Source organism: Pteronotus mesoamericanus, unplaced genomic scaffold, assembly GCF_021234165.1.
Source record: "Pteronotus mesoamericanus isolate MK-2021 breed Mesoamerican mustached bat unplaced genomic scaffold, CSHL_Meso_final scaffold_137, whole genome shotgun sequence".
Lineage (NCBI taxonomy): Eukaryota > Metazoa > Chordata > Mammalia > Chiroptera > Mormoopidae > Pteronotus > Pteronotus mesoamericanus.
The window spans coordinates 2,665,414-2,792,656 of NW_026555306.1; the positions used below are offsets into that span (position 1 = coordinate 2,665,414).

Here is a 127,243-nt window from a genome sequence, read left to right on the forward strand (position 1 = left end):
CCTGCAGGATGTCTTGGCCACCAGAACTTCCCTCTTCGGGCTCCTCCTCCTCTTCCTCGCTGCCAGCCTGTCCCCAAAGACCGACACCCTCCACAGACTGCCTGACCTGTTTGCAGAAGTCCTCGCCATGTCCCCAGAGCCTGTGCCAGAGAAGTGCCCTACGGCTTGCGCGTCCAAGCCAGGCCCTAAGTAATTCGGCCCCGATCCAGCCTTGCCCCCCAAACAACCCACTGCCAGCCCAGCCCGTTTCAAGTTCATTCACATCTTCACTCCCAGCTCATCCCCATCTCCTGCTCCATCGCCCTTCCAACCCTTGTCCCCTCTCCCATCTCCAAGACCCCCTCTCTTGGGAACAGAGCCATACACTCATCCCTCCCTGGGTTCAGTCTCCCACCTGCGCTCAGAGGACATCAGGCCCAACCGCGTCGCATGGCATCTCCTCCCCCGCGGTGGTTTGGAGCCCTCCCTCCCCTCCTCTCCCTCGCAGCCTCTCTGGACCCCCAGAGTGCCCTGCAACCTCCTCCTGCTCCCATCTCTCCCTGCCCCCTCGCTGGCCCTGCCCAGATCAGGCTCCAGATTCTGTCCTTGCATCAAGTTTCTCCTGGCTTCAGGACAACTGTTTTCTCGAACGCTGCTCCGGCCCAGCTCAGGGCTATTGCGCTTGCCTGGGGGGGCCGTGAATCCCGCCCTCTTCCCCAGCACCCCAGCACTCTCACCTCTGTCCTCCGTGCCGTGTCCCTCTGTCCCTGCTGCTGTCCTGTCCTGAGGCTACTTCGGCCAGGACTGCTGAGAGCTTGGATCTGAGGAGGGGGGGTTAGAGGAGGTCAATTTCCTGTCAGGAAACCCCTCCCTCTCTGGGGCCAGGGTTGGGAAGGACGCGTTATCTGTCTGCCCTTTTAGACCAGGCTGCGGCCCGGCCCCCACCCTCACCCCTGCCTGCCGGAATAGGCCCCCCCCAGCCTGCTCTTCACGCCTCCCAAGGTGACAACACCATCCTGGGCGCCTGGGGAGACAGCCCCCGCTGGGTGTGGGCTCGCTCTTGGTTCCCCGCTGTGGGGGAGACAAGAAGGAAGGTTCTGCTGGGCCCAGATGCCAGGACTGACGGCTTAAGTGTTGGCACTGGGCATGGCCGCAGAAATGACACCGTTCGCCCTGGCCGGGTGGCTCAGTTGGTTGGCGCATCGTCCCCCTGGCGTGTCTGGGAGGCAACCAATCCATTGATCGATCGATGTTTCTCCATCACATGAATGTTTCTCTCTCTCTCCCCCCCCCTTCCTAAATCTCTAAAATCAATAATAAAAAGGAAATTTCCTTGGGTGATGACTTAAAAGAAAAAAAATGGGGCTGTTTCCCTAAACGCCCCTGTCCCCGGGTCTCTGCAGGGCCCGCCTCTTTTTTTATCATCTTGACCTCAGCCCCAGCGTCCCTTCCTCACAGGAGACACCCCCATCGGGCACGCTCTCCCCCCCCCAGATCAGGGACAGGGCTCTGAACCGTGGGTCCCTTCACAGCACCTTCCCCACGGTCCGGACCAACCAGGCTCCTCTGTCTCCCCTGTAGGTGTCCCGACTCTCCAACGCAAATGTAAATTCAAAGCAGATGGTTCAGGTGCTCATCTTCACGTCCGTAGACGCGTGCCTGGCACAGAGGAGGGGCTCGGAAAAGATTTGGTAACCGAATGCACAAGCGAGAACAGGTCAGACAGAAGCTGGGGATGGAGGGGGCGGGTGCAGCTGGGGCTGGGAATGAGTTGGGTGAGGTTAGATGCCCAACGAGGGTTACTTCGAAGACTGGGTTTTAGGCGCAGGTGGCCTTTCAGGCTCGGGCATAGCAGCCCAGGTGCTGGGTGGGGATGAGTGACCATGTGCCTGGGCAAAGTTGGGGTTGGGGTCACCGGTGTGGTCGGGGGCTGGGCTCAGGGGTCACCGCTGTCCTCCAGCCTCAGCCAGGAGACGCAGGCCGGGGGTTCAGATTCCAAGGTCTGAAGGCCTCTGTCCAGCGCCTGGGTTTGCCAGACACTGGGCGTTGGAAGACGGGCTGTTTGGTTGGTCAAGAGGGAAGGAGGGGTAGACTACCTCCCCCCTCAGTCAGCGTGGACCTGTGGTAATCAGAAGGTGGCCTGGGGTGGGACCCAGTGGCCTGTTAGGGGCTGTACCCACTGTCACATCTCCCTCTCATTTTTTGAAACTTAATTTTTATTAAGATACAATTCACATACAAGTCAACTCTCTAAAGTGTCCACTTCATTGGTATTTAATATATTCATACAGCTGCAGCAACCATCACCGCGATCTAATTTCGGAACATTTTCATCATCCCCAAAAGTCACCCTTGTGCTCTGGTCTGGTAGCTCTGTTGGTCAGAGCATTGTCCCTCTACACCAAGGTTGGGGGTTCGATCCTCTGTCAGGGCACATACAAAAATCAACCAATGAACACAGAAATCATTGGAACAACAAATTGATGTCTTATTCCTCTCTCCACTATCTCTTTCCCCTTCTAAAATCAATAAAATAAGAATAAAAACGAACCTTTCTATCACCATTAACTGTCATTGTCCATTCCCCTCTCCTCCTGGCCCCATATATTGACCCATTGTGGCCACCCCATTAAATGGAATCATACAATAAGGGGTATTTATGTGTTGGGCTTCTTTCATTACTCATACTGTTTTCATCCATATTGTAGCCTCCTCTTTTTTAAGCTTCAGTCCCCTCATCTGGGAAATGGAGTGGGGACAGTACTGGGACTCAGAGCCAATGTGGGACCTTCCAGGTGTACGGAGGTGATCTTCTGCCCCCGTGTGGTGCATGAGAGAACTGCAGCTCTCTGTGCCAGATCTGTGAAGGGATTAGAGGTGATTCAGCTTCCCCAACCCATCCCCAAGACCCCAACCCTCACCCAGCAGAGCCCTTGGGATCTCAAAGTTTCTAAACCACCCTGAACCCTTCCCTCTCTGCTGCCCACTATCCTTGAGACCCTGAAAGCCCCATTTGCTGCATAATAATAGTAATGCCACTCACTTCTGAAGTTCTAATCGGTTCCCATGGGAAGCACTTATATAGTCTCATTAATTTATTGCAGACTGAGGTTGCTACAATTAGTATTTGGAGACCAGTAATCATAGCCGTTAAGAGCCCAAGTTCTGGAATTTGGAGGCACTTGGGTCCAAATCCCGGCCCTGCCGCAGACCAGCTATGCGATGAGCATGTGATTTTTCTCCTTTGGGCCTCTGCTCTTCATCTGTGAGTGAGGTTCATAATGATGGTTCAACCTCGTGGGGTGCAGAAAGGACAAAGCCCTCACAGCCTGGCAAAGAGGAAGCCTCTGTGAGTCTATGTAGCTGATTGTATCTACCAGGGATGCCCTGGTAAAGGTTTAACAACCAGCTCTCTAGAGGGTGATGATGGGGGGCCTCAGTTTGTAGCATTTGCCAGGTTCCATGGTGTAAATGTTCCCACCATGGCTAATGTCAAGGTGATGTCACTAAAAGTGTTTATTTTGGGGGGAGCGGGGATGGGGGAAGAGATGCTCAGTAGCCCATTAACAGCAGTTTCACTATGCAGATCTAATAAATGTAAATGACCTCAGGATCACAGATAATAGTAAAATAATTAGGATGTGATGAGTATCTATTACCTTTTTTTTAAAAAAGGATTTTATTTATTTATTTTTAGACAGAGAGGAAGGGAGGGAGAAAGATGGGGAGAGAAACATCAATGTGTGGTTGCCTCTTGCAAGCTCCCCATTGGGGACCTGGCCTGCAACGCAGGCCTGTGCCCTGACTGGGAATCGAAACTGTGACCCTCTGGTTCACAGGTCGGCGTTCAATCCACTGAGCCACACGAGACAGGGCTATTACCTTTGTTTTAATATAATGTATTTAATTGTATGTTTTCATAATTTAATCTTTAAAGGATTTTATTTATTTTTAGAGAGAGGGGAACGGAGGGAGAAAGAGAGGGACAGAAACATTGATGTGAGATGAAAACATGGATCGGTTGCCTCTCATACATGCCCCATCTGAAGGCCAAACCTGCAACCCAGTCATGTGCCCTGACGAGGAATCGAACTGGCAACATTTCACTTTGCCAGACGATGCCCAACCAGCTGAGCCGCACCAGTCAGGGCTGCATAATTTAATTTTTAATAATAGCTGTTTAACAACAGTTCCCAAATTCCTGAGACTAACAGCTCTCTTGAGCCCGCTCCATCATACCACTGTTATCATCACACCCACTTTTAGAAAGGGAAACTGAGGCTCAAGAAGATGGTCAGGAACAGGGCATGGACCCCAACCAAGGGCTATGTGATTCTGGGGCCAGGACCATGCCATGCCCCTTCTTCTTTCATCCCGCTCTGGTCTAGAGGTCATGGGTGGTCCTGACAGGACTATGTGACCTAAGCGAAGCCCTTGCCCCATCTGGCCTCAGTCCATCCTTTACAGCTGCTTCAGCCCTGCCAGGAAGGCAACGTGCTGATCCTCCACCTCACTTTATAGACTGGAAACTGGGGCCTGAAACGGGCAAATGCCTGCCCTGAATGACACCGCTGGACAGAGAGAGTCCTCAGACCCTGGCTGGGGTGCGGAGGCCAAGAGACTGCAGCCCACAACCTTGTGGTCCGGAGCTTTCTAGGAGGTGGAAGGTCACTCCTCTGCAGTGGCTCCGCCTAGAACGCCATCCCTCCCGCACCCTTAGCCCTGTGTCCCCAAGAGCTTCCTGGGCCCCATGACGGGGGCGGGAGAAGGTGAACAGTGCCCTCTGCCTGGCTCTTGCCCCTGGGAGCTTTTCTGCCCTTTCTCTGTATCTCCGTTCCTTCACAGGTCTTTGCGTCTCTGTGTGCATCTTTGTCTCTGTCTCCCCCTCTTTCTCCGTGCGAGTCTCTTGTCTTTGTCTCTCTCTCTGTGTCTCTGTTCTTTTCGCATCTCTGTCTCTTTGTATGAGTCTGTCCCTTTCCCTACGTTTCACCCTCTTTCTTTTTTGTCTCTCCGCGTCTCTGGCGCTCTGCCTTGGCGTCTCCCTCGCTTTCTCTTCCGGTGAGTCTCCACGCTCCTGTGAGAACATGCAAACCACCGACGCGCTGGAACCTGCCTCCGCCCCCGAAGCCCCCGGCCCGCCCCGGGCTGCGCCTTTAAGGGCCGGCGGCAGGGGCGGGGTCTCGGCGGCCCCGCCCTGCCCGCCCCTCCCCCTGACGTCCCTTCCTTCCCGGCCCCTCTGCCGCCTCCCTCCGCCGCCGCCCGGGCCGGCTCCGCGCCCCCTCCCCGGCCCCCGCCCGCCCGCCCGCCTGCCCGCCGCCGGCCGCCGCTATGGCGCCCCGGGCCCCCACTGCGCGGGGCCACTAGCACCCTCAGTGTCCCCTTCCCTCCCCCTCCCTGCCCCCTCTCCCGCGGCGTGAACCCGGGTGTTCACGGCACCCAGCTTTTGAGCTCGCGTCCCCAGGCCGGCGGGGGGGGAGGGGAAGAGGGGACCCCGGCACCCCTGTCCCCCCCCACCCGGCCGCCCAGTCCCCCGGGACCCGGAGAAAATGTCTTCGCGGACGGCGCTGGCCCCGGGCAACGATCGGAACTCGGACACGGTGAGTAGGGCCCGGCCCCTGGGGGAGCCCCGGCCGGGTCTGGCCGCCGAGCCCCTGGACCCGCCGTGCCCCTTGCTGCGTGAGCCCTGCCCTCATTTCCCGGGCCCAGCCCGGCCCGCCACCGCCCGACCCCCGCGCGGACTTCCAGGACTTCCGACCCTCCCCCACTCCTCAGCCAGCCCGACCCCCGGGGGCGCCTCTCTCTCGGGACCCCTCTTTAGTCCCTGTGCAGACCGCTTCCGCTCGGGGCTCTTCCCTCCAGGAAGCCCCCTCCCCTGCCTTCCTGGGCCCCTCCCTTCCCGGTGTGCTCTTTAGCCCCTTCCCCTTCAGGCCGCCCTCCTGCGACCATGGGCCCCCTCCCGGATTTGCAGGGCTCCTGACCCCCAGGCCCAGCCCCGGTCCTCTCGCAGGAAGGCCTGGCCCAGTCCTGTCTCTGGCTCCAGCTTTTCCGGCCGGATCTGGGTGCCAGGCTCCCCAGGAGCCCCCCTCCTCTCATTCCCAGCCCTCCGCCTCTCCGGCTCCGGTGGGCACCCCCTCACAGGAAGCCCGTTTCCACCTTTCCCTGGCCCAGGGCCCTTTCCATCTTGTTCAAGGTCTCTCCACTCCCAGGCCTGGGCCCCGTCTTCCAGGCAGCCCTGTTCCTGGATTCCCAGCACCCCAGGTCCCCCAGACGGTACTGGACCCTCTCTGGTCTCTTCCTCTCCCAGGAAGCCTTGGTCTCCAACTTCCAGGCCCCCAGCCCAGTCTGGGATTTCTAGGCCCTGGACCAGCCTGACTCCAGGTCCAGGCTGCATCCTCCCTGTGTCAGCTCAGCTTCAGGCAAGCCCCCTCCCCAAGCCCTCAACACCTTGATCCCCTCCTTGTCCAGGCCCTTCCTACAAGACACTGTCTCTGCCCCTGGATCTCCAGGACCCTATCCCATCTCCTGCCTTGGGGCCTCCCTCTTCCTGGCGAAGGCCTGGCCTCCCAGGGAAGCCCCCTCCTCATCTTCAGAGGTCTTCCCCAGCTCACACGGCCTGACCCCAGATCCTCCTTCCAGAAGGCTCCTGGACTCCAAGCCTCTGGCCTTGCCTTGGCTCTCAGCCCTTTTCTCCTGTCTTCTGGAAGCCTCCTTCCTGCCCAAGTTTCTAGGCCCCTTGGCCCCCGCAGGCTCAGCCTTTATTCCTCTGGGCTGCCTCTTGCCCAGGAAGCCCCTTGCCCCAGACCTGCAGGCCGCAGACCTCTCTCTGGTTCCAAGGGCTGCTCCTACAAAGCCCCTCCTTTGACTTCTAGGAATTCCCCCAAGCCCTAGGCCCCAGGCCCAGGGATCATTGACCCCTGACTTCCACTGACGCGTGGCCTGGACCGCTCCTATTATCCCCAGGCTCCCTGTCCCTGCACCGCAGGCCAGAACACTCCTGGGGAGACCCTCCCTCCCATTTCCCTGGTTTCTGATTGCTCTCAGTGCTTCTAAAGACCCACCAGCCAGTACCAGACTCCTCCCCAGATGGGGCCTTTGTCCCTTTCCACCGGGCCTTGTGCCAGGTCCCTGCTCCCCCCGAGCCCCCTCTCATCCCAGATCTCCACCGGAGAGATTTATCTCGGCCCCTTCATCTTGCAGGACCCTCCCTCACAGAGACCCCCCACCACCACCGCCACAGGCCCGACCGATCTGGGGTCTCTGATGAGATACTCCTTCTCCCACCCACCCTTCCAGTCACTACGAAAAGTACCAGAGCGCCCACAGGCCTGAGTTCACATGCCGGCCCTGCCAGCCGGTTTGCGCCGCGTCCTCAGACTACTTGCTCTCCCTGTTTGAGACTCAGTTGCCTGCCCTGGAAAGTGGGGATCATCCCTGGAGTCCCGCGGAGGATTACTTGGGATGATACGGGCGACGCCGGGCACACAGGATGCGCTCTGCACATGTTCGCACTGTGGTGGCTGTGGGCATGAGTCAGATGGCCGTGCATTCTCCACCGAGGGCTGTCACAGTTGTTGCATGAACTTACAGATCCACTCCCTGCTCGGAGCCTCGCTTCATCTCTGTGTGGGGTTGGTCATAGTACCTCCCTGTTAGGGATGTTTTCAGGAGCCAAGGAGATTATGGGAGTGAGATGCACGGGGTCAGCCATGTTGTCATTGCTCTTATTAATTATTGTTATTACTTTGATTATTCAGATAAGCAGGGATTAAATCTAGTTTCTATCCTTCCCTAGCGGTGTGACCTCAGGGAAGTGACCTCACCTCTCTGAACCTCAATTTACTCATCTGTGACACTGGACTCACATGAGCCCTTCCTCCTTTTGTTGTCCAGATTAGTGCAGAGTGGGGACCTGGGGCGGTCTGATCCCCTTCCCTCCTCCCCTCCCAACTCCAGTGTGTAAGACCTGCTCATCAGTTCTGGCTGAGGTCACCTCTCTCCCTCTGGAATCTGAAGTTGCACCCCCTCTACTGCTACCTGGTTACCATGGTGATAGCCATGTGGGGTCATGCTACCCCACCCCAAGTTCCAGGCCCCCCACCCCCAGCCTCTCTGGAGGTTCCCTAGCAACAGGCCTGGTGTTGGGGCGCCAGCCGGCGGGAGGGAGCTGGGCCAGCTGGTGGTGCCGGCCAATTTTAGCTCCCGCCCCCGGCCCCTGGGGGCTTTGTCACCCACTGCCCCAGCTGCCCCTTGCACGGGCTCCTCAGCCACGCTGCCTTCAGTGGGTGCCAGCCCACCCCCAGTTGGCTCCCCTGGTGCCACCTGATGGGGATTCTTCTCCAAGCCGCTATCTCCGTGGGGATCAGGGGCCTTATCTGCCAGAATCGCCACTTCCCTTCCCCCCCCCCCGCCCCCCTGCCCCAGGAGGCCCCGGGGTTGTGAGCAGCCCAGTGGAATGTGGGGAAGAGCTCAGCATCCAGGAGTCTGCAGGCCCAGGTTTGAATCCCAGGTGCGCTGCTCCCCCTGCCCTGTGACCTTGGGCAAGGTACCGACTCCACCTCGGCCTTGGGGTCCCTGTGTGGAGGGTTCGGGTCGTAACTGGACGCCCATCGGAGGCCAGGGCTTCAGCAGGGGTGGTTCTTCCGCCCTGTGTTCAGATCATTATATTTCTGCTTCTCGTGTGACCTTGACAAGGTACCTTCTGTCCTCAAGCCTCAGTTTTTCCTCTGGAACATGAGGATGCAGTGCCACCCTCCTGAGCTCCGGGAATTAAATGTAAACGGTGTGTGTATTGGCCCAGGACTTGGCCCCTAGTGAAAGCTGTGCCATAAAAACAGGGTGGCAGTGTGAGACACTGGGGTGCGGTGGTAACGAAGGACTTCAGCTCGGAGGGAAACGCCGGGCTCGGATCCTGGCTCTGGGCCTCAGTTTCCCTCCATGTAAAATGGGGATGGTGATGCGTTATTGGCCGGCACTCATTAAATACTGGTCATCATCCCTGTTAAGTAGCCTGAAGACTCCCTGCAAGGAGCAGTCCCTAGCCCTCATCCCGCCGCCTGCCTCTCAGCTCGTCGCCTACCTGTCCTCTCTTCTGCGGCTTCCTGGGCAGGGCACAGGGTCTGAGCGGAGACGTCCTGGCTGGGGCCTGTGGCTGCCTCTGTCGCCCGCACCCTGGGCCCCAGGCCTGAAAGGGAGGCACAGTCCCTGAGGCTCACAATCAGGACAGGGCAGCCTGGAGCAGGCAGGTGACCTGCAGGGGAGAGAGACAGGATGGCAGGAACAGAACACTGGGGACAAACGGCAGTGATGGCGGTGGAGACGGGGTCAGGGCTCGCGTGGAGACACGGTGTTTTGCAGGGGGGTGGGGGCAAGGGGCAAGCGAGGGAGCAGGAATGTTTTCAAGGAAGGTAACAGTGGGGCTAGAACGATGTCAGGGCAAAACGAAAGACTGTCGGTGACTGGAGTTGAATTTGGAATCAGAAGAAATTGTTAGGGGCCCTAAACCAGAAATAAAATAACAGTATTAACGTTTGGGTTTGGAATAGAATTTGGGGGCTAGAATGGGGACAGTGATAGAGAGACCAGGATGCCGGAGGCAGCGCGGGGTGGGGCGGAGTGCGGAGGCCTGGCCGGGGTCAGCGTGGACTGGGGCTGACGGCTGCAGCGTTTGGAAGAGCGTATTACGGAGCTGATGGAGATCCCAGGAATTAGAAAAGGAAGCTGTGGGTAGACTGGCTACAGGGAAGGCTAAAGAGGAGACCTAGCGTCTGGGGACCTGGATGCTGCAGAGTTGGCCGGGACCCAGAGTTTTTGTTCTTGGAGGCGTCTTTTTGTAAAGAGAGATGGGAGACCCAAAGGCATCTTGCTTCTCCCTGGCTTGGGCTTGAAAAGCCGCCATGGCCGGAGTTAACCACTCCCGCGCTGGGTCGCCCTGAAGGCAGGTCGGCCGGGCACCGCCTGCTGCTCACGCTTTGTCTCCCCCACGCAGCATGGCACCTTGGGCAGTGGCCGCTCCTCGGACAAGGGACCATCCTGGTCCAGCCGCTCCCTGGGTGCCCGCTGCCGGAACTCCATTGCCTCCTGTCCCGAGGAGCAGCCCCACGTGGGCAACTACCGCCTGCTGAGGACCATCGGGAAGGGCAACTTTGCCAAAGTCAAGCTGGCCCGGCACATCCTCACCGGCCGGGAGGTGAGTAGGGGAATGAGTGCGGCTCGGGGCCAAGTCCTGCCACACCGGCGCTTTGTGGGTGGTGGGGCGCAGTGGGCTTGGCCCTCTCTGGGACAGATCAGAACGGCTGAGATGTTTCCAGAACAGCCCAAGGAGGAGACGAGCACCCGTATCAGGCATCCTCGAAATTGTCAGGAACCCTCGAAGCCCAGGCAGAGCTGTGTGCTGTGTTTTTAAGAATGTGTGTAGCTATTATGGCTCAGCCGGGCCGGCCCCCGTGCCAGTGGGGGGCTTTGGTTCCGCCACGTCTTCCGCGGTCTGGAGAACACGGGGTTCGCTGGCGCTCTCAATGACACACTTGCCCTGCCTCCCCCTGCAGAGTGGGCACGTGTCCTGAGCGTGGCAACGTTATCGCAGCAGGGCCTGCGCAAAGAACCGTGGCGTGATGCCCCTCAGTCACACTGAACAGGAAAGGGGATGGTGGGTGGGTTCCTGACTCCTCTGCACCCCCTTCAGTTTTAGAGCAAATGACAGGAGTTTTCCTGCCTGGGATGAACCCCCTCCTATCCGTACACAGTCTGCGCTGCACACACACAAGACACCAGGCCCCAGTGGTTTTATGGGCAAATCCTGCCAAACATTCCCATTTTGTGCTGGTCCTTCCAGAGACTGAAGAAAATGGTTCCACTGCCCAACTGATGTTAGGTGCTAGTTTGACAAAGGCCGCAGAGGCAGATAGGAAGTAAGTTCATGGGCTAGCCTTATGTGTGAGTGTTGATACAAAAATCAGAGCAAGCCATGTGATAACGAAGCTGGGCTTATCCCAGGAATGCACAGTTCTTTGCAGATTCACAATTTATTCTTGTATTTCGCCACAGTCACAGATTCAAGGAGAGAAACCATATGATCGCCTCGATACTGGCATGCAAAGTGCTTGAGAGAATTAAAAACCCATTCGTGAGAATATGAGAAAAGCCAAGGGACCCCCTCCCCCACAAAGAACACGTCATTCCCTTCATGTGCATCTTGAACGGGATTCCAGGGGTTTCTGAGAGGACTGGCTTCTAAGGGAACAGGACCTCCCAGGGGAAGAATTCTAATCCAGTGGGTCTTGGGGTAGTGGTTGGGGGTGGCCCCCAAACCCTTTGTAAAAACTATAGACTTAAAGCAGGATTAAGACTTAAAGGCCCCTCCACTATGGAAAAACTTACAGTGCTCTACCCCCGGTGTAATTCAAAATAAAATCCTAACTACAGGGTAACTATAAGGAGAATTCAATAACATTCTGATCCCCTGCCCCCAATGACTACCTCAAAGCTCTTTTAAAACTATATATATTTTCAAGTTGTAAGTGTTTAAGGGGTAGACTTCATCAGGCTGCATAAGTTCAGATCCCAGGCCACAGACTTACTAGCCACATAACCTTGGCCAAGTAACTGAATGACCCAGTGCCTCAGTTTCCCCAGTGGTAAAATAGGAATAATCCTTAGCACCCATCTCATAGGGGTGTTGTGAGGGTTGAAAGAGTTATTGTTTGTATGGGACTGGTCAGTAAGTGTTAGCTAGTTATTGTTTGTTTTTCCATAGTTTGTGCCTTTAAAACTGACGTGGTGGGTGGATGGTCTGAGATGCCCTCACAAAGGGCCCCCTCAAGGTCGCGGTCACTCTCCCACACTCACACAGGCCCCTGGAGCAGCTCCACCCAGGCCCCACTGCAGAATAGGGACTATTTCCTTATGAAAGTAAGGGTAACCCTGGACATGGTGGGAACAGCATGTGCAAAGGTCCTGAGGCCCAGATCCCCATTCACTGGGAATGGCCCAGGCTGAGGGTTTTCTGTGAGAAGGTGAACGAGGACATTGCAGGTGATCTGAGTTGGGGTACCTTGACCTTTCTCCCCTCCCTTCTTTTGCCTCCAGGTCGCCATCAAGATCATCGACAAAACTCAGCTGAACCCCAGCAGCCTGCAGAAAGTGAGGCCAGGGGGAGGGAGAGTGTTGGAGTAAGGCTGGGAGGGGGTACTCAAAACTAGCCACCCTCATCTTCCTTCCCTTCTTCTAGCTGTTCCGAGAAGTTCGCATCATGAAGGGCCTAAACCACCCCAACATCGGTGAGGAGGGGAAGGGTGTGGGTTCAGAGGCTGCCACCAGGGAACACGGGGAAGGAGAGGGTCAGGGCACAGGAGAACTGGGGGTTATAATCGTTAGAAAGACCTGTTTTTCTTGCAGCGGTATCTCCGCTTACGGGCTCTGTGGCCTTGGCCAAGTCACTTAACCTCTCTGAGCGTCAGTTTCCTCCTCTGGAGGAGGGGTGATAAGAGGGCCTACATCAAGGTCATCGTGGGCCTTGGATAAGATCGTGCATGCAAAACACTTAGTTCAGAGATAAGCCGTGGGAGCCAGGCTGATTATTGTCGTCAGTAGCGACCTTTGTCGCTGTCATTATCATCACGCAGAGGAGAGAGAGAAGGCTCTTTACGGACAGAAGCGGGATTTGGCCCGGCCTGGATGTGGCCGCACCATTTATCCATCCTTGGTTTGCTCAGTAAATATTTATTGAGTGGCCACTATGTGCCAGATGCTGGGGACCCAGCATCCTTGGCCCCAGGGAGCTGAGCTGGCATGCTTCTGACAGAGAAAATAGAAAAGGTTGTGAACTGGGGCTGAGGAGTGGAAAATCTGGCCATCAGCAGGGAGCCATTGAGTGTTCTTGAGTAAGGGGTATCATGGTTCAGCACATCCACATGGTTATTGAGTGTGAGTGGAGGCTGGGAAGGGTCTGTCTCTTCCTCCATAACCGCCCCCCGCACCCATTGCAGTGAAGCTCTTCGAGGTGATCGAGACCGAGAAGACGCTGTACCTAGTGATGGAATATGCAAGTGCTGGTGAGGCCCCGCCCCCACCCACCCTGCTGCTGCACACCCCCCACCCCACCCCACCCCCGTGCCCCACCCTCACCCCCTTCGCCTCTGCCCTGCAGGAGAAGTATTTGACTACCTCGTGTCACACGGCCGCATGAAGGAGAAGGAAGCTCGAGCCAAGTTCCGACAGGTTAGGGTTGTGGCCGTGGGCGGGGATAGGAGGGGTGCCTGATTGCTAGCGGTGCCTTAAATGGTGCCTTAAATGCCAGGCGGGGCGCTGGATCTGCCAGTGACTGGGGGCGTGGCTTAAATCGGGGCGGGGGTGGAGCGGGAGTTGGGTGTCCATGAGTGTGCAGATGCCCAGGTGTGAGATACCCAGATGTCGGTGTATGGGTGCCCAGTTCAGTGGGTGAGAGTCAGGACAGTGCCCGGGTGTGCAGGTGTCAGATATGTGGGTGCAAGGGTGCGCCCGGTGTGTCGGAGTGTGGCTAAGGGGGCCTGGAGGTGCCAAGGTGCTGAGATGTGAGTGTAGGAGTGGGGATTCGAAGATCTGTGGGTGCCCAGGTACACAGGTGTGCCCGTGGGTGGGTAAAAGTGTGTATGGCAGCCTGAGTGTATGGGGGGTGCCCGTGGTGTGGGTGTGAGTTTGTGGGTCAGAGGCCATGCAGTGCCTGGGTGCCCAGGTGTGTGGGTCGGAGGGCGTGGGGTTGCAGATGTGTGGCAGGGAGGATGCACAGGTGTGAGTGTGGGAGGGGCCCAGGGATGGGTGTAGAGGTTGGTGGACAAGTGTGTGTGCTACTAGGATGTCCAGGTGGATAAGACGGTATGTCGCTGTCTGCGTACGTGGCAGTGAGGTGTACGTGAGGGTCATGCAGGCGTGAGGGTGTTCAAGTATTGGGACAAAAGCGCGCAGGTGTGAGGGCGCCCCTGTCGCTAGGCGTTCAGCAGGGAGGAGGGTTTGATGGGTAGGAGGATCTGCGTAAGGGCGCCCGCCCGTGACTGCCCAGCAGCCCCGACGCAGCTGAGCGGGGTGTGGGGGGCTTCCGCCCTAGAGTGTTGGGGCCACGGGGCCGCCTACTAGTACACGACATTTTCATGCGTGTTTCCAGATGTGAAAGTCAGGAGGGGGCTTGTCCTTGTGCCTTGGTGCCAATGTCTCTGCCGGGAGGGCATCCTAAAATCTGGTTGTGAGGGTGTCTGAGTGAGGGTGAGCGACTGTGTAGGTCCCACAGCATTTTCTGCTGTGACCAAATCAGTGCGAGAGGCCCCGGCATCTTGGCCGGTGCCTAGAGGAGGCCTGGGGTCCAGGGCCTTGGCTGTGAGTGCGCTCACGGGGTCTCTGAGGAAGGCTGAGGGGTTTGGGGGCCACAAGTAATTGACCTTCCCTCCTCCTCCCCAGATTGTATCGGCTGTGCACTACTGTCACCAGAAAAACATTGTCCACAGGGACCTGAAGGTGAGCCCCCCGACCCCGCTGTGAGCCCCCAGCTGAGCCCCGCTCCGGCCCCTCGAGGCTCCTCTGTACCCTCTACCACCTCCCTGCTTTTCTCTGCCTGCTCCTCCCTCGGAGTCCGGGGCCCTTTGACTTTTTCCCAGGCCTTTTGTGGCAAAAGCAAGGCCATCAGACGAGTGAGTGGGGGTGGGGATCCATAGCGAACAAAGGGGAAGAAACAAAGTGTCTGCAGCGCCTGGCATTTACACGTGTGCTGGACAAGGACACTGGGATGCGATAGAGTTTGTCACTCAGAGCCTCCGGGGCCTCAGTGTCTCTCAGACTGGAGAACATTCAAGAGTCTTTGAGAATTGACACCTGCAGGGTCTGAGACCCGGCATCTCAGAATGCGAGCAGGACCTTTGTGTGAGAACCCTCGAGGCTAGCGCCCATCAGGGAAGGGACTCGCTGGGCCTGGGCCCCGCTGCCTGGCCCAGCGGAGCAGGGACAGCCCCCTCGAGGAGCTCCATGTCCCAGGTCCCCGGTCCACACCTCCCAGCGGGAGAGAACCTCACATCTCAGGACTTCTGGACCAGAGAGAGAAAACGTCTGTCTGGCCCAAATCAAATTGTCTTGCCTGTGATTTCTTGAGCACCTACTAGGTGCCAGGCCCCGTGCATTAAGGAAGTGCTTCTCAAGGTTCTTCAGTGAGGGACCAGTTTTGTTTTAGTGTTTTCAATTCCCAGTCCGGTGTGGACAGGTACTTTCGTAAAGTGCAATAATAATGACATGAAAAAAGATGTGCAAAATACAAGCCACATTTTTAAAAGTAAATTAGATTCAGAAAACATAAAAATGCCCTGTCAAATGGCTGTAGAAATTTCTAAACACCCTCTCCGTCTGTGCTGCCCTGACATCCCCACACTACCCCCTGAGGAAGCACCTCCGAGGCGCCCTGTAAGGGTCACATCAATTGTGAAGGGCAACCTGGAGGAGGCACGCCCCCTGGTGGAGGGTCCTGGAAGTGTCTTAAGAGGGATTTCAGGATCTGGCTAGTGCACCAGGGAGCAAGCCAGATGAGGGGTCGGGGCTGGACTGTGGATCCTCAAATGCCACAGATGTCATCCCTGAGCCAGATTGAGGTTTGGGGGAGGTCTGTCTGAAGGATGTGTCTTTGTGGATTTTATCCCCGTGTTGAGTCAGAGGTGGGGGAAAGTGGTACCCAAATTCAGCAGGAGCTAGAGAGACCGAGGAAGCCAGGGGTTCCGGTGGCTCGGGCTAGGGAAGGGCCGTGCTTGGGACGGGCCCCACGTGGGCAGTGTTTTGAAGGGTAGATACGTGCGTTGAGTTCTAGTCACAAAGCTGGGAGAGGCAGGGTGCTGAGGCTCCTTCCATGCTCCCGCTTGGGGAGGCCGGACCTCCTTTGGGTTCCAGTTCTGCCATTTTCTTGCTGTGGAGGTGAGGCGGCCTCCCTGAGCCTCGGTCTCCTCACCTGTGAAGTGGCGATTACAGGAACATGTGCCACCAAAGGCAGACCTTAATACAAAAAACGTATTGAGTGCTCACCATGTCGTCCCACACACTGTGGTAGGTGCTTCGCGCTTCACCCCACAACCATCTACAAGGCAGGTGCTGTGATTACCCTCAGCTTACATATAGGGAAACTGAGGCACAAAGAAGTCCGGTAACGCACCCTCAGTGGCAAGAGAATGAGTGGTGGAGCTGGGATTTGACGCGGAGATCTTCCCAGAATCTGTTCTCTTAACCCCGTGTTATGCGCCACTCATAAAATAAATGATAGTCCATGAAGCCCGGCACATAGTAGGTGCGTAATAAGTTTTGGATAAAATGATTGTTTTCCCTTTAATGGGTCTTGAGCAGTCAGTCCTCATTTTTTTTCTGCTGGGTAAACTGAGGCTCAGAGGACAGGAGATGGACTGAGGACAGCAACTGTGCAGACCACGTGGGGTAACAAGAGCTCACCTTGTATAACAAGGTGCATAACAAGGTGCTTAATGGGTGCAGAATATAGGCCTTTTATACAACTTAACTTAACAGTTCTCTAACAGCCCCGTGAAGTAGGGACTGCGATTATCCCCATTCAATGGATGAGGAAAGCAAGGCCCAGAGAGGTAAAGTCACTACCCGGGGTCACAGGGAGTAAGGGACCGGGCCACAGTGAGTCCAGGTTGGCCAGCTCCAGCCTGTGCTCCCGTCCAGCACACGCGTCCACCCTCTGCCCTCTCCCTCCCTGCCAGGCCGAGAACCTCTTGCTGGACGCCGAGGCCAACATCAAGATCGCCGACTTTGGCTTCAGCAATGAGTTCACGCTGGGCTCGAAGCTGGACACGTTCTGCGGGAGCCCCCCGTACGCCGCCCCGGAGCTGTTCCAGGGCAAGAAGTATGATGGGCCGGAGGTGGACATCTGGAGCCTGGGCGTCATCCTGTACACCCTCGTCAGCGGCTCCCTGCCCTTCGACGGGCACAACCTCAAGGTGCTGGGCGGGGCTGGCGTGGGGTCTACTGTCCTTGGGGGCGGGGCCTCTCTGAGCCTCCGCCCTAATTCACCTCCTGTGTAGAGGGGCCGGGCTGGCCTAAGGGCATATGAAGATGGATGTTGAGGCAGGGACTGTGGGCCAGCCCAGGTGGACTAAGCTGTGTCGGGGTTCAGATTGTGGGCTTTGCAGCTGGCGAGCTGGGGTTCAAATCCCAGCGCAGCGTCCGTGGGTCAGGCTGTTTTAGGTTTTGCCTATACTGTGTGAGCAAGAAAGGCAGGAACCCCGGCCTTCACACGCGCCACACCGTGGGCCTCCTCGAAAACATGCTGAGTGGGAAAAGCCAGTCACAAAAGGCCACGTGTTGTATAACTGCACTTCAGTACAATGTCCAGGGTATGCAAATCCATAGAAACGGGGAGCAGATTGGTGTTTGCCTAAGTCTAGGGGAGGATGGGGAAGTTAGAGAAGAGGGTTTCTTTGGGGGGTGATGAAATGATCTAAAATTGACTGTGGTGATGATTGCAGGGCTCAGAATCTACCAAAACCATTGAATTGTTTACTTAAAACAAAACACCCTGCCCTCGTGGACCCACATTTCAGCAGCAGAGCCAGGCTGAAAACCAGATAAATAAGCACAACATGTTATTCCAGACGCTGGCCAGTGCCCCTACGGGGGAAGCCATGGAAGGGGTGGGACGCGTGGGCTGAGTTTTTAGCGTTGTGGCTTTTCTTTTCTCTTTGAACTTTTTATTCTGAAACATCGCTGGTCTACAGGAAGGTTGCAGGACTAGAACAGAGAACAAAGTGACGCCGTTGAGGCGACGCGCCAGTCGCCAGCATTTGGCCACATCTCTTGTATCTGTACATGCTCATGGGGTATCATCATCATCCTCGTTGATGGAACGTTTGGGAGTTAGTTGCGGACACAGTGTCCTTTAACCCTAAAAGGCGACATAGAGCAGGTATCCCCCGAGACCAGGGCAATTTCACATCCACCGTCACACTCAGGAAATCCGGCAACGGTGCAGCCCTGGCCTCCAACCCACGGCCTGTGCTCAGGTTTCACCGGTCATCCCAGGAGTATCCTTGGTGGCTCTCTTTCTCCCGCTCCAGCATCCACTCGGGCTCCCGCGGCACTCGCTTGCCCTGTCTCTTTAGTCTCCTTTCATCTGGATCACTTCCTCCGCCTTTCTTTGTCCTTCCTGACACGGTGCTGTAGTCACGTGCAGGCCAGTTTGCTCGCAGAACCTCGCTCAGCGGCTCGCCCCGTGTGTCCTCGCCATGGGATCCGGCTGCGAATTCCATAGCAGAAATGCCCAGCCCTGCTCCATGTGGCCTGCGAGGGGTGGTCGGAGGTCAGGGAAGGCCTGGCTGAGGACAGCCGATCAGAGCAGAGATCCGAGCGACGAGGAGGTGGGAGGGCCTTCTTCACAGCGGTCTCGGCCGAGCAGCAGGCCCCTCGTGAGTGTCCGTGTCCCCCTGTGCTCAGGGAGGACTGTCAGGTGCCAGCCTGGTAGCAGCAATCCGAGGTCTTGCTGAGATGAGGCAGGAAAGTGCTCCCTATCACAGGATAATCTTGCTGAGCCCCAAGCAGGAAGCCAAGGGACCTTTCCAGAGGACCTGGGCAGCGCCTCACCTGCCCCAGGCTATTGTTACCTCACCGGCTCCAGGCACTTGTCACCGTGCTGGGCAAAGGAGACTCACAGCTAGAGACAAGTCCCAGTTCTGGGCTCTGTTGTTTCCTTGCTGAATGACCTTGGCTATGTCTCTTTTGGAATCTCAGTTCCCCCATCTATAGGTGGGGACAGAAAGTGTATCCACTTACGGCAACAATGGGTTTACAAAGCCTGTCATCGGGACCTGGCATCGGGCTAGGGTGTCACCCTCGGGGGCAGCTCTGGCGGTAGCAGCCATGGCCCTCCCACTTTCTGGCCGTGCAGTCCTAGGGCAAGTGACTTAACTGCTCTAGGCCTGTTTTCTCGCCTGGAAAATGGCACAATAACCCTGCCTCACAACATGGTCGTGAACACAGATGCGATATGCGCAAAGCACTTAGAAGCCCGCAGGCTGGGGGGAGCGCTCTGAAAGTGATACTCGTTATTATGAAATATTCACGACCCTTCGGGCCGTAACGATCTGCAGACCCAGGAGGCTGCCCAGGCACACGCCTCCTCCAGCCCCGTCCCCGCAGGCCTCGCCGCAAGGGCCCCCTGCCCTCACCCACCCCTCCTCCATCTTCTCTCTCCCTCCATTCCTAATTCAGGATGGGAGGGGGCTCTCCCTGGCCCTCCAGGCCACAGAGCGTGGACTTTATTTTCTCTTGCAAGGTCAACGCATAAAGGAGAGCTTATCCGTTGAGACCGCCAGGGTCTCATAGCTCTTCAGAAAGGCAGGCACGTCTGGGGGAGGTACGAGGGAGGGAGGGGTGTGGGCAGGCGCCCCCTCCCACCTCCCCTCTTGTAAACCTAACATTTAAATAGCGCTTGCTCCGGGTCTGGCACGCGCTGGGACTGACTTCTTTAAACTCACTTACACCCTGGCCCATGGGGTAGGTGTTGACAGATAAGGAGACTGAGGCCCGGAGGTGAACACAATTCACTTTCTTACCTCTCACCCAGTTTATACGATTCACTTTCCCTGGGAGGTTTCCTCTGATTGAAAAGCTACTTAGTTTTAAACTGGTGTATGTATTTTGAAGATCGCTGTGTTTAGTGCAGTATTGCCAGTTTACAAATGGGGAACTGCGGTCAGGAGAGAGTGGTGGGATTTTGCCCACCTCGTGCAGGGCTGGGACTCGGGGCTCCTGTCTCTTCTGTCCAGGGATTGGGACACAGATGAACGTGTGCTGGGTGGGGAAGCGGGGCAGACCCCTCCCCCAGTAACCCCGTCCCCTCAGGAGCTGCGGGAGCGAGTCCTCAGAGGGAAGTACCGGGTTCCTTTCTACATGTCAACAGACTGTGAGAGCATCCTGCGGAGATTTTTGGTGCTGAACCCAGCTAAACGCTGTACTCTCGAGGTAAACCTCCAGCCCGTGCCCCTCCCATTGCGGCCTCCTTGTCCCGCACCTCTCTCTCCCCCTCCCCCACCCACCTGCCTAAGACCCACTGCTGGGAGGTGCGGAGGGCAGCCCAGGAAAAGGCTCCCCGTCTGTCCTGACACCGCCCCCCACCCAGCAGCTTCGCCCACTCCCCACCATGCCAGTAATTAGCTAATGAGCTTTGAGGATAATTACAGGGTGCTGGGGACCCAGATGATGCAGGGAGCAGGGCCGAGGCGAGGCATCTGGAGGCTCCAGCAGGGGCTGTGGGTGGGGCAAGGAGGCCCTCGCTCTCCGCAAGCCCTCAGTTCTCGGGCGTTAGACCTTGGGCGTGGGGACCTGCATTTTTCCTGGTTTCATCTGACACCTGTCTCCCCGCTCCCTGTCCTGCTCTGATTCCTGCAGCAAATCATGAAAGACAAATGGATCAATATCGGCTATGAGGGTGAGGAGTTGAAGCCATACACAGAGCCAGAGGAGGACTTCGGGGACACCAAGCGAATCGGTGAGGACAGGGGGCGCGGGTGCCCCAGCCCCAGAGCCACGGGCCGCGGAGCCGGGGGTGGGAGCGTCGCAGCACCCACCCCTCTGGTTAGTGCCTCAGAGGAGCTGGCAAGGCAGTTAGGGAGAGCAGGGAAGTCTAGGTCCCTGTCCCTGTGCTGCTGCTTTCTAGCTGTGTGACCCTAGGCTAGTGGCTTCCCCTTCTCCGTGGGCCTGTTTCCTCATCTGTAAAATGGCGTATTCATAGAACCTGTCTTAGAGGGCTGGTAGGAATGTTGAAGGAGTTCGTCTACATACAGCACTTTACGTTAGGCATGTAGTAAGTACTGATGTGTGCTAGCGTTGACCAGTAGGACACAAAAAGACGTCACACATCTCCTCCAGAGAGTTTGGGCACACGTCACCAGTAATCTGCATGTTTGGGGAAAACCCCCACCTTGGCAGGTGCCTCATCCTCCCCTCCTTTGGTCCTGATCCCTCTAGCCTAGAACCTTCGAACACTTGGCGCCTAGAGCATTAGGGACCGTCCGGTAACCCCCCCAGTTTGCAGCGGAGGAAACTGAGGCCCTATCAAAGGGGCTGCCTCAGTCCGGACTTTCATGGCTGCAAGTAACAGAAGACCCAGGCCATTCTGGCTGAAACCAGAGAAAAGGAGGTTGAACCATATGGAATTGCCATTGTTATAGCTTAAAAATTGTCAATACCAGCAATTTCATATGGTTTAATCTAACAGTGATAAGTTACTTAACTAAAAAGGCCCTCAGACACAGCTGGATCCAGGTGCTCAGAGACAGTTGTTGGGGCTCTCCTAGGTGGTGGCTTTTCTCCCAGGCCGTCCTGCCCCTGACCTGGAGCAGGCTGCCAACAGCAAATCTAGTGGCCTGGACACCTCATCAGGAGAGAGCCACTTCCTAATGTGCCCGGAAAAGCACTAGGCTGGTGCCCATTGGCTGCCTCTGAACCAGTCTGTTTGGCCTGGGAATGGAATGCTCTGATTGGCCAGACCTGGGTAACATGCCCGAGTGGGAAAGGAATGTCCTTCCTTTCCCAAGGAAAATCAGGGTACTCCTGGCAGAAGGGGGAATGGGTAGGTGCTGGAGAGGCCAAAGACCAGGCATTGCTGCTGACGTGGGAGGGAAGGGCCTGGGGAGACTGAGCCTCTTCTCCATCCCCCCTCTCAGAGGTGATGGTGGGTATGGGCTACACACGGGAAGAAATCAAAGAGGCCTTGACCAGCCAGAAGTACAACGAAGTGACCGCCACCTACCTCCTGCTGGGCAGGAAGACTGAGGTCAGAAGGTGCCGGGGCATTTGGGGTGTGCGATGCCGGGGGTGGAGGGGCTTCTGGGGCAGAGGGAGCGTGGGGCTGAGGCTCCTCGTCTGTCGTCCTCCTCCAGGAGGGTGGGGACCGGGGCGCTCCCGCGCTGGCCCTGGCAAGGGTGCGGGCGCCCAGCGACACCACCAATGGAACAAGCTCCAGCAAAGGCACCAGCCACAGCAAAGGGCAACGGAGTTCCTCCTCCACCTACCACCGCCAGCGCAGGCATAGCGACTTCTGTGAGTGTGACCCCACAGCCGCCACCCCAGCCCCAAGGCCTCAGCCCTGCGTTACATCAGGGTTCTCTGGCCAGCAAGCAGCTGCAAGCCGCTGGGGCCAATTGCATCAAAGAGAGGAGTTTCTTATAAAGATGCAGGGACACTGCATGGAACTTGGAGGTAGGAATACGCAGCCAGGCTCAGGGAAGGATGAGAAACGGGAAAAAACCAGCCAGATTCAGAGCAGACTGTGTCTTGCTTCCTCTCTGCTCATCTGGTTTTTCCTTTCTCTCTTACTTATCTCACCTTATTGTTCTCACAGTCTCTCAGTTCCTGACATCTGTTTTGGAAAAGCCAATTCAAGTTGTACCTGGAAATCTCATTAGTCCATTTGTCAGGGACAGAGATCTAATATCAGGGTCCCGATGGGATCATCTACTGTGATTGGGACAACAGGAGGACACATTGTACAAAGTGGCTGCTGAGAGCTTGCCCTCAGGCAGCTCCTCCACATAGAAATGATGGGAGGCCCTTCCTTGTGGAAAGGGATTGTACAGGCCTGGCTGGTGGCTCAGTGGACTGAGTGCCAGCCTGTGAACCAAGGGGTCGCTGGTTCGATTCCCAGGCAGGGCACCCTGGGACAGTGGCCCAGGTCCCCAGTTGGGAGCATGTGAGAGGCAACCACACATTGGTGTTCCTCTCCCTTTTTTTCTCCTTCCCTTCACCTCTCTCTAAAAGGAAATAAAATCTTTAAAAAAAGAAAAAGAAAGGGCCTGTACAGATACCTAATTGTACCCCACATTCTATAACTGAAAGCTCTCTCAGCCCCTGCAGAAAACAAGTAGACGCCACCGCCGCCACCCCACAGGTTAGGCATGGAAATTTCCAACAGGTCTCTTACTTACACTCTCATCAGATGTTAACCCTCTGCACTATTTTTAACTTTATTAAGATAATCATTCACAGATCATGTAATTCACCCATTCAAAGTATGCAATTCATTCGTATTAGTGGTGTGGGGTATCCGTCACCACAGTCAATTTTAGAACATTTCCATTAGCCCGAAAAATCTCCCCTCCACTCTGTCCGGCCAGCTCCTGACAATTAACCTATTCTCTATTCCTGGCCGTTTTGTGTAAATGGAATTATACGATATATGGCCTTTGTGTCTGGCTTCTTTCACCCAGGATTGCGTTTTCAAGGTTCATCCACGTTGTAGCGTGGATGAGCGCGCCATTCCTTTTAATGGCCCGATGTCCCATTGCATGGAGAGAGCACACTTTGTTTATCCATTCATCAGCTGACGGACATTTGGCCTGTTCCCACCTTTTGACTCTTGTGAATAATGCTGCTGTGAATGTGTACAGTTAGGGTTTTTTTTGTGGGCATATGTTTTCATTTCTCTTGGGCATGTACCTCGGGATGGAATTGCTGGGTGATACACCTCTGCCCTTATGTTCAGCAGCTGGAGGAACGGCCCTGCCTGTCGCCAGCGGTGAAGCTCCGTACTCGGGGCGGGGCGCTGGCCCGGCAGAGGAGCGGCAGGAAGCCCAGCCCCGCCTGGGCAGGAAGTGCACAGCTGTGGGCGGCCAGGCCGCTCCTCTCCCCCGGGGTCTCCTCTGCCACCCATAAAAACAGCAGGATGGGCCCAGAAAGTCCCTGCGAAACTTGTAACTCCAACATCCTGTGGTTAGAACCTGGAGCCTTCCAAACCCCCGCGTGGAGACCTGGGCCACAAGGGTATTCGGGGCCCAGGATCGTTGGCAGTGCCTGTGTCTGTCACAGTAGAGCTCATTATGGTTCTGGCACTTGGGACATTAAGGTCCCTGAGGATTTAACAGAAGTCCTGACTACCTGAAATTCTAGAACATGTTTACCCCCCTGGTTCTAAAACTGTAACTTCCCAAGTGTTCTAGGAGGACAGATCTGCTTTGTTTTGTTTCCATCTTTATTGTATTTCTTTCCATTACCATTTGGTCCCCTTCCCCCCGCCCCCAGCAGTCACCGCATTGTTGTCCATGTCCGTGAGTCCTTTTTAGTTTTGTTTTTAAAATTAAAATAGTCATCATGCTTCCAACTTGGAAAGCACAAAAAGTTTTCATTCAACACATTTCTCCGAGCCCCTTAAACCTGTTCTCTTTGGAAATAGCCACTGTTACTGGTTTTATATCAATTCTCTTGAAGAGGTTTCATTTATAAATACATAGAGTTAGATATGAAAAAGAGAAAGAAAAGACACATATAAAGATATAAATGCTGCCTTAACAGCCCAGGCTGGTGTGGCTCATTGGATTGAATGCCAGCCTGCGAACCGAAGGGTCACTGGTTTCATTCCCAGTCAGGGCACATGCCTGGGTTGCAGGCCAGGTCCCCAGTAAGGGGACCATGAGAAGCAACCACACATTGATGTTTCTCTCCCTCTCTTTCTCCTTCCTTTCTCCTCTCTCTAAAAATAAATAAAACATTTTTTAAAGATACTGTGTTAACATACCCTGGCCAAGTGGCTCAGCTGGTTGGAGCATCATCCCATACACCAAAGGGTTGTGGGTTCGATCCCTGGTCAGGACACTAGGTTGTGGGTTTGATCCCCACTTGGGGTGCATGCAGTAGGCAACTGATTGATGTTTCTCACATCACTGTTTCTGTCTCTCCCTCTCTAAAAAAATCAGTAAATATATCCTTGAGTGAGGATAAAAAAAATATGTAAATACTATATCAACATTAATTTACTATAAAGATAATATTTTCCTGTGTGGTACAGATGATAGCCTTTTGGAAATATTCATATATAAACATGGAGATACAGATACACAGATATGTATAAATATGCCCTTTCCTCCTGTTTTTATATAAATGATTGCACACCGTAGACCTCTGCAGCGTGTCTTGAAGGTTACTCTATTACTACACAAGGAGCTTTCTCATTCTTCTTTATGGCTGCTTAGCATTCTATTGTGTGGAAGTACCTTGACTTATTTAGCTGTCCCCCTCTGAAGGGGCATTTAGGTAGTTTCCAATCTTTGGGCCTTAAAAAAGAAAGAGTGACACAGTCCACCCCCTACCTGTATGCATCGTGTCGTTAATGTGGGGCATCCCAGTTGGTACATTGTGCGCATGTCATTTTGGCAGATGTCAGAATGGCCTACGCAGAGACTGTGGCCTATGTGAGGAATTCTAAGGTTCCCAGGATCACCCAGAGTAGGTTCTGGCTTTTCCAGGTGACAGCCCTAACTGTCCCCTCCTTCTGCCAGGCGGCCCATCCCCTGCACCGCTGCACCCCAAGCGCAGCCCAACCAGCACGGGGGAGGCGGAGCTGAAGGAGGAGCGCCTGCCGGGCCGGAAGGCGAGCTGCAGTGCCGCCGGCAGCGGGAGCCGAGGGCTGCCCCCCTCCAGCCCAATGGTCAGCAGCGCCCACAACCCCAACAAGGCAGAGATCCCGGAGCGGCGGAAGGACAGCACGAGCACCCCTGTGAGTCGCCGGGGCTGCGGGGCAGGGTTGGGGTTATGACCCCCTGAGGCAGGCGCCACTGGGTTCACGTATTTTTCTGACCCCGGAATTTCCCATCCTCTTGCTCAGACCACCACACAGGACTCCTTGTTACTTCCATCCATCCATCCATCCATTCATTCGACACACATCTATCGCGCACTCTCTCTCTCTGCCTGACCTTGTGCTTGATGCCGGGGTGTAAATTAGCACCCGGTGTCGGAAAGAAGCCTGCAGCCTGCGTCGGTTGGGAACGAATTAACTCAGGGCATTGGGTGTGTTGCTTACAAAACTGTAGGAAGGGCCGGAGGAGCAGGCAAGGGACTGGACCTCTGGGAATGACACCTTGTCACAGCAGACCTGACCCACCAAGGGAGCTGCCACCTCTAAGGCTACCTCTAGCCCTGTTGAATTGAAGACCACACGGTTGTGGCTGCAGTGTAAGACTCAAACTTCATCCTTGACCCCAAGGGCCTCTTTGACACCTAGAGGTCTGGAGACTGGGCATCGGGGCCCTGATGAAGCAAAGACCCTCGTGACCTGAACTGCGCAAGCAGATGTCAAAAGGTGAAGATGGCTGCCCCCCAGTTGTGCCTTCCAGAGGTTCATGAATGTAAAGATAGGCAGAACCCACTCCTACGCAGAACCTGAGCTGCAGATGAGTCCGAGGAGGGTAGTCTTTGACATTTCCTGCTTCTGCAGCTCCCTAGAATGTATGGTGCAGGCTGAGGGAACCAAAATACCCTCCCCGCTGGAAGCCCAGCGTGGAGGCGGGTTGCAGGAAAGTGGTCAGGAAGCCACATGGACCAAAGTCTGATGAACTCTGTGTCCTTGAGCAAATGACTTCACCTCTCTGAGCTTCAAACACCACCTTGTGAAATGAGCTTATTAAGAAAGTTGGCGTGAGTTCCGGTCAAGGTGGAGGCAAAGGTAGATACGCTTCTGTGCCTCCCACAACCACAGAAAAGAATTACAACTAAATCTCAAAACAGACAATGTGCAGAACTCAGAAAATCGAACTGTATGAAAGTCCAGCAACCAAGGATTTAAAGAAGCCACATTCATCTAGACTGGTAGGAGGGGCGGAGAAACAGATGTGAGGAGACCGGGTGTGGCGCGGAGCTGTAGCGGCTGCGGCTGCGAAATGGGCACAGGCGTTCCCACAGTCACGTGTGGTGGATAAAGATTGGGAGGGATAGCTTGGGAGCCAGCGATCTCAGCCCCAGGCCAGACGGCACGGCCCAGGGTTCCAGCGCTGGGAAGATAAATCCCCATAACTTCTGGCTGTAAAAACCAGTGAGGGTTGGGGTGGTGAAAGAAACTGCTGGATTTTCAGGAGAGTCCATTTAAAGGGCCCGCACAGTCTTAAAACATACGCAAACCCACCCACTCTAGGACTCTTCGCCAGGGCAACGGTTGAAAGGACGCCAGTTGCATACAGGGTATGGGCGAAATGACTAGAAACGGGGTGAGTGCTGGGCAGACCCCCAGAAGCCAGACAGCAGCACAGTCCCCTCCCCGAGCCCTCCCCCCACACAGAGCCACTAAGTGGTGAAGCGGGTAGTCCCGCCCTGGCGATTACCTAGGTCTCCACCCCACACAATTTTCAGGTGCCTTTTCTAAGACGGAGTCAAAGCAGCTCTACCTAATACACAGAAACAATCAAAAGGAGGCTGCCCAACTGAGGAGACACAGAAATAGGGCCCAAATGAGAAAACTGCAGACAAAGAACTAAACAAAACAGAGATAGCCAACCTTTCAGATGAAGAGTTCAAAACACAGGTGATCAGGATGCTCAAAGAACTCACTGAGTACGGCAACAACGTCAAGGAAGAAATTAAGGTTACACTAAGTGAAATAAATATCTACAGGGAACCAACGGTGAAGGGAAGGAAGACAGGATTCAAATCAACAATTTGGAATATAAGGAGGAAATAAACATTCAACCAGAACAGAAAGAGGAAACAAGAATTAAAAAACAAGTCACAAAAACGGAGGATAGTATAAGAAGACTCTGGAACATTTCCTAACGTGCTAAAACATCTGAATCACAGGGATGCCAGAAGGAGAAGAGGAAGAACAAGAAATATAAAACTTACTTGAAAAAATGATGAAAACAAACTTTCCTAATTTGCCAAAGGAAATAGAAATACAAGTCCAGGAAGCACAGAGAGTCCCAAACAAATTGGACCCAAAGACGACCGCACCAAGGCACATCATAATTAAATTGCCAAAGGTCAAAGATAAAGAGAGAGTCTTAAAAGCAGCAAGAGAAAACCAGAGTTACTTACAAAGTAATTCCCATAAGACTATCAGCTAATTTCTCAAAAGAAACTTGCAGGCAAGAAAGGACTGGCAAAAAGTATTCAAAGTGATGAAAAGCAAGGACCTGCAACTTAGATTACTCTGTCCAGCAAAGCTATCATTTAGAATTGAAGGGCAGATAAAGTGCTTCCCAGACAAGGTAAAGCTAAAAGAGTTCATCATCACCAAGCCATTATTAAATGACATGTTAAAGGGACTTATTTAAGAAAAAGAAAATCGAAACTATGAACATTAAAAAGGCAGCGAATTCACAACTATCAGCAACTGAATCTAAAAAAAACACAACTAAGCGAACAACCAGACCAGAAACAGAATCATAGGTATGGAGATCATTCGAAAGTATCAGCTCGAAGGGAGAAGGGATTAAAAAGCATAATTGGTGGGTGCAAAATAGACAGAGGGATGTTAGGAAATGGAGAAGCCAAAGAACTTACTTATATGCACGACCCATGGACCTGAACTAAGGCGGAGGATTGCTGCAGGGAGTGGGGCTGCCGGGCAGAGGCGGGCAAAGGAGGAAAAATTGGGACAGCTGTAATAACATTATCAATAAAATAGACTTTAAACGAAACACTCCACAAAAAGAAAAAGAAATGTGGGTTATTGTGAAATGAGAGTCTTCTACATCAAGTACTTCACACAGTGCCTGTCTCAGTAAGCATTTACCGAGGGCTATTGTTCAAAGTAAACCTACATCTTAAAAAGCTAGAAAAGGAACAGCGAATGAGCACTCGAAAAAAGTAGAAGGAAAAAAATAATAAAGTCAATAAAGGGGAAAACTAATGTATTCTAGAGAAAAACCAACAAAGCCAAAAGCTGGTTCTTGAGAAGATTAATAGCTCTGGCTGACATGGCTCAGTTGGTTGAAGTGTCCCATTCACTAAAAGGTTGCAGGTTCAATGCCCAATCAGGGCACATACCTAGGTTACAGGGTTGAACTAAGGTTGGGTACGTACAGGAAACAACCAATGTTTCTCTCTCTCTCTCCCTGCCTCTCTAAAGTCAATAAACATGTTTTAAAAAGAAGAAAAACATTAATAAAAGCAGTGGATCCCTAGCAAGACTGATTAAGAAAAAAGATAGCAAATAAGAATTACCAATATCAGAGTCAAAAAGAGAACTATGTTTTTACCGAAGACTTGCCCATTAAGAAAAAAATTTCCAGACCCAGATGGCTCTAAACTGGTGGAGTTCTTCCAAACATTGAAATAAAAAATACCGATCTTAGCCAAACTACCTGAGATTAAAAAAGAGGGATCCCTTCCCAGTGCAGTTGATGAGGCGACATAATCCTGATGAGGTATTTCCTGTTCTCAGAGAGCTCACAGTTCTGTGCGAGGCAAGATCGTGCATGTGAACAGATGTTGACAATACGGAGCAAACCCGGCCTCATTGGAGAGGCACCTGATTCAGCCTGGGGCCGGGGGTGGGGGTAGATCATGAAGTGACACCTCAGATGTACATAGGAGTGAGTCAGGGGGAAGGTAGGAGGAATATCCAAGCAGATGAGACAGTCTGCAAAGGCGAAGAGAAGAGACAGTATGGCAGGAGTGTGTTTCAAAAAGTTTGATGGGCTCTGGCTGGTGTGGCTCCGTGGATTGAGCGCCGGCCTGTAAACCTAAGGGTCGCTGGTTCCATTCCCAGTCAGGGCACGTGCCTGTGTTGCAGGCCAGGTCCCCAGTGGGCGGGGGAGGGGCGGGCACCAGAGGCAACCACACATTGGTGTTTTTCTCCCTCCTTTCTCCTCTCTCTAAAAATGAATGAATAAAATCTTTTAAAAAAATAAAAATAAAAATTTTGATGGACTGTCCCACGGGGTGGTGGAGTGGGGAGAGAGGGGGACAAGGCTGTTCCCTGGAGCCTTCCTTGACACTTCCTCGTCTCAGCTCAGTGGCCTCCTGCGACTCAGCCTAGATTGCCGAGCCAGCCCATAAACCTCGTGTCTTCAGGTCCTTTAGCCCAGAGTAAACCGTCAGTTTACACACAGGCCTCAGCCTAAAAGTGAGGAGTTTGGGGGTGTCCCTGCCCCCCCCTCACACCCCTTCGGGCCATGTCTCCCACAGAGCAATCTCCCTCCCAGCATGATGACCCGCAGAAACACCTACGTTTGCACAGAACGCCCGGGGGCTGAGCGCCCGTCCCTGTTGCCAAATGGCAAAGAAAACAGGTATGGCGGGGGCGGCAATGGAGAAGGGGGCCGGGGGGCGGGATGGGGTGAGCAGGGCCCACCTTTATCTAAGATGATAGATGGGGGGGCGGCTCGGGGACTGGGGAAGGTGTATGTTCGCCCTTCCCGGGGCAGGCTCTACCCATGTGCTCCCCCTCCCCAACGCCCCTGAAAGTCCTCCCCCTCAATTAATTAATCAGTCATCAGGATAGGGAAGAGTCTGCCCTGTTCTCTGCCTACGAGCCTTAGAAATGAGAGTTGTTTTTTTGAATGATCCATTTTTAGAACTTAGAAACCCCAGAATGTCACAGCTTCCACATCCTCTGGTTGGCTTGTTTTCAAACTTACTTGCTCCAGTCTGTTCAGTCTCTTGGAGCTGGCACGCGGGGGAGACCGGTGCGGTCGGCCTGCAGCGTAAAGGGGGATGAAGTTGTTCGTGTCGGAGCTGAAGTTCAGGAGTCGGTGGGGGGCACTTTGGGATAATGACACCCCTCCCCACCAGGACTGAAGGGTACAAAAGTAATAATTCATCGAGCAGTGACCATGAGCAAGGCCTCTGGAGCTTAGCTGATTGAAGGCCCCTACCAGCCCCGTGAGGTAGATCCTGGTATGTCCATTTTATAACTGAGGAAATGAGATACAGAAAGGTTAGGTAGACTGTCCTGGGCCACACAGCTGGCAACTCAAGGAGCAAAGATTCTAGACTGACTCTAGACTCTGTATTTGTAACCATTAGAATGCATGACCTTCCAGTTCTAGTCAAGAGACAGTGTATAGTCAGGTTATAGACTCAGCTGCTGAAATGAAGGGACCCCGAGGTGTCAGGGCTTAAAGGAGACGGGAGGTTTAGTCCTCTGTGGCGTGACCATCCAGGGCGGATAGGCGGGGTCCTCCAAGGACCCAAATTGCTTCTGCCGTTTTCAACGTGAGGCGCTACCTCTAGGTCTCAGGCCGCTACAGCAGTTGCCACCATTTCTCGACCAGCCAGAAGGGCAGAAAGAATGAAGAGGACAAGCAGCATTCTTTTTTGATCCAGAAATAGTACCAAGCACTTTTGCTTATATCGTATTGGCCAGACCATGGTCACATGACCACTCCTAGCTGCAAGGGAGGCTGGGAAATATAGTCTCTGGCTGTGTGGCCTGTGTACAGTGCTCGTCCTCTTAGAGATTTGGTTGGTTACTATAGAAAAACGAGAAGGTTGGATTCTGGGGGAGGGGTAGTGGCATCTGCCGCAGTCAGGGTTCTCTCTTTGAGATCCAGGCTGGTGCTGGGGTCCCTAGAAGGGTAGAGATTGGAGGTCTGGCCCCTGCTGTCAGGACGGGGAGGGTTCCAGGGGCCGGAGGAGGGTCCTGGGACAGCTGGACAGCCGCTGCCCACACAGCATCTTGAGAGAGTGAGGAAGAGGGTCCTTTCCTCTTTATTTTCACCTGTTGAAAATTTGTTTTCATGAATATAGGCCACCTTCACATACGCAGCTATCCCTTTCCCAAGTTTGGATGATTAAAAGTTGAGGTAGCAAAGAGTTCACGAAGTTGATTTGGTCCCTGAGGTTTGGATGGCAAAAAGCAAAGGATTCATCCAAAAATGGGTCTGAATCTGTTGAATAGCTGAGTTTGGAAAGGAGAGTTGGGCGCAAAGGGGGCAGTTTGGAGGGGCAGGGTTTGAAGACGGGGCAGTGTGAAGGAGGGAAGACTTTGCAGGGGGCTGCGCAGTCCACAGCTCGCACAAGTTGCCCCGTCTCTGAGCTCTGGGTTGGGCGGTTTCTTATCTCAGGACAGGACAGTGGAGAATTAAAGGGACTGGACACCGGGCCTGCCTTGGGGGTCCCGCCCTGACTTCTTCCTCTGTGCCCACAGCTCGGGTACCGCACGGGTGCCCCCCGCCTCCCCCTCCAGTCACAGCCTGGCTCCCCCATCAGGGGAGCGGAGCCGCCTGGCACGGGGCTCCACCATCCGGAGCACCTTCCACGGCGGCCAGGTCCGGGACCGGCGCGCAGGGGGCGGGGGCGGCGGGGGCGTGCAGAACGGGCCCCCTGCCTCTCCCACACTGGCCCACGAGGCCACGCCCCTGCCCACTGGGCGGCCGCGCCCCACCACCAACCTCTTCACCAAGCTGACCTCCAAACTGACCCGAAGGTGAGTCCCCCCGGACACGGGGTCAGGGTCGGGGAGGGGGGCTGCTGGGGTCTAACCTGTCTCCTACTCAACTCTGCCTCCTTTACCTTGGCATCATCTCCTCCTCCTCCTCTTTCTCCTCCTCCGTCACCCTTCACTCCCTCCTCGCACTGCAGGGTTACCCTCGATCCCTCTAAACGGCAGAACTCTAACCGCTGCGTTTCGGGCGCCTCTTTGCCCCAGGGATCCAAGATCAGTAAGTCCTGTCCGCCCTCCACTCTCACTGGCTCTGCCTCGCCGTCTGCATGTCTGAGCCGTGTGTGCAGGCATGGGGGTGGGGCTCTGTGAGTGGGAGCGGGGTCTGTGCGGGGGTCATTTACTCATCTAATTAACAGTGGCCTGGCATCTGGAGCCAGGCTCCTGAGGTTGAGACCCCAGCTCTGCTGAGTGACCTGGAGCAAGTCACTCAACTTCTCTGGGCCTTACTTTTTTTCTTCTGTAAAGATAGTAATAACATTAGCTCCCTCACAGGGGTGCTGTGTGGACTAAGTGAGGTGATTTTTGGGTCGAGCTGAGAACGTGGCCTTGGAAAACGCTTTATAAATGTTTGCGAGGATTATTCATTGAGCACCTACTGTGTGCCTGGCGCCATCCTGGGCCCTGGAGTAAAACAAACAAAATGTGCTCTGCCAAGCCCTGCCCGGGCCGGCCAGCGTCCTAGTAGGGACGGCAGGCAGTAAGCAGTAAACAAGTAAAACGCAGAGCCCGGCAGGCCAGGACAAGCTCTAAGGAGGAAAGTAGAGCGGGAAGGGGGTGGGGGTGGGGGAGGGACGGAGCAGTCTTAAATGGGGCAGGCCTCCCTGAGGGCGTGTCGCTGGCGCAGAGCCTGAGGAAGGGGTGCGTGTGCCTGTGTCACCCCTTCTGTATGTGGGTGTGTGTCTCTGCCCGCCCCCTCTTTCTTTTGTCTTCCAAATTCTTCAGTATCTTTCCTACAACCTGCACTAACCATGGGCTCCTATTCTGGGCACGGAAAGGGAGATGAAATCCGGGCTCCAGGCCCCTCCCTGCCCAGCTCCAGCCAGCAGGAGGGACTGGGGCCAAGGCAGGGGGCTGCCCAGAGTCTTGGAGGCAGCGGGTTGGGGGAGGGGGCTCCTTGGGTCCAGGTGAAACACTCTGCCCCTTCCTCTCCCCTAGGGTCTCAGACGAACCTGAGAGAATCGGGGGACCTGAGGTCACAAGGTAAGTGTGTGGGCCTGCCCCTGGCTGCCACGCCAGCCCCGCCCCCTTCACCTGCCTCAGACCCCACTTGTCTCAGCACCTCCTCCCCGAACCCCGGGCCCTGAGATGGGACCTGAGCCTCTTCCTCGAAGGCTAACTCCTGAAATGCCCCTCTAACCCTCCCTCCTCTACCAGGTACTCTTCCCCTCCCTCCACCGAGCGCCCCTTGCAGTGCAGCGCTTCTCGAAGGAGCACCTTGGTGCCTGAGGGGTGGCTGTCTCCCTGGTGCCGGCCCTCTTGCCCATGGCAGACCATGTCCCTATCGTCCCCTGGTCTTCCTCATACACAGTGTAGTAAATGCCAGCGGTGCTCCCGTCTCTAGACATTGTGACAATCAAAAGGTCCCCAGAAATGTCCAAGTACCTTTTGTGGGGATGACAGTGCTGCTTCTGGGTGAGAACCCTGGTCTAGAGAGGGGAGGCTTGGTCCTCCAGGGAAAAGCGGCTGTTCTACCAGAAGGACATACTTGTTAAGAAACAAGCCCAGCTACCAGGGAAAGAGGCCCCAAAACCCAGACAGGGATCCGTTTCTGTTTCCCACAAACCTGCGGCGAGGCGAGGCTGCCAGGGCCGCTGGGCTCCACGTGGCCGCGCAGGTGGCCCGGTTCTGGCATCACCGACCCTCAAGTCCAGCTCGTGCTGCAGCCGCGTCCGGCTCACAGGACGGGGAGCATGGGGGCCAGGGCACACGGCGTCCTCTGGAGGAGGTGGCGTGTGTGGCGTTGCATGTGTATCAATTGCACTTGCTTCCTGGAATTTGAAGACTTGGCCATGCCTGGCTGCAGGGGGTGCTGGGAAATGTCTGGGCACCTGTATGCCCGGCTGAAACTTTGTCACTGGGGTTAAAGGGTGGAGACAGGTTCGGAGAGGACCTCCAGGAATCTGTCCTGAAGTGGGAACAGTAGGGTTCCCTTTCTCTCTTCCGCCATCTGTGACCTCTGATACCTTCCTGCCTCAGTTGCCATCTACCTTGGGATCAAACGGAAACCGCCCCCCGGCTGCTCCGATTCCCCTGGAGTGTGAAGCTGACCAGCTCGCGCCCGCCCGAGGCCCTGATGGCAGCTCTGCGCCAGGCCACCGCGGCCGCCCGCTGCCGCTGCCGCCAGCCACAGCCGTTCCTGCTGGCCTGCCTGCACGGGGGTGCGGGCGGGCCCGAGCCCCTGTCCCACTTCGAGGTGGAGGTCTGCCAGCTGCCCCGGCCGGGCCTGCGGGGAGTTCTCTTCCGCCGCGTGGCGGGCACCGCCCTGGCCTTCCGCACCCTCGTCACCCGCATCTCCAACGACCTCGAGCTCTGAGCCGCCACGGCCCTGGGTCACCTCTTCTTCTTTGTCCCCTTCACTTCTCCAGGAGGGAGAGGGGTCAGGAAGCGGATTCTTCCATTGCCATCCCCTCCGTTGCCCTGACTTGGATTTGGGGGCACAGGCTGTCTCTGCCGTCCCCCGGGACGCTTGGCGGGAGAGGAGAGCGAGCGGGCTCAGCAGGGGGAGCTGGCACCTTCCTGGAGCTCCGGCCAGCCCTGTCCCTCCGCACCCTGCCACCGGGCACCTGAGGAGACTTTGGGGGCGGGGCAGGGGCAGGAAGGGAAACTGAGGACACTCTTTCATTCCTCCCAACAGTTGATGAATTAGGCCTTGGGCAGAGGCAGGAAGAGTTGCTGAGCCTAAAGACTGGAGAATTGGCGGGGCTGGGAGTGGGGGATCAGAGAGGCAGATTCCTTCCCCTTCCCTGCCCCCCATGCTCGAACCCCCTCCCTGCCCCAGGCTGGTGCGGGACACTTTGTACAAATCCTTGTAAATACCCCTACGCCCTCCCCTCTGCAGAGATCTCTCAAGGAGCTGGAGCTGGCGCTGTCGCCTCCGGTTTTTAAGTTATTACACCCCCCATCCTCCTGTCTGCCCCCTCACCTGCAGCCTGTTTGTCCAATAAACTTAGGAGAGTCCCCCTCCCCCATGCTGACCCCGGGGTTTTCCTTCCCTGCCCTCACCTGCAAGTGAGATGAAGAGGAGGGGTGTGACTGGGCCAGCGGTCCCTCCTTTCCGAGCCTCGGTTTTCTCATCTGCAGGACGAGGGTGGGGGGATGAGCGGGTCGGGGTGATTGTGGGAGAGGGCCGGACAGAACTCGGCCTTGTCTACAAGGCCCCCAGGTCCTGTGTGGGGCCCCTGTTCATCCACTCACATGCTCACCCACATGATATAGTGGGCTCCAAGCCACTTCTTACTCCAGTAGTACATTTACCCAATAAACAGTCATTGACCGGTGCCGCCTCCGCGCCAGGCCCAGTGCTGGACATGGAAGTGCAAGCAGCCCCGTCCACGGGGGCGCGGTTATGACACAAACACTAGAGAGAGACAATCGCTTGGGCACTGGGGGAGCCCGGAAGAGGGGAGGTGAGGGAAGGCACTGCAGAGGGAGCGATGTCAGAGCTGGGTTTTGAAAGGTGAGTAGGAGAGTTGCCCAGGTATTGTATATGCCCTGGGCAAAAGCCGGGGGTTGGGGGCGTGGTGTGTCCTCGGAGGACTGTGGGTGATTCCAGTGTGGCTGCTACGTTGGGGGTGCGTGGAGAATAAGCAAGAGATGCTGTATTAGGACTAATAATCTATCTACACTTAAGCCAAAAGCTCTTTGTTCGGTTACGTTATTTAACAGTCCAGGGCGCCTGACTGCAGGGGCGGCTGGGTCCAGGCAGCAGCGTTCAGGTGTGGATGGGCCCGCTCATCGCTGCTGCTTTGCAGCATGTTTCATTCTAGTGGTTTTTTTCCAGTAGACGCTCCCCGACGGCAGAGTGACCCCCGCAGTTCCAACTTTCACTCCTCCAGCTTAGCTTCTGCAACAGGAAATTCCTTATTGCCAACTTCAGGAAAAGTTCCAAAAAAGACAAGTCGAGACCATTTCTGAACCAATCACTGAGACTCAGGTGGCCAGCCCCATACATAGAACTGGCCTTGAAGGGTGGTTCCCCAAAAGGAAAGTTAAGGAATCCTAACAGCAGGGAAATGGAAGCTCAGTCGACTTAAGCAGTTGAGGACTGTCTAGTACAAGGAGGCAGGTCTTGCTCGCCCAGGACCTTGTGGGCCAAAGCAAGCAAACAATTTATATCCCAGGGCACTGAGGAGCCACGGAGGGGCGTATGCAGGGAAGGGTTTTAACTGCCTCTGTTGCTCATTTGGGGCATGGTAGGGTCAGCTCTTGTGTTCTTCATGATGCTGTTAGGAAAGCAATGTGAGAAATGAAGGATGGTAGAGATTAAGAGGGATCAGTGTTGAAAAATTAAGGGGCCGGGGCAGAACAGCACTGCTGTCTTCTGACAGAGGCCAGAAGAGCAAACTGCTGGATGGTGTTTATAGATGAGAGGGCAGAAGGAGGCGGGGGGTGGGGGGCGGTGCATGGCTGGGAGGGACCCAGCCCTGGGCTGGGAGCACAGAGGTAACAGGCTGGGTTCACTGTTCAGTGGAGGCAGCTCAGTCCTCGGCACTGATCCAGACTGGGCAGGGCTGGCGTGGGGGCGTCCGGAGGAGGAGCCTGCCCCAGCCAGCGAGGGCTTCCTAGAAGGAGCAGCTCCTGGACATGGGGCCATGGGGGGTGGGGCACTGCGTTCTAGAGGGAACAGCACGTGTAATTGAGGGACTGGGGAGCAAGACAGAGCACATGTCTTTCAGCAAATGGCATGTGATTCGGGGCGGGGGGGGGGGCTGGAGATGTCGGCAGGGACTTGAAGGTTGTGGAGAGGGGCCTGGATCTCCCAAGGGCACTGGGGAGCCCTGGCGAGGTTGTGAGCAAGGGAGAGGCAGGGACAGGTTTGTGCTGTGGAGTGAGGGAAGGAGGCAGAGTAGGGAAGGAGTCGGGGCAGGGCCGAAGGGAGGGAGAGAAGGGGTGGATTTCGGGGTTCCGAGGCAGGGTGGGCAGGGTGGGCCTGGGAGCTGACAGGCAGCTGGACTGCAGGTGGGACTGGCTCCGTCTGTCCCCACTGCAGTGTCTGTGGTCTGTGTGGCTCTGGGGTGGAGCTGGGATTGGTGATGGGATCTCCAGTTGGGGACAATATTCTAATGGACATCCTGGCATCTGACAGGCCTTGCGTGGCTAGACCTTCGGGGTGTCTCCTGACCTCCCCATTTCAGTGATCTCTTGGAATTCTTGGGGAATCCTAGGCCTCAATTTCCCCTTCCTGCTCCTTCGGGGACCAGGCTCTCCAAAAGGCCAGTCCCTAAAGACTTCACGGGGGTGCTCTGACCCGAGCCCCTCTCTGGAGGAGGAAACAGCCAGAGCGAAGGCGTTAAGGTGGGAACTGCAGGGTGTGAGAAGCCAAAAAGGATACAGAATAGTGGGAAAAGAGCCCGAAAGGTGAGCCTCAGCAAATTGTGTGCATTACAGTTTGACCTTGAAGAGGCACAAATAAAAGGAATGCTTTTTAGAAGATGTGGGAGCTATGGCAGTTTTTTGAGCCAAGCACGTGCGGTTGAAAAGGCTGGAAGCAACTACAGAGGAATGAAGTCAGATGTCAACAGAAGGCCGGTGAACAGCACAGCGAGGTACATGTGATGAAACGTGTGTGAGGTTTCAAACTGAAAGCCTGTGGGGCGAATTCAAGCCTTGGCCTGCGTCCCCGGCCTGTGTTTCTGGCCCCCGTGGACCCTGTGTTTGAGATCTGAGCATGTGTGATCAGGAGCCAAGGTTGGGCTGGGCCCAGGCGTGGGTATATGACACTGGGCCACACTTCCCTGGGTTTCAGATTCTCCACAGAGCCTTGGAATTTTGGATTACGCTCTGTACCCTACCTTTGCCTCACTTTAGAGATGGGATAAAACGTGCCTAGTCCTTGCCTAGAGAGGGCAAACCACTTGGAGGTCAGACAGCGGCCAATTACAGAAATACCTCCTCCTCCCTCAGTAACTATCGCACTCAAAGTTAAGGCCACCATTGCTTTTATTTGTTGCTTTAAGTGGAAAAAAAGCACGAGCTCCAGATGCGTAGAGCGCTCTCCGTTAGCCAGAACTCCTGCTGGTGAGCCGAGCGCTGGGAAAAGGAGAGGAGGGTGTAAGGGAGGTTTTTCATTGGCCAGAACCCAGAGGATGGGGCCCAATGGTTGGAACTCTGGTTGGAATCGGACCGCCGAGAAGGGTGGATAGAGTCCCGGGTTGACCGAACCGTTGCAGGCGGCCCTCCGGGGGAAAGGGGCGGAGTGAAGGGTGAAGGGGCGTGTCTCCAGTGGGCCGGGCCTTCCCTTCGGCTGGGGCTCCAGCAGTCGGCGGCGGGCAGTCTGGGAGTCTACTTCTGGGCGGGGATCATGTCGTCGATGGACTGGCCCTTTTCCAGCTTCTTCTCCATCTCCACCATGAGCTTCACGCCGTCCACCACCAGCTGCACCTGTTCTACCTCGGACGATCCCAGACGATCGGCGTTGGACACGTCGAACACTGAGCCCACGGCAGCTGTGTCCACGCCACCTGCGAGAGCAGAAAGCAGGGCCATGAAGAGGGAGCAGAGGTGCGGAAGCGGGGCGCGGGGCGCGGGGCGCCGCACCCGTGCCCACCGCGACAGCTGCGTGTACCAAGCGCCTACTGTGTAACACGTTACGTGCACGCAGAGACTCCTGAATGGCTGGCTGTTCGCCAGCCCACATCCCCGGCTCTAGTTACCGCACCCCTCTCCCATCCAACACGAAAATACAGCATGGTGGGTGGGCAAGAGAGCGACTAGCTCTGGAGCCCCAGGCTGCCTGGGGCCTAATGCTGACCGTCTTCCTCTTTACAGCTGGGAAACCGAGGCCCCTGGGGGGGCGGGTGCATACACAATGTATATTTTATAACCATGATGATATCTTATTGACTCCTATGAGATAAGGCGTTTTGATGTCCATTTGCAGAGGAAGGCACTGAGGCTCAAGAAGGGCACCCTTGCCGACCCCCACAACTCGCAGGGATACCCCGCCTCCTCACCCGCCACCGCAAAGGGCCCACCCCCGACGTCGTGGGGCGGGGAGGCTGGCCGCACCTGTGCCACGCTTCTGCAGGCGCAGACGGTTTAGGATCTCCTCGAACTTGGGGTGCTTGCTCAGGTGTGCCAGCTTTACGTGTACGCCTCCACGCAGCCCGGTGCCCAGGTTGGATGGGCAGGTGAGCACGTAGCCCAGATGCTCGTTCCACATGAAGGGGTGGCCGGCTTTCTTGAAGATCTCCTCAATCTGAGGTAGGGTGAGAGGGCCAGGGGTCAAGTCAGCGCCAGCGGGCGCCCCCAAATACACGCAAAACCCCGACGGAGTTCGAAGGGGCAGAGCTTGAGGATGTGGGTGGGGGCGGGGTTCTGAGAGGGCGCGGCGGGGAAACAGGGAGGGATGAGGTTCTGAAGGGAAGGCACCGACGACACAGAGGACAGCAGGATTCTGAGCAGGATTCTGAGAAGGCGGAGCTTGAGAACGTTTTGGATTCTTAGGAGCGGGGCTTGAACGTAGGGGTGCAACCGGGTTCCCCAGGAGGCGGGGCCTTGGAAAGAGGGTTGGATGTGCCTCAGGGGTGGGGCTTGAGCAGTATTGGGAGGAGCCTGATGGGCAGGGGGCGGGATCTTGGAAAGCTGTTGGGAGTCCGTGGGAGGGGCCGGGATCCGAAGGGCGGGGCCTTGGGAAGTGGGTGGGGCGTTCAGGGTGGAGTCGGAAGTCAGTCGCCAGGGCAGGCACCCACCTTCTGCAGCCCCACGCAGAAGCGACGGAAAACCTCCTTCATGTTGCCTCCCTTCTGCATGGAGATGACGCGGAGATGATCCTCCTCGTTCACCCACACCAGGAAGGTCTTGTTGTCATTATGCCTAGGGTGGGGTGCAGCCAGAGACCAAGGCATCAGCTCCACGGGAACCCCATTTCCCGCCCTTTCACAAATACCCACCGCTAGAGGGCAGTGGGCTGAGGGGGCATGAGGTGGTATTTGCTTCCTCAGAATCGCAGAAGCGTAAGCCTGTAGACTAACGCCACAGGATCTGTGAACTCTTGAGACTTGGGAACAAGGACTTTTAGGGTCTAAGTCTTTAAACAGCATTAAATTATAGACTCTTCGAATCTCAGAGTCGGAAGCTTGGAGTCAAGATTGATAAAAATTGGAAATCCTACATCTGGTCTGCGAACCAAAGAATCTTCCTATCACATTGTTACACCTCAGAAACAGAGTCTTAGTTAGACTCATAAAACTTTCAGATCTGGAAATGTTTGAAACCATGGGATCACAGAATCTGAAATTAGTGAAATCTTAGAACCTAAAAATCTTAAAATCGTGAGATCTTAGAACCCGCCTATCTGTAAATCTTGGAACCTACACTCTCCAAATCATTTGAAACCTAGGTTCTTGAAACCTTTTTAAATCTTTGACTATCAGAATCAGGGATTCAAAGATTTATAGAAAACCTAGCTAGTGATGGTAGTTAGTAATAAAGATCATACTAACAGCTAAGATGTACTGAGAACTTACTATATAGCAGGCACTGTTTTCTATAATTTACATGTATGCACTCATTAATCCTCACGAGAATCCCAACAACTATGAATTATTGTGATTCTATTTTATAGGTGGGGAAACTGGGGCAGTTAAATAGTGTGCCCAAGGACACACAGCCATTAAGTGGCAGCACTGGGATTTGAACCCAGAGGGTCTCATTCAAGTGTAAGTTCCTAACTGCCACTTGCCTGGTCCCCGTTTCCCAAAATGTGACACAGACCACAGGGTTAGCAGGGGTGGAGGGCAAGGTCATATTCCGGCTCTTGAAAACATAATTACTTATGGTCTTGACTTCGGTGGAGGAATGAGGAGGACTGTGGGGTCACTGGAGAAGGCTGGAGGAGGGGAGGCTTGGGATGGGGGTCTCACCAGATGCCACGGGCGTCGGGCCAGTCCCGGGCCATGCCTGAGGCCAGCAGCAGTGGGGACACGGGCTTGTCAAACAGGAAGTGGTCATCGATGAGCTGCTGCTGCTCCTGCTCTGTCATGCTCTTCAGAGGGTAGTATTTCCCCTTGAACTCGCCCGTCAGGCTGTTGAGGGCTGAGAGGCCACGCAAAGGAGTGGTCAGCAGCCTGCCCCACTAAAGCCGTCTGTTGAGGCCCCAGGAACCCCTCACGGCTGCCCCTAAAGGGCTTGGGCTTGGACCCTGTGCATGTTTCAAAGGTGCCCGAATACTGTATCTAAACCCAAATTCATGACGCCGCCCACACAGGCTCCTGCCCTGCTGGCCCAGGCCGAATCATGTGTTCAAGCCAGAAAACTCGGTTCTCTGCCCCGAGATCCAATCCACCTGCGAGCTTCAGTGGGCTGGTGCCCGCTCCTCCCGGCCGGCAAGGTGGAGAGTCAGTCTCAGGGATGTGGGCAGCCAGCAGTAAAAGTTATTGTAACACAGTATGTATAGTATTTGTATATATTCATATGTATAGTAAATATATATTATCTGTAGAATATATTTGTACATCTGTATATATGTATATTATGTAATTTATATTTATTTACATACATGTTATACATTATTTGCATTGTATACTATGTGCTATATATCATGTACTGTATACTATATTATTGAAAATTATTTATGTAACCTTACAAGTTAAATTATATTTAAGACAAAGGTAATAAACTACTCAAAACTATCATTCCTATGATTTTGCTATATTTACTATTATTTATGTTCTTGAAGTTATCTTCATCTACCGTAGCTGTGCGGTGGAAATATTATAGCAGGATGTGCTACTGTACATCTCTTCCCACCTCTGTATGAATGTCATGTCATAGCTTAAAATCGGCCATAGTAGGAGAAGTTACACCACAGAAATTGGCAGTTGCTGCAAATCAGGGCTGTTTTGTTGTTATTGTTGCTGCTGCTGCTGCTGCTGTCGTTGTTGTTAAACATTTATCAGAACTCCATGAGTTCTGATGGTTTTACCTCCAAAGCAGACCCTTTCTTCCCGTCCCGTTGCTATCCCTCGCCCGTCACCTGGACCACCGTGGTTGCCCCCTCACGGTCTCTCTGCTCCTACCTTTGCTCATACTCTGTGCCCCACTCAGGAGCCAGAGGGCTCCATGTAAATCTGAACCTGTTCTTCCTCTCCTCACCAGCCTCCCATGGCTTCTGCCTCCCTCAGAGATCAAAGCCAAAGCCCTTTGACAGCCCACAAGGCTCTGCCCAAGCAGCCCTCACACCCCTCTGAGCCCACCCCCTGGCCCACGTGGCTCCAGCCACGGTGGTTTCCTTGCTATTCCTCCCCACCTCAGGGTCTTTGCACTTGCTCTTCTACCTGATAGGCTCCTTCCTATCAATCAGGCCTCAACTCCTTCTTCTTTAGGTAGCTCCCCCTGCCCCATACACCCAGCCATTCTCTGCCACACCCCTTGTTTCTTGGCTTCGTGGCGTTTTGGAATTATCTTGTACTTCTGCTGGTTTCTCTGTTTCCTCGCATCTCCCCACTAGACTGACAGCTCCGCGACAGCAGCAACAGTGCCTCTTCCATTTACCCTGGAAGCGCCAGCTCCCCGCACAGGACCAGATCAACCATAAATGTTTGCTGGCCGGCCGGCCGGATGGATGGATGGGAGGCCCCTGGCACAATTAGGTGTCTGCCTGGACCTGCTCAGGGTGCCTCGAGGCTTGACCGCTCCCCTCCAAGACGCCACCTGGAGGCGAGGCGCGCTGCCCGCTGCCACTCGCCGGCCCCCCGGGATTCACCAAGCAACGACCATGTTTTAGAAAAACAGGGACCCAAGCAGGAGCAGAGATCTGCCCAGGAAGGAGCAGAGCCAGAGCTGGGTGACCCCAGCCGTGGGCAGCGTGGGGGCTCTCACCTTCCACGGAGAGTTTCTCCACGGCCCGGCGCTCACCGCGGGAGCAGTGAGGGGGCAGCGTGTAGCCCTTGATGCTTCGGCCAGTGCGGACACGGCTGCTGAGCACGTAGTTGGGGTCCAAGTCATCTCCACCCTGGAGGGCAGGTGGGATGTCAGATCCTTCCAGGTCCCTCTGGCTCCCTGCTGCTGCCTTTGGCTCCTCCTCCCCCACCGGCCTGTTCCCCTCCTCCCTCCCTGCCTCTGTCTCTCTCATCTTTCTCCCTTTCTGTCCCTCTCCCATCTCCTCTGCCCCTGCATCTTTCTCCATACCTCTTTCGCCCCCATTTCTGTGTCTCTTCACCCCTCCGACCTCTGACTCCGTCCATACTCTGCTTCTCCCTTCCGATACCTCTGTTTTCTGCCTGCTTCTCCCTCTCTCCCCCACCCTCCTGTCCCTCTGTCTCCTTATCTGCCTTCTCTGTCCCTCTCCCTGTGTTTCTCTCCATCTCTGTGTATCTTTGTATCTCTGCGTCTCTGAGCGCCCTTCCCCCGCCCCTCCCCTCCCACCCCGCTGCCCTCTCTCCGCCACCCCCCCCGCCGCTCCCCTCCTCTGGGGCAGTGAACCTTGAGGTTCTCATGGTTGAGGTCGGTCTTGTGCTTGTCGGTGGGTTTGTAGCCCCCATGCCGGTCCTGGATGATGGGGTCGAAGAGGTCCTTGAAAACCTCGTAGGACTCCTCATCGCCGGCCACACAGCCCACGGTCATGATGAAGGGGTGACCTGGGGGGTCAGGGTGAGGTTAGAGGTGCTTGTCTCCAGCAAGGAAGGCCTGGGCTCCTGGGGGCATGCAGACTGCGTGTGCACGTGTGTGCGCGCGCGGAGGCGTGTGTCTCAGCGGGGGCTCGCTCAGGGCCACTGGGTCAGAGCTGAGAGGGGTGGTGACCCGGAAGGGAAGGTTGGGAGGGTCGGGCTGGCCTGTGGGGGCAGGAAGGGTGCCGGGGGCGGAGCAAAGGAGAAGGAAGAGTCTCTGGGAGCCAATTACAAGTTACTAAAAATATTACCCCGTCAGAGTCCCAAAATCATAGAATCTTCACGTAGAATTTTTCAGGACCTTAGACGGTCAGCTTCCACACAGGATAAGAGACCGCAAGGCCCACTTACTTCGCAGATGGGGAACCGTGGCCCGGAGACAGAGGGCCTCTCCTCTGCATCACAGGACGCAGGTGGCGGCTAAGCCTGGAACCTGCGTCCCAGCTGCCAGGGCCACTTGTGGCACCTGGGGGGCGGGTGTTCTCGGAGCAGGGACCAGAGCTCCAGCCACGCCCACCAGAGCCTGGGCGCTCACCCCATGCTGGGCGCTGCTCTAGCGCTGTGTGTGCTTTGGCTCCTGTGCTGTCACAACGTGGGGGCCCATTTTCAGGGGAGGAAACTGAGGCCCAGAGAGACGAAAGGACTTTCTGGGGAGTCTCACATTACCCTCGTGGACATTTATTGAGTGGCTTGTTATGTGCCACGTCCTGTCCCAAGCCCCTACCACGTAAGGACTCGTTTGCTTCTCACAAGAGCCCCATGAGTGGGCCCCCACTTTACAGATGGGAAAACTGAGGCCTGGGAAGGTGGGACCAGGGCCTGACAGGCAGTCTCCCAAGCCGCCCCGCCCCCGAGTCCCTGTGATGCTCCACCAGGAAGACTTACCGGGGTTGTCCACCCCGGTCTGGATGACATCGTCCAGAGTGAAACCAGATGGAGTCTCCTTGTCCCGCAGCTTCTTGTAGAGGTCAAGGGTCAGCACCTTGGCCATGTGATTGTTGTGCTTCGTGAGGTCCGGGTACTCCTCCTCGGGCTTGTAGTTCAGCTTGAACTTGTTGTGGGTGTTACCGAACGGCATGGCGGCGGTGCGGGGGGCCTGGGGGGCAGAGGAGGAGGGAAGGTCAGCCCACCTCTGGTAGCAGGTCAGCCCACCTCTGGTAGCGGGTCAGCGAGGCTCTTCAGTCAGGCAGCCTGAGGGCCGGTCCTGCCTCCCGCGCCGTGTGGCTCGGAGCAAGAGGGTCCCCTCTCTGAGCCCCTGCGTTTTGACAGGATGCAGCAGCAGTCTTGGGTCAGAATCCCAGCTCTGCCACATCAGGTTGGAGTAGCAATCGTGGCACGGATAAGAACGTAGGTTCTAGAATCTGACAGCCTGGGTTTGAATCCCAGCTCTGCCACTAACAACGAGCTTTGTGGCCTCGGGCAAGTTGCTTGACCTCTCTGTGCCTCCGATGACTCCTCTGTAAAATGGGGGTCATACTAGCACTTACCCCATGGGGACGTTGGGTGGATTAAAGGAGTTAACATATGTAAAGCACTTGGAGTAGTGCCCGCCACACAATAAGCCTTATTTTGCTCAGCTATTAGTGTTGCTGTTGTTGCTGTTTCAAAGGCCTGAGTGAGGGGCTGGTGAGCGGGTGAAGGGTGCTGCTGGGAGTGAGCGTGAGCAAAGAAGGGACAAGCTCTTGGGTGCTCAGTCAAGGTGGGACAGGGTGGGAGGGAGGGCTGGGTGGCTGCCCCCACCTCTGCGCGCTGACTACTCTCCCGCAGGGCTCGGCGGGGAAGAAGAGCTCAGCCTCTGGGGTTCACAGAACTGGGTTCAAATCCCACCCATGCCATTCCCGTGCCGTGTAACCCCAGGCCGGTTGCTCAGACTCTCTGGGTCTGCCACCTGTGAACCGAGCCTTCCCCTCAGAGTGGCCGGGAGGAGACTTTGAGCTCGGGCACGTGGCTGGCTGGGCACAGGCCCTGGCGTGCAGTTGTGCCGGGGGCGGGGGGTTGGCTGCTATTATTGTTATTATCACTTTTGTTCACAAGACCCAGAAAAGAAGGACCCTTCGGCAGTGATGGTGGGCGTGGAGCGCTCACTCCCATCTCCAGGGACGGGAAGCAGGTAGGATGGTGGGAAGGCTGGGACCAGGGCGAGCTGCAGGCCGAGGCACCAGGCCAGGGGGCTGGGAAGCCGCAGAAGAACTTGGAGCTGCTGTCCAGGGTTGGAGATTATTTTTAGAGGCTGGTAGACTCCTCTCCCCCCAACCCCCACACAGCTGCTATGCTCCCTCCACACGCCCCACATTCCAGGGGCTCGGCTTGCACCAAGTCAGCAGGCCGGAGACAGGTGGGCCCGGGAGGCCGGGAGGACACGCATCCAGGCCTCAGGGCTCAAGGGCTTCCTGCCCAGAAACCCCCCTTTGGAGGGCGACCCATTCCCAGCCCTGCAAGGGACATGCCAGGAGAGGGCACTGAGACGGGGCGGGTGAGCCCAAGAGACACAAGCAAAAATAGCCCCAGAGCCACATACACACATCACCGTAAACGGCCACACACACACACCTCCAAGCTCAGGGACACACCCCGGATACAGGCACCCACGCAGGAGCCACAGAAAGGCAGACACAAGGTCGCACTGTTGTGAGACGCAACAGGGACCCACATGGTCAGAAATGCAAAGACCCCGCTAGCGCCGCTCCTACAGACCCTGACAGGTGATGCACAGACACCTCCCACCACTGCTGCCCCCGGTTCTGGTGACAAACCATCATAAATACAATCCGGGCCCACGGCCCCTCGCAGTGGGGGACAGCTGGCAGCTGTCAAGACTCCTTTTGTCTCCGGGATCCCTCCCCAGAACCCTGTGCCACAGAGATCAAAAGTGACAGCAGGGGCTGGGGGCTCACAGGCAGGGGGACTCCCCGGACACAAGGTCAGCCTTCCCACACGCCCACCGGCCTGTGAGAAGGAGGGTGCGGGGGCAGGCATGCAAGACCCGTCCCAGAGCCGCGCCGGCCTCTGGCGCCCATGGGAGCCCCCGCTCCCGGCCCCACACCCGACTCCGCTGCAGGCGGTACCTGTCTGGGCTGTGCTGAAAGGGGTTGTCTGTATCCGGGAGGCAACGCTGACCCAAAGGAAGAGGCTGCAGCCCTGGCCTTATATAGGTGGGGCCTGGGCTGCGCTATTGGCTGGGAGGGGCTGCCTCCAGAGAGGGGGGCCGGAGGGCAGCTGAGCCTCTCACCTCGCTGCCCGGACACTGTGCCCACCCCGGACCCAGGCAGGCCTTGCGCCCAGCCCCATGGCCTTCTATGGGCCGCCCCAGGGCAGCCCCACCAAGCCGATCTCCTGACCAAGTGCTGAGTCGGGCTGGCGGGGACAGCTGGCCCCCAGCCAGGGACACACAACAGTTGCAGGAACCGGCCCAGGCACGTAGGGGACATCCTTCCCTGGCCCTCCACAAGACGGCCGGCCCCCTCCGGGCCAGGCCTCGCCTCTCCTCAGCCCCGAGTGGCCTCGACCTGGGCAAACGGGCAAGTCCCGAACCCTGTCCCTGGGGAACCCTTGCAATGGCCCCAGGAGCCAGGTATCCAGTTTTCCAGAAGTGGAAACAGAGGTCCAGAAAGACTGTGCGATTTGCCCCCTGTTACCCAACCATAGGGAGCATACGACCAAGGCCACGGTTGGAACTTAGCGCGGTCCCCGGAAGCCTGAGCTGAGCTGTACTTTCCTCCTTGCGGGGCGGGGGGCTGGGGGGCGCGGGTGGAAACTGAGGCTCGGCGGAGTTAAGATTCAAACTCAAGGCCGGGGTTGGAGGCCGTGGTCACCCTCCCACTCTGGCCCGGCTGGTGACAGTGACGCAGGGAGATTTCCTCCGTGGAGGGGACAGGGAAGGACTCGCCCAGGACGGCAGTTTATTTTTAGAATGTGTTTCGCTGCCTCTGCTAAGGCTCAGACCCAGGGCGCTGGGTAGGGGGGCGGAGGGCGGGGGGAAGGCAGGTGTTAGGGGGTGGGGTCGCCACGTGCCCAGGTTAATTATAACCAGACGTCTCGGGTGTCCCCGGGCCTCACCTCCTTACAAGGGCAGCGGCGGCTGGGAGGCCCTCCCCACCCCAGAGGAAGGGCGGTGGCGACTTGGGTTAGAGCGCCCCCCACGAGCCCCCCTCTCCGAAGACCTGGGCGGAGCAGGGGCTCTCGGCACCTCGGCTGCGATTGGACCTCGAGGACTGAGGAGGGGAGCCTATGGAAGGGGGTGGGCACAGAGGAAGGTGCTTCCCCTGCCTGGAAGGAGCCAAGACTGCGGGAGGGGGAGGACGGAGCAGAGTTCAGGGAGCGCGGGGGGGGGGGGGGCGGAGGAGGAGGAAGAAGAGAACGTTCTCTTCCCTCTGAGGCTTCTCCCTCTTCCCGGATCGCCCCCATTTCTTCTCAGGCAGGTGGGGACTGAATTAGGGAAAGGGAGTCCTCTCTGCCGCTCCCCAGATTCTTGGTAGGGAGGGGGTGCTTAGAAAACGTTTCCTTGGGTCCCAAATCCTGATCTCTCCACCCACCTATCCCTTTCCAGCAAGGTCAGGACGGCAAAGGCCTCCCTCCCGGTTAGGGAAACTGAGGCCCAGAGGACTAAAAGGAACTGGTTTGGAATCGTCACACATTTATCATTTTAACATTTATTGAGCACTCACTGAGGACACAGCAGAAAATAGCCCAAAGCCCTGCTCTTGTGGAGGTGACATTCTAGTGACGGTGATCAAGTGACAACGATATATGTCGTCATGTCCGGGGCAACGGGCCTTGAAGGAAAATGAAGGAGAGTAAGGGATGCATGAAGGCACAGCAGAGGTGGTGAGGTGAGGCCTCTCTGGGCCGGTGACACGTGGACAGAGATCAGAGAGAGAGGAAGTAGCCAGCGCGTGGGAAATCCGGAAGGGAGACAGCAGGTGCAAAGGCCCTGAGGTGGGAGTGGCCTGGCCCAGTGGAGAGCCGGGGAGGGGCTGCAGGGCCAGAGCAGGTGGGGCAGAGGGAAGAGTGCGAGGGAGAACAGGAGGCCGCGGAGGCGCAGGGGCAGGCCTGTGGGGCCCCGGGGGCTGTGGAGGCCTTTCCACCGCACTGTGAGAGGTGAGAGGCATGGGAGCCACCGAGGGTGGTGAGCAGGGCAGGGAGAGACGGGACCTAGTCGCGTCACACAACTGGCGGGCGGCACAGCCCAGCCCCCTGGGCCCCTGACGATCCCTTATGGGGACATTTGACATTCTTTTTGGCCACACAGCATCAGAAGCCCTTTCTATGTTTGGAGAGTACCCCACGCTATGATGGCCTCCTTTGGAGAAGCCAGAAATGTTAAGAAACTCAGTGTCCCAGAATCCTCTGCAGTAATAGTCCACTCATAAGGTTCAGAGAGGTTGAGTGACTTGCCCAAGGTCACACAGCTGGGAGTCGGACTGGCACAGTGCTGCGGAGAGTGGGCTCAGGCTTTGGCGAAAATGATTTCTAGGCCTCTCGGGCAGGTTGGACTCTACTGTCTACTGTCGACCTTTTCAGGTCGTCAGGCCCTGATCATTTGTGCCCCGCTTCCCTGAAGCAGGCTGGCTTCAGGGTCCAAGCCCTCTGTGTGTAATAATGAATCCCGTCCCCTAACAGTCCTATGGAGCGGGTACCACAGATGTCACAAGTCGGGTAAGTGAAGCCCGGAGAGGTCAAGTCCTTTACGCAGAGTCGCACAGCTGAGAAGTAGCAGAACCAGGCTACCAGACAGTCCCGAGGCTGTATTTGGCATCTCTTCCTGATCCTACCTCTTCGTGCTGAAGCCCTGTTTTACAGAGGATGGACCTTGAGGCTGAAGGAGGCGAAGTCACAGTCCGTGTTCTGGAACTGCAGAGCCTGCGCACTTCCCGTCACCCCCAAGGCCCCGGTGTTGCCTGCAAACCTGCTCCCAAACCCTCTCTGGTTGCTACCACATCCCCTGTTCCTATCTCTCCCCTGATGATGCGGCTGCCACACTCAGGGGAGACTCGAGGAGGCAGCACTCCGCCCCCTTGGCCCATGGGAATGTTCTACCCACCTCCAAGATTCCTTTTCCAATCCTGGTCGTCTGTAAATCAAAGCCAGCCCCCGAGCTGGAGGGTTAAGGACCTGCCCACGCCTTCTCGTTCTTGGAGAGGAAGGCCAGGCCTGCCGCAGCCCTGTAATTAACTGGCTGCCAGGCCCGTACGGTGGTGGGGCGGGTGGTGGGGCGAGGGAAGACAGGCAGAGAAGATTGTCTTTCACGACTCCCCGCCTACCCCGCCCAATTCCTCCAAGTCAATCTTTATCCATTTAGCTATACATTGTCCTCTAGGTGCTGCTTTTGTTGCATCTCAGGTTTTTGGTTGGTTTGTTGTTTTTCCATTCTGCTATTTCAAATTTATTATTTACATTGAAAATGTTATATTTTGGGTGAATGGGTGGTCACATTTATTGATATTTGAGTTTCTTAAAGTTACTTCTTTATTGAGGTATAACAAGTCACCCAAGTGCCCTAATCTTAAGATCAACCAACTTTTATATATATGTGCACCTGAGTAACCACCACCAAGACCAAGGGAGAGAACATTTTGAGCACCCCAAAAAGCTCTCTTATTCTCCCCGTGAGTCAATGTCGCCTCTCTTTTTTCACAGGAACCACTATCCTGCCTTTTAACACCATATATTTGCTTTGCCTGTTACTGAACTTCACATAAATAGAATTATACAGGATGCCCTCTCTTTGGTCTGATTTCTTTTGATCACTATTCTGCCTGTTGATATTCATTCATATTGTCACACGCAGCAATAGACTGTTCTTTTATAGGCTTTATTATATAGTTGGATTTTTCAAAGATTTTATTATTTATTTTTAGAGAGAGGGGAAGGGAGGATATAGAGAGGGAGAGAAACATTGGTGTGAGAGAGAACCGTTGATTGTACTCCCCCAACTGGGGACCGAACTCACAACCCAAGCATGTGCCCTGGCCAGGAATCTACCTGACGACCCTTTGCTTTGTGAGATGACATCCAACCAACTGATCCACACCAATCAAGGCATGTATTTTGATTATTGGTCACTTGTAAATACTTTCAAATTTCTGTTAGGATTTCTTCTTTGTCTTATGAATGGCTTTTTACAAATCTTTTTATTAATGGATAAAAGATGAACCATCACCCAAGGGAATAATATGCAGCTATTAAAAAGAATAAAATTAATCTATATGTACTACTTTGGGAGAATTGCCAAGTGTCTTAGTTCTTCTAGGTTTCTATAACACAGACTGAGCGGCTTATAAATGATCAAAATGTGTTGCTTACAGGTCTGGAGCCTGGAAGTCCAAGATCAGGGCACCAGCACAGTCAGGTGACGGCCCTCATCTAGACTGCAGACTTCTTGTGTCCTCATGTGGCAGGAGGGACAAGGGACACTAATCCCACTCATGAGGACCCCACTGTTAAGGCCTAATCATCTCCCAGAGGCCCCACCTTCTATTACCGTCACCTTTGGGGGCTAGGATTTCAACTTGGGAATTTTGGGGGCACACAAATACTCAGACCATAGCACCAAAAGGGATTGCTAAGCGGGAAAAATATAAATATACATCTAATGCCACAAAAAAGTGCTGTGAAACATACCATCTCAAAATGTAGTAGCTTTAACATGGATGTGGGTTGGATGATCTGGGCTGGGCTCAGCTGGGAAGCTCCATTTCACACTATTAAAAACAAGACAATAGGCCCCGGCCAGTGTGGCTCAGTTGGTTGGGCATCCTCCCGCAAACTGAAAGGTCTCGGGTTCAATTCCCGGTCAGGGCACGTACCTTGGTTGCAGGTTCAATCCCCCGTTGGGTTGCCTACAAAAGGCAACTGATCTATGTTTCTCTCTCACTTCAATGTTTCTCTTCCTCTCTTTCTCCCTCCCCCCTCCTCTCTCAAAAAAAAAAGAAAGAAAAAAGACAATAGACCCAAAATGGACTTATGCTAAGCCTCATGTCACTGAGACTTAACGACAGTTTTGGCTGTCTCCGGAATTGATTCTTAAACCAGTCGATCAGGAATCTTCTGATCAGCACTAGTTAAGTCATCTGCCTGACACTCCGGCTCTCTCTCTCTCTTTTTTTTCTCCTTTTTTTAATCCTCGCCTGAGTATATGTTTTTAATCAATTTGTGAGAGAGAGAAACCTCATCGTGAGAGAGAAACATCAATCGATTGCCTCCAGCACATGCTCCAACTGGGGATGTGGAGCCCACAAACTTTGGTGCAGGGACGACACGCCAACCAACTGAGCCACCCAGCCAGGACCTCTGGCCATTTTTTTTTTTTAATTTAAAAACAATGCCCTGACAGGTGTGGCTAAGTGGGTTGGGCATCATCGCGCACATGGAAAGGTCACTGGTTCGATTCCCTGTCAGGGCAGATGCCCGGGTTGCGTGGCAGGTCCCTGGTTGGAGGCATGCAAGAGGCAACTGATTGATGTTTCTCTCCCTCCCTTTTTCCCTCCCTTTCCCTTTCTCTAAAAATAAATAAATAAAAATCTTTTTAAAAATTTATTGATTTGAGAGAGGGAGGGGAAGAGGGAGAGAAAGAGAAACATTGATTTGTGGTTCCATTTATTTATGCATTCATTCGTTGATTCTTGTATGTGCCCTGACTGGGGAACAAACCCACAGCTTTGGTGTATCAGGACGACACTCCAACCCGCTGAGCTACCTGGCTGGGGCTCCTGCTGTCTTTTAAAGGAAAGTGACTTTGCAATAACCAGGCTGCTTGGCTATCTAGAATCACTTGCTCATTCCCACTTCCTTCTGCCTGTAAGTTTCTCATTTTGCACGGCTCCTCGGAGCTCCCTCCTTCTGCTAGATTGGATGCTGCCCGATTCGAACCTATGCTTGCTCAAATAAACTCATACAATTGTGAATATGCCTGTTTATCTTTTAACAACATGCAGACCATGTGGGGTGTGGGCTGAGATGAGAGCAGCCACATGGGGAAGTCTTTCTCAGGCCTTCGCACGGACACGGGAGGAAATGCTCAAAGCGCGGAGATGGACCGTCACTTGTGCCCCTCAGCCATTGTCCAGACGGAAGTCATATGACGTGCCCAAAGTCAAGGCGATCACTCAGTCTGCCTCTATGGGTGAGATATTTTTCATGTGTGCTTTTCTTAAATGCTTAAATGGGCACTCACGCTCTTACGTCCACACGCAAGTCATACCCATGGGATATCTCTGGAAGAATATTAGAAACCGGTAATATTTTTGCTTTTGGGAGGGGTGTCTGAGACTCAAAGGATAAAGGCTTTTCATTCTACAGTTTCTTGTTCCCTGTGATCATTTTTTTCTGGCAGTGTATTGCTTTGAAAATTAAAAGGACGGGTAACCCTGGCCCGTATGGCTCGGTTGGAGTGTCATCTCATATACCAAAAAGTCACGGGTTTGATTCCCAGTCAGGGCACCTACCCTGGTTGCGGGTTCAATCCCCAATCGATCTCTCTCTTTCCCCCTTCCTCTTTTCCTAAAAGCAATGAAAAAAAAAAGTTCTCCAATGAGGATAATAAAAGAGGGGGGAAGCTTTTAAAAAATTGTGGCCAAGAGGTGAAAATAGAAAAGCCTGCAACCTATCCACCCATTTTTATGACCAGGCAAACTAAGGCCTTAAGTGATAAGATAGGGTTTTATTGTGTGCCTTCTTGGCTGTGGTCTTGGGTGAGGGATTTCTCCTCTCTGAGCCTCAGTTTCTCCCTCTTTCTATGGGGCCAGTAATAGTGCTTACTTCAGGGGGTGGCTGTATGGATCCAGAGGCTTTGCTTCTCCTTGGCTGTGTAATCTTGGACAAATCACTTGACCTCTCTGTGCCTCCTCTTCCGTGGGGCACATAAATGGGGATAATCATAGCACCTCATTGGGGTGATGTGAGGATTAAGAGTTAACTCTGTACGAGAGTTTGCAGATGGGTAAGAACTCAAGACACCTCAGCCCTCGTTGTGCAAAAGCGCCAGGCACAGACAGGGCTGGCCTAAAGAAACTGTCAGTTGAGTTAACATTTCCTTCTTTCAGTCTTTGTTTCCTTTAATATTCACCACTCTGCTATAGAATAAGTGTGATTGTCCCAGTCTGTTTTTTTTTTAAGTTTTATTTATTTATTTTTAGAGAGGGGAAGGGAGGGAGAAAGAAAGGGAGAGAAACATCCATGTGTGGTTGCATCTCACACACCCCCAGCTGAGGACCTGGCCCACAGCCCAGGGATATGCCCTCCACTGGGAATTGAACTGGCGACCCTTTGGTTCACAGGTCAGTGCTCAGTCCACTGAGCCACACCAGCCAGGGCCTGATCCTCCCAATTTTAGAGATGAGGAAATAGGTGTCAGAAAGTCATCACTTGCCCCAGGTCGCATGGAAAGGAAATGGCAACAGAAGGATTGGAACTCAGATCTTACCTGGTCCCAATTCCCTCCCACAGGCCCCTCCCCGCACCCCCCCCCCCACAGTGTTCGCTGGGGTAGCCTGCACTAAACCTTTTAGGGGGATTACCCATTATCTCCAGGACAGTCTCCTGGAGCAGGTTACGCTCGTGAGTCCTGTGCAACACACTAGGAACCGGAGACCCAAAGAGGTGAGTTCCTGGCTCAGGGGCTACCCAGCCGGCAAATGAGGGAGCAGGGATCTGCACCTGGGCCACCTGGCTGCAGTCCCTGCACTGCCTCCTAGTAAGCATGTGGCAGATCCAGAACCAGCACCCTGCGTCCTGAGGCCAAAGGGGTTGGGGGTGGGGACTCAGCTGCCCCTATCTACCCTGTTCTCAGAGGTAATCAGGAGAATTTAGAGCGTGAGTTTGAATTTTATTTTCTATCGTTCAATCAACACCCTTTCTCCTGAGGGCCTTCTCTGTGTTCTGCCTGTTTTGGGTAGCACTGGGGACATAATAGTAAGTCCAGTGTGGGAGACAATGACCCACAGTGGACAGGGCTGGGATGTGGGAATACAGGAGGCTGCAGGAGTCCGGGAGCATCTCATGAAGCCTGTGTGTGTGTGTTGGGGCGGGGGGGTGGTCAGAGAAAGCTTCCCGTTATCAGGAGCATTTGCACTGGGCCTGGAGAACAGGTGCGGAACTGCGTGCAAGTCTGCGGTCTGGTCCATGGGAGAGTACCGCCCTCTGCTGAGTACATTTTGTAGTGCAGAGACTAAGGTACTGCAGCGGTTCGGAAAAGCTCGCCTTGAACCAAATTCTAAGATGCGAGAACCCGTGAGCCCAGTTTGGGCCAATTTACTTTTTTAGGATTTGATTCGGTTAGCCAGCCACTCAACAAATATTTATTGAGCACCTACTTTGCGCCAGCTCTGTTCTAGTTGCTAAAGATGTACTGACCATACAGAGAGCCCGGCACTCAGGAATGGGCATTCTAGGGGAGGGTGAACCAATAATAGAAGATACAATCAGATTAAAATATACGTAAAACAAACAGAGGGAAATTAGGACAACTGTAATAGAACAACAATAAAAAATAAAAAATATATGTAAAACAAAATAATAATAAAATACCATCAGTAGTTAATACTTGCTAAATGTTTCCTATCCATTTATTAACGCATTCAATCCTTATAGCCTTTGACTATCTCCATTTTACATATTAGGAAAACCAAGGCACAGAGAGGTTAAGCTACTTGTCCAAGGCCTGCCCAGTCAATAAGTGTTGAAATGAGATTTGAACACATTTTAGCCATTACATTACCTTGTCAATAATGTGATGTAACATAATAATGTGATTTATTACATTAAAAATTTTAGGCCCTGAAAATTTTGTGAACCAAATCAAAATGGGAAATGAGGTAGTGTTTTGGTGGGAGGGTGTCATTCGGAAGGGGCAGTCAGGGAAGGCCTCTCGGAGGAAGCAGACTTTGAGAAGACACCAGACAAATGGTGAGATCTGCGATACGAGAGGTCCAAGCAGGAGGCACAGCCAAGGAAGGCAAAGGCCCAAAGGCTGAAACTGCAAGAAGGCCACGGGTCTGGGATCCAAAGTTTCCAAGATCCCAAGTTCTTAAGGTTCTAGTTCGCCGAGGCCCCCGTTTCCAGGCTTCGCGCATTCTCAGATTCGACGTACCCGGGAGGCTCTGCTTCCGAGGTGCTGAAACTCCCTCTGGACTCTCGCCGCGGGCCTAAACTTGCCCCGGGCGGGGGGCGGGGCCAGCCTCACCTGCAGGGGCGGAGCGCCTGGCTGCCCAGCCCCTCGGAGGACCCGCCCACGGCCCGAGACGCGGGGCACAGCTGGGAGCGGCGGAGTGTGCGTGGCTTTCGGAACGCGGCGGGCTGCAACGCCGCGGAGTGGGTCCCGGAACCGGCCGCGGTCAGGTGGGCGCCCGGAATGCGGAGCGGGGTCCTGGGAACCTCGAGGATGGAGGCAAGGGCGGCGGGTGAGGGCTGGGCCTGGCGCACCCCTGGGCCCGCTGGCTTGGCAACGGCGACCGGCCCGGGGGCCCCTGGGCGGCCCGTGCTCCGCCCTGGGGCTCCCCCGGCTCTGGAGGCCCAGCTGGGGCCGCGCCCCCTCCCCCTTGCGCAGGTAAACAGGAGCGAGGGCGGAGCTTAGGGAGAGGGAGGGGGCCCTTACGACGGCTGCCGGGAAGCCGGGGTGCGCGGGGCTTGGCAGGGGTAAGGAGTGTGGTTTGGGTGGTTGGCTGGCCATGATGGGGACCTGTTGCCTGCGAGTGTATGGATATAGTGTGCGCGTGTGTATGTGGTGGTGTACGAAGCTGAGGGGGGTGTGCGATGGGGTAGGGAGCTCAGGTGTGTGCAAAGACGTTGTCAGGCTGTGGGTATGGGTGTGAAGGGGAGAGGGACTGTCCGTGTGACCCCGCGAGGGCGCCCAGGGACTGTGCGAATGGTGTGGAAATGTGGGCTACCTCTGATTGCGTATTTGTGATCGTGTACATGTGTGTGGCTGTGTGTATGGGAGGGACCTGAATGTGGATTAGGTGTGAATGAGACCAAGAGGTGGCATGGCTGTGAGTGTCTCTCTGCCTGGAAGATGGGGGGAGTGGCGGGGAGGCGGCCGTGTGCGCAGCAGGATGGCCGTGAGGCGCGGGGGGCGGCGGTGGGGGGCGCTCTGCCAAGGACGGATGTGTGCTGGTGCGCACAGGGCTGAGCCCGTGCAGGGAGTTCGCTGACTGGGGGACCGTCTGAGTGTGGGAGCCGCTGTGCGTCGGGGAGACAGCCCCAGTGCTGTGTGGCTGCGGGTGTTGCCGTAGCTGGTACTGGGGCCGCGCGGCGGGCTCTGGGTGGTTGCAGGTGAGGCTGTGTCGGGAGCATTCGGCTAAGCCGCCTGGTATCGTGTGTGAGGCTGTGGGTGGCTGGATGTGTCGGCAGAGTTGCACGAATACTGGCTGTGTTGTTAGATGGCTCTTGAACTTGTGTGATTGTGTCTCACTATCTATGGGGCTTGTGTGTCTGGTGTGAGACCAAGGATAGTGTGACATACATACGTATATACATATAGAAAGGGACCGATAAATGCACAAACATACAGGGAGAGAGAGATTGAGGATGATGAGAGCGGTGGCTCGGCTGGTTGGAATGTCGTCCTGTACGCCGAAAAGGTTGCAGGTTTGATTCCCAGTCAGGGCACACACCTAAGATGCAGGTTCGACCCCTGGTTGGGGCGTGTATGGGAGGCAACCAATCGATGTTTCTTTCTCTCTCTCTTCCTCTCTCTCCCCTCCCTTCCTCTCTCTCTCAAATCAATAAGCATATCCTTGTGTGAGCATTTAAAACATTTCTTTAAAAACCCCACAGGATTGCATGCTGCCCTTCCCGCGTGTCTAAGCGTGTGTGCCAGTGAACTTGTGAGCAGGAGCAAAACCCCTGGGGCGGCCCTCGGTGGACACAGTGGCTTGAGTGAGGTGTGCCTGAGAGGGTGTGTGCGGGAACTGCGGCACTGCCTCTGCGTGTCTCCGCAGCTCTCTGTGCCCTGGGCACCCACTTGTGACAGCGCCACTCAGTCCGAGTTCAGGAGCCATTTGCATGCCCGTGTTTGGAGCTCTGTGTGTCCCTGTGTGTGCGCCACAAGGGCCAATTCCCAGCTGGCCCAGCAAGGGGTTGGGGGCTGGAGGAAGTGGGGGGGATGGTGACCTGTCCACCCTTCGGGAGTGCGTGCGCTTGGAGGCAGCGCTGGGCGCCCAGCGGCGACTGGGTGGCTTGCGGGACTGTGCGAGCGTGGGCGTGGCCGTGCGCTGGGTGCCTAAGCAAGGGGACGGTCTGAGTGAGAGACGTTGGGGGTTTGGTTATGTTCTGATGGGCGAGAGTGTTCATTTCTGCACGTGTGGTGTGTTGGCATATGTTTCTGAGAAGAAATAAAATGTACCTGTGTGTCGTGTTGAATTTCCAAGAGGGGAGCGTGTGCGTGTGTTTGCCTGAGTCAGTGCGTTACATCGGGCTGGATTTTGAAAGAAAAGTGTGGATGTGTGTGAGTGTGCTTGTTGAGTTTCATTTTTTAAAGGAGGAGGAGTGTGTCCAAACTGCGTTGTATTTCCAAGAGAAGAATGTGTCTTACGTTGCATTTCAAGAATCCCTTCGGAGGGTGTGTTGAGTTGCGTTTCTGAGAGCGGAGTGTGTCTGTATGCGCATGTGTACGTGAACGCTCCAGGGGCACCACCGGCTGGGCCGTTGACTCTGTTACCCCCACACAACCACATGAAGCCCCATGTGTGAGACCCCCACCCATTATGATCTGGGCCTAAGACCCTCAGGTGTCACATGGGCAGTGACATCCATGGGCCACACCTGTCACACATGTGTCCCAACATGCCTTGGGCTGGCTGGGCCTGTCCACAGTGGAGGGTGGAACCCCTGTTCCCTCAGGGTCTGCCAGCTCCTCAGGCCCCGGGAGCCCCTCCATGGGGCCCCCACCCTGACCCCCCTCTAGAGGCCTCCTCTGCTTCCGGTCCCTCCGCCCCCCAGCCCTCTCCTCCGTCCCAACCCCCAGCCCCAGTGGTCTGACTGGTTCCCAACAAAACACCCTAAGAATGAGCTCACAGAGAGGCTGCCGCCTCCACACACCCCGCCCCACACACCCAGCGTGCGGGCGCCTCCAGTTCCAGGTCACACGGCCAGGAGGTCTGTGCCTGAGGACCCGGGGCTCTTGGGGCGTTGGGCCTGGCCCGGGAGCTGGAGCAGGCGGGAGGCCACCAGCCAGCTGTTTGCCCTCTTGTGGTCAGTCACATATGGGGTTTTGGAGTTGTTCTCAGGGCAAAGGTAGACGAGAAGGTTCCCGCTTGAGGGCTGGGCAGGATGGGCGTGGGACAGGATGTCGGCTGGAAGGAGGAGGGTACGGAGCAGAGGGCTGGCGGGGCGGCAGAGAGGGAAGCAGCTGCGAGGGGTCCTGCTGGCCGCGGGGGCTTGGAGGCTGAGGGGCTGGCTTGCCTGGCCTTGACAGTGAGTCCCCAGCCCTGGCTGTCCCCCAGGAGCAGCGATGTCTGTGCAGGTGGCAGCCCCCGGAAGCGTGGGGCTGGGCCCCGAGCACCTGAGCCCTGAGGAGCTGGTGCGGCAGACGCGACAGGTAGTGCAGGGGCTGGAGGCCCTCCGTGCAGAGCACCGTGGCCTGGCCGGGCACCTGGAGGAGGCCCTGGCAGGACAGGACCCAGTCACCGGCTTGGAGCTGCTGGAGGAAAAGCAGCAGGTGGTGAGCCACGCGCTGGAAGCCATCGAGCTGGGGCTGGGCGAGGCCCAGGTACGAGGGGTCCAGCCCTGGTGGGGAGACCCGGGTCTGGGGGGGGGGGCCCAGTGGGAGGGCCCAGGTGTGCAGGGGATAAGCCTGGGGCAGGTGAGACCGAGTGAGCCAGGTCTGGGAGGCGGAGGCTCTAGGCCAAAGATGGGGCTCTTGAGCAACAATGCAGAGGCCCTTGGATGTGACAGGAACCCCTGAACCGGGTGGGGGTCCTTCTGCAGAACTGTGGGTCCTGGGGAGACTTTGGGGTGCATGGGGGAACATGAAGTCCCTGGGTATGATTTGTGTGCCCGGGTGAAATCACAGGGGTCCCTGGGCAGGGTTTGGGTTTGTCTCTGGGGATCTCTGTGCATCCTTGGGGTCCCACTCGAGGGCTCTGCAGAATCTGGGGGAATCCCTGATAGAATGGGGATGCTCAGGCCTGAACTTGAGGCCCTGGGCTGGGGCAGGGGCTGCCTGAGCCCTGACTCTCGCCCCCTCACCCTCCCACGGCAGGTGCTGTTGGCCCTGTCGGCGCACGTGGGCGCCCTGGAGGCTGAGAAGCAGCGGCTGCGGGCGCAGGCCCGGCGGCTGGCCCAGGAGAACGTGTGGCTGCGGGAGGAGCTGGAGGAGGCACAGCGGCGGCTGCGGGCCAGCGAGGAGGCCGTGGCCCAGCTCGAGGAGGAGAAGAGCCACCTGGAGTTCCTGGGGCAGCTGCGGCAGTACGACCCACCTGCGGAGAACCAGGTGCCGCGGGGCCGGGCGGGGGTGGGCCACGCGCACTAGGGGCCTGACGCTCCTTAGGGACCCCACCCTCCTTAAGGGCCCCATGGCCCCCCAAGCCTCCGTGGAGCCCCACGCTCGAGGCCCTCAGAGAACCCCTCAGTCCACTAGAGCTTCCACAGAAGCCCTCAGCTTCTGCTCCGCAAACCCCCCAGGTCCGCCCCAAGCCCTCAGGCCTCCCGAGGCCCTGACCACCGCCTCCCTCAAACCCCGAGGTTCAGGACCCCAGCTCTGGAACTAACTGCCAGTCCTCATGACTCCCCACTTCTCTGTCCTCTCCGCAGCAGCCCGAGGTGCCCCCTCGCCGAGACAGCCTGGCCTCCCTGTTCCCCAGCGAGGAGGAGGAAAGGAAAGGTGGGCGTCAGGGGCGCGTGACTGTGGGAGCTCGGCCGTGCAGAATGGACGGCGGGCGGAGGCTGGGGAGGGACTGCGGGGCCCGAGGTCTCTGAGCAGGGAATGGGGGAGGTCAGCGCAGGGCATCGGGAGGAGGAAGCAGGTGGCTGTGGGGGGTGACAGTGGGCAGGTGAGGCTGGAAGATGTGAGCCCAGGCGGGCAGGTGCCTGCGTTCACATCCCACGGGCCCAGTTAAATGCCTGGGGTCACAATCTCAGAAGTCAGTGCAGGGCCCCACGGTCCTGGGGGCCGGCTGAACAGCAGGGCAGCTGGCTCTGGTGTACGTGTCCCCTCATGTGAGGCTGGGGCGGTAGGAGGCCTGCAGTGACTGGGTACCCCGCACCACCCACCCCGCCAGGCCCTGAGGCCATGGGGGCCGCAGCAGCTCAACAGGGCGGCTACGAGATCCCCGCCCGCCTCCGGACCCTGCACAACCTCGTGATCCAGTACGCGGGGCAGGGCCGCTATGAGGTGGCCGTGCCGCTGTGCCGCCAGGCCTTAGAGGACCTGGAGCGGAGCTCAGGCCACTGCCACCCTGACGTGGCCACCATGCTCAACATCCTGGCCCTGGTGTACCGGTGAGGGCTGCTGCTGGCTGTGGCTGGACGGGCTGCAAGGGTGGGAGCCGTTGTTGGGCGGAAGAGGCGGGACCCCAGTGTCTGCTCTGTCATCGCGGGTTACAGGCATGTTGGGGCGGGGGGAGACAGAGATCCAGAGAGGCCACTTCGATCAAGGCAAAGAGAAGTCGGGGCGTGTGGGTGACAGAGACCCCAACCCGAGTGGGGGCAATACCTGGGGCGGTCAGAGGCTTGGCAGTGATTTGGAGTAGGACCCCGTGCTAGACTTAGGAGGTGTGGGGAGACCCAGAAGGGACCCCCGCAGGGTGCCACCCATGCTGGGCTCAGCCCGGCCCCTGCTGCCCCACCCTGGCCGACGACCTCCGCCCCTGGGCCGCACCACAGGGACCAGAACAAGTACAAAGAAGCCACAGACCTTCTGCATGACGCGCTGCAGATCCGGGAGCAGACACTGGGCCCCGAGCACCCGGCGGTGAGCAGGCCGGGGGCCGGGAGGGGGTGGGGGGGGCGGGCGGGCAGGCTGGGCCTTCCTACCCCTGACCTGGCTGCGCGTCCCACAGGTGGCTGCCACCCTCAACAACCTGGCGGTCCTCTATGGGAAGCGCGGGCGGTACCGGGAGGCGGAGCCCCTGTGCCAGCGAGCCCTGGAGATCCGTGAGAAGGTCCGCCCCTGCCCGAGGAGGCCCTTCCCGCTCGGCCCTGAAACACTCGGTTCCGTGGGTCTCCCAGTGACACTGACCCTGGGCAGCCCCGATTTGTCCCTGTGACCCCCTGACCTTTTATGCCCTTCTCTCACTGGATGTGTAAGCCAGCAATTGAAGCCTAGAGTGCTCATCCCTGTAACCCACCACACTTGACCTCCCCTGAGCTTCCTTTGATCTTGACTCCTGACTCTGACCTCTCTTCTTGTAACTCACCTCCATGCCCTCAACCTGGTACAACCCTGTCCCTCATCTACCCATTTGACCTCGTATCCCAAGGTCAAGGTGGTTCCCGGACCACCCTGGCCTCCGACCTGGTATCCAGCTCAACTTCATGTACTTCTCCACTTTGATCCTGTAACCCCTAACTTGTGCCCCCCGCGTGGCTGCTGGTGTCACATGGCCTGCCAGTCCTGGATGACCCCAATGACTTGTGACCCCACAACCCCTAGGTCCTGGGTGCCGACCATCCGGATGTGGCCAAGCAGCTCAACAACCTGGCCCTGCTCTGCCAGAACCAGGGCAAGTTCGAGGAGATGGAGCGGCACTATGCTCGGGCCCTGAGCATTTACGAGGCCCTGGGCGGGCCCAATGACCCAAACGTGGCTAAGACCAAGAACAACCTGGTGAGGGCGCTGTGGGCCCTGGGGGGACTGACGGGTCACATGCTGGGGAGGCACCCTTGCCTCAAGGGTGGCACGCCAGAGGCCAGGAGCACCCCCCTGCCAGGCCCTTGGAGGGGTTCCCCGAGAACCCTTCCCAGCTGGGCCCTGCCTGGGGCGAGACTGCTCCTCACAGACGATGCTCAAGTGTCAGGACACAGGCAAGTGGGGACAGCCGGACAGACTGGCCTGGAGCAGATGACAGCATCAGACATTTATTAAGTTCTAGGTCCCCTGCTTAGTACTTTCCCTGTACCATCCATTTCTGAAAGGACCTTGTGAGGTAGGTGTTCTTGTGGCCCCCATTTTGCAGATGAGGAAACTTAAGGCACAAAAAGGTTGTGTCACCAGCCTAAGGTAGAGCAGGAAATGGGCTGAGCCAGAAAGTCCCCTGCGCTGGGCCACCCAGGCAGGAGGTGGTGGGCTCAGGCTGCAAGCTCTGCTGTAGGCCGAGGCCTGGAGTGGGGCTGGGGCTGGGGGGACCGGGGGTGCTGAGCCTCGGGGGCTCCCAGACCTGAGCCGGGACCAGCCAGGCCACGCCCCCTGCAGGCCTCAGCCTACCTGAAACAGAACAAGTACCAGCAAGCGGAGGAGCTGTACAAAGAAATCCTCAGCAGGGAGGACCTGCCCGCCCCTCTCGGTAAGCCCCCATTCCTTCCCATCCCCCCCAAGTGGCTTCTTAGGGTCCCGACCACAATGTTCCCCATCTGTCCCTCAGGAGCCCCCAACACAGGCGCAGCTGGTGATGCAAGACAACAGGTGAGGATGGGCTTCGCTTCAGCTCCAGGGGGCAGGGCGGGCACGGGAACTGGGTGGGATGTGGGGACTGACGGTGTCCCTCCCCAGACCCTTCGTCGGAGCAGCTCGTTCTCCAAGTTCCGTGAGTCCATCCGGCGTGGGAGTGAGAAGCTGGTCTCCCGTCTCAGAGGCGAGGGGGCAGCGGGCGCAGCCGGGTGAGTGCTGGTCAGGTCGGCCAAGAGCCCTGGTATCTGCAGTCCCTCCCCTCATCCTGCTCCAGAAGCTTCTGAGGCTCCCGTCTCCCCTGTGCTGGGGCGGCCTCCCCAGGGTGGGAGCGAGGCCCCCCAGGACGCGCTGGTCCCCCTGCAGGATGAAGAGAGCCATGTCACTCAGCACACTGCACGTGGATGGCGCACAGGCTCCGGGGACCCAGGTGAGGGGCAGGCGGCGCCCCTAGCTCAGGATGGAGTGGCAGCCACGCTGACGGGCCCGGGGTCAAGGGGAGGGAGGGGACAGGCTGGCGCCGGGGGCCAGTGGGCTGGAATGGACCCAAGGACAGAACGGGCAGGTTCTCCGTGGCAGTCAAGGTGGGCGAAGGAGGGTGGGCGGCAGAGCCACTGCGATGGACAGGCCGGCAGCCAGGCGGCGGGGAGCTCTGATGGCAGCTGGGGCAGGCGTGCCTGCCCTCATCCACCCGTCAGCCACCCCTTGTGCCTGTCCCCAGCCCCTCCACCGGCACCTGAGTGAGGTCTCTCGGACCCTCAGCACCAGCACCCAGGACCTGGGCCCCCGCTAAAGTCAACAGGACCACGTGGCTGCGGCTTCCCCGGGAGAGGAGGAGACGGCGGGCAGAGAGGCCTTCCGTCTCCTGCCGGGCTCCCACCTCTGGGACAGCTGGTGGATTGGGCTGCCTCCCCTCCTGCAATTCCCCTCCTGCGATTAAAGGCTGTAGATGTGACTGCCAGGAGTGTCTGCCCGAGGCTTCCTTCCTGCAAGGGCCTCCCAGCGCCGCCCAGGGGCACCCCCCACACCCCGGGACTCAGGGCCAGGCACGATGCAGGAGCCGCCCGGACGAGCTTCTACGGCCCTGCCCCACCTCGCGCTACAGCTGCTGTGCAATCTGTTGGATCCTCCGCAGCGTCTCCTCGGACTCCAGCTGCTCCAGGCTGAGCAGGGACAGGCCCAGCTGATCCTCCTGGAGGGGAGGGACACAGAGGGAAGGGTCAGGCCAGGGGCGGGAGGCCGCTGCTCCGCTTCCTCACAGGCCCCCATGAGGAAATGGGGGTCCACAGCGACCGGCGGTGGCCGGCACAGCACAGGGCTGCAAGGACAGCATGCTTGATTCTGGAAACACCTGTAGGATGCAGTGCGTACTATCCCTGTAAACAGAAGGTGGGCCAGGAGACAGCAGCCCAACAGCTGTGCCCAGGCTCGAGAAGGATCAGCTTGCCAGAGGCGCTCGCCCTTCCTCCTGGGGCTCCCACACCCCCGCTCGCCTGCTGTAGCCACACGCTGTGCCGGCATCTGTGGCCCGACTCCCAGCAGTTCCCAGGCCAGCACATGGGCACACAAAAACCTCTTTGTGGAGGGCAGCTGGGGTGAGAGCGTGGGGAGGAAGCCGGGAGACCTTCCCAGAGGAGCAGCTTAGCTTGGGAGGGCGAAGGAAGTGGGGGCAGCCGCCTCCAGCTCACCCTGTGGAACGGCTGCGCCATCTGCCGCAGGAAATACTTGGCCACCTGGACTCCCTCGTCCACGGTCAGGTTGAGGTTGGCGTCCGTGAGGTGCTCCTGGATCCAGCGGGGCAGCTTCCCCCGCTTGTCTGCCCGGGCAAACCGCTTTGAGGAGGCGGGCGGGAGAGAAAGGGAAGGTGTCAGGACCCTGGGGCGGGGGCTCGGGCCATCTGGGCCAGGACGGGGAACAGCCAGGCGGGGGGGGGGGGGGGGTCCCTGAACCCGCACCTTGTCTGCGAAGATCATGAGGCCGTAGTCTGTCTTGCCCCTGATGGCCCGACCCACACACTGGGCCGCATGGCGCATGGCATCAAAAGTGAGAAAGTCGTTCTCACGGATCTGGAACTGGTCCCGCAGGTATTCCAGCCGCGCCTGCAGCCAGATGGGAAGCGGTCCCTCTGCAGGCAGCCCCTCCCCTGCGCGCGCCCTAGCTCCTAGCGGGAGGGCCCCAGCGAGGCCCTCACACCCTGTGACCCTCGGCCCAGCTGCTCACCTTGAGAATGCGGCTCTGGGTGTAGACGTAGGGGACACCAAACATGATGACAGCCCGCCCGAAGTGGTGCACTGTGGGGACAGCGGGGGAGGGGCTGCCGGTGAGACCCGCTGGAGAGCCACCCGCATGGAGCCCAGAAGTGGAGAGAGCGGGGGTGCTCTAGGGCCTCCGCCAGCCCCCAGGGGTGGAAGGGAGAGGTGTCCCCCGGGGGGGGGAAGAAATGGCCAGAACCCCGGGAAGGCTCTTGGGAAGGGGAGAGCCCAGTCTACTCACCAAAGTCGATGCCCTCGGACACTTTGCCTCGAGCCACCGACAGCAGGATGGCCCCGCGGCCGTTCTCGCAGGCCTGCGGGGGCAGGGGGGAGGCCAAGACGGAGCTGCAGCCCCTCAGAGCTGCCGCTCTGGCCCCTCTCCAGCCGCTCCTTTGGCACCCCCCACCCCATCCTCACCTCCTGGTACTTCTCCAGGGCGACACTGGTCTCGGCCCCGTCCTGGGTCTCGATAAAGAGCAGCTTGTTCCTCTGAATGTTCTCGAGGATGCCCTAGGGAAGGACACTGGCAGGTCAGAGTGTGGGTCGCAGCAAGAGGACAAAGCCCACGATGCCCGGGCTGAGCTCAACTGTGCCAGATGCCTGACAGCAGCCCGCCCCCTGCCCCGCGGAGCCCGGAGGGCGGGAGCACTGGCCAGCCTCACTCCCCGGGGGAAGCCCTGCGATCCTGGTAGGGAACCGATCCCTACACCCCATCTTTTGGACAAGTGGCCCGAGAAGGCCCATCAGCACACTCCCCCAGCCCCCCGCCTGACTGGCACAGACGCTGGCTAGGCCAGCCCGCGCCCACCAAGAGCTGCCCGGGGGCTGCGATATAGGCACGTGACCAAGGACACACACACAGGCCAGCGGGACAGACTGAGGGTCTAGAAACACCCCCGTCGCAGGAGGACACCCGCAGCGTTCAGCGGGGAGAGCTCTTTTTTAATAAATGGGGCTGGGGCAGCTGGCTTTCCGCACAGGAGAGACGCAAGCCTCGACTTCACACCACACACAAAGGTGACCTGCGGTGACCGCAGACCTAGATGGGAAGCTGACACTGCAGAGCTTTCCAGGAGCAAACACACGAGACTACCGCTGTGACCTTGGGGCAGGCAAAGGTTTCTTACACAGGACACAAAAGGCACTCAGGACGTGGGGCTCAGGTGGCCAGCAGCCACCTCCAGCTGAGTGGGAAGCGCCTGAGGACAAAGCAAGGTCTAGGCCACGAGTGGAGGAGGTGCCCACCCCCACCCCTCCATGGATTGGCCAGAATCGCCTACCTCACCCCCAAGGTGTGCCTGGTTTCACCCTCCCCCGAGAGCTGGGCCACGGGACCCTCAGACATAGGGCAGCAGCCCCGCCCCACCTCACATCCTGCCGCCGCCCTGTGCGCGGCGCCTGTTTCCGAACGCCCCATGACCTCGGCCACGCACTCCTGGGTGCGGACCCTTTGCCCCAAGTCTCTGTCCTGTCTTCATTCTCCAAAACCTTCCCCTAATTGCACAGCACCCAAGAGGGTCATGCCTGCTACCCAGTGTCTCCATGTCAAGCCATATGTGCTAGGGGGACAGTCACGGTGGTAACCCCTAAAAAGCAGCAAGGGAACAAGGAATCAAGAAGGCAGGGTGTAGTTCTCTCTCCTGAGGGGACGCCTTTCAGGGAAGGGCCCACAGAGGCTGCTGACATCTTCGTTCTTAACCTGGCTGTGGGGGAGGGGCCCAGGGTTACACATTATTTTTCCTTTACACTGTTCATATGTCTTCTACACTCACGTCACGTATGACACGTCACCATTTACAGCACAAGCGAAGCTGACACACAGGAGCAGAGCCACGCTGTGAGAGGCGGGGCCCGTCCCGGGTGCAGGCGGCAGGGGTCACGGGGCGTACCTGCTCGTACCAGGAGGCCACGGTGCTCTCCATGTACTGGTAGCTGGTGAAGAAGGCCACGATGCCGTCGGGGACCACGGCGGACATCTCCAGCAGGAGGTTTCCGTAGTTGCGGATCACCGCTGTGCGGGTCAGAGGTTGGGCCCACCGCTGGCCTGGGTCCTCCCCCCACTCACTCCCTAGCTGAGCGTTCCTGTCTAATGCCCGGCCTTGAGCCTGGGCTTCCTGGAACCCCAGTGAGCCGTCCTTGGGCTGCTCACACACACATTCCATTTCTCCCTGCAGGCCGGTGGGAGGACAGCAACCCTGCCACCCTCCTACCCCTCAAAGCTAGGCCTGGCCAGGCACCCCCAGCACCTTTGTGAGCCAGTGTGCATTCACCATGGGCACCATGATCTCTCCTGCCACTCCTCGCCACTGCAGTGCCATGTTCGACGGTGCAGGTTCCCTTAGCGGCGCCGTGGGCAGACCCCCACCAACCCACAGCGCACCAACCGTGGACAAGAAGCAACCTCTGTGTGATGCCACTCTGCCTCGGGAGTTTTTGTCACTGCAGCAAGGCTTAGGCCATACTGACTGATAAACCTCCCCTCTCTGAACCCCAATGAACCAGTCCCATGGGGCAGCATACCAATATCATCTCTGGTCTCAAATTTGGAGCTGATGGCCACCTGATCGTTGCCACGGCCGATGATCTGGAGAGAGGACAGGCCACAGTAAGCAAAGCGGCAGCAGCAACCACTCTGATGTGTGAGTCCTGGCTGCCAGCTGGTGCTGTTTTTTTTGTTTTAAGATTCTTTATTTTTAGAGAGGGGGAAGGGAAGGGAGGAGAAATGTGTGGTTACCTCTTACCTTCCCCTCTACTAGGGACCTGGCCTGCAGCCCAGGCATGTGCTCTGACTGGGAATCGAACCGGTGATCCTTTGGTTCGCAGACCAGCACTCAATCCACTGAACCACTCCAGCTGGGGCTGGTCTAAGCTTTTTATGGACATGGTATCAGTGAATGAACCCTCAGCTACCTTGTTATCTGTACTGTATAGAAAAATGGCCTAAGACTCAGAGGCCAGTCGCCTGCCCAAGGTCACTCGGCAAATAGAGCAGAGACAAACTGCACCCAAGTCTGCCCGCAGTCCCAAGCAACAAGCGCCCTCCAGCTGGCCCCAGCCTCCGGCCAGTCGGCTCCCGGACCGCACTCCTCACCAGGACCTTGATGGTCCCTGGCGCACCCCCACCAGCAACCTCACAAAACCGCGCTGCGGTGCTTGGTTGGCACCAGTCCACAGCTCCGGGAAAACTACTCTCAAAGCCCCAACAGTCTGGGGAGCCTGGATAGCTAAGTTTGGTACAAAGTAATATAGTGGCGAAACCTGTCCTAAGTCTATTCAGAGTCCTGGCTGGTCTCCCTCTGCGACCCTTGAAACTGTTTGGCCGCTGAAATAATCGCCGGACGTTGACAGAGGGTACTGCTCAGACTCTGTGGGGGTGCTGCACAGCGCACAGCACATGCCTTGTTTCTAAAGTCTGGAAAATTCTCGGTTCTCAAACACATGTGGCCCAAGAGCTTCGGATGAAGGACCGAGGGCTGGTGCTATGCGGCCCAGTGTACAGAGGAGACTGAGGCAGTGCAGAAGGGTCACTTACCAAGGTCACAGCCAAACAATGAACTGGGCAAAGCCAGGTCACCCAAGAGCCAGGCCCTGGGCCCCACAGGCATTTTACACCCATCAGTTCACCCTCCCCTCTGCCGCCTTGGGAGGTCCAGAGGAGGCGCCCAGTTTACAGACGAGCAACCCGAGGCCAGGGGCGCACGCCCACAGCGGGCGGCGGCTTCAGTCCCAGACTGTGTGGGCCCAGGGCCCCTGCCCCGAGCGGCTCCACCCTCCGGCCGGATCGATGGGGGAGCAGGCGGAGGAAAGGCAGCCCCTTGCTGTCACCCTCCCACCCGTCACCCAACTCTGACCCACGCACCATGGGGCACAGGCAGACCCGGGCCAGTGTCATGGTGAAGGTTGCCATGGTGACAGGGTGGAAGTCCAGGATCCGGGGGTAGATGTCCAGCGGGGACAGCGTCTGTAGTGAGGACAACAGGAGGGATCTCAGCAGGACTGGGTGGGAAGCAGGAGCCCCACAGCGGAGGCCTGGGGACCGGGGGGCAGAGAAGGGCCCTCACCCCAGACGTGATGATGACCGACTGGAAGCGCTCGAATACGGGTTTGATGGCCAGCGAGGCGTCCATGCAGCTGTGGGAGGCAGACGAGGACGGTGAAGGCCCGGCCGGGGGCCTGAGGCCCATGTGCACCCCCGCTGGGGTCAGCTCTCACCTGAAGTGCAGGACGGGGTTGGCAATGGTGGGGGTCCTGTCGTCAAAGGGCTCGATGATGATGGTGAACCCTACAGGGGGGCGGTGAGAATCCTGGGATGCCGGTGATGACCACGCCCACTTGCCCAGGCCCCACCCCCATAGTGAAGGGGACCAGCCACTTGCAGACCAAGCCTAAAACCCAGGCACCTGCGTCCAGAGTACACGGCAACCTGCCCACTTCTCCCCACGACCAGCACCTGCACCAACGCTTGTGGAGGATCCTGAGCAGAGAGCGCCCCAGGTTCCCCCCTCAGTCTCTCCCAGGGCCACCGGGAGGCCATCGGCTCTGCTTCCGAGCCTATCTGCAACCCGACCGCTCCCCGCACCCCCAGTCCGGCTGCATCCCCTCCTGCCCGAACCACTGTCCTCACCCCCTCACTGGGCTCCCAGCGCCCACCTCCGCTCCCCTCACGTCAGCCAGAGGGACCCGGTGAAATCCCGAGTCAGGTCACATCCCTTCCCCGCTCAGAAGCCCCTCACAGCCCCCATCACGCCGCACCCCTCCCGGGGTCCAGACTCGTCTGCGGGACCTCGCCACGCCGACCCCATTTCCTCCTTGCTGACGCGCCTCCTGCCTAACTCCAAAACCGCCCTGCTCGCGCCACGCAGGGCCCTCGGGCTTGCAGGCCCTGGCAAGCTTTCACGGCGCTGGCCCCACTGGGTCACTCGGGACTGTGCTCCAACGCCAGCTCCTCAGAAACGCCTTCCCTGGCCGCCCTGGCCGCTGCACACCTGCTCCAACGTGGCACTCTGTTTCTCATGAAATGATCACTTTCTGGAATTACCTTCCTTGTTTGTGTGCGTCTTTGCTACCCTTCTTTCCCTCTAGAACATTAGTTCCAGGAGGTCAGGAATGAGGTCTTTCTTGGTTTTTGCTGCTTCCCCAGTGCTGGGCAAGAGCCATCAGTTGAACAAACAGATAAATAAAATCATATATTCAATTTCACTTTGTTTAAAAAAAAAAAGTGTGAGGGCCCCTGTGCCCGGCCCTGTGCCAGGGGCACAGCCGTGACCAAGACAGCTCCGGCCCTGCCCTCTCGGGGCTCGCTGTTCAGCGATGGGGACACAGACCTGTCCCCAGTGACCACCGGAGATGGGAGAGCCCAGAAGGGGCCGAACCCAGGCTGGAAGTCAGAGAGGGCTTCATGGAGGAAGGGATGTCTCTGCTAAGCTGGGACCTGAGGATGAGGGGGTAGTTGGGGGCTGAGGAGGAGGGGGAAGGTGTTCCAGGTAAAAGAAGGGGAGGCGTTGGCAGGTGGGGCAGGTGTGGAGGGGAGGGGAGAGGAGAAAGGCAGCCCTAGGGGGCAGAAAGCACAGGCCACAGGGCAGAGGCGGGAGGAAGCTTCCAGTGGGGCTCCTGCTGATGGGCCGCCTGGCCATGGGGGAAGGGACTCTCCATCCTCCCCCGGAGGCCAGTCCTGGAGGCGGCTGACCTGGTTTCCTGACAGAGGAGTAATCCCCAGGGGCCACACTGAGCCCCGGGGCAGCCCAAAGCTGAGGAAAGCGAGGGAATGCTGACCGAGCCTCTGGAACACTCCCCCGTCCCCGGCAACCTGGAATCTGAGCAGCATCCTCGATGCCCCCTTCCCACCCCAAGCCGGCCACCCCAGGCCCCGCCCCTTTTACCTCCCACATCGCCCTCCAGCCCCTCCAGCCCCTCCCTTTCTCTCGTCAGGCCCTGGCCCAGGCTCCATCTACCCAGTCTCCAGTCCCTGCGGGAAGAACCTAAAGTGCAAACCTGCCCCAGCACCTCCCTCGCTCAGAACCTGCCATAGCTCCCCAGTGCCAACAGGAAGAGAGCGACCAAGTCCTTCCCACAGACTAAGTGTCGGCTGACCCCACAGAACTTCTCTGGGTGCATCTCAGGCCATCGCCCCCACCCCCGCAGCCTGCAGCCATAGGGAGCCCCTGAAAGCAGATCTGCACACGAGGCTCGCTCACTCAAAACCGCTGGTGGCTCCCCAGCGCCCTCACGGTCCAAACTCCCGAGCCCAGCTCTACGAGGTCCTGAGCATCCACGCCCCACACACAACCCTCCAGATTCCTCTGGGACCAATTCCGGTTGCCGGGGGCCCGGCGGGCACAGGGAGAGGCGCGCTTACCCTTGGCGTAGGTGCTGACTAGGGTGGCAAAGTTAGCCAGGAGGGTGAGCGGGGAGAAGTCGGCGAGGTCGGTGATCTCCAAGGTGTGCAGGAGGGAGCGGAGGCGCTCTGCGCAGAACCTGGTGGGGGGAGGGGGCCAGGTGGGGTCAGGGGGTAGTGGAAAGTACAGAGGAGACCAGCAGCCCCCCACCCTGGCCTTCCCCCCGACGCCGGGCGGAGCAGGCGGTCATGCCTCTGTCTCCACAGGTGCCTGGGGGCTCAGGGAGGACAGGGACTGGGGCTGTTTCGGTCACCTCTGTGCCTGCATGTTGTACAAGGGCACATCAGGCAGAGCTGCGGCTGCGCAATGACACGCAGAGCAATGATCACACACCCGAGTCACATCCCACATCACTCAGGGTCACACAGTCTCAGACGCAGGTTCTGAGTCAAAATAGGAGATGCACAGTCATACCTAGAATCCCAGTCCTGTGAATCCTGCACGGCCACACGGTCATACACTCACACCCTGAACCTCACACTGTCTCAGTCATGCTCGGCCACCCTGGTGACGCATACAGCATCAGGGTCCCACAGACTCACACACCCACGCCGTCTCACACATGCTGCGTCACATCCACGCACACGCGAGGCCTCCCGGCCACAAACGCTGGCCTTCGGGCTTGAGGCTCTCACCCCTTGAAGACAGGGCACAGGGGCAGGACCGCCTGCCTCCAGAGTTGAAAACCTGCTCCTGAACGTCGCTCTTCAAGTCTGGCCTCTGTACCCCTCCTCGCCCCTCCCCAGGCTGCAGCGGGCGCCCCTGTGGGCTCTCGCACCCCAGCGCTGCCCACTCTGGTCTGTCCCTGTCTGCAGAAGCGGCTGTCTCCCCATGGGGCTGTGCGCCCGGAGGGCAGGGCCAGGGCTGTCTCGGTCCCCACTGCGTGCCCAGCACAGAGCAGGCCCTCAGAGAACACGCGTCGAGGGGCGTCTTAAGACCCCCATTCCCCACGCGGAGGGAGGCAGGCAAGGCCGCACCGTGGGCTGCACAGGGCCTCAGAGGCGGAGCCGCCGGGAGCTTCAGAGCCCCTGGGCCTGGCTGCGCACAACGGCCCCGCGCACACTGTGCGACTCTGCGCCAGGGCGCCCCGCTCTGGGCCACACGGGGACAGCGCGGGGTTTCCGTGAGGTACAGAATGGGAGGGCTTAGCTCATCATCAGCACTCAGGGCAGGGTGGGCTCTTACACCACCGCTTCCTCATTTCACCGCCACAGAAACCTGCGTGTAAAGGACACGACCCCCTGCCCATCCACGGAGGAGGAGACGAAGCTCAGAGAACAATGACTTGTCCCAAACAGCCAAGGAAAAGTCCGGAAGCCCTGCCCTCCCGCCAGGCCCACTCTGGTCCTCAGGCCGGGGGGGTGGGGGTGGGGGCAATGAGTGGCACTGCTGGGAAGAGAGGGGCCGGGGGTCTGGGGCATTTCCTCCAAGCTCCCACCTGCCGGGTCGCGTCAGGAGCCCCGCCTTAGGGCCACTCTCCCCCCTGCCCCGTGGCCTGGGCTGGAGTCGCCCCTGCGCTGCGGCAAGCGCCCCCGTTGGCTCCTCTGCCTGCCCAACCCCTCTGCAACCAGCGTGCCCACTGAACTCTCCTTGGGGGCCGGCAATTCTCTGATCAGGCCGCGTGCTGCCTGCTGGGCCCCTGCCCATCACGGGGACCCCAGGACCTGCTCCAACCTTGCCCTTGGACCTGCCCGCTCCGGCCAACGGGTGTCATGCATGCTCCCTTCAACCCCCAATCCTCACTTTCTCCCGACACTGGCAACAAGATGGCCGCAGGCCATTGGTGCAGGGGACGAGGCGGCCTCCCGGGACCCGACCCCACCCCCGGCCGTGCGGGGCTGCACCTGAGGGGCTTGCGCTGGATGCACACGCGCTGGGCCAGGCCGCTCAGGAAGGCGGGGGGGCTCTCCTGCACCACATGCTGCACGCGCAGGCGCCACTTGACGTACTCCAACAGCCGCCGCAGGAAGCCCAGGAAGTGCTCAGCCGTGCGGATGGAGCCCGGCACAGCCTCTGCAGGGAGAAGGGGTCAGCCGCCACGCCACAGGGACAGCGGGACAAGGAGCCGACCGAGACGCAACAGCGGCTCACCCTGCAGCACCTCGTCGGGCAGCACAGGGTTGGCCAGGTGGGCGTCAGTCTCCCGGGCGACACTGGCCTCCCGCAAGCCCTCCACGAGGCGCTGGTACTCGTCCCGAAGACGCTGCTCATCTGTCTGCTTGATGCTGCGGGGAGACCGGGTATAGGAAGAGCAGGGGACACCTCGGGGGACACTGGGACAGGGCTGGTGTCCCTGGAGGCACGTCAGGCAGAGAACAGGGGCTCACTCAGGAGAGGCAGGGGCCAGATGGCAGGGGCAAGGTGGGCACCAGGTCTGCCATCTGTCTGCGTCCCCACCTGAGCACTGTCTTCTGCAGGGTCTCCAGGTTGCCCTGGCATCTGTCGAGGGTCCGGCGGGTGAGGTTGACGCTCATAGAGTCGATGCAGACATTGTCTACGGAGGAGGGGGCAGAGGGCTGGGCTCAGGCAGGCAGAGACTGGGTGGCGGCCTGAGGGGCTGGCCTCGCCTCCCCCGCCCCCCCCTCACCGATGTTGTGGGCCTCATCGAAGACCACGACAGCCTTGCGGGCCAGCTCCTTGGACACCAGGTCTGCAATCTTGGGGTCCAGGAGGTAGTGGTAGCTGTAAACCACCACGTTGGCATGCAGGATCTGGGGGACAAGGTTGGGGGTTACGCCTGATGGCCACCCGTAACCCCTGAACCTCGCTACCTCCCAGCCGCCCACACTACCGCGTCACTTCCTCACAGGCCCGCAGAGGCGAGGCAAGGACAGACACGGGCAAGGCACAAAACTAAGCAAGGTGACAGAGACAGACAGGCAGAGGCACGGACCCATAGGGAGATACAGGTAGGCAGACAGACAGACAGACAGACAGAGGCAGTCAAACAGGCAGGCGGCCTGTAGCCCTCGTGCACGCCCTCCGCTCCCCCGCCCCCGCCAGCCTCCTCACCGAGTAGCGGGCAAGGAAGTACGGGCACCAGCCCTGGCGCCGCCCCATGGCCTTCAGATCATCCAGGTTGTAGATGCCCGCAGGGAGGGGCACCTGGCGCCCGTGAATGTCAAATTCCTGGGGTGGGGCGAGAGGGAGCCTGGGGGTCAGGGAGGTGGGCTGCCACCAGCCGCCTGGCCCGCCCGCCCTCACCCCATCGGGGCAGGCACCTCGTAGAAGCGGCAGTGGGGCAGGCTGGTGTCCTGCTGGTACTGCGCCCGCACGTAGGAGGCTGTGAGGCTGTGGCACTTCCCATCCACATCTTTCCCGAAGCGCAGGGGCGTCACCTGGGGGGCAGGGCACACCTGAGCCCTGGGCCAGGCTGAGGAGCCCAGCCCGCTGGGACCAGGCGCCTGTACCTCGTCCCTGGGTGGGATGGGAGGCTGTCTTGTCCGAGGTGAGACGAGGGGATTTTTGGAAAACTCAAACCTCAGTCTGTTTCAATAACGGACAATTAAGACACTTGGGAAGTTACTGCAGGGGAACAAGAGTGGCAAAACTGTCGCCCTTAGATTATTAGTTTTAAAACCTTAAGCCCTACACACAATGGAGTATTATTCAGCCACAGAAAAGGAGGAAACCTTACCACTTTCGACAACATGATGAGGCCTTCAGGGCATTATGCTAAGTGAAGTAAGTCACACAGAGCAAGACAAATTACATATGATCTCATATGTAGAAACTTAAAAAAAATACATAAAAAGAAAAAAGAAACAACCAAGCTCCTAGATGAAGAGAGGAGACTGGTGGTTACGAGAGGTGCGGTCAGGGGTGGGCAACACAGGTGGAGGCGGCCTAAGGGTGCAAACTCCGAGTTACACGTAAGTCCTGGGGATGCGATGTCCGGCAGGGAGACCAGAGTTAATACTATGTTGCATATCTGAAAACTGCTACGAGGATAGATCTTAAAAGGTCCCATCACAAGAAAAAAAAATTTGTATCACTACGTAAAATGATGACCATTACCTAGACTTTTTGCAGTAATCATTCTGCAATATATACAAATACTGAATCATTACTTTGTACACCTGAAACTAATGTCAATTATACCTCAAAAAAATAAACAAAAAATACATTAAGCCTGGAAGATTGTTGAGTGTGCAGATTAAAGATAATGGCTTAATCTTTTAAAATGCTCGAATAGCCCGGTCCTTGGTGAGGTCTGAGTGTCAGAAGGGGTCTGATCGCACAGCACGGGGAGCCACCTGGCCCAGCCTGGCCCCTTGCCCTGCTCCCTGTCCCCAGGCACTATATCGCAGCCCCGGGCTGCTTTTCCTCGAAACAAAACCTCTCCTCTGTCCACAGGAGGCTCCGTGGCGGCCGACCCTTCCCCCGCTTCCCCATTCCAGCAGTCGCCGAGGACTGCGCTGCTTCTTTTTAATTATCACCCATCACATGTATTACTTCTCATATATTCTCACAAATAACGTTACAGGATAGATGTTCCATGAGTTACCACAAGTAAAGTGCTTAGAACAGTGCCTGGTGCACAGGGAGCCCTGCAGTCTGGTAACATAATTTTAAAATAACAACTAATAGTCTGTGTGTCATATATCTATTAGTACCATGACAATTTCTAATACTCTTTCAGTTCTTTGTACATGCTAAGGGCTATCTATAATCTCATCTATTCTTTTTTTTAATTAACTCAAGATAAATTTTTCTTTTTTTTTTTTTTAAGATTTAACTTATTTATTTTTTGAGAGAGAAGAAGGGAGGGAGAAAGAGAAGAAGAGAAACACTGATGTGTGAGAGAAACACCAATTGGTTTCTTACATGCCCCCCAAAGGGGGACCTGACCCACAACCCAGGCATGTGCCCTGGCCAGGAATCGAACCAGCGACCTTTTGGTTTGCAGGCTGGCGCTCAATCCACTGAACCATACCAGCCAGGGCATCTCACCTCACCTTATCATCAACTGAAGCAGGTACTTATTAATCCTCATTTTACAAAAAGGAAAACTGAGGCCCAGACTGCAGAAATCACCTATCTAAGAGAACACAGCTAATAAGTTCAAAGGCCAGAAAACCAGGCCTGGTAGACTCCAGGAAGTGCCTATTTTAACCTCTCTGAGGCTGGGGGGAAAGCAGGAAGGCTTCCCGGAGGAGGTATGCTTGCCTCAGCCATGAACAATGAGTGGGATTTGATGAACGAGAAGAGAATTCTGCGTGTGGCCCCTGCGTATCTCCTGGAGACCTCTGGTCTCGAGTGCTAAAACTCCTGGTCAGATGGAAGAGTTTCCTCAACCCCAGAGCTTCGGGCAAGGGGGGGAAATGGGCGCTCACCTCGGGATGAATACACAGGTTCTTTCGAGAGCTCAGAGCCAGGCCCAAAAACGACAGCTTCTCACCCTCCTGCTTCTCATAGAAGTTGAGCAACTTCCGAAGTTCTTCAATGACCTGTACCGGTTGAGGATGGAGGGGGGACTTGGCCTCCATGGAAGCCCATCCCCTGACCAGCCAGGCCCCAGCCCCTTCCCTAACTTCCCAAACACCCATCCCCCAACCTGTGATGGCAACCACCAGAGGGACCAGTGGGAGCCAGTGAACGGGGAGGAGCACGGACCGGCCCCGCTCACCTTCTCAATCTCAGGCACCGTCCTTGAGCAGTAGATGAGTTTAGTCACCTCCAGCGGGTATGCCTGCCGATGACAATGGGCTCAGCCCCAGTCTGGGCCCTTCCCCTCTTCCCCCTCTGCAGGCGCAGCGGGCCACTTACCCGCTGGTATGCCATGATCAGGGCCAACAGGGACACTGTCTTCCCAGTGCCTGAGGGCATCTCCAGGACTCCATGACCCTGCGTGTTGGGAATGAGAAGAACAAAACACAGGCTCTCAGAACTTCAGGGGCACACACTCTGGGCACACCCCCCCTCCGGAATGCCACCATCTTGGAATGGCAGGACAACGTAACAATTGCAAGCCTGGGATCCAGGAGCAGCAGGTGTGAACCTCACTTCTGCCACCTCTTTGTTGCGTGGTCTTTGGCAAGTGCCTTCTCCTCTCTGGCCTCAGTATCCTCATCTCTAAAGTGGGCCTAATAAGCTCTAATGAAAAACTGGGGGTAAAACATTTAGCATAGGATCTAAGTGAGCCCCTTTTTCTTTTAATTTAGCAAACCCTTCCACAGCACTTACTCTGCACCTGGGAATATTTCTAAGTGTCTTACATAAGACACTTTGGTTCTGTTGACATTTGGGGACGGGATAATACTTGGTTGCGGAGGGCTGTCCTGTGCACTGTAAAATGTTTAGCAGCATCCATGGCCTCTACCTACTAGAAGATAGCAGCACCCCCCACTCCACCAGTATGCTCACAGGAACATCTCCAGACACTGCCAAATGTCTTCTGGGGGTAAAAATCATCCCTAGTTGAGAACCACTACCTTACCCAGTAAATTAACTCATGTAACCCTCACATTAACCTCTGAGGTAGGTGCTATTACTACACCCATTTTGCAGAGGTGAAAGCTACGAACAGAGAGGTTAAGTGATTTACCCAAGGGCACACAGCTCTGGATGCAGGATTCCAACTCAGGTAGCCGTCCCCAAATTCTGTGTGTTCCTAACCACGGAGCAGCTTAGTCTTTGATAAATGTCATCTGCTATTATTAACTTGTCATTTTAGACAACACGAGGTTTTGGAGTGCTGGCTTTCCAGGGACCTTGGATTTCTATCTAGACCTCCTGCATTCTCAGTCTCAGCCGCCCGTGCAGCAGCCTCACGCACCTTGGCATCCAGCGTGCGTTTGAGCTCCAGCATGTAGGAAAACTGCTCCGGGTAGATGTAGTCGTACGGGAAGTAGACCAGCAGCCCGTCCACGTTGAGCCTGGCGGTGTGGGCTGCCCGATCAGTTCCGTGTCCCCTCAACCCCTCTCCAGCCCGCCCGCATACTCCCAAGTCGTCGGGCCGAGGAGGTTACCTGACGGGCTCGGCCCGCCGGTCCCCCAGGATATCTCCCAGTTTCCCAGGAGCCTCCGGGTCCCCTCGGCATCTCCTCGCTGCCCATCCCCGTTACGGCACCTTGGATCCCCGCGGCTGTCCCCACCCCGCCCCTCAGTCGCTCCTCGCCCCGCGGGGGGCTCAGGCGCGCCCACCGGTCCCCCCATATTCCAGGACCCCGTGCCCACTCGCAAGCCGCGAACCCCGGCCCCCCTCTCACTTCATGGCGCCGGCCGTAGCTAGAAGGTGCGTCAACCCGCCTCTCTCGTGAATATTCAATAAGGCAGGACCCTTGGGGCGTCCTCGAGGCACCGCTTCATCTTTCTCACGATACCATTGGCTGACCCTGATCGTCACTCACTGGGGTGGGGCCAATCAAGATAATGCGCTTGCGCACGGCAACGCGAGGGCAGGCTGCCGGAGAGGCCGTGCCAGAAACGTCGCTGAGGATCACCGAGGACCAAGACCAAAGCTAGGGAGGAAGAGAACCGAGAGAGTCGATCCCATTTATTGGGATTCGGTCTCCCCGCATCAACCCAGATTATCTGAGTAGCGAGGAGAGTCTAGGGGGAAGTAACAGGGAAATTGGGGACCCAGTTAGGGCCCACGTGTTAGGAATAGCTTCACCGCACCAAACAAGCGCTTATAAAATACCTACTGTGTCCTAAAGTTCACTGGGATAAATAACTCCTCTCATTTATTGGACTCCTGCTATTTGTCAGGTACTGTCTTAATCAGGCAGTAATAAAAAGGCACTGTGGTTTGGTGGTTAAGTTGTGGACTCTGGAACCAGAATGCCTGGGTCCAAATCCTGGCTCCACTGTCTACTACCACCTGCGTGAACTTAATCAAATTACCTAACTTCTCTGGTGCTCCATTTTCGTCTCTGCAAAGTAGGATAATTAGATTATCTACAGTGTAGACGACACTTAAACTAACCCACATAATGCAGTCAAAACTGGACTTAGTATATACTAAGCATTCAGTAAGTGCTAGCTTTTATGTGTGTGTTTCAGAAATAATGATGGCGCATCTACTGTGTCCCCGACCCTGTGCTAAGCCCTGGGTTACCACTTTGTAATCGCCTCATTTTCATTCATTCATTCACTCACATATATTCCCTGAGCCCCTGCTCTGTGCACACCCTATGCTGGGTGGTGAAAGGCACACGACAGTGACTGACTGAGACAGCCTCAGCCATGGCCTCTAAGGGCTCAGATTCCAGAGGGGAAGACAGACTCCTTGAAGACACTGAGGACCCAGAGTGCGCAGGGCTGGGATGCGGGTGGGATGGGGAGCAGCCCCTGACCCAGCTGTAAAGACTTGGGCAAATTTTTCTCGGAGACTCAATTTCCTCACTTCTAAAGAAGGGATAACGATGCTTACACCAACAAATGACATTTATTATACAGTCTTACAAATGAGACTATAATTCCAAGGTCAGACAGAGGCTCTTGACAACAGGTCCTATGGAGCGAGAACTCGTAATGGCGGTGATGGTGGGGGCAAGTGTTGAGCCTGCTAATGAGGTCACCAGCTTGACCTTGAATCTGCACCGAGGGAATGCTGGATGGGAACAGCTCCACCCAGAGATGCTCCTTGCAGTACGAAGTGCAGAGCAAGCAGGGAAGAGCAAACCCACGTGATGTCAGATGGCCAGGTGTAAGCCCTGATGATGCCTTCTGCTTAGGAAGAGTCTGTGTTCCCCACACGCCACTCCAGCCCCGTTGAGCTGCGTAGTCCTCTGGTGTTCACTTGCCTCCCGGCGTCCTCTTTGCCTGTGCATTGTCTCCCCGCTTGCCCTGCCTCACTCCTACCTCTCACCTTCAGGTCTCAAAGAGACATCCCCTCCTCCAGGAAGCCCTTCCTCACCCCCAGGCTGGGTCAGGCACCGTCTCGGTGCTCCCCCATCGCAGCCCTGTCTATCCTTTCAAGTGGGGTAGAGGGAGGAAAGAAGGACATCTTCAAACCAAGAGTATAATAAAATGAAATTGAGCATTGGACTTACATGTGCCAGGCACTGTACCTGCCTGACATCATTTCCCACTGTTCTCTCTGTTAGGCACTCCTCCCAGCCACACGCGGCCTCCTGGCTCTTCCTCCCAGGCACCAGGCCTGCATTAGTCAGCTAATCTGTGTAACAGCTTACCCGCAAATGTAATGGTTGGAGAACAATGGCATTTATTATGTACGTCAGGAGTTGAATACAGCCTCATTCATCCAGCTCAACTTGGAGACGATCCAGCGCTAAGCTCACCTAGTGGTTGCTGGCAGGATTCGTTTCCTTGCTGGCTGGGAGCTGGGAGCCCCCTGAGCTCCCTGGCATGTGGGCATCTCTGAGGGCAGCTGGCTTTATCGAAAGCACAAGAAGAGCCAGAGGGAGAGATGCAAAGATGGAAGTCATTGTCTTTTATAACCTCACATCAGAAGGGACAGTCCATCACTTTTGCCATGTCCCCTTCCTTAGGGCACATCACTACGTCCAGCCCGTGCTCAAGGGAGGGGTTGCTCCAGGGCGTGAATGCCAGGAGGCGGGATGGTTGCGAGCCATCTTAGAATGACAGATCCTGCCTCCTCCTGGCCTTTGTGGTCACCCCTCCCTCTGTGTGGAAGCCTCGTTCCAAGATCTCTGCATGGCTTCCTCCCTCAACCCTTCCCCTAAAGTCCTTTTCTCTCTGAGGCCTTTCCTGACCACCATATTTAAATTGCAATGTTCCCCAGGTAGGCTGAACAATGGTTCCCTAAGATCTGCAGGCTGTGATCCCTGGCCCCTGTGAGTTTCCCCTTGTGTGGCAAAAGGGACTTTGCAAGTGCGGTCAAGTTAAGGATCCTGAGATATCTGGGTGCTCTCTAACTGGAATCAGAGGGAGAGTCGATAGCGGGCAGAGGCAATGTGACACCGAAGCAGGACGCTACGCCGCCGACTTTGACGATGGAGGAGGGGAGCAGAGCCAGTGAAATCAAGGCACGTAGCTCTAGAAGCTGGAAAAGGCAAGGGAACCGATTCTCTGCCAGCGAGAGTGAGTGCAGCCTGCCAACACCTTGATGGCAGCCGAGTGAAAGTGAGTTCCAACTCCTGACCTTCAGAAGTGAAAATAAAAATGTATGTTGTTTTAAGCCGCCAAGTTTGGGGTCATTTCTTACAGCAGCCGTAGGAAACACATATAGTCACGTGACATGTCAACCATCAACCGCATGTACGGCAGGTCCTATTAGATTATAATAAAGCTGAAAAATTTCTATCACCTAGTGACATCATAGCCACTTTAACATTGTAACTCACGTATTACTCACGTGTTGCTGGCGATGCTGGTGTAAACATGCCCACTGTGCTGCCAGTCATAAAAGCATAGTACAGGCCCTGGTGGCTCAGTTGGTTGGAGTGTTGTGCCATATACCAAAAGGCTGTGGGTCCAATTCCCAGTCAGGACACATGCCTGGGTTGTGGGTTCGATCCCCAATTGGAGCACATACAAGAAGCAATCAGTCGATGTTTCTCTTTCACATCGGTGTTTCCCTCTCATTCTCTCTCCCTTCCCTTCCCTTTAAAAAAATAAATGAATACAATCTTTTCAAAAGAAGATAAAACTGGTGAATTTCTTCTCAGGTGAAGATTTTTTAGAAAGTACAGTACAGTACATAATACTTGATAATGATAATAAACGGCTATGGTACTGGTTTATGTATTTACTATACTATACTATTATTTTAGAGTGTACTTTTTCTAATTATAAAAAACCAACTGTCCTGTAAACCGTGCTGAGTTATGCAGACAGCAGCCTCCTACATCTCGTGTTCACCTTGTCTCGATTGCATCATCTTCGTTTGTGCTTGATTTAATCTCATGTTGCTTCATACAGTAACATGCTGTTCCAGCCTGTGGCCCAGCTGCAGCAGGCTACACCATACAGCCCAGGCACAGAGTAGCCTAGATCACCCAGGTGTGTGCTCTGTGATGTTTGCACAATGACGAAATCGCCTAACATCACATTCCTCAGAACGTACCCCCATGGTTAAGCGGTACAGAGAAAATGAGTTCTCAGGAATCCACTTGAGGTTCATTCCATTGGAATAGAAACCAAACAATTTATGAGTTTATCATTTTTTATGTAAGATGATGGATACATGGGAGATGTTTTTCCCTTAATTTCTACTTTTGTAGCATTTGACATTTTTCAAAAAATTTTAACATAAACAGTAGACTCAGTTCACGGTTCCCATCTCAATGCTTAAAACATTAAACATCACAAATATAAATGAGTCCCTCTGAGCATGATTTTCTGATTCTTTTCACTCTCAATGCACATAGAGATAGTCACTATCCAGAATTTAGTGATTTTTATCCTCTTCCTTTAGCTGGTCTGTATTATTAAAATAATCACCTCAGACACATAAAGAAAATAATGACATTCTTTATGCTTTTTAAAAAATTCAATTTCTTAAAACTAAAAACAGAAAAGCCAATTTACCCATTTCTGTTTATTAAGAACAATTTCAAACGGACACCAAAGTTGAGAGCAGAAAATAACGAGGATCCCCATGCACTCAGCTTCATCAATTTTTAACTCAGGGTTGATCTCCTTCATCTACACCCCAGACACTTTTCCTCCCATGAGCCAATTATTATTATTATTATTTTTTTAATCCTCATCCAAGGATATGTTTTTATTGATTTGAAAAAGAGAAACATTGATGTGAGAGAAACATCGATCCGTTACCTCCCCAACATGTCCCGATCGGGGACCGAATCCACAACCTAGGCTTGTGCGCTGACCAGGAATCGAACTGCCGACTTTTCACCTTGTGGGACGGTGCCCAGCCAGCTGAGCCACACTGGCCAGGGTTAGTCAATGTAAATTTAAATAGTTCCATGAGGTTGGTGGTGATTGTATTGGACAGCAGTGACAACGACAGAGATGTCGCTTTCTGATTTGTCAAAAACTATACAGAAGAGATAGATGCTTATGCGTTGCCAAAAATCTTTAAGGAGCAGTTTAAGAAATAAAGAACTGGGCCCTCACTGGTGTGGCTCAGTGGCTTGAGTGCCGGCCTGTGAACCCAGGGGTGACCAGCTTGATTCCCAGTCGGGCACACGCCTGGGTTGCAGGCGGGTCCCCAGTGGGGGGTGTGTGGGAGGCAACCGGTAGATGTCTCTCTCACACATTGATGTTTTTCTCCCTCTCTTTCTCCCTCCCTTTCCCTCTCTCTAGAAGTAAATAAATAAAATCTGTAAAAAAAAAAAAAGAAATGAGGAGGTGGGGGTAGGAGCAAAGGGAAATCAGTCTTCAGGGTCGTACTGTAAGCAAGGCCACATGGATTCCCGGCAGACGGAGCCCTGTCGGGGAGAGTCTCACAACCCATTATGTCAACACGCGGAAGGAAAAAATCCACCATGATCAGAACCAGCAGATGCCAACAAATTACGGAAGTGATGGTCCCAAACGTCAAGATGACTGAATTATCAGACATACACGACAATATACTAAAGAGGAAGGATTTGGATTTACATGAGGGAAATCCCTTCGAAAGAGGCGATTTGAAGACTGCTTTGCCCAAAAGAGTAACAGTGACGATCGTTTATCAAGTCAGAACAGAATTCAAAGAGAGGGAAGTCAATTTCTGCGCAAACTACCTTTATTTATAAAGAAAAACTTCCCCATTTTTGTTATAAAACCAGCACTGTGTGAAGGCACAAGGTCAGGGAGAGCGGGAGCAGGGATCCTGGAGGAGAGACCAATGTGCCTCACCTGGTCCCCCCAAAGGCTGCTGGGAGAAATGGGGGCAGAGGTGACTCCCAGGTAAAGCCGGTGGAGGCGACCCGTCCCTCTGGGAGGGTGGGCTGGCTTGCTCCGGGAGGTCTGGGGAGGCATTTGCAGTAGTTGGGGGGCACTTTGGGCGCTATCTGGTCTATCCAGGAGGGGGTCTGAGTTGGCAAATGGGGGGGTCTCTCTTGCCCCTAAGGATTCCCAGACATACAACGACCTCCCACAGCTAAGGCAGGTTTCTAAACTTAAGGCTAAGATTCTCCTCCTCCCCTGGGCTTCCAGGGAAGCAGAGAGCTGGGGGCGAGAATCCGCCCCTGAAGGGCTGGGGGGCAGGGAGGTGCAGCAGGAATGGAGTGGGAGGTCTGGAGTGAAGGCGAAGCTGCTCCCTCCTGTCGTCCTTGAAAACGTCCTTCTGTCCAGCTAGACCTTATTCCTCTGGGCCTTCACCCTGGGGAAGAGCTGAGGGAAGACAAGAGTTTCAGACACCGGAGCCCCCACGCCCTCTCTCCTCCCCCAAATCGAATGGAGTCACCCATGCACCCCAAACACAGGGCAGTCTCTGTCATCCCATTTCTTCCTGAGGGACGGTCTCAGCATCTCCCAAACAGTTCTAGGATCCCCAGCGACCCCTGCCACCTCCAGGCACCACACGGAGCCCCCCAGGGCGCAGCCTGGCTGATGGATTGGAATGTTCCAAGCAGCCCACACTGCCCCTCCCTGCCACACGGGCGTCTGGTTGGGGCCCACCTTCCCCGATCCCCAAACCAAAAGAACCTGCTTTCCTAGAGACAATGGCATCTTCCTGACCTTCTCCGCTAACCTAGCAGAATCTCCCTCAATTCTACCGTAATTTTATTAACGGATTCTTTCTCACCCTGCCCAATCCAGTGTAAGAAGAGTGTCCTTACCTGTAACAGACAACCCTTTAACTCCCCCCTCACCACTAAAATACATTCCCCTTGGCCGAAATACATTCCTTGCCTCCCATTAATATAATTAGGGAGGACACTAAGGATATTTGAGCGCGAACCGTTCCAATAACCAGTAAGGCAGTGTTGGTGAAGTGCCACAGGTAAGAGGCGCTCCCTTTGCCTCCCGGTTATTATAATGGGCTTTTCCTCACCGTCCCAGGTCGACATGGGCTCTCCCGGCCCCTGCCCGCCCTCTCGCCCCTTTTTCCTGTGGGATCACCCCTTTCCCCAAAGTTTCTGCAGGAGGCCCCGCCACATCGCCCCTGGACTCACCCCGAAGTAGTTCCTGGGCACATAGCCCTCCTGGCCATACAGCGTGGCCCACCACCAGTCCGTCTCCTCCGGCCCGTCGCGCCGCAGCACGGTGACCGACTCGCCCTCGCGGAAGGACAGCTCGTCCCCGAATTCGGCGCTGTAGTCCCAGAGCGCGTACACCACGCCGCTGTGCATCAGCCCCATGCTCTGCTCCACGTCTGCAACCCGAACCGCAGGGCTCGTGAGGGCGGTGGGCCCGCTCCGGGGCACGAGGCGCGGCAGCGGGGACAGGGACATGGGATTTGGCCCCCGCCCCAGCTGGGCGGGGGGGGGGGTGAACCTCCGGAACAGCTGCGAACGCCTGTCCGGTTGGGGGGCGCTTGAGCCGGAACCGGCTGCCGGGAAGGCAGTCTCCAAATTTGAGAGCCTCGGGGTACCTCAGGCTGGGCCAGCCCCTGCGGCAGGGTCAGTGGGCCTGTCCCCGCTGGTACAGCAAGTGCCCGTGTCACTTCCGGAGGCACAGGCGTCCGCACCCCCCCACTTAAGCGGTGCAGTCTCCGCAGTGGACTAAGCCTCTTAGTGGGATGGAGCATCCCTGGGCCTCCTCCCCCTGGGGGCCCCCTCCCCGCGCCCGGTCTCAGAAGGTGTGTCCACACTGCTCCCCTCCCCAAACAACGAAATCCCCCAAAAGCATGTAATAACTTCCCCAGATGGCACAGCCCACCCAGCCCTCCCCGCTATGATCCACCATGGTCTTCCTCGTTAGTGGTTCAGAGCTGCGAGTCCCAGTTTCCCCTCCCTGCCGGGCATGCCGTCCAGCCTTCACCCTCCCAGAGCTCTCCGTATTGGTGACCGGTAGGATGCTACACTGCCTGCGACAAAGGTGTAATGGCCCAATCCCCCTCCCAAAGGTCACAGCCCTTCCCCTCTCCAGCGAATAGTCTACTTCCCCACAAGGGGTCAAATCCCAGCCGCCCCCATTACCTGGAAGGAAGATGACAGCCCCACGCTCTCGCCCACTTTCTGCGGCAGGCGCCACAGCAGACCCTTGTTCCTTCGTGCAGCCCCTGTAGGCTCCGCTCTCAAACACGGCGCCCCTTCAGGTGTGCACTGCGGCGCCTGTGCACACCCCGCGGTACAGCCTACCCAGTTCTTCCCATCACCGGCACCCCTCCCGCCCCGCCCAGAGGTGCAGGGTGCAGCCTCCTGTCTCCCTGCAAGCGGGAGAGTCCCCCGGCCCCTCCACAGAAGCCAGACCTGCAGCTGCATGGTACTGTATCTCCCAAGAGGGAGCAGAGCCCACCTGCCCAGCCCCACCTGTGCCAGGTAGATGGTATAGTTGGAACGCCCCACTCCCCACCCGCCTCAAGTGAGAAAGCAGATGAACGGCAAGATCTCCATGACTTTCATCTCCCTCCAGGTGTCCAGCTTGCATGGCACAGCCCCTGTGGCCCCTCTCCCTCGAAGGCAGCACATTCTGCCCGCCCCACCCCTGCTTGCACAGGTAGGTGGTCCATCCTGCCACCCCTTCTTAAGCTACCCGTGCCACATGGTTGAAGCAGCCCTCAAGTACTCTCTCTCTCTGATGAATGTGAGTGGCAGCCTGCAGCCTCCCCTACCCCCAACCCCTGCAGATGGGCGCCCAGTCCCGACGACCCCCTCCCCCAGCGGTGGCCCAGCCCAGCAGCCCGCCTGCAGGCCCCAGCCCTGCCCCGCACCTGCCAGGTAAGTGGCGCAGTCGGTGTAACCCTCCCGGTAGGGGTCACACTTTTCGATGGCAGTGGCGCCGTCGCTGAGCGTGGTGGCGAAGATGGCTGCGCCGTGCTGCACCAGGGCCGTGCATATAGCCGTGTCGTTGCACGACGCTGCGCAGTGCAACGGTGTCCTAGGCGTGGGAGGCAGCAGGTGTGAGCAGCCGCGCCGCCGCCCGAGGAGGTCCAGGCCCGCAGCGCAGTCCCCGCCCCATGCCCGCCCCGCGCGGGTCCAGACTCACCAGCCGTGGCTGTCCGGGGAGTTGACGTTGGCTCCGGCCGCAATGAGGAAGTCCACGATGGGGTAGTTGGCGCCGCAGATGGCGTTGTGCAAGGCTGTGATGCCTTCCTCGTTGGGCTGGCTCGGGTCGTTCATCTGAGGGGGCCGAGACCGAGAGACTCAGTACCCACCGCCCTCCCGCGCTCGCGCCCCCTGCCCGGCCAGCCCGGCTCCCCCGCCGCGCTCACCTCCTTCACGGCCTGCTGCACCACGTCCAGCTCACCGGTCAGCGCGGCGTCCAGCAGCAGCACCAGCGGATTGAGCCGAGCGCGGCGGCCCTTACGCGGGGACCCCGCCTTCCGCAGCACAGAGCGCATCTCCTGGGGGGCAGGGTGGAGGACTTCAGTGACTTGGGGGGACTGTTAATATACCCTTTACTCAAAGAGGGAAACAGAGGTTCAGGGACCAGGCCGCAGCCGCTTCCGCAGGCCATGGGGAGGGAGGTGGCTCACTCAGTTCTGCATCCTCTGGTCCCCTATAAGGTCAGTGAATCCAGTGATTTGGAAACCTTGGGCTGTGGGAACTGAGGAAGCTGGGAGGTAATTGAGGGGACAGTTGTGGAAGCCAGGTATTCAATCCATGCACAGAGTCATTATTAATTAGTAAAAAAAAAAATGCTATGAAACACACATGACACAATGTCACCAAATGCTAATTCCAGATGTTTGGAATAATATATTTATCATATATTTCTTGTTCTTTCTTGGTTTGGATTTTCAAGAGATTCATTTATTCTGAGCATGGGGCATTTGGGATTCTGGTCTCTGATCAGTCAGTTAAGTTCAACGTTCAGGAATTAAGAGATCCCCAAAGCCACTGATTTCAAAACTCTGATGCTCAAGTTATTTCAATTTCCCCAAACGCTGTGAGTCCAGAAATGCTAAGTTGTGCCATTTTGTATTGCCAAGGACCCAGGATGTTGCATTTCCAAGATTCTATGATTGAGAACTTTACCATTATATGGTTAGAAATTCCTTCCAAAAAAGTGGAAGGAAATACTCAAAATGTTAAGTCATGGTTCCCTTTGAGTGCTATGATTTTGACCTCTTCATTCTAGTCTTATCTATTTCCCCTAAGTTTCTCTGATGTTTGGTTAATCCTTTCTAGTAGAAATAGCATTTAAAATATAAATCTGAGCCCTGGCTGGTGTGGGTCGGTCATGTGAGTGCCAGCCTGTGAACCAAATAGTCGCTGGTTTGATTCCCACTCCAGGGCACATGCCTGGGTTGTGGGCGAGGTCCCCGGGGCAGTGGCAGGGCAGGAGGTGGCGGCTGGCGCCCATCAGGCAACCAAACATTGCTGTCACTCTCCCTCTCTCCCTCCCTCCCTTCCCCTCTCTAAAAATAAGTAAAATCTTTTAAAAAAATAAAATAAAATGTCTTATAATAACATATTAGTGCACTAATCTGTGACTTTATGATTCAAATGATGCGTCTTTAATCTTCAGTTTTGGTGACTTTAAGCATCAGTAATAACCAAGCTCTGCATTACTCTTTCTAAGACCCTAGTCCCCAAAGCCCCAGTGCTCAAGGACTCTGGAGTGTCACTGTTCTGAGGTCGTGACACCAGGACCGAATTCCCAAATTCTGTGGGTCCGCAAGTTTCCCTGTGGCCAGGATTTTGTGATTCTACAAGGCAACTGGACCATTTCAAGACACAGTCATCCTTCCATTCTGGATTTAAAGATCCTATGCCTCAGCGGTTCTTGGCTCCGCCCTCCGGAGTAAGCGTTTTGGGGTGCGCCCATTCTTCTGTGGGAGTTGTTCCCCTTCTCCCGTTTCCCCACACTGAGCGAGCAGGACTGTTCCACATGACTACACCCCCCCCCCAGCCAAGATGCAGGGAGTGGCCAAGGTCAGCAGGAGGTCACCCCCTGACCAAATGATAACAGCGGTAATAGCAGCTAACGGTGAAGTGCCAGGCGCTAGCCTAAGCAGTATGCTAACACAGGTGACCCTCACAGCTGCCCCATGGTTATTCTCGTCCCCATTTTACAGATGAGAACATTGAAGCCCAGAGAGCCTACGTGTCTTGCCCAAGGTTGTACCGCTGGTTAGGGCTGCGGAGCTGGGATCTGGACCCAGGCAACTCAGCTTGACACTTAATCACAATACCCACAGCCTCGGAAACCAGAGACTCGCTCTTGAAAATCGGAACGGAAGAAGCTCCAAGCAGAGTCAGAGGACTCCGTGGGCTTGAACTAAGAGGTCATTTTGAGTCACAGCTGGCTGGGCCATTTCTAGCCATGGCAGGGGCTTGTTGAGGTATAAAAGGAGAGAGCAGGTCACCAGAGAAGGCAGGCGCAAGAGCCTGTGTGGCAGCCAGGGAGTGAAATGGTGACCGCCTTGATTCAGACAGGCTTTTCGGGTCCCAGGATGAACCCTCTGCCTGCCAAGACACAGTCATTTCCAGGTTGTAAGACTCGACAATTCCTAGCTGGGTAGCTTATTTGGTTTAGAGCACTGTCCTGATACACCAAGGTTTCAGGTTCAATCCCCGGGCAGGGCACATACAAGAATCAACCAAGGAATGCATACATGAGTGGAACAACAAACTGATGGTTTTCTCTCTCAAATCAATTTTTAAAAACAAGACTCCATGATTCCTGAAAGGATGACCTGGCAGCAGCCATGGGATACTGGAGAGCAGCAGGGAGAGTCTGGGTGGCCAAGACCTTCGGACGCACTCCATATGTGTTCCACCTTCCTCCTGAACACAGGCACACTAGATTAAGGACTACATTTCCCAGCCTCCCCTGCAGCTGGGTTCCTAGCCAATAGGGTGTGGCAGATGTGATATGTGCTGTCTCCAGGATCTGTCCTAAAAGGGAAGGGGCGCTTTCCCCATGCTTCCCTCCTATATTACTTACCATGCTCTGCAGCTGCTCTGGTGGGCTGCTCTGGGGCGGGGCCGGGGGCGGTATGGGAGCTGGTGGGGCAGGGGCAGGGGGCCCTGCCCTGGCCTCGGATCCCTCAGCGATGGAGGACAGCTCGGGCTCAGGCCCCCCAGGCCCGCCATGCCGATGGAAGAGGCGGCTGATGATCTGCTGGTACTGCTTCTTGTGGGTGGGGGGCAGGGCTACGGCAGGGCTCTGCTCCATGGAGCCCCTGCGCTTGAGGGGCCGCGGAATCTCCGCCAGCACCCGTGCCACCTCCTCTAGCTCAGGCACTGACTGTGCCTCTGGGGGCAGTGCTGGCTGCAGCCGTGTGGGGCTGAGGGGCCGAGTGACAGTGCCTTCATCTACATCGCCAGACTCCAGCACCGGTGCCAGCAGCCCCTCCAGCTCTGGTTCGGGCTCCAGCTCAGCGGGGGCTTTGGGGGTGCCTGGGAGGAACAAGAGCCAAATCAGAGGAGGGGCTCTCAGGAGAACCCCAAGACTCCCTCCTTACAACTTCCACAGCCTGCAAGCAGCGCCTGATTTGCTGTGTGACCTCAGGGCAGTTCCTTGCTCTTTCAGGGCTACCCCTGGGCTGTGACTAAGATACAGTGGTGACATCTCTCATTTATCAAGCACTTAGCCTGTGGTTGGTGCTTTACATGCCTGTCCTACTAAATTCTCACCTCACTATGCTGTAAGGTAGATATGGCTATCACCTTATTACAGAAAGGGAAACCAAGTCTCAGAGAGAGAGCAAATCAGTTGCTCAATGACATACAGCTGGGATTTGAACTCAGCGCTACCTCGCTCTGTACTTCTACCATCGTGATAGACTGGACGATCTAAGATTCTAAGAATTTTCTCTCCTGACATGTCAGGTAGAAAACTCCTGCTGGAAGTAGCATCCTGGTCTTGGTGGTCTCTTCGGTCTGTCTTCTTCCTCTCTATCAGAGCTCTCAAAACAGGCAGAAATAACAACAATCACTTTCTATATATTATTATACATTGAATGGCCACCACAATCTGTGCATTAGATACTGTCGGTCTCTCTTCACAGATGAGAAAACAGAGGCTCGGGTAGGTTAACTAATTTATCCTGAGTCACACAGCAAGTCAGTGGTGGAGCGGGGCTCTCAACCAGTCTGCTTAACTCCAGGCCCTGCCCTGGCCTCACGCCAGGAAATATTAATTATTATAATGACTATGATGGCAATAAGCGTACCATACCTCAGGCCCTACTCTAAGGATTTCATGTGGATTAAATAATCTAATACCCTATCCCCATAGGATAGATTTTATCATCACCATTTACACTCTGGGAAATTGAGGTCCAGAGAGGTTAAGCGACTTGCTCAGGTCACACAGCATGGAGCCAAGCAGTGACTCCGGGGCGCACGTTTAACCACTGTGTTGCCTGTGTCCAGCTCCCTGGCAAATTCCCAAGCTTTTGTGGCCTAGCTCTCTGCAGGGGCAGGTCTGCAAACAGGCGTTTGGCTGTGACAGCTCCCCCTGCTGGCCTGGTCCCCAGGCATGTGCCTCCCTTTACCGAGCCCTCTGGAAACCCGATGGCAGACTCACCTTCACTCCAAGTCGGTTGGGGGATCTGGGGCACTGGGGCGGGGGGCTGAGGCTGGGGCTGAGGCGGGGGCTGTGGCTGTGACAGGGGCTGTGGGGGCAGCTGGGGCTGTTGCTGGGGGGGTGCCTGGGGCTGGGGAGGCAGCTTAGGTGGAGGAGCTCGGGAGATGGAGGAGCCAGGGAACATGGCCCTGCTGGCCCCGTGCTCCCAGAAGGCGTTCTGCAGCTTAAATATCATGCTGAGGGGGATGGGACGCTGGCGGGGGACACCGCGGGGCTGGGGGTTGGAAGGGGGCATGGGGATGCGGCTGACAGGCTGCCAGCTTCGGGGCAAAGTGCCTGATGGCCCCACAGAGCCCAGCGACCGGCGGTAGCTGCCCACATCAGAGCGCCTGTCATTGGCCAGAGGGGAGACCTTGTAATTGCGGGGCAAGGTGGCGCTGGTGAGGTTGTCCTGGGGGAGACAGAGGGAAGGAGGGAAGGAAGAAGGGGCTCAGGCGGGAGGAAGATGTGGGTAAAGGAAGGACACCGGAAAGGAGGGCAGGAGGTGAGGAGGGAGAGAAGGAGGTGAGGGGAGCTGGAGAAAATGAGGGACAGAGGAAAGGGAAGGGTTGGAAATCCAGGGTAAAGAAGAGCTTGAGGAAGGTCACGGAAAACGGTGGGAGGGGGGGAGCTGGGGGGGCACAGCCTGGAGGGGGAGGCTAGCCCTGACCCCGCTCCCCGCCCATGCCCACCAGCCCCCGCCACAAGCTTCTCCTTCGCCTCACCTTGCTGGTGGCCCCCAGACCATCCAGACTGCTCTCTCTCCAAGGTAACAGCTGCAGGCTCGGTGAGGAGGGCCTCGCGAAGACGTCTAGGCCTGCAATGGGGGAATCATTAGGGTCTGGGCGTCGCCTCCCCGGCTGCCCCACTCTCCCCAGCCTCCCATCACTGACGTTCGTAGCTAGCCGTCCTTGAGGACTTCTTCTCATATGCCACGTCCAGATCCGACTCGTTCCAGGCTTTGGGAGCCCGCCGTCGCAGCATGAGGTCGTCTGGGGAGAGGTGGCAAATGAGGATGTGAGAGGAGGTTAGCCCGGCCCTTCAGCCCCCTCCGAGTTCGACCCCTGAGTTCACCTTGGGCGCGCAGAGGCGGGCCGAGGGCGCTGCTGCCCGTGCCCAGCAGGGGGCTCCCAAAGGCAGCTGGCGCGTCATAGGCGGCTGAGGGGCGCGGCGAGGGCCCGCGCTCGGGGAAGAAGACTTGGAGCCCCTCGGCCAGGGGGCTGCCACGGGGGGAGCCGGCGCGGCCCAGGAAATCGAAGGGCGTAGGGGGACCCTGCTGGCGGAGTGGGCCCGAGACGGGCCGTGGGGAAGGGGCACGGCCGAGGGAGCTGCCCGCGCCATCGAAGGCGCGGGGCCGGGACGAGTGCGCGTGGTCCAGGCTGCCGTAGGCGTCTGGCTGCAGGTAGAGCGGGGTGCGCGGTGATGACGGCCGGCCCTTGGCGGACAGCGAGCTGTAGGGGAGCAGAGTCGGGGCGCTCTCAGACCGTCCGAATGGGGTGTCTGTGCCTTCGCTGGTCGCCTTCCAGGAGGACCCGCGGCTGCTGAAAGGCTCGGAGACCGGGCTGGAGCTATACCGGAGCATCTGAGGCTGGGACATTAAGGAGTCAAAGGAGAGGTTAACAGAGGGTTGGGAGGAGGTCAAAACTGGTCATCGAAAGTCAACCCAGGTAGGCTGGACCGGGGCTGGAGATGCAGGCAGAGGGAGCCCAGGGGGCGCGGCTGGGGGCGCCCTGAAGTCAGGGCGGAGGCTCGCCCACACAGCGCTTCTGAGCCACTTAGAAAAAGGCCGTTTTCCTTCCGACGGTCCTCTTAGGTGTCCACTTCCACTAGTCCCCTTTTTAAAGTGTCCTTAAGTAGCCCACAACCCGCACAACGCTACCAGCCAGCCTTGCCTGAACTCCAGGCAGAAAGAAGCTGGCTTTGGGGGGCCAGGTTGGGGACCTGGCGAGCGGGCTCACCCTAAGGGGGGCTCCAGCCTGAGAGCCAGGTGGCGTCGGAGAGTCTGACCACAGCGATTCCAGCTGCTTGGTCAGTTCGTCGACCTTGGCCGCCGCCGTGTCCAGCTCCATCTGCTTCAAGTCCATGTGCTTCATGGCCAGAGCTGGGCGGGCGGGAGCGCGGTAAGGACCAGGACCTCTAGGTAGGGGCCCGACTCCGCCCCCAGGCCCCGCCCCGCATTCCCCCTAGCTCACACTGGAAGTTCAGGTCCAGAATGTCCCCCGCGCTCTGGAATGCCTCGCTGTCCATGGTGCCTGCCCGAGCGGGGCGCCTGCGTTGGGTAGGGGGGTGGGGTGGGGAGAAGAGTCTTCTCAGACGTCGCCCCTCCGGGCGCCCGCAGGGAAGCTGGGGCGTAAGGAGCAGGATAGCGCCTTTACTCGGCTAGTCCCTCCCACTGGAAGCGCTATGCCCCTCCATTTCCCCAGCCAGGAAGCGCCGAGCCTCCTTCAATACCCTCCTGGGAGACGCAGGACAGTTCCCTCTCTTTTCACAGCTCCTTGTCCATCTATCTCAGCCCTAGTGAGACGAATCATTCCTTCAACAGTTGATCCGTTGATCACCTACTATGTGTCAGGCATTATAGTGAACAGAGGAGGAAATAAGAACATCTATCAATTACTGACTGCCTACTACGAATCAAGAGACACCGAGCTAGGTGCTGAGGATACTTTTATAAATTATAATTGTGCTGCCTACGATGTGCCGGGACCTGTGCTGGTTGCTTGATATAATCAAATAAAACAATTATTTATTGATGAGCCACTGCCTCCCAGAATTGTGCCAACTGTTTTGCACCCAATACCTCATTCGATGGTCAAATTGGCATAGCAGCCAAGAAAGCAGGGCTAAGAGACATTTGTTCAAGGTCACCCTGCAAGAGGTCAGCGGTACAAGACTTTCCAGCTGGATCTACCTTGTTATTTTGGGTCTTGTCCACCAGAATGGAAGGGTCCCTGAAGACAGAGATTACGCAGCTTCCTCTCCCAAGTCCCCACCCAGAGGAGAACTAGTTTACAAGGACCCAGTGTTAACAGGAAGAACAGGGAAGTGGCCAAGGGAGGCTGGGCTGCTGTGGTCATCGGCCCAGTGCGGGGGGAGCCAGGCCCATAGGAACCGGTCAGGCCAGCACTGTCCCCATCCCCACAGTGGCTGCCACGCCCACCAGCTCTGCCACTTCCCCAGGCTTCACCTACCGCTTGGCTTTGGCGGTTCAGGCGTGGGCAGCAGGGCGGGCTGGGGCATGCTGATCCGGCTTCTGTCTGAGAAGCCTCAGAACAGAACCTGTTGGAGCTGGTGGCTTGTTTGGGTGTGTTGGGAGTGTATAAACTTGGGCAACGTGTCCCCTTTACTCCTAGGCCTCAGTTTCCCCAGTCGTGAAGGGAGGAGGTAAATCAGCTGTTCTGAGAGGGCTCTTCAATCTCTCAGCAGCCTAGATTCTAAAACTGTTAAGGACCTTGAGAATGTTCCAGAGAGCTGAAAACCCTCAGCTTGAGAGTCTACTGTTGGAAAGTTCTGAGTCCAAGATTCTATCTTTGGGACGTTCTAGAATTCTCTAATTTGGCTAGCCTAGGTTGCTTCATCGTCCTGCACCCCATTCAGTCTACGGATCCTAGCGTCCTGAAAGCCTAGGTGACTGTTTGGTGCGGTGCAGTGGGCAAGAGCGCAAGGAGAACCGGACTTCCGGGCTCTGATCCGTTGGTTCCACTGCCCCTCCCTGACAAGACTGCCTCAGTTTCCTCATCTATAAAACGAAGAGAAGCAGCACTCTACCTCAGAGAACCTTACTGTTGTAAGGATCTAGCTGACCAGGAGGTACCAAGAGGAATTAAGGCCTCGGACAGTAGAGACTACAGAAGTCAAAACTCAGGTCTTTTAGAATCTCAGAGATACACAGGAAACATTCTGTAAGTGTCTGTTAAAATATAAAAATGGATCAATTCTATGCAGTCTCCAGTGCCAGCAGTGAAGGCAGCGAGCGGTTCTTTTGGGGATTTCATGATTTCCAAATTTCTAAGACTCTCAGATCCCACGCTGATACGCTCTGGCTCGGAGGAAATGCCTAGGCTGGGCGTGGGGCCGGCCCGAGGCTGGTGAGGACGGAGGCATAGTCGGGGCCGCCAGGGGGCGCTCCGGGTGACGGCCCGACCCCAGCCCAGCGGGCGGACAGCTCCTGAGCTCAGACCCCGGGAATGCGCGGCGGGTCCGGGCAGGTGCAAAACCTCCCGGGGCAGGGGAGCGGGGGTCGGGCGGGGCGCGAGGGCGGCTCGGGCGGCGCGGGCGGCGCCTCCGCTCCCAGGCCCTCGCCCTCCACCCCTAGGTCCTCTCCAACACCCCCCCCCCCCCCCCCGCTTCCGCTTCTCCTCTCCCATCCGCCCCTAGCTCTCTTCCAGGCCTTCTCCGCACCCCAGCCAGGTTCTTTAGGTTAAGAATCCAGGCAGGAGGGAGGGGTTGGCACTTCCCGGAGGAATCATCCTCAGTAGAAACCAGGTCAGAGCGTCAGGCTGGCCTGGGAATACCCAGGTTGTAATCCTACAGCTCGGTGCGGACCGACTGAAGCTGGGAGTGTCCCCACCCTCTCTGGGACTTGGTTTCCACCTCTGGAGACAGCTGTGGCATGGGCTAGGACGTCCCCTCTCTAAGGCTCTGTGCCTCAGTTTCCTCAAGTGAATAATGAGGAGGGGGATTAATACCTTTACCTCAAAGGGGTGTGAGAGTTGAGTAACAATTTATGGACAGTGTTTACTTTAGAAAAGTGCATGGCACCAAATTAAGTTCACACATAAAGGACCCTTCATGACGGCCCCCCTTTGACGAGCATTAAGATAACACTGGGGCTGGCACAGAGTCGGGGCTCAATACCCAAAGTAACTTTTTTCCCCCAAAAAAGGTCCCTTTCAACTCTTTTTTGAGATTCTAAAAGCCCTGCCTTTTGACCTCTGGAGTCTTGAGTTCCTGAGCCCTAAACTCTCCAGGTACATTCTTGAGTTCTGGCCAGGGGTCATCCACAATGATTTAAGCACAGGGACATGAGGAAACCTGGAAGGTTTCAGACAGTAGGTGGCAAAAGCCCAGGGCGCGGGCTGTGCCTGCTCTTCAGACTCCGTTTCCCCACTGGAGTAGGGAGAAGTCATTCCCCAAGGTGGGGTCAGCAAACCTCAGTGGACGTGACACCTCTGAATAGTAGCCCGGGACAGTGGGAACCAGCTGGTCTACCTAACAGCCCCGAGCCTGGCATGCTGTGGGCTCTGTCTTGGCAGCTACGGTTATTACTGTTAATGTCAGCGCGGACTATCACCAAATGCCTGTCAAGCCCAGACTTTTAGGAAGTTCTTCCCTCTCTCATCAGAGCCCCTAGCCTCCCCCACCCCCTTGTTTAATCCCTTCCCAGGACACGTGGGGGCGGAGCGAAGGGGTAGACAGACAGAGGGAGGTGCAGGGCCCTGCCCTCCCCCTGCTTCAAGGACAGACACACACCTCCAGAATTAGCCTCTATCCCTCCCTTATCTCCCACGCTACCTCAGGTCAGAGAGATGGGGGCGGAGGTGACATTTCTCACCTCGGGGTCAGGGTGAGGAACCCTAGAGGGAGGTTAGTCAGAAAATCTTGTGGGAATTGATGGAATTCCGCCCCCCAGAGAGCTGCGGAGGGAGAGGGACGCCAAATCTGGACCCCCCAACTCTTGACCTCTAAGCCTCAATTTACTCGCATCCTCTCTGTGTCTGGCCATGCAAGCCCCCCAGAATCCAGCCCCACCTTCTGGAATTCTGCCCTCGGTTCTATCTGGAACGCCTGCCCTCTGCAAACCCCGGTTGTCTCCCACCTCCATGGGGCAATCTGAGGAACCACGCCTGTGCCAGGGGGCGCTCTGGGGCGGAGGTCCCTTCTCTGGTTAGGCAGGTCTGACGCCTCGGTTAATGACATGTTGGGGATCACACAGCGGCACAGAGGGTGTTGTAGAGCTGCCCAGGTCCTCCCCCCCAGCCCCCACCTCAGAGCCGGAAAGTCGGGGGGAGGGCAGGGACACAGCCTGCGGAGGGTGGTATTTGTCTTGCTCCGTTTCACGGACCCAGGTCCCACTATCCCCAGCCCAACCCTAATTCTTCTCGGAGACCTACAGGCTCAGTGGAGAACAGGAGGGCAGTAGGGATGGCCACCCAGTTCCAGAGCCCCGGCCATGCGACCCTCCCATTTCTGCCCAAGACTCAGCATCCTCTATCCCAGTTCTACTCAAGGACTCACGGTCGGAGAGCCCCCAGTTCGAGGAGCTCAGGAGTCCCAGCCCTAACAACATCTCCAGGACCACAGCGTCCGAGCACCCTATTCCAAGAACTCAAGCATCTAGACTCCTTTTACTTTTGCTCAGTACAGAGGTATCCGAGTTCTCTCATTCCAAGGACCCTGGCGTCTGCGCACCCCCAATTCCGCAATGGGACCCGGCGTGCGAATCCCCTCCCAGTCCTTCCAGGGACGCGGGTGTCTGCTCCTCAGGAGCCACTAGACCCCAGAGTAGGGGAGTGAAACTCACGGATCCGGGGCAGATCCTGGCACCAGGGGGCTTCCTCCGGCTCCGGCTCCAACTCCGGCGGCGGGGAGCGGAGGACGGGGCGGGGCAGGCTTCGAGAACAGGTTAGACAACGTGACTCCGGCCGGAGGGAGGCGGGTCCTAGAGGGGAGGGGGAGCCGGGGTCTCCCCGAGCACCTTGGGACTTGTAGTCCCGGAGGAGCAGGGCGCAGACTGAGCCATTCCCTTTAGGAGTCGTCTGAAGTTCATTTCACAGACAGGAAGGGGCGAGGCCCAGAAGCCGAAGGTGACCTGGCCACGGAAATAGAGTCCAGCCTCCTACCTCTCCGCGGCTGCGGGAGACACACTCCAGAGTCCCTGCCCATCCCTCCCAGGCTCACTTTCCCCCTTCTTTTATGAAGATTTGCACACCACCAAAGGAGTAGAAGGTTAGAGGCTGGGGGAGACTCACACGTCACGCCCCTAGGGAGAGAAGAGGACCTCGCTAAATCAGTATCCCCTCAGGTCTCTGAGCCTCAGTCTCCCCGCCGGGAAAAAGGGTGGATTGGATCTTGACAGGATTTCCCAGCAACAGCGCCCAAGGCTGGGACTACAATCCCTAGCAGCGTCAGGACGTAGGTCCGGCACCTCCCCGCCTCGCTTCCTCTGGGAATTGTAGTCCGGGAGCCCGCAGGGGCGACGTCCCCGTGTTTCGCTCCCGTGCGAGAACTGTCTCGTGATCCCAGGCTGACCCTCCCTCCACTCTGGGAAGCGGCTCTCTCCCCGAAAAGAGGGGTACCTCAATTCAGGAGTGGGATCCGAAATCTCGCAGAGGGGGAGGGAAGCGGCGCTGACACACTGGTCAGGAATGCAGCTGGGTCACCCTGTCTAGCCGCTGTCTCGCGGCTCCGGCCGCCGCCCCACGAGATGCGGTAACTGTCGGAAGGGGCGTGGACGCATCCCCCAAATCTGGGCCCACGTGCCGCTGTTTACACGCGCCCCGGGTCCAGGAAGGTGCTCTGATCTACTCCCTCTCCCTTCCTCAGAGCCTTGGAGAATGTGCCCCCGGCACGAGACTAAACCCTCCGGGACATCATCCCTCTCTTTGGACCCGCAAGTCCTACCCTTGAGCCCGTACGTCCCCACTCGCGACTGGCTCCAGAGTTTGGAGGCTCCGCCCCCTATGTTTCCCGCTCCCCCAAAGTCCAGAAGCCCCGCCCCTGGGCGATGCTTCCAGCCCTCCTGAGAAATTACCCTTTTCCTTCATTTTCCCACTCCTCTCACTCAAGTTCTGAACTTCCGAGGCATCTGGGCCTGTCTAGAAGGGACTGTAACACGGAAAGCACAGCCATGCCAACCAAGACTCTTACCTATCTCTTTAAGAATTTCAGACCAATCGACCTTCCTGTCTCTTTAAGAGTTAGGTCTTATCAATGTGGCTGCCCCTTTAACGCGACGTTGGCGCAAACAATGTCTGCGAGACTAAGGGGGATGCCCGCCGGGACCTGGTGAGGCTCTACCTCCTGCCAGACATGAATCAGCTGCTTTAACGAGCTGCTTTACAGGAAAAGATGTCTTCCTTGGTTGCCTGCTCCGCACAAGGCAAATTTCCCCCGGTTCTGCTCAAAGAGCGAGCGAGCTGCGAGCGACGCCCCCGCGCTCCCGCGCACCATCAGCGCTCCCGAGCGAGTCACCACCCCTTTGGCTCCACGTGGTCGGCAGCGGCGGGGCCACAGCTGCTTTGGCTGAGGGTTCTACGCCAGTCGTGGGTACCGGGATGGCAGGGACCCCGTCCGGCGGTGAGTTGCTTCAGAGCGGGCCGACGGGAGGAGGCAGAAGGCTGGCTGGAGGGAGGAGAAAGGGGACCCGGGACGGGAAAAGGGGCATTTCCGGAAATAGGACCTGTGAAAAGCGTGCCCTGTGGAAGGAGGGAGTTCGGTCGGAGAAAGGACATCTTGAGGGAACTACCAGTAGAGAGAGGCTCCCGCCCCCGAGCTTGGGTCAGTTGGGAATAGGGGTCTCCAGGGAACAGACCGTCAGAGGGACCAGGTGAGATGCTCAAGAGGTTGGGCCCAACGGACCGATAGGCGCCCTGGAGGATTGAACTGGCGGGAAGGTGTTAGTAGACTCTCGTTTCCTCTTCTGCAGGTACTGTTCGGTTCTCTTGCCCCCCCAACTTTACCGCGACGCCCCCAGCCTCAGAGCTCACTCATTTCTCCCTGGAGGCACTGACCGGCCCAGATACGGAACTGTGGCTTATCCAGGCCCCTGTAGACTTCGCTCCAGACTGGTGAGTGGTCGCATGCCACCTCCCTGGAACACTGCCCACCCCCAGTCGCTGAACTTAAGGGAAATTTAGAGGGGCTTGTCCTAAGGAACCTAGGAAGGCTTCTTCTCAGCTCCTTTCCCCTGTGCCATGGAAAGAACCTGACCAAGCTTCTGCCCTCCCCCTTTCTCCTTTCAGCCTCAATGGACGGCTGGTGCCTCTCTCTGGCTCGCAGACTGTGAAAGGCAAGGTGGCAGGGAAGCGGCACCGCTACAGGATCCTCAGCAGCAGCGGCCCCCAGGCTGGAGGAGCAACGCTGCTGGCCCCCTCCGCAGAGGCGGGAGGCGGGCTCACCTGTGCCCCCACCCCGAGGGGCAGCCTAAGGATCTTAGAGGGTTCCCAAGAATCCCTGTCAGGGACTCCACTGCACCCCATTCCCACAAGCCCCCCACCACAGATCCCCCCTGGCCTGAGGCCTCGGTTCTGTGCCTTCGGAGGCAGCCCACCAGTCACAGGGCCTGCCTCAGCCTTGGCACCGAGGTCGCCGGCCTCAGGGAAGAGGAAAAAGAGGAGGCATGTGGCTGAGGCCTCCATGCCTCGGGAAGGGGTGAATGGGCACGGGACCCTGGAGGGGGACACAGCCTGGGGGTCCTCAGAGATGGACACGGGGAAGAAGAAAAAGAAAAGGCATCAGCTGAATGAACTGGAGGTGATGAAGCCAGAGCCCACGGCTGAGACGTTGGAACCCCAGGGAATGCTGTTCCCTTCCGCCAGCAAGAAGAAGAAAAAGAAGCCTAAAGAGACGGAAACTGCGATGCTGGAGCCAGAAGAAGACAAGCCTGTGGAGCTGGAATTCACAGTTAAAACTGAGCCTCTGCAAGAGACAGTCCTATCCCCCATGAAAAAGAGGAAGAGACAGAAGGGGACAGAAGAGACGGAGCCAGTGGAGGGGGTGAGAGTTGAGTCTCAGCTACAGGTGAAGGAGGAGCCCCAGGAGGAATCCATCCCACTGCTGTCCCCAAAGAAGAGAAAGGGAAAGGGGTGCAGCGCACCAGTGGAGCTGGGGACGGAGGCTGCGGGGCTGGAGATGAGGCCTCCGGAGGTCCAAGGAGAGATGATGGAGCCTGGGCTGCCATGTGACATTGAGCCACAGGCCGAGGTGGCTCTGGCACCCACCCAAAAGAAGAGGAAGAAAGAAAAATGGCAAAATGCAGTGATGGAACCAAAGACACAGGTGGTGGAGCCTGAGCTGCCAGGTGACCTTGAGCCTCAGGCAGCGCCAGCATCCACCAAGAAGAAGAAAGAAAGAGAGCATGGAGCGACAGAGCCAGGGGCTGAGACGGCTGACCCACAGGGTGAGCTGATGGAGCCTGAGGCCAGGGCAGACCCAGCGCCCAGCAAGAAGCGGAAGAAGCGGCACCATGAAAGTGAGGTGCCAGCGACAGCATCCCCAGAGATGCCCGAGCCTCCACTGAACCCGGAGTCTGAGGACATGGCTCCCCCGGGACGAGAGAGGAAGAGGAAGAGGAAGCTGCAGCAGGATCCTGCATAGTCTCCTCCAGGTAAACTGGTGGCCACTAAGAGAGGCTGAGGCGGCCCCTGGGCCACCAGAGGACGAGAGCAGAGGAGAACGCCTCCCGGACGCTTGTGCCCGCACACCAGCAGGGGCCTGGATGGGAAATGCTTTATTGTTACACAGGGACCGCCTCCGCAGCTGAGGTCATCGGGGCACTTTCAAGAAGGGCTCATGTAGGACGTCAAACAGCCTGCGGGCCTGGGTGGGGGAGAGAAATAAACAAACTGGTCACTGAATGAGCCATTTGTTTGGTAAGTCCGGAGTGGAGGGGCCCGGGGGCCTGGGAGAGATTCTCTCCCAGCCTGGCTGTGTGAGGTTGGGCTCGCCCCGCCGCCACCCCGGGCCTTGGTTTTCTCCATCTGCAGGACAGGCACTGTGGGACTTCTGAAACCTCAGAACTTTGGGATCCGGGGTCCCATTTATTTGGAAGCCCCCTCCTGCCCCTGACCCCTAAGCTCATTCCCGGGGCTCTTACCTTCTGGGGCCCCAGGCCCGGACACAAGGCCAGATCTTCCCGCGATGCAGCTATGAGCTGTTCCAGAGACTGAGGAAGATGGGAGCACAGGGTCAGGGGAGGTGAGCACCAAACGCTGCCCGGCCCCGGCTCATCTGGAGCCTGCCACATTCCGGGAAGGACATGAAGTCCAGTGGGAGGGCAGGGAAGGCGGGGAGCGGAGTACGGAAGGGAAAGGGCAGGGGCCTCCCTCGAAAAGGCATGAGCGTAGAAATGCCTGTGGAGACACAGGACTCCTTCCTTACCCCAAAAGTAGTGAGAAGGGTCTGACTGTCCGTTTTGTTGACTGACTTCACGGTGGTCAGACAGTCAGTCACCTGGAAGGGGGGAAGAGGCAGAGATGTGTTGGGAGGAGAGCAGGGCTGAGCCCGTGAGGGCAGCACTGGGTCACAGCTATGTCCCTAGGCTGCCTTGCATGCAGGAAGTGCTCAATAAATGCCCCTTTTTCGGAGTGATTAATTAAAAGATCATCTCAGAGTGACCGCAAGTAGCTGAGAGGGTCATGTGATGAGAAGATAAATGCCGCTTCTCTCAAGCTAGGTCAGCCCGGGGAAGACTGGGCTCTGAAGTCGGAGGCGAGTTCAAACCCAGGCCCCACTGTTTACTCCCTGAGCTCCTGGGCACAGGAACCTCCATTTTCAGGCACATGGCGATCCTGGTCATACTGATCTCGGGTGGCTGCAGGCTTCCACCATTAATTACTCTGTCATTGGAGCCTGGGTTCAACAATTCACTTAGCAGATATTCCCTGAGTACCCGCTGAGTGCTGGGGTGCTTGGGGACACGGCAGGGGCCATGACAGCCCGGCTCTGCCTTTCTGGGGCTCCCAGTATAGTGTGGGAGACAAATTAGTTCCAGACAGTCGTGGCCCAGACGGGCAGGAATGGGATAGTCCCATGGAGGCACTTGGCTTGGCCTGGGGATCAGGGAGGGCTTCATGGAGAAGGGGGCATCCAAGCTCAGCTGTGAAAGACGGGATCAGGCAGCCCTGAAGACTGGTGTGGCTCAGTGGGTAGGGCATCGTCCTGCAAAGCAAAGTCACCAGTTCGATTCCTGGTCAGGGCACATGTCCGGGTTGCAGGCCAGGCCCCCATTCAGGGCATGCGAGGGACAACTGATTAATATTTCTTTTGCACATCTATGTTTCTTTCCCTCTTTCTCTCCCTCCCCTTTCTCTAAAATAAATAACTTCGTTTTTTAAAAAAGAAAGATGGGATCAGACCAACAGTGGAGGGAACAGAATGGACACGCTCAGAGAAGCAAGCGAGGCCTGGGAGGAGTGACAGAGAACAGGAGGGCAGGGGGCAGGTGCGCCGGGCCCAACTGGCAGTGCCTGGCCCAGCACGGCGTGGCCGGCCCAGGCTTTCCCTGGGGGCGCCGGGGAGCCGCGGGAGGGTTCGGAGCTGGGGAGGGCGGGGTCAGGTTTGTGCTTAGGAAGGCCCCTTTCGTCAGGTGCGAAAGGGGAGGCTGGAAGCAGGTGGGGTTGGGGAAGAGACGCGGGAGCGGGACCTGAGAGCGGAACTGGCACTCAGACACACAGGAAGGGGCTGCGGGGAGGCCTGGGCAGGGAGGGGACGTGGCCTCACCCGGGAGACAAAGTCCTGCTCCAGCTTCTCCATCAGGGGGTCCGCTGGCTTCTGCTCATAGGCCTTGTAGGTCTCCAGGTACCGCCCAGCCTCCTCGGGGCTAGGGTCCGAGGACATTCGGGTCAGCCAGCGTAAGGAGGGGTCATGTTGTAGATGCATTCTTTAGGGTAGTAGTCATTGCTGACGCTAAGAATTCCAACCTCTAATGTGTAGAAAAATGGACATTCTGGGCTTCCCCTAAATGCCGCCAGGGCAGCAACCGCTGCAGGGTGTGCCTTTACCCACCTTTTCTGGCTAAGGGCCAGAGCCTGGGACCCTGACCAGTTGGGTCAGGGGCCACTTCTCACCTGAATGACCTGGGGCCAGTGATTTTAATCTCTCTGGGCCTCAGTTTCCTCATCTGTAAAGTGGGGTGGATGGCTGAACTGTGACAATTAAATGAGTCAATGTTCTGGAAGTGCCTGGCACTTTGAAGCCTAAAAACTGTTAGCTGTTCTGGAAGGGAAGTCAGCGCCCGGAGTCCTTGCAGTGGCTCCAGAGAGGAAGACCAGAACTACCGTCTATTCTCTCCACCACAGGAAGACAGCCTCTTGAGAATCCAACTTCCCATCAAGAAAAGCAGTCTCTGAAAGTGTTTCTATAAAGCCCATCTTTGGGAGGACAGCTCCAGGACTAACTGCTGAATCTTTTTTTTGTTTTGTTTTAAGATTTTTATTTATTTACTTTTAGGGGAAGGGAAGGAGAAAGACAAGGAGAGAAACATTGATGTGTGGTTGCCTCTCGAGCACCCCCCTTACCCAGGACCTGGCCTATAACGCAGGCCTGTGCCTGGACTGGGAATCGAACCAGCGACCTTTGGTTTCGCAGGCCGACATTCAATCCACTGAGCCACACCGGCCAGGACTGACTGCGGAATCTTTTATAGCAACAAACATGACTTCATAATCACCACTAATTTCCAAATTAGATACTTTGACATAATTATTTCAAAGATAGCAGAAACAGCTCAATCATAAAAAGGGTCCACATGTGTGCAGAGTAAAGCACATAACTCAAGTTTATTAGCACAGGACAGTGCTGGCCTTTTTTCTCTGGAACTTGAAGTTAGTGAATTGAGTCCAAGTGAATTACAGTATTTGTTGTGAGGCATTTTCTTAGCCTTCCAAATCCAGCTTGTAAGTGATGTTTGTTGATGAAATGTTGATGTCTTGAGAGAGACATTCATTTTTTCTAATTCTATTGTTTTAACATAAACATAAAATGGGCTTTGTTGCTTTTCTCTCAATGCAGCAGGTATTATTTTTTTAATCCTCACCCAAGGACATGCTTACTGACTTTTAAAAAAGATTTTATTTACTTATTTATTTTAGAGAGAGGGGAAGGGAGGAAGAAAGAGAGGGATAGAAACACTGATCAGTTGCCTCTCACATGCCCCTAACTGGGAACCTGGCCTGCAACCCAGGCATGTGCCCTGCCTGGGAATTGAACCAGGGAACTTTTTGTTCTGAGGCTGGCGCTCAATCCACTGAGCCACACCAGCCAGGGCAGACTTTTCTTTTTTTTTTTTAATTGGGAAAGGGAGGAAGACAGAGAGGGAGAGCCTCAACCAGGGACTGAACCTGCAACCTAGGCATGTGCCCTGACTGGGAATCGAACCCATGACCCTTCAGTTTATAGGACGACGCTTCAACCAACTGAGCCACACCAGCCAGGGTGAATATTATTGTGATTAATATTTGCCAAGACACAAGAGTTAGCACACCTTACCCAGTTCTGTACTTTGCTTTCAGTTTTGCACTCTGCAATATAATCAGGACGTCTTCCCATGTGAGCAGATAGTGCTCGATCTCATTTATTTAATGGTTCCAAGATACCCCATAGTTTGAATGTAGACATAGGAAATATTCCCAATATGGGGGGGGGGGGGACTGAGCTGTGTGCCAGTCACGGTCCTGAGCCCATTACACTCAGCAGCTTCAGGATGGCCCTTGGAGATCCTGTAAGGCCGAGGGAAAACTGAGAGCAGCGGGCTGAGTCACCTGCCCCAGGTTACACAGCCGGCGAGGACACAGCCCCCTCAGTGGGTCTGCCTTACCCAGCCAGGCTCCTAATACGACACTCTGCTACTTTCCGCAAAACAGAGTAATTTTTATACTTGCTTTTGTCTTACTGTACTACTAAGTACATTTTTGCAAATAAACAGAATAGAGGTACACACCTAGGGGGAAGGCACAGAATTACAAATACCCTTTGGCCTAACGAACCCATTCTTGGGGCTCAGGACAGAAGTAGGAGTGTTGGTGGTAACAGCAAAAGGCAGAGACCCCTCCCTCACCAAGCGTCCATCAGTAGGGTTTGACCTGGCCCACCTACACAATATTCAGCAGCTGAAAAAGAATGTGAATCCAGACAATGGGATAGTATTCAGTGATTAAAAATGAGTCACCACACCTGGCTGGTGAAGCTCAGTGGATTGAGCACTGGACTGAGAAGCAAAGGGTCACTGGTTCAATTCCCAGTCGAAGCAAAGGGTCACTGGTTCAATTCCCAGGCACATGCCTGGGTTGCAGGCCAGGTCCCCAGCAGGGGGCGCACGAGAGGCAACCACACATTGATGTTTTTCTCCCTCTCTTTCTCACCCACTCTCTTAAGGGAAAAAAGTCAATAATTGCATGTCCTGGGGTGAGAATTACCACACACTGGCCAGGTGGCTTGGTTGGAGCATCATCCAGTGCACCAAAAAGGTTGCGGGTTTGATTCCCAGTCAGGGCACACGCCTAGGCTGTGGGTGCGCCTACAGGAGGCAACCAATCGATGTTCCTCTCACATCAACATTTCTCTCTCCCTTCCTCTCTCTAAAATCAATAAACATATCCTTGGGGTGTGGATTAAAAATAAAATGAGTTACTAAGTCATAAAAAGCCACGGAGGAAATTTAAAAGCATATTGCTAAGTGGAAGAAGCCAATCTGAAGAGACCACTGTGAGATAATAGAAAATCTATGCTGCTCTCTGCCCCTGGCTCCTGGCACAAAGCCCTTGGGCCCCTTGTAAATTCCTAAGTGATAAGAGCACTAGGAGCATCTTTTGTTCTAATGAGGTGACTCTCCACGGCCCCCTGAATCGGGGCTGGTCACCAGAAAGGCCAAGCCATGATTAGAAGCTTGGAAGTTTTTGCCCCACCCCCGTCCTCCAGAGACGGCAGAAGGCCCAGAAGGGAGTTAATAATTGATCATGCCTGCGTGAGGAGGCCTCCCGAATATCCCGACAGCGCAGCATTCAGAGGGCTTCCCGGCTGGCGAACACACCCACGCCAGGAGGCTGACTCAACGCGCCTCCGTGGGGACAGACACTCCTACACTTGGGACCCTCCCAGACCTCCCGCGATGTCACTCTCCATCTGGTGTTCATCTGTATCCTTTATCTTGTCTTCCAATAAGCTGGTAAACAGAAGTCAGTGTTCCCCTGAGCTCTGTGAGCCGCTCTAGCAGGTTAGTCAAACCCGAGGAGGGGGTCATGAGAACCTCCCACCTACAGCCGGTGCCAGAAGCGTGGGTGGTTTCGACCGGCATGGGGGGGGGTGTGTTGGGGAGCTCTTGTGGGACTGAGCCTGTGACCCGTGGGATCGGGCTCTGTCTCCAGGCAGACAGTGCCAGAATTGAGTTAAACTTCAGGACACCCAGCTGGCGTGCCCGGGAATTGCTCGGTATAGGGAAAACCTCCACATGTTTAGTGGCCCGAAGTGAGTGTTTTGTGAGTAGTAAAGGGGACATGCAGGATAAAGACCCACAGTGTGGCAGGACTCGGTTTTTCCTACCCATGAGAACCATGGTTTTTGTTTTCTATTGATATTTCAGCTACATACTCTTAAGACTCCAGTAGGACATTCTGGAAAAGGCAAAACTACGGAGGCAGTAAAAAGATCCGTGGTTGCCAGGGCATGAGGGAGGGAGGGAGGAATAGGCAGCGCATGGGGGAGTTTTAAGACACTGAAATATTCTGTAGGATACAGGAATTATGGGCACATGTCATACCTTTGTCAAGGCTCATAGAATGTACAACACAATTGTAACGAACGTATCACACTGATTAATGCAAAATGTAAATAATAGGAGAAATTGTATGTAGGGGGAGAAGGGGTATGTGGGAACTCTGTACTATCTGATCAATTTTTCTATAAACTGAAAATTGCATTTACATAATTAAGTCTATTCATTTGTTTAGAAATGTGGACACTATGCTGAAATACTACACAGCTGTTAAGAGAAAAAGAATGAGGCGCCCTGGCCCGTGTGGCTCAGCTGGTTGGAGCATCGTCCTGCACACCAAAAGGCTGCGGGTTTGATTCCCGGTCAGAGCACACACCCAGGTTGCGGGGTCCATTCCTGGTCCAGGCACGTAAGATAGGCAACCAATCGATGTTCCCCATCCACCCCCCACCCCCCGCCATTCCTCTCTCTCTAAAAGCAATGAAAAAAAAAAGTTATCAGGTGAGGATTAAAAAAAAAAAGCAGAGGCTGCTGTCTACATGGACATGGCAGAGCCTCCCAGGTAATGACACAGCGAGGCAGGGAACAGACCCCGACAGCACCCGTCTGCTGATGGCGGCTCATGACTTTTCAGCTTTACATGCTGCAGAAGTGACACACACTCAGTGGAAACTGGCCACGCTGAGCCAGGATGTTCCGCAGGTTAGGTGTATTCAAGGCACTTTTTAAAAGATTTTATTTATTTATTTTTAGAGAGAGGAGAAGAGTGGGAGAAAGGAAGAGAAAAATCTATGCAAGCGACAAACATTGATCTGTTGCCTCTCGCACAGGCCCCCACCAAGGATGGAACCTGCAACCCAGGCAAGTGCCTTGACCAGGAAGCCAATGACCTTTCGCTTTGCAGGGCAACACCCAACCATCTGAGTCACACTGGTCAGGGCTATTAAATGCATTTTCAGCTTATGACATTTTCAACTTACAATGGGTTTATTGGGTTGTATAACCCCACCGTAAGCCGAGGAGCATTTGCACATAGTATGCTTACTTTTGTCTTAGAAATGAAGAAAACTAAGAAGTTTTTGCACATGCTGCCTGCATTTTATAGACACGTTGGAAGGAAACTGAGAAACCAACAACAGCGGTTACCTGTCGAGTTGGGGGGGATGGAGTGGGAGCGAAGGGAGAGAGGAGAGACTTCTTTGTACCTACTGTTGATTATATACATTCGGTATATATGTAGGGGTTAGCAAAAGGAGGTTTACAGTTGTGAGTACGCAGAAGTGTGCTTGAGTATAGCAGGCAGAAGATAAGAATGTGTAAATAATGAAGGCCAGCAACTTGAGCACTTCCGAGGCTGCACCTAAGTGCACTGTGCCACTGTGACATCCTTTTGAGTTAACAAAGCTTCTGTAATAATCATAACCTGCATGTCTTTCCTAATACTCACTGTATACCTACTTTTGCCAACCCCTATACATGCCATACACACACACACACACACACACACACACACACACACACACACACACCCCCCCCCGTTTTATATCTCTTCCAGATTTTGAACTGCATGCCACGGCCTGTGTCATTGTGGATGTGCACACACAAGCAGGGCTCATCAGAAAATAGAAATTCCAAGGGCAGAAATTTGTATTTTCCAATTATTATTACATTGATTGGGGTGACATTGGTTAATAAAGCTATAGAGGTTTCAAGTGTACAACTCTATAAAGCACCATCTGTATATCGGGTACTATGTTCACCACCCAAAATCAAATCTCCTTCCCTCCCCATATATCGGTCCCCCTTTACTCATTACCACCTCCCTGTTTTAATAGCCAATCATGTCTCCTGCCAACCAAACACGCAGGTGCCCGTTCCACATTCTCCATCTTGATATTTCCACCAAATTAATGGGTGAAAAGTGGCACCTCATTTTTCAAAGTTTACTTTTTTCCAGATAATCTATATATGGTTGATGAATTGTGTGTTTTTGGCCACCCATATTAGACTCTAAAAATTGGGCCACTTTTTTCTTATTAACTGGAAGGTTTTTTTGTATAGAGTCTGGCACAAATAACCCCCCTTTTTATTACATAAAAATCCTTCATTAAAAAATCATAACCATGTAATTCTATAACATAACAATAGCACACTGAAGCGCACCATACGACATTTTAGGTGAAATGTTCAAATCGCTGTCCATCTTGTGTGAGACAGTCAAGTACCCTACCAACCACACTCAATGGCATTACTTCTGCTGGACCCTGTGTGTGTGTGTGTGTGTGTGTGTGTGTAATGAATATGTTTAAATATTTTCATATGAGTATAAATATTTAAATATAGTTTATCATATGAACATAATTCATATGTCCATATATACATTAGGGATCTTAAATCTGTTATATACATGCAAGACTTTTTTCTTAGATTACCATTTGCCTTTTAACTTTACAATATCTCTTAACTTCTGTGAGCTTCAAATTATAATTTTTTCATATTAGCCAATCTTTTCCTTTAGAGATTTTAGGGTTTGTGTCTTGCCTTAGAAGTCTTTTCCTACCCCAAGATTTCTTATAACACTTTTATTATAATTTTTAAAAAATCATTTGTCAGGGTTTACATTTTGTTACAGTGTGAGAAAGGGATTCTTTTTTCTCCAATTGGAGAACCAGTGTTTAGAAACCTGGATGTGGGCTCTGGCAGGTGTGGCTCAGTAGATTGAGCACTGGCCTTTGAATAAAAAGATTGCCAGTTAAATTCCCAGTCAGGGTACCTGCCTGGGTGCGGGCCAGGTTCGCAGTTGGGGGTGCGCGAGAGGCAACCACACATTGATTTTTTCTCTGTCTCTCTTTCTCCCTCCCTTCCCTTCTCTCTAGAAATAAACAAAATCTGAAAGAAGGAAGGAAGGAAGGAAGGAAGGGAAGGAAGGGAAGGAAGGGAAGGAAGGAAGGAAGGAAGGAGGAAGGGAGGGAGGGAGGGAGGGAGGGAGGGAGGGAGGGAAAGGGGAAGGGGAAGGAAAGGAAGAAAGAAACCTGGATGTGAAATTAATTATTCAGCCAGATTTTATGACTCACTCATAAGTGAATAGTATGGTCCTGGGAATTTGATCTACGTTACCTGCCTTTGTGCCTCCATCCCTACAAGAAAGATATTAGGACCCTATTTTACAGATGAGGAAATTGAGGCCAGAGAGAGGCAGCGCCTGGGCCAGGCCCCCACAGGGAGTCCATGGGAAGAGAAGGGCAGGGCCGAGAAGGTCGGGGGCAGGGCAATGACTCTCAGGGCAGAGCCTGACCTGGGCCGGACCTCGCGCTCACCTCCAGGCAAGGACCAGCGTGCAGTCTGCCAGGATGCACATCTTAGCCAGCTCCTTGAGGGCCTGCTGAGGGTCTTTCTGGGTGGAGAAGAAAATCAGAATGAGAGATCTACAAAAAAGCAAAGAATTAGTCTTGAAGACACAGTAGCTTAGGCTGCAGGAGCCTTCCACTCAACTGACAGTCACTACGCTCCCACTGGGTGCCTGGCCTGGGCTGGGCAGTACCAGGACCCAGCAGCGACTGAGACAGCCCTCCAGGGGCTCACAGTCTAAAGAGGGGACAGATCCATCCCCAGTGATGGCCCAGAGTGACCAGGGCGTGGAGGGGGAGGGACCCCTGCTTACCACGTCCACCTGGACGAGCAGGACCCGCAGGGCGAAGTTCTTCCCGAGGCTCTGCAGCCGCTGGTGGATGTAGTCTGGGTGGAGGTTGTGGTAGCGGAGGCTGAGGGCAGGGGACAGGAAGGGATTGGGAGGGCTCGTGTCCCCAAGGTCCTGGGGCCCCCTCTTCACTCTCACTAAAATGCAAAGAGCTTGGACGACCTTGCTGGAAGATGAGGCTCAGAGAGGTAAGCGACTTCACCCTTCTAGGAAGGGGCACAGGAGGGCTTGACAGCAAGGGCTGCCTGGCTCCGGCACCCTGGCAGGGTGGCCCCCGGCTGTTCACTGAGGAAGGGAGAAGGCTTGGGTTTCAGATAGAGAAGAGACCAGTGCCCTAAGGAAGAGTGGAACTGGGCCCTGGCCAGGGAGCTCAGTTGGTTAGAGTCATCCACATATGCCAAAGTTGTGGGTTCAATCCCTGGTCAGGGCACATACAAGAAGCAACCAATGAGTGCACAAATAAGTGGAGCAACAAATTGATGTTTCTCTCTCTCTCTCCCTCCCTCTCTAAAATCAGTGAATTAGCCCTGACTGGTGTGGCTCAATGGATTGAGCACAGGCCTGTGAACTGAAAAGTTACCAGCTTGATTCCCAGTCAGGGCACATGCCTGGGTTATAGGCCAGACCCCCAGATAGGGGTGTGAGAGGCAGCTGATCAATGTATCTCTCACATACTGACGTTTCTCTCCCCCTCTTTATCCCTTCCTTCCCCTCCCTCTCTAAAAGAAAAAACAAACAGTAAATAAAATAAATCCATACATTTTAAAAAACAGTGTGACTGGGGACACTGCGCAGCTGGTCTTGGGAAGCAGGGCTACCGCCAGAGTGGGCTTTAACCTCAAGGAACAGTGGGGCGGGGGGCGGGCTTCTCCACCCCGGAACAAGGAGATCCTCTGCCTGGGGCCCCCAGCTCTCACATTGGTGGAGAGGACAGGAGTTTAGAAATTTCACGTCCCCTTTCTGGTTGTCTAGAGAGGGGCTCCCGGGTTTCCTGGGCGTGGAGGTTAGAGAAATCCTGGCTCTTGTCAAACGCAGGCCTGGATGTTGGAGTCACTCAATCTGGGACATGAGTGCGCGGGCCCTTAACTCGCTCAGACGCAGGAGACTCGGGGCACCTCCAGGCCCAGAGGCACGGGGCCGTGCCTGGAGGCCGCCTGTGGAACAGCCCAGAGCACCAAAGCACACCCCGCAGGGCTTCCTGGCGCTGGGCCGGCCGCCCGCAGCTCACCTGAGAAAAAGGGCACAAGTGCTCTGACCCAGCACGTAGTCAGGAACCACGTCACCAAATTCCCAGGGCACGTTGCGCACAAACTTCAGTACAGGGTTGCCCCTCTGCGGAGGAAAAGCCAGAGCCATTACCAGGGATGACCCCAGCACCCCGCCTCCCGGCCCGCCCCACCTCTCTCAGCACCTCTCCTCCACCCCCAGCGGCCTCGCAGCTTCACTCTGCGCTCTCCCGGCTCCCCTTCCGGAGCCTGTAAGGTCCTGGCACTGCAGCTGACACAGGCCCCGTGCCCCCAGCCCCAGCCCCTACCTAAAGAGTCCCTGCGTGTGTCTCCAGCTCAGCCCTGTCTTCCAGCCCCACCTGGGTGTCGTGCGGTCTGACAGATACCTCCCCCTGGGTGTCCGCCTCACCGTGTCCCAGCTGCCCTCCGCGTCTGCCCCCACACCTCCTCCTCCTCCCCCATCTTAGGGATGGTCCCACCGTCCAGGGACCAGGGTTGGTCCCGAACACTTACCACCCCCCCAGCTCCTCCAGGTAAGCGTCCCCCACGAACGTTGCCCTCCATTGCCAGCGCCGCTGCCCAGGCCCCCACCCTTCCACCTCCTGATCCTGCCCCCGTGGTGTCCGTAACCGGCCACCCTCCAAAGGTAGCCAGAAGGGTCTTCCTAAAGCACAAGCCTACCCCTCCCCTGCTCTAAACCCTGCCGTGGCTCCCCAGTGTCTTCAGCAGGAAGCTGCCTATGGCTCCACTGGTCAGGCCCCCACAGCGTGGCGTCTGCTCAGCAGGCTCTGCTCACGTTCTATCCTGAACGTGCCCCACAGCCCGAGACTGAAAGTCTCTGAGCCAGTGAAGCTCTAATCCATCCAAGTAAGTATTTAATGAGCACCAACTGTGTGTCCAAGTGTGTCCTGCTCTTGTGGGGGACACATGGACATTAAACAAAATAATCTCAGGGATGAACATGTAGTTGCCAAGTGAGGAGGGATGTGGTTCTAAGAAGAGGGTGGGGGCTGCTTTCCTGGTGGGTGTGCAGTGTGCAGAGCAGCGGGGGCGGGAAGGGTCTGCAGGGGCCCAAGTCCCACAGGCCCTGGGCCATCTGATTCACGGCACCTGGGAGCCACGGCACGGCTTTAAGCAAGGGAGGGGCGGGGTCCTGTTCTAATTTTTGTAATTTTTTATTTATTTTTGATAGGGGGGAAGGGAGGGAGAGAGAAGGAGGGAAACATCAATCAGCTGCTTGTTGCACGCCCCCAAGTGGCCCACAACTCAGGCACGTGCCCTAACCGGGAACTGGTGAACCTTCCATTTGCAGTCTGGTGCCCAACCACTGAGCCACACCAGCCAGGGCTCCTAGCTTAATATTTTTTTGTTTGTTTGTTTGTTTGTTTTAGAGAAGGGAATAGAGAGGGTGAAAGAGAGGGAGAGAAACATCCATGTGTGGTTGCATTTCATGTGCCCTCTGCTGGGGACCTGGCCCACAATCCAGGCACGTGCCCTACACTCGGAATCAAACTGGCGATCCCCTGTTTCGCAGGCTGGCACTCAGTCCACTCAGCCACACCAGCCAGGGTTCCTAGTTTAATTTTTAAAGGATGTGACCAAAAGCAAAAGCGCAGACAATGACAGGTGGGAAGGATATGGTGAAATTGGAACCGTCACACATTGCTGGGACTGTAAAACGATGCAGCATTTTATTTTATTTTAAAGATTTTATTTATTTATTCTTAGAGAGGGGAAGGGAAGGAGAAAGAGGAGAGAAACATCAATGTGTGGTTGTCTCTTAAGCGCTCCCTACTGGGGACCTGGCCGGCAGCCCAGGCACGTGCCCTGACAGGGAAGTGAAATGGCAACCCTTTGGTTTGCAGGCTGACACTCAATCCATTGGGCCACACCAGCCAGGGCCGATGCAGAATTTTAGAAAAGAGTTTGGGAGTTTCTGAAAAAGTTAAACATAGAGTGGCTATGTGACCCAGCAAATCTACTCCTAGATGAATTCTCGAGAGAACTGAAAACATACATCTACACAACAATGCGTGCACAAATGTTTACACGAGCATTCTCATAATAAGCAAAAAGTACAAACAGCCCAATGGATTGTCCACCAATGGGTGAACGGATAAACAAGATGTGGCAAATTCTCAGAATGGAATACTACTCGGCAGTGAAAAAGGAACTGGAGCCCTAACACATCACAGCATGTGGATGAACCTTCAATGAGCTAGGTGAAGAAAGCCCAGCCATCAGCAGATGGACATTTGAGTCCTGTCCAGTTTTTGGCTATTTTGAATAATGCTACTATGAACATTTGTGTAAAGATTTTCTGTGGACAAATATTTTCATTTCTCTTGGATATATACCCAGGAATGGACCTGCCAGGCCATATGCTAACTCTGTACTTCAATGACTAAGGAACTGCCAGACCAGTTTCCAAAGTGGCTGCACCAGCTTCCATCCCCACCAGCAGCTTCGGAGGGTTCCAACTCCCCCACGGCCTCACAGCCCTTGTTACCATCTGTCCTCTTACTCTAGTCATCCGACTAGGGGTGAGCAGAACCGCACTGTGCTTTTGGTTTGCATTTCCCTGATGGCTGATGATATTGAGCATCTTCTCACATTCTTGGGTCCTATTATTGTCTTTGTATAACCCTAACCCTGACCCTGCTCCGTCAGTTGTAGAGACTCTCTCTTTCTTTTCCATCACTCTGTCCCCAGAGACTAAAACAGCGCCTGGCAACTTCTCAACATCCTTGTGGACTCTAAGTGGATGAACCCCCATCTTTTTAAAAGGTTTTATGTATTTATTCTTAGAGAGAGGAGAAGGGAGGGAGAAAGACAGGGAGAGGACATGGATGTGGGAGAGACACTTTGATCGGTTGCCTCTGACACACACCCCCCCCGCCCCCAAGTAGAGGACCTGGCCCGCAACCCAGGCACGAACGCTGACTGGGAATTGAACTGGTGACCTTTCACTTTGCAGAATGACACCCAACCAACTGAACCACGCTGACCAGTGCTGAACCCCCATTTTAAAGGCACAGATGGGTTAAGCCAATTACCCAAGACCACACAGTTACTGTGTAGCAAAGCAGGATTTGAACATGGGCCTGTGCTCAATAAATAGTTTTTGAGTGAAGGAACAAAACTGGTGACAGGAAACGTAGCTGCACTAACAAAGTCACAATCCCAGCAAGGGCAGTCGGCGTGTTGTGGACTGAATGTGTCCCACCAAAACTGAAATCCTACCCCCCAATGCCATGGTATTAGGAGGTGAAAGGGAGTGATTGGGTCAGGTGGGTGGGGCCCTCATGAAGGGGATTAGTGCCTTATAAAAAGACCCCAGAGCTACCTCACCCCTTCCTCCACCAGACACCAATTCTGCCAGTGACTTGATCTTGAACTTCCCAGCCTCCAAAACTGAGAAATAGATGTTTGTTATTTAAGTCACCAAGTCTATGGTATTTTTGTTATGGCAAAATAAGACATGTGGGGCAACCTCAACCCACCCACAGTGGTTGAATGAATGAATGAACGAATGGCACTGCTGAGAGTACAATGGCTAGAACTCAGACCTCCTTCCGCCGCCCCCCAGAGAGCCATCGCTGTCACTGTTTTCCCCCACTTCTCTATCCCGCTCCTCACCTGCCGGGGGCTCACAATGATGCTGTTCGATTTTGTCCCTGGTTTGAGAGCCTGGCTGGGGGTCTCCCCTGCCTGGGGCTCTGTCCCTGTGGAGTGTGTGGCTCCAGCCCCTCCTACAGGTCCCGAGATGGCGTACTCAGCGTAGGTCTGAGGGGCTGCCTGGGCTGAGGTCTCCGTGCTGGGATGGCTCTGTGTAGATCTGAATAAGGGCTTAACCTGGGTGGAGAAATAGGTTTGGGGGCGGGGGGATCAAAATCTGGCTCTACCTACTTCTCCCCACTCCTCAGCCTATACCCTGGTCCCAGATACCAGCTTGTCTCCCTTGGACCACTATCATCACCTCCTTACAGCTCCCTGCCTACCCCTCGCCCCTGCAGTCTGTTCCCCACACTGCCATATTATGTCCCTCCTCTGCTCACGGCCTGACTCAGAATAAAAGCCATAGCTGCCATCATAGCCCACAAGACTCTAGATCTGTCCCTGTCCCTTGCCTCAGGGACTTCTTCTCCTACCTCTTCCCCCTTGCTGTTTCTACTACAGCTCCACTGGCCCTCTTGCTGCCCTCAAACTTGTCGAGCTCTCTCTGACCTCAGGGCCTTTGCACTGGCTGTTCTCTCTCCACAGATGTTGTCACACCGCTCAGACTATCATTTATTCATGTCTCCTGAGAGGCAGTCCCTTGACTGTCCTACCTAAGAGAGCACCTCTCTGCCATCCCATCCTGCATCCTTAGCCCACTTTCTTTTCTTCATAGCTCATAAGCAGCAGCCAGTACTCAGCACCCGCCAACTGTTTTCCTGTGGGAAGGAGATCTCAACGTTGCCAGGTCCTTTGATTTACCAGTTTGTTTGTTTGTTTTTAATTGCAAAACCTTCCAATTCTTAAAAGTCAGCAAAAAATTCATGCCTTGCACGGTGCAGGCCACATAAAACAACATCCTGGGACTACTCGTTCTTTGCCAGTTTGCGGCCTCTGCCTTAGCCCTCTCGGAACTACCATGACATTTTACAGATAGAGAAACAGACAGAAGGTGAAGGTGACCCAGGCTCCAACATTTCCTAACCCACTCTGTAGCCCCACCGCCCTTCCTGTTCCCCCTCCTCGGCAACCCCCCAGCCTCCCAGCGGTCTCCCATCTCCCCGTCCTACCCCAGGAGGAAGGACCTCATCCCCGTCCAGTGGTATGAGGAATTTCTTCCTTGCGGGTGGCCCAGCGGGCTGCCGCCCTCCCTCTTCGTCCATTCCAAGGTTCTTCTGGGGCCTGTAAATGATGTGGCGGCGAGAACGAGTGAGACAGCGGCATCTGCATTTCCATCCCCCAGGAGGAATCCCCACTCACAGCCATCCACCCCCTTAAAAAGAAAAAAAAAATCCCAGGTCGCCACAGCATCAAGTTGCAAACACCCTACACCCCAGGTCCTACAAAGCCCCACCCGGAGGGAGCCTCCACCTGCGGCCACCCCGCCCCACAAGGCCCCAAAGTTCTATTCATCCCGCCCTCACCGTTTCCCGCCTTCCCGGTGCGGGACGCAGCCACTGTCCCCACCTTCCGTCCGCCCCGCCCCAGAGCTCGCACCTGTATGCCCGCCCCTCGCTCCCTCTTGTCCATCTCTAATACCGCAACTATTGGTTGGCTTCCACGGCTGCCAATCGCCACCGGGTGGTCTCCATACACTCCACTCCTTCCCCTCACCCTCCGCAGCCCTCCTCGCTCTGGCCCCGCACTCTCGGTGCGTGGAGGACTCACCTCCTCGACCCTGAACGGCAGAGTAAAGACCCAGAGGGAAATCAAAGCGTCCTCCCGCTGGCGCGGCTCTAGACTTGCTGCACTTCCGGCCTCTCTAGCCCTCGAGCCCGCCCTCGCCGTTCCCCAGAGAGCCGTCCCCTCTCAGCTCTCTATGGTCGTGGAGGACTGCGGAGGTTTGGTGGAGAGAGCTGTTTGTCTTTGCGCCTGAGCGTCTCTGGTTGCCTAGCAGTTCAATTTCCAAGCCCTGATTGAGCGTCTCTTGTGTGCTTGGACTCCAGGCAGTGTTCAGTAAAGAAGAGATAGTGGGAGATCAGACTAGGTCCCTTCTCTCTGTACAGCCTTGGGTTTGAATCCCACCTCTGCCACTGACTAGGTCTCAGTTTCCCCATTTATTCTTTTATTCCGCACATATTCCCCCAAGCAACTCCTCTGTTCCAGGCCGTGAGCCCAGCAGCGCTAGTGACACACAGGTGACTAACGATAGCCCCGCGCTACCCTCCTGGAGCTGGCAGCCCAGTGAGAAAGACAGACCGAGTTCCATCGACGACCCATGGTGGGCAGGGCTGAGATAGAAGACCTCAGTGGGCCGTGGCACGGTGTGTGCGGGTGTGTGTGTGTGTGGGGCGGGTAGAAACCCAACCCAGCCGGAGGGTCAGAAAAGGCTTTCTGAAGGAAAGGACATCTGAGCAGAGACCTGGTTGATGAGTTAGTATTAGTCATTTCCTGAAAGGATAGTATCACGCTGTTCTAACTTGCAACTCTGATTACTAAGGAGAGAGAACATGTTTTTGTGGGTTTATTGGCCTTATATATTTTGTCTGTTGTGAATTGCTTGCTCATATCCTTTGCCCATTTTTTAAAATGGGGTTGTATGCCTTTTTTCTTAATCACTATTAATTTGTAGGAGTACTTTATGGTTTCCGATTCTCTTAGTCACATAGCTTCCAAATATTTCCTTACAGTTTGTAGTTTGTGTTTGAACTTTATTTGTTTATTTTGTCATACAGAAATGCTTAGTATTTATTCATACCTATTTATCGATCTATCCTGATTTTTGCTTTTGGTGTATTAAGAGTTCTGCCATACCCCAAAGTCATAAGTATATTCTATCATTTCTTTTGAGACTTTCCTAGTTTTGATTTTGTCTTTAACACGTATGAGACATTAGAAAATGCACTAAGGTCGAGTTTATAATGGATATAGCCAATCGTCCTAACACCATTTATTTTAAGTCAGTCCTTTCCCCAGTTTTAACATTCCATCTTTACCTTGTACCAAATTTCCATACACACACACACACACACACACACACGCACACACATTTCTGTTGTTTCTATTGTGGTTCATTGATTTCTATATCTGTTTCTTGCCTACATGCCATACTGCTTAATTATTTTATTTCGGTATCTTTTGCTACTACATCAGGCACGTTCCCCTTCTGTTCAATTTCAAATCTGTCTTTACCATTCTTGTACATCTTCTCTTCTGGATGGATTTTAGAAGCTACTTTTCTAGATCCATGAAAAATCCTATTGGGATCAAGATTGGAATTGCATTGAACTGATGGATTAATTACAAAAAGATTGACATCTTTTTCATATCCATGAACATGTTGTCTCTATCTCTCCACTGATTCCAGCTTTTGTTAGGAGCCTAGTCTAAAAGATTTTTTCTAATTAATTTTTATTTATTGATCCACGAATACATCTTTTGTATTAGTTTCCTAAGACTGCTGTAACAAAGTACCAAAAACTGGGTGGCTTAAACAACAGAAATTTATTGTCTCACAGTTCTGGAGGCGAGAAGTCCAAAAATTGAAGGTTGGCACGGCCCCGTTCCCTCTGACTGCGCTAGGAAGGCTGTGTCCCAGCCTCTCTTCCAGCTTCGGGTAGCCTTAGGTGTTCCTTGGCATGTAGATGGCAATCTCCTGCCTGTGTCTCTTCACTTCCTCTTCCCTCTGTGTGCCTGTCTCTGTGTCCAAATTTCCCTGTGTTATAAGCGTATCAGCCATATTGAATGAGAGCCCACCCTAATGACCTCATTTTAGCTTGACTATCTCTGTAAAGGCCTTAGTTCCAAATAAAGTCACATTGTGAGGTTAGGACTTCAAAATATCTATGCGAGGGGACACAATTCAACCCATAATGATTCTGTTACTTTTTATAACCTTCTTCCCTCTGAATTCAGTTGACTTTATGCTAGAGTACATTCTATTCTTTCACAGACCATTGTGGGTAGTAACTCTCTGAGTCTTTTTAATTTTTTTTTAATTATTGATTTTTAGAGAGAGAAGAAGGGAAAGAGGATGGGGGAGAGAGAGAAACATGGATCTGTTGTTCCACTTATGTATGCATTTCTTGATTTATTCTTGAATGTGCCCTGACCGGGGATCACACCTGCAACCTTGACTAATCAGGACGCTCTAACCAACTGAGCTACCCGGCCAGGGCCTCTCAGTCTTGCTCACCTGAAAATATCTTTATTTCACCCTCACAATTGGAATATCAAATTCTGGGTTTCTAGTAGTTTTTCTTGCAAAATTAGAAGAAAACTGGTCCTTCATCTCCCTGACTTCTGGGTTGCTGATGAGAAGTCTACTATCCCCTATTGTCCTTCCGTTTCGAAGCAGTGCCGTCACTGGGTGTAACTCTCCCCAGGGTGACTTACTAGCAGTGTGACTTTGTATCAGCAATTCAGCTGCTGTGTGTGCCAGTTTGCTCATCTGTAAAATGGGGATAATAATAGTATAATTATTACGAGAATAGAATGAGTTACGTGTAAGATGCCTAAAACTGTACTTGGCATGCTGCTCTATTTGGGTTTGTCATAGAAATAAAATAGCCCTGATCAAGTCCTGGACAGGCAGGAGCTGCCGCAGCGGCTGCCGCAGAGCAGCGCCCCTAAACAGGGCCTGGCACCCAGAAGAAGCTACCAACTTGGATGTTATGTGAAGGAACAGAAGACATAAGCCACACCCTAACACAAGCGACTTCCCCACTAGGAGCCTCAGTTTCCCTACCTGTAACTGCCAAGGTTGTGAGGATTCAACAAGACCAAAGAGACCTGTCTTGAGATGGATTAGTTCACTCATTCCATGAATTATTATGTATTGAGCACCTACAATGTGCCAGGCATTGATGAGCAAATCAGACCAGATCCCTACCCTGTGGAGCTGACGCTCTCACCGCGGTCAGAGACCATAAGAAGGCAACATACAAAAAAGTTTCTGACAGCCATACATGCTATGAAGAAAATAAAACTGACTGCTTGTGAAGAGCAGGTGAGGAGGGAGGGGGCCAGACGGTCACAGGAAGGAGGGCTCTATAAGTTATAAATATTGCCATCAACTAGATTACCATCAACACACAGCATTTTCCCCTTATCTATGGTTTTGCTTTCTGTGGTTTCAGTTACTTGCGTTCCACTGCCGTCTGAAACATTAAATGGAAAGTTCCAGAAGTGAACAACGTATAACTTTTAAATTATGTACTAGAAAAGATTTTTTTTTCCTAATTAATTTTTACTTCTACGGTTAATTCGTGAATACAGTTGTTGCATTAGTGTCCTGCTAGAACGAAGTGCCAAAACCCGAGTGGCTTAAACAACAGAAATTTATTGTCTCTCAGTTCTGGAGGCGAGAAGTCCAAAATGAAGGCGCTGGCAGGGTCGTGTTCCTTCTCCGCGGGCTAGGAAGGCTGCGTGCCAGGCCCTTGCGCCGGCTGCTCCTACCCGCCCGGGCATGAATCATCCTTGGTCCAGCGCGTCCACGTTGTGTACACTCCCCACCTCTTAAGTCACTCAGTGGCCCCTCCGTTATCAGGTCGACTGGGAGTGAGTACAGTGCTTGGGTTCAAGTCACCCTGGTTTTACTTATTAATTCCTCCGTAGGGCAAGAGTAGTGATGCTGGCAATTCAGATACGCCAAAGGGACGCCAAAAGTGCTTCCTGTAAGTGACCGAGGTGAGTGCAGTGCAATAAGCTATCCTGAGAGACAGAGACCGCAGTCACGTAACTTTTATTGCAGTACAGTTACAGTTCTATTTCATTAGTTTTTATTGTTAATCTCTTACTGTACCCAACTTATAAATAAAACTTTATCATAGAAGATAAAGTTTAGGAGAGAAGCATAGTATATGTAGGGTTGGGTACTATCCACCTTTTAGTTCCTCACGGGAGTCTTAGACTATGCATCCACTCTGCTCCCCATGGCGTGGACTGTTGTAGACTGACCACTTAATATGAGCTAAGGCCTCACAATCACCCGCCCCTTAGGTGTCCTTAGTTCACTTAACAAATGAGGGAACAGAGCTCCAGAGACATAAAGAAGGACCATGGAAGTGTGTCTTTGAATCCTAGGGCAGAGAGCAACCTGGGCAGGACTCAGTTTCTCGCGTTGGGGAAAGAGCAGCCAAACAAACCTGCAACTCATGCCTATTCCGCCAGGGGGCGATGGCGCCCCACAAGAGGATTGGTGTTAACGGGCCCTCGACAGCTGCTCCGCCAGGACTCAAAGAAGCAGACTCCCGAGAGAAGGGTGCTCCGCTTCTCCTCACTCGTTTTTATTTCCCAGAAGTGAGGCAAAGACCTCGCCATGTGCGTTTAATGTACCTATGAACCTGTTTACATTAGTTATAGGGGCGGTAGTTGCCCTCGGTTCAATATTATTTGCAAATTTAATTTCTACCCTCGACTCGCAAATAGAGCTTTCGGATCCCGGGTTCGAGTTTTCCCGGCTCCCGGAGTTGTGAGTTCGAACCCTCCAGAGGCCAGCCACAACCCAAGCTCCCCCGCGATTCCTGAATCCGGCCCCTGCTCCACTCTCAAACCTTCCCCTGATCCCAACTTCAGAGTTTTCTCTGCGTCCTGTAGGGGGCTGTGGGGATAGAGAATATGGGGACCTCCGACCCTAATTTACGTCCAGGAGGCTCTGGGTCGGGGACAGAGAGATGCCGAAACGAAGGCTCTGGAAGCGGGGCCGTGGCCCAGGGACGCATTGACCGGGCCGGTGTCCCCTCCCGCCTCTAAACTTAGCTGCGGTGACGCGCGGCCGGGCGATCGCTGCGGGGCTGAAGACACGGGGTGGGGGCCGAGCCAGGGCCGCGGCTCCGCTCCACGAGCCTCTATTTATAGCGCCCGGAGCCCGAAATAGCGCGGAGTGGAGCGGCTGGGATGACGCGGGAGCTGCGGGGGCTGACTCACCCGGACCCGAGCAAGGGCCCCCCCCCCGCCCCACCATGAGGGACAGCAGAGACTCCTGGCCCCGACCCATGCCCTCCCGGGCACCTCTTCTCCTGGGACGTCCCAAATTTCTACCGGTCACCACTGTAGATGATTATAGAGCAAAAGAAAGGATCTGCAGCATGAGAGACTGCGGTTAGATCGGAGGTGGGACTTCCTACAAAGAACCCAGAATCTATGAACTAACTGACACAAGAACAGAGGTTGGGGAGAAGGAAATGAAGCAGACAGACACACTTCTGTATCACCGACAACAGGATAGAGGCGTCTTGGGGGGGGCAGAGGGATGGACACAATAACCTGGCCAGTCGTGAGGCCAGAGCATGTCCCCTCTCCATTTGCCATAGCACCTTGCATGCTGTTCCCACTCTCTAGAATGCCCTTCCCTGCCTACTCAGTCAAGAACTCATGTTCTCCTGGGACCTGGTACTAAGGGCAATCTCTCACAAAAGAAAACTGTGACCCATTGGAACCCCATGAGGGCTGGGCCAGGCCTTTCTCAGTCGTCACCATGTCCCCATCACTGTCCAGCACAAGACAGGTCTCTGGAGAAATTAATTGCATGAATAAAAAGTGTTGGTAATAAAAGAAACTGATGTTTCCCAGATTGTAACAGCGATATTTATTGTATGCAACAGGCCAGGAGTGATTCTGAGAGTTATCTCCTGTGGGTCTCCCTACAACCCTGGAGGGAGGTGCTTTTATTACATTCAAATCATCATCACCCGCATGTTAAAGATGCAGAAAATGAGGCTCGGTGAATATCTGAGGTCACCTTGCTGGTAGTCACAGCTGTCTCTTGAACCAGGTCGTCTGGCCCCAATGGAGTTCAGTTCCCAGGCTATTGTCTCTAGGCTCTAGAGTCCCCCCAGAGCTAAGCGGGGACTCTCAAAGTGCAGTCCACAGAACCCTGGGGGGGACCCCAGCTCTCCAAGAGGTCCATGGGTCAAAATGATTATCGTAATAATATTAAGACACTTACCTGCCTTTTCCACTCTTTCTTTCCTGAGTGTACAGCGCAGCCTGCGCAATAGCGCAGCAGGCCAAACACAGAAGCAGATGTGAGACCCCAGCTTCTGCTGAGCCAGACATTAAAGTAATACAGAAAAAAATTTTTATTTAGTAATTAAATTACTTTTTTGTTCTGTAAAATATGGTTTTTAATTAAAACTATATGACTTATTTTACCATAAAATTATTTTATTTTTAAATGAAGCAAATATTTTTTAACTACATTAGTTTTCATTTCCAATACAGTGCATATTGATAGATATACATCAACAAAACTCTTCGGGGTCCTCAATAATTTTTATGAGCATAAGAGACCTTGTGACCAAAAAAGCTTAGGAATCATTGAGCTAATTAATAATCATATAAACCTGACAATTGCCATGAAGAACAAGAATGTGGAGACACGATTTTAACTGGAGGTGGGGAATGGGAGGGCAGGAGAGTCTTCTCTGTCGAAGAAGCATTTAAGAAGAGATGTAAAAGATAGTTGGAGGGAGAGGTTTCAAGGCAGCAGGAACCGCTTTTGCAAAGGGCCTGTGGTAGGAAATTGCTAGGCGAGTTAGAGAATAAGGAAGGCCTGTGTAGCTGGAACACAGAGGGGTGGGGCGGGGGAGAGAGAGAGAGGGAGGCAAGAAATGACTCTAGCATCCAAAAGGCTGTGGTAAATATTTGGGACTTTATTCAGAATGGAGAATGGATGGTAGGGGGGCAAAGATGGCAGCAGGAAGCCCAGAGAGGAACAGAGTGCAATTGTCCAAGGAAGATCAGCTGGCAGCCTGGACTAGGGTGACGGGGAGTCGAGAAGAATGCTTAGGTTTGAGGGACTGGCAGTAACGTCAATCAGAAGAGCAGATTGGGAAAGAAGGCTAAGAATTTCGACAGAGCCCCTGAGGGTTCGAGAGGCCTTTGAGACGTTGCAGTGGGAATGTCAAGCAGGCAGGAGGGAGCTCTGGGCTCAAGATTGAAATCTGAGAGTCACCAGTGTACATGCAGATGATACTTTTTGAGTTTAACTTATTATTTTATTTCTATTGTAATTTATAGTTGATTAATGCTATTAAATATTGTCGATTGACCCTCTAACAGGCAATATGGCCAAATTATCATATTAAAATAGTTTGTTGATTCTCTTAAGTTTTCCTTGAAAATGATCCAAATGGCAGTTTTATCTCTTGCCTTCTGGCATTTACATGCCATTTATTTTTCTTGTCTTATAGCATTTGCAAAGACTTCCAGGACTATGTCGAATGGTGAAGTTGATCAGTTCTCATATACTCCACATCACAACTTTCTGAGATAATTTATCTCCTTATCCCCATTGTATAGGAGGAGAAACTGAGGCACATAGAAATTAGTCTCTTGCCCAGCACCACGCACCAAGTAAGCGACCAGACCAGGACTCCAGAAAAAAGCTTGTGTTCTCAACCTCTGCCTTAAAATAAAACTCAATAAACATTCTATTTTGTTTCTTCAAGAAAAGAATATTTTATTTTGAAAAAACAAGCCCAGCCCAGCCCAGCCAAGCCCATAACTGTTCAGTTGCTATCTTTTTTCAATCCTCACCTGATGATATATACATATATATATATATATA

The 127,243-nt window shown here is 55.3% G+C and overlaps 8 protein-coding genes across 10 annotated transcripts in view; 3 read left to right on the forward strand and 5 right to left on the reverse strand.

Moving 5' to 3' along the window:
* The window catches only part of EXOC3L2 (exocyst complex component 3 like 2), a 20,844-nt gene extending 20,067 nt beyond the window's left edge, over positions 1 to 777 (reverse strand). The window contains exon 1 of the mRNA XM_054588467.1: positions 717 to 777. The gene's annotated coding sequence lies outside the window, so the exon portion shown is untranslated. The remainder of the gene's footprint in view (positions 1 to 716) is intronic.
* Positions 778 to 5,307: 4,530 nt separating this feature from the next.
* On the forward strand, positions 5,308 to 36,341 carry MARK4 (microtubule affinity regulating kinase 4). Of its 2 annotated transcripts, XM_054588602.1 has the most exons (18): positions 5,308 to 5,576; positions 9,965 to 10,165; positions 12,064 to 12,117; positions 12,206 to 12,254; positions 12,963 to 13,028; positions 13,124 to 13,194; positions 14,404 to 14,460; positions 16,695 to 16,931; positions 19,831 to 19,950; positions 20,377 to 20,476; positions 21,654 to 21,763; positions 21,870 to 22,029; positions 25,260 to 25,477; positions 29,884 to 29,987; positions 31,847 to 32,125; positions 32,281 to 32,360; positions 33,299 to 33,343; positions 34,340 to 34,471. In XM_054588602.1, exons 1-18 carry the CDS (start codon positions 5,526 to 5,528, stop codon positions 34,402 to 34,404), a joined length of 2,067 nt encoding a protein of 688 aa, XP_054444577.1. In that variant the 5' UTR covers positions 5,308 to 5,525; the 3' UTR covers positions 34,405 to 34,471. The 2 variants fall into 2 exon arrangements, with proteins under 2 accessions (XP_054444577.1, XP_054444576.1); XM_054588601.1 differs by lacking the exon at positions 32,281 to 32,360 and having other exon boundaries at positions 34,340 to 36,341.
* A 1,943-nt stretch (positions 36,342 to 38,284) lies between these two features.
* On the reverse strand, positions 38,285 to 47,120 carry CKM (creatine kinase, M-type). Its single transcript, XM_054588603.1, has 8 exons — positions 47,037 to 47,120; positions 44,857 to 45,067; positions 43,787 to 43,941; positions 43,184 to 43,316; positions 41,227 to 41,398; positions 40,054 to 40,177; positions 39,371 to 39,560; positions 38,285 to 38,823 (listed from the first exon to the last, which is right to left on the reverse strand). Exons 2-8 carry the CDS (start codon positions 45,047 to 45,049, stop codon positions 38,645 to 38,647), a joined length of 1,146 nt encoding a protein of 381 aa, XP_054444578.1. The 5' UTR covers positions 45,050 to 45,067; positions 47,037 to 47,120; the 3' UTR covers positions 38,285 to 38,644.
* Positions 47,121 to 56,226: 9,106 nt separating this feature from the next.
* KLC3 (kinesin light chain 3) lies at positions 56,227 to 64,448 on the forward strand. The gene is made up of 13 exons (XM_054588604.1): positions 56,227 to 56,304; positions 59,409 to 59,674; positions 60,167 to 60,397; positions 60,718 to 60,787; positions 61,185 to 61,404; positions 61,789 to 61,876; positions 61,965 to 62,066; positions 62,558 to 62,731; positions 63,317 to 63,407; positions 63,486 to 63,526; positions 63,614 to 63,720; positions 63,875 to 63,938; positions 64,230 to 64,448. Exons 2-13 carry the CDS (start codon positions 59,417 to 59,419, stop codon positions 64,299 to 64,301), a joined length of 1,518 nt encoding a protein of 505 aa, XP_054444579.1. The 5' UTR covers positions 56,227 to 56,304; positions 59,409 to 59,416; the 3' UTR covers positions 64,302 to 64,448.
* On the reverse strand, positions 63,437 to 79,410 carry ERCC2 (ERCC excision repair 2, TFIIH core complex helicase subunit). Its single transcript, XM_054588605.1, has 24 exons — positions 79,367 to 79,410; positions 78,934 to 79,033; positions 77,925 to 78,002; positions 77,785 to 77,847; positions 77,492 to 77,605; positions 75,377 to 75,493; positions 75,168 to 75,284; positions 74,743 to 74,866; positions 74,553 to 74,649; positions 74,247 to 74,380; positions 74,000 to 74,168; positions 72,116 to 72,234; positions 69,973 to 70,042; positions 69,822 to 69,891; positions 69,620 to 69,721; positions 68,281 to 68,344; positions 67,650 to 67,771; positions 66,178 to 66,270; positions 66,002 to 66,074; positions 65,729 to 65,799; positions 65,464 to 65,607; positions 65,197 to 65,340; positions 64,602 to 64,700; positions 63,437 to 63,868 (listed from the first exon to the last, which is right to left on the reverse strand). Exons 1-23 carry the CDS (start codon positions 79,369 to 79,371, stop codon positions 64,608 to 64,610), a joined length of 2,283 nt encoding a protein of 760 aa, XP_054444580.1. The 5' UTR covers positions 79,372 to 79,410; the 3' UTR covers positions 63,437 to 63,868; positions 64,602 to 64,607.
* Positions 79,411 to 84,762: 5,352 nt separating this feature from the next.
* PPP1R13L (protein phosphatase 1 regulatory subunit 13 like) lies at positions 84,763 to 99,621 on the reverse strand. 2 transcript variants are annotated; one of them, XM_054588606.1, is made up of 13 exons: positions 99,187 to 99,621; positions 94,856 to 94,932; positions 94,622 to 94,764; positions 93,738 to 94,251; positions 93,557 to 93,655; positions 93,389 to 93,480; positions 92,625 to 93,075; positions 91,038 to 91,492; positions 88,357 to 88,488; positions 88,131 to 88,264; positions 87,856 to 88,022; positions 86,156 to 86,355; positions 84,763 to 85,370 (listed from the first exon to the last, which is right to left on the reverse strand). In XM_054588606.1, the coding sequence occupies exons 2-13, from the start codon at positions 94,908 to 94,910 to the stop codon at positions 85,332 to 85,334; spliced, it is 2,481 nt and encodes an 826-aa protein (XP_054444581.1). In that variant the 5' UTR covers positions 94,911 to 94,932; positions 99,187 to 99,621; the 3' UTR covers positions 84,763 to 85,331. The 2 variants fall into 2 exon arrangements, with proteins under 2 accessions (XP_054444581.1, XP_054444582.1); XM_054588607.1 differs by having other exon boundaries at positions 94,856 to 95,006.
* Positions 99,622 to 100,781: 1,160 nt separating this feature from the next.
* POLR1G (RNA polymerase I subunit G) lies at positions 100,782 to 103,223 on the forward strand. Its single transcript, XM_054588608.1, has 3 exons — positions 100,782 to 100,961; positions 101,311 to 101,452; positions 101,627 to 103,223. The coding sequence occupies exons 1-3, from the start codon at positions 100,940 to 100,942 to the stop codon at positions 102,978 to 102,980; spliced, it is 1,518 nt and encodes a 505-aa protein (XP_054444583.1). The 5' UTR covers positions 100,782 to 100,939; the 3' UTR covers positions 102,981 to 103,223.
* Positions 103,101 to 119,473, reverse strand: ERCC1 (ERCC excision repair 1, endonuclease non-catalytic subunit). The gene is made up of 10 exons (XM_054588610.1): positions 119,401 to 119,473; positions 118,803 to 118,914; positions 117,655 to 117,870; positions 114,018 to 114,121; positions 112,754 to 112,853; positions 112,410 to 112,486; positions 105,105 to 105,204; positions 103,764 to 103,835; positions 103,480 to 103,548; positions 103,101 to 103,202 (listed from the first exon to the last, which is right to left on the reverse strand). Exons 2-10 carry the CDS (start codon positions 118,893 to 118,895, stop codon positions 103,149 to 103,151), a joined length of 885 nt encoding a protein of 294 aa, XP_054444585.1. The 5' UTR covers positions 118,896 to 118,914; positions 119,401 to 119,473; the 3' UTR covers positions 103,101 to 103,148.
* Between the last annotated feature and the right edge of the window lie 7,770 nt (positions 119,474 to 127,243).

Excerpts from the sequence above, each read along its gene's own strand:
- KLC3 (XM_054588604.1), top strand. The coding sequence starts at position 59,417 with ATGTCTGTGCAGGTGGCAGCCCCCGGAAGCGTGGGGCTGGGCCCCGAG. Across the intron at positions 61,877-61,964 it reads TGGGCCCCGAGCACCCGGCG|GTGGCTGCCACCCTCAACAA; the intron begins GTGAGCAGGCCG and ends CGCGTCCCACAG. Across the intron at positions 62,067-62,557 it reads CCCTGGAGATCCGTGAGAAG|GTCCTGGGTGCCGACCATCC; the intron begins GTCCGCCCCTGC and ends CACAACCCCTAG.
- CKM (XM_054588603.1), bottom strand. The coding sequence starts at position 45,049 with ATGCCGTTCGGTAACACCCACAACAAGTTCAAGCTGAACTACAAGCCC. Across the intron at positions 43,317-43,786 it reads TCAACCATGAGAACCTCAAG|GGTGGAGATGACTTGGACCC; the intron begins GTTCACTGCCCC and ends CCTGCCCTCCAG. Across the intron at positions 41,399-43,183 it reads GGAGAAACTCTCCGTGGAAG|CCCTCAACAGCCTGACGGGC; the intron begins GTGAGAGCCCCC and ends GTGGCCTCTCAG.
- PPP1R13L (XM_054588606.1), bottom strand. The coding sequence starts at position 94,910 with ATGGACAGCGAGGCATTCCAGAGCGCGGGGGACATTCTGGACCTGAAC. Across the intron at positions 91,493-92,624 it reads CCAACCGACTTGGAGTGAAG|GCACCCCCAAAGCCCCCGCT; the intron begins GTGAGTCTGCCA and ends TGTTCCTCCCAG. Across the intron at positions 86,356-87,855 it reads CTGCGCCACTTACCTGGCAG|ACGTGGAGCAGAGCATGGGG; the intron begins GTGCGGGGCAGG and ends TTCGGGTTGCAG.
- ERCC2 (XM_054588605.1), bottom strand. Across the intron at positions 74,650-74,742 it reads CGATGAGGCCCACAACATCG|ACAATGTCTGCATCGACTCT; the intron begins GTGAGGGGGGGG and ends CCTCCTCCGTAG. Across the intron at positions 65,341-65,463 it reads TCATGATCTTCGCAGACAAG|CGGTTTGCCCGGGCAGACAA; the intron begins GTGCGGGTTCAG and ends GCCTCCTCAAAG.
- MARK4 (XM_054588601.1), top strand. The coding sequence starts at position 5,526 with ATGTCTTCGCGGACGGCGCTGGCCCCGGGCAACGATCGGAACTCGGAC. Across the intron at positions 12,118-12,205 it reads ACCCCAGCAGCCTGCAGAAA|CTGTTCCGAGAAGTTCGCAT; the intron begins GTGAGGCCAGGG and ends CCCTTCTTCTAG. Across the intron at positions 20,477-21,653 it reads CGGGGACACCAAGCGAATCG|AGGTGATGGTGGGTATGGGC; the intron begins GTGAGGACAGGG and ends CCCCCCTCTCAG.
- POLR1G (XM_054588608.1), top strand. The coding sequence starts at position 100,940 with ATGGCAGGGACCCCGTCCGGCG. Across the intron at positions 100,962-101,310 it reads GGCAGGGACCCCGTCCGGCG|GTACTGTTCGGTTCTCTTGC; the intron begins GTGAGTTGCTTC and ends CCTCTTCTGCAG. Across the intron at positions 101,453-101,626 it reads GTAGACTTCGCTCCAGACTG|CCTCAATGGACGGCTGGTGC; the intron begins GTGAGTGGTCGC and ends TTCTCCTTTCAG.
- ERCC1 (XM_054588610.1), bottom strand. The coding sequence starts at position 118,895 with ATGGACGAAGAGGGAGGGCGGCAGCCCGCTGGGCCACCCGCAAGGAAG. Across the intron at positions 117,871-118,802 it reads ATGAGGTCCTTCCTCCTGGG|GTTAAGCCCTTATTCAGATC; the intron begins GTAGGACGGGGA and ends TTCTCCACCCAG. Across the intron at positions 112,854-114,017 it reads ACTTGTGCCCTTTTTCTCAG|CCTCCGCTACCACAACCTCC; the intron begins GTGAGCTGCGGG and ends CCCTGCCCTCAG.